Source organism: Microplitis demolitor, chromosome 5 (assembly GCF_026212275.2).
Source record: "Microplitis demolitor isolate Queensland-Clemson2020A chromosome 5, iyMicDemo2.1a, whole genome shotgun sequence".
Classification (NCBI taxonomy): domain Eukaryota; kingdom Metazoa; phylum Arthropoda; class Insecta; order Hymenoptera; family Braconidae; genus Microplitis; species Microplitis demolitor.
In genome coordinates, this window is record NC_068549.1 from 22,023,936 (window position 1) to 22,166,378 (window position 142,443).

The 142,443-nt window shown below is 29.5% G+C and overlaps 1 protein-coding gene, 1 long non-coding RNA gene and 2 other non-coding genes across 4 annotated transcripts; 1 reads left to right on the top strand and 3 right to left on the bottom strand.

Annotated features, from left to right (window-relative positions):
* Window positions 1–14,106: 14,106 nt before the first annotated feature.
* Window positions 14,107–112,706, top strand: LOC103572609 (headcase protein). Its single transcript, XM_008551264.3, has 5 exons — window positions 14,107–15,562; window positions 33,525–33,621; window positions 110,422–110,610; window positions 110,796–110,981; window positions 111,668–112,706. The coding sequence occupies exons 1-5, from the start codon at window positions 14,703–14,705 to the stop codon at window positions 111,839–111,841; spliced, it is 1,506 nt and encodes a 501-aa protein (XP_008549486.1). The 5' UTR covers window positions 14,107–14,702; the 3' UTR covers window positions 111,842–112,706.
* Window positions 40,161–40,233, bottom strand: Trnak-uuu (transfer RNA lysine (anticodon UUU)). Its single transcript has one exon. It is a non-coding gene; the product is annotated as a tRNA-Lys (tRNA).
* Window positions 90,800–90,871, bottom strand: Trnad-guc (transfer RNA aspartic acid (anticodon GUC)). The gene has a single exon. It is a non-coding gene; the product is annotated as a tRNA-Asp (tRNA).
* Window positions 110,895–118,958, bottom strand: LOC103572610 (uncharacterized). The gene is made up of 3 exons (XR_001345392.2): window positions 118,572–118,958; window positions 114,938–115,042; window positions 110,895–110,975 (listed from the first exon to the last, which is right to left on the bottom strand). It is a non-coding gene; the product is annotated as an uncharacterized LOC103572610 (long non-coding RNA).
* Between the last annotated feature and the right edge of the window lie 23,485 nt (window positions 118,959–142,443).

Here is a 142,443-nt window from a genome sequence, read left to right on the forward strand (position 1 = left end):
AAATACTGAAAGAGAAATGTGTGGAATCCCTTTCGACATACCCATTTTTCTGCAGTGAATTTCATTCGAGCACATAAGCTACATCGCACACACAAACTCACAAAATTAAAAAAAAAAAAAAAAAAAAAAAAAAAATTGATATAAAATAATTAAAGTAGAGCCGATGAGTAAATTTATATAAAAATAAAAATAATATATGGAGACAAACAACTACATTAATTTATGTATATTTATAAATATATATATATATATATATATATATATATATATATATATATATATATTCTATGATTTATGTATTTAACTGTGTATATTATGACGAACAAACATTTATCATCGGTATTAGAGTTCATGAAGAATTAAATGAAAAAAAATTCCGTCATCTTTTTCAGCTAAAAATTATTTTAAATACATAAATATTTTATTAGTACTGCATTAAGTTGATATATTTATTATATTAATTTAACGTTCGCGTTTTCAATTTTACCAAAATTAAATTCAATGTCGATGAAAAATTAGGTTTTGCAAATTTTTCCGTACAAAGTGCTTCAAAACAATTTGAAATCATTTAAAATAATTCGAATTCGCTATTATATAAATATGCGTCTTAACATGGATTAAATCATTTTTCTAAATAAGGGTGGGGGTAATTAAGTTATGTGATATTTTCAACAAACGAAAGCCTAAAAAAAATTTTGAAATTCGGTTAACCCTGCTGACCTGGATCAGCCTTACAACTTCCCGCTGTTTAAAGATCTAGCCCAAAAAGCTCAAAAACATTATTTCCAATATGTCAAGAACAAACATTTTTTTTTTTTTAGGTCCCTATCTTAGAGAAACGTAATTTTTCAGACCATGGACACCATAAAACTGTCGTCATCGAAGGTAGCCCATAATTATGATTGACTTAGGAATAAATGTCAAAAATATGAGCATCCATTGATTATTACAAATGTTACAATACATTTTCGTGGAAAAAAACTTGAAAACGGAAAAAAAATTATCTTCTTTAGGTTTGTACCTCAAAAATACAAAACGTTTCGGACTATGGACACCATGTGCCTATTGGAATCGAAGGAAGCCCATAACTGTTTTAGGAATAAGTGCCAATAATATGAACATCTATTACTTCTTATGACGAACTCTCGCCAAAAATTTCATGTCAATGGATATTAACAAGTAATTCAAAAATTTGTTATTTGATGATTTAAAAATGAAATATTCGAAAGCTGATCAGAACTGTCTCGATTTGAATGGAATAATTTGAAAAGTTGCAAAGAATTCAAATTCAAAAATTCGCGCCTTTCGAAAACTAACTCCGAAATAAAGATGTATAATAGTTTATAGATATAGCAACATGTATGCATGAAAATGTTAGCATCAGTTGCATAACATACATACGAGACATCGGGTCAATGTATCCAAGCCCGAGGTTTACGCAATTGCATTGCGGTATGCTATGAATAGCGATAGATCGAGTCAGTGATGGCTGCAAACGTGGTTCAAGTGTGTACGATAGTCTGCTGATAGCATTACAGAATTAACTACTCACTTCTATACACAATATATCTAATACACACACACACATATATATATATATATATATATATATATATATATATATATATACCTCTACATAAATTTCATTTATTTATAATATAAAATGAGAATAAATAAATAAAACTAAATAAAAATCCTACTCACACATATCTATATATATATTGACACGTAGTATTAAAGTGAAAGCTAGATCACTGATTAGTTGTCTACATATATATTAAACCCATTCATTCATTTATAGCTAATAAATAAATACTTTGAATTAAATATTAATTACATAATTGTGACGGGTATTATCAAGCGATAGATTCTAATTCTCATTAATAATCATCGTGACCTTATCAATGTGGAATTTATTATTTTTTAAATATTGGTTTTTTTTTTAATAATAATAAGTATATATGATTTGTTGTTAAACATTGACACTAGATAATAAATATTTATTTATTTATAAAATAATTCGTGAATCAGATGTTGACTAAGTTTTTATTCCGGGAATTTGAGCGAATGCGTGACTATATGATCGATTAAGTAATCGGTTATATCTTTTTTTTTTTTATTTATTATAATTTTTTTTATTTTGGTAAAACGTCGCGTGAGTGTCTGGTTTCCTTGTTGCTGGTAATTGTTTCCTCGGAAAAGGAATGGATTATTTAAGAGATTGTGGTTAACGTCATTTTCTATATCATTTATGTGATGACTACGTGACTGTAGACTAATATACTGATTATATATATATATATATATATTACAAAACATCTTTACAATAGACTTTAAATTTAAATTTTATCATTTATATATGAACTTTTTGAACCGGTGATATTTTTTCTAGTTATTTGAAAAATTTTCTAAAATGTATGACGTCAGACAAAATCAAGTAATGCGGTTTATATAAAATTTTGATCTTTTTATATTTTAATCAAGACCTGAAGTTCAAAAATAATTTTTTTTTTTTTGTAATTGAAAATCGGAACGTTTTTCGCCCAACGGAAATGAAAATTTATAAAATTCTACTGATCAGGCCTTAGGGGTAATCGGGGGTGGCTGCAATTTTTGGCCGACTAGCGCCTATTCAAAAAATTTCAAAAATCTATATCCAGAAGATTTTTTATTTTTTTATTTGTTCCGCAAAAAATGTTCCAATTTTCCAGTATATTTATTTTCATATACACCCGAACCGATTTTCTAAAAAAATCGTGACCAACAACCGCAGATTTTCAAAAAATTTTTATAAAAATAGTTTTGAATTGTGAGCATAAAAAAAATTACGAAAATGACACGATTAATCTCATATGTATATATTTATGAAAACTATATAATATACAAAAAATTGCAAGTATTTAAAGTTAGATATCAAATGGAATGACGTTTGTCTATAAATATATAAAGTGAGTCATAAACGAGATTATCGAAATAATTTATTGCTGATTATGCGTAATCATTTTTGTCCGGCGACATTTTTATTCTATTTTTGGTATGCGATTACACTGATTAGGATTTATTATCTATATTAAGTCATTTAATAACTGCATTAATTATTTTATTGGCTTCTATAGATTATTTAATTCATATATATATATTATTGAGTAATTAATTGAAATATTGGAAAAATCTAATCCTAGCTTTTGTTGTCCCAAGTTATTTTTTTTTTCCACATTTAAATTCTACTATGAAAAAAAAATTAATTTGAATATTTTTATTTTTGTATGAGCAGTAAATAAAACTTATGAATAATATAATTAAAATATGAAAAATATTATTGAGAATAAAAAGGCTAATGACTGAATAAATTTGTTTATATAACTCGTAATTTAAATTATCATCCAATCAAATTCAATAATTATTTAAACGTCTTATTAAAATGATATAAAGAAATCAAAATTCATTATTTTCTCCTATTAAATAGGATTGTAGATAAAAAAAAATATATATATATATATATATATATATATATATATATATATATATAGTATTTATATAATTTATGCGTAAAAATAATTAAAAAATTGCAGTATAATATGTGCATAAATATATATATATATATATATATATATATATATATATATATATATATATATATATATATATATATAAATATCAACAATGTATGACTCAATAAAAAGATAACATATATTTTTTTACTCTCATATCAAGTATATAAATATATCAGTACAAATAAATCATTTACAATAAAAACTTGAATTACTCATGACAAATAAATATTTTTTAAAATTTGTCAGAAAAGCGGCAAAATTCAAAAATACTAATTTCTATTCCCAAAATACTTTTATAATTAAAGCTCCTTATATATCAATAAAAAAAAAATTCTACTAATAAATAAATAAATGAATGAAATTATCATAAAAAAAAAATCTGTACGAAATAAAAGTCAACAACTATTTAATAGTCTATATATATTTATATGTATAACATTAAGCTATTCCAAGAATAAATTACATCACATATATGTATATATGTTTACGATTACGGAGCATATAACAGTGGATGTGAGTTAAAAGCAAAAGAAGCAGCCTTAACGTGTATTAAATAATAATTCATTCCGAGAGGGACTCAAATGAGGACCCAAAAAAAAAAAAGTGAGGGTGGCCAAAATTGTTCGGTTGCGTAACGACTATACTCTATCTCTTTCCTGGCGAATAAACGACAACGAGTCAGTGGTTCCTCATAATCTCTTTCTCTTTCACTCAATAATTTTATCTTTATATCTGGTGGATTATTCTCTTTCACTCTTTTGCACACACTAATATTAAACTGTGCGGCGTAGTTGGTCTTCTTGGACCCTCTACATATACATATATACATATATATAACACACAGTACTATTCCCATCACTATATAGACTATCCACCCGTTTATTTCATCGGGCGTGGTCGCAGATCGTATTATAGCCTCTCGTGTGTATATTTCTATCGGGCAGGACGAAGGATCGACTACTTGCTCCGTTATGTCCTTTTTTTGACTCCCTTTCCTAGGCCCCCTTCCCCACCCACCAATTCATTTTCCCCTCTTTATTTTTTGCATCATCATACATAACACGTTATATATATATATATAAACGAGTGTGTGGTTAGTCGACTCGAACATCCTCCCGCCTTTCTCAGCTCCACCTTCTCCGATGTTATTTATTTATTTATATTTATTTTTTCTCGTTCTTTTCGCCAAGACAGAGAAAGAGGGCCTCGAGAACTTGGTAAAATGCCTCTTTCGAACGGGCCGCCTCATTAATTCGCGGATACTCGCTTACAAAGTGCTCGATTATGATAACCAATTCACAGAAATATATATATATATATATATATATATATATATATATATATATATATATATATATATATATATATACATATAGGTTGTGGAACACCATTTTTTTTAACTCGTATTTCCCGTTCGATCAAGATTTTAATTTATGTTTTTTTGAATTAATTATTTTTTTTTTTACTAATTGCTAATTTTTTTTAATTAATTAATTAAGACATTAGTTTTTGTAATTAATTAGCTTGTAATTATTTCATTAATTGCAATTATTATTATTATTTGAAAATAGTGGAGTAAGTGGGAATTAAAAATTGCGACTTTTTTTTTAATTATTTAAATTTTATCATATGTTGATAATTTATGTACTGTAATTTTTAAGTATTAATCGTGATTTAAATAATTAAGCGACTAAATGAATAATTAAAATTTTTTCGTAAATAATTTACTGATGATAATTTCAATTAATTTGATGTTTATTTTTAAAATAAATTCGAAATTACACTAGTAATTTTTTTTTTATTTTTCAAAGGGTCAACACAAATATAATGGGGCAGTTCGGACCGGCAAAAATTTCAAAAATAAAAAAAATTAATCCTGTCATTTTTTTTAGACCCATTTTACCCCTACCCTATTAAATTTTGATGCTAAAATTTTTTTAAGTAAATCACCAAAAATCATTCAAATTTTGCAATAGCCAAAGTTTTTAAAAAAATTCAAAAATATATTTTTTTATCAATAATTCTAAAAATATATGAAACACTCAATAAATAAACTACCAACAGTTTAAAAAAAATCTTAAAAAAAAAATAAACCGAAATTTGACTGAATTTTCGACTGGTCTAATTCCCATGAAGTTTATGGGAGCATTTAAAGGGGCACTGCGACTTACTTTCAGTATAACATGAACTCTACCTAAACTGCATATAGCCGTAAAGTCCATATACCCATATATATACATATACATCTCAACATTACCCACAACTCTATCTACACATATATACATATACATATACATATACATATACATATACATATACATATACATGTACACATATATATATAAAACGAAGCAGGAGGTGAAGGTGAAGGGTGGAATGTAAAGAGCGTGCACGAGTAGATATCGATTCGCAATGGGTGAAGCTGAACTCCCCCGTCGACCGGGTAATTTGCGATCCTGACGAGTAGACCCCTAGCACACCAGGCGCTGCCCATACAGTGATGGGGAATTTTCGCAACCCCCATTCCACATTTACTACTACCACCTAACTTGCAGAGTTCTGTACTCTTGTTCTCTGTCCTGCTTTCTCACCCCCACCCACCCTGCCGTATCATCCTTACACAGCGGGGTTTTAAATACAATCACATATAAACACTCCAATACTACATCATGTACATATATATGTATACATAGATATAGATATAGACGAATAGTACAATGCCACTGGGGTTGCTAACCAGCACACGACGTACCGACGTAGTACCCGACATAATACACTACCGAGGACGTTTTGCTTGGTTGCATCAGACATGCGCAAAATGAAATTGAAAGTGCACGCCCACTGGCATTGCCAACAAGCAACTTGCTCTCTCTCACTCTCGTTTAAAATGAATGCGGAAACCTAGACCTACACATCCCCTACTGCTGCTGCTACCACTGCCACTGCTACCACTGCTGATGTCGCTGCCAATCTATATATCACTACCCTTTCTCCTTCAACCCTGATAGCTGTACCACCCCATGGTCAACCCGGTGCCCCCAACCTTCATGCACACACAGACACACTCACACACTCTGTCTCATTCTACTGCCACGATTCTGCTGCGGCTGCTGCTGCTGCTGCTGCTGTTCATGTACCCCCGACATAAACTCCCACCTGCTTCCGCCCTATCCAGGCTCACGGCCAAGGATTCTCTAGTGCCAGCGAAATTTCGTGTTATGTTCAATGTTATGTAGCCACCACTGCAGATATTTTTTTTTAGTCTTAGTCCAACTCCTCTAAAGTTCCTGGTATTTTTGGCCGCGATTTTTACGACAATTCAAAATACAAAATTTTGGCGCGATATTTAAATTTCTATAACGCGCATACGGGAATAATTATCCTAATAAACATATAAAGTAGGGTTAAGGAAAAACAGCGAATTTAGAAAATGGTCTGGACGAAGAGAGCAACTTGGGGGACTATAACTGTAATGCTTTCGTTATTCAAAAGCACTCGTGTTAATGTAAATAATGGATTGTATTTTTTTATACCACCACCTGAATTTATTTTTATAAAAAGTGCTAATGTACTTTCTGAGTACTGTAGATTATAATATCAATTAGAACGGCAAATATAAATAAATTTACGATCATTTACAAAAAACCTATTTAAATTTCAAATTTTCCCGGCAAATCTTCGCTTTAATCAAATTTAAAAAAATATTTTTGTATAGAAGTCTGTCATGATTAATAGACTAATTAAATTAAATATGATACTTAAAAATAGTCATTCATAAATTTTATCACATACATAAATATATGAATTTATATGAAATATAAAGATATAATTTATCACTAGTAAATAAAATAAATAATTTGTCGTAAAATTTTCTATCCGTGACATAAAATTTTGATCTGCTCGACCGCGTATTTTTTTAATCCATCACATATATACAAAAATCTAAAAGATATATATATATATATATATATATATTTGAACATACGAATAACAAAACGAATAGAGAACAGTAACTCAACAAATGAAAATGAATGGGGTTCAACTTTGATATATATTTATATATATGTATATATATATGTTTCAGAAGAGCTACATCCCGCTGCACACGCGCAATTGTGAATTATAATCTTTTGCGACCCTTTTTTTATTTTATTTGATTACTATTATTATTATTGTCAGCACATATGCACACGCAGTGAACGTCAACCGAATGATAAATAGTAAAACGAAAATATTTTTAACTGCCGCAAGCAGAGTCAATTTTCATTCGCATTTGTATATAAATATAATTTACATTTTTTTAACATCACATATATATTTTTACGCATTAATGCATGACCAATAGAGTGTGGAGTAAAAGCATATCAAGGACAAGGTCATATACCACCTGGTAGCTTTAAATTTACATTATCTACTAGCGTCCACGATAAAAAAAATAAAACATCCAAAAATTAGCTCGGTCTAAATTCTAAAAATAAAAACATTATCAAAATAGCCACACATATATTTGATATATGTACATATATATAAGGCAACTCATCATTGATGATCAACGTCCTGGAAACCCGAAACGATCAAAACAACTTGTATTCGTTTCTCTGTCCATTCAATTTATAATTCGAAGCTCTGTTTCGGTTCGTCTTTAAAACTGTTAACTGAGTGAGGCCAAGAGGAAGAAGCGAGACAACTATCCTTTAGTTCAGATGCGCCATTTTATATATATGTATATGTACGAAAAAAACGGAGAACAAGAAGAGGGGAACCTGGAGAGGGATGGACCTTGGGAGGAGTGGGGACTACTAAGTGCGTAGTACACCCCAATATTCCAGAACCATCTCGTGCTTCTATTCCTTCTCTTTCTACTAATACTTGTACGGAATATACAGATATATATGGGTAATGTATATAATGGATGTGTATGTATCCTTACTCCCTTAACCGAGTGGAGGTCCTCGGGTTGACGTTGAATTTTCGAACGACTGACCTGCTTTACTCCTATTTCTCAAGCCCCACTTTACCTTCGGATCTCTATATTTACGCGATTTCTGAGTAATAAATGTTGTATTATGTTACGTTAGTTTAGTAGTACCAGTCATTTTATACATAATACACAATTTACTCTACCCTATGATCTGTGTCTACAATCCTTGGATTATTTTCATTTTTTACCGATTTTTTATTCTACAGGAATTTTTTTTTATTTCGCAATAGTCACTGAAATTTTAAATTGTAAAAATAGTAACTACTCTGTTTACTAGAAAGTATGTCACTAATTCAAATAGCGTTACTTTACACTAGCAATAAGTGACTATTCACTGCCAAATAGTCATTTTCATTAATTTGTTTTTGAAGAGCGTATTAGCCAAATTTTAAATTATTAATAAATCGAGTAAATAATTAAAAAAATTAAATTTAAAAAAAATGCGCAATTAGAAAATTTCGAAATTAATAATTGCATTTTTTATAAATATTTTTTTTTTAATTACTTACCCCATTTATTTACAATTTTAAATTTTTCATGCACGTTGTAAAATGCTGTCAACTTGATAGCAAGTAAATGAAGCGCAAATTTTACTTACAGCTTAGTAAAAATTTAGTTACGGCTAGATGTCATTACGATTCATTTTTAGTCTTTAATTGATAAAAATATATGATCCTAAAATTCAGACAATAAATAAATTTCGAATTTTTTTTTTTCAACATATCAATTATAAAAAAAAAAAAACTAAAAAAATGCACATGTAGAAAATTTGAAAAACTACAGGCACAATTTTTTCAAATATTTTTTTTTTTTATAATTTATCGTTTAAAAAAAAATCCAAAAATTATTAGACGTCGGCTAACCAGTATCATAAAATATTATGAAAAAAAAAATGATTAGAAACTTTATATTATAATAGATGTTATTTATTGAGCCGAATAAAAAATAATTTTTCATTGAGATTAACTTTAAATCTTAATTTATATATTCGCGATGGCAATGTGTTACTTGGTTTTGCCTTTCAAAGACCCTTACGATCGCCAATAAAATTATGCAACGTGTAACACGAGTCGTATCTCGTTACAAACTTGTGTTGTTGTTGTTGTTGTGTATTGTGAGTTCCACGAATGTCACATATAACGCAGAAAATGTGCGTATATATTTATATAATACGAACGCGGTTCTCATCTCTCTCACACTAACAAATTTGACTAACTACATATATAAAGATATATATACTAACATAAGGGTCTCACCATGCCGCGTTTGAACTTCACATCCATACAAATATATGTATATCCAATAATATATTTATATAAGTATACAGTATATATATATGAGTATGTGTAGGTAAATAAAAGGATCAAAATTCATTGCTGCAGACGTGGTCTGATCTTGCCGCGCACGTCGTATCGACTAATATAAAACGAAATCGAATTTTTTATTACGTCAATGCAATAAATACAACACACGAATATTAATTATTGCAATATATTTTCGTGTACCATTAAATATATAAGGTAATTGCCAAATATATATATACATATATATGTAAATTGAATTTTAATTAATTACGTGACTACCAAATTTATTTAACCATGGTATTAATATATATGTATACATATATATTTTATTGTCTAAATGCATAATGTATTAATTTAATGAATTAATTGTAATTATAATTGATTATTAATTGTATAATTTAAGCAACGAATGTTTGGTGAAGCCAAACCAATGATAAATATTTGTGTTTATTAAATAATTGATTAGATAATCATTGTAATTAATTAAAATTTTGACTGACGTTTAATCATTCATTTGCACATCCGTAAACAAACGGACAATGATATATTGTTATATATGAATAATTCAATTAATTCAGATGACAATTTTTGATTCAAAATATTCTTTCTAAAAGTGTGTTATTGAAATTCAATTTTCGAGGGTTCAAATTTAATTATAAAAAGTAATTTTAGAATTGAGGTTCAATTAAATGTAAATTTGGCTATTTTATTTTCAAAATTTGTTTTACAAAGCATCTAATAAAAAAATCCGCGAAAACCAATTTTTGAATATCGTTGTAATTAATGATGACGATAAAAATATGAAGTTAAGTGTCCTGCTATTCAAAAATATTTAAAAAATGGCGATAGTAAATTCAAAAATTATTTCATGGGTCAAAAAAATTTTGATTTTTTGCTTTAGATAATTTTTGAGTTTTGGAACTGTCTGATTTTTTCATGATACAGTAAATTGCCTTCCCGATTTCAAATACGACAGTGTAAAAATTTTTCAAAATCAATTTCCTAGTATTTTTAGTTCTAGTACAGTTTTTTGAATATGATTCAATAAAAATTTCAAAAATTTAATTTTTGTCAGCTATGAATTTTTGAAATTGGACAGCTAAAATATATACTTTCAATCTTTTATTTACAATAATAATAAAATAATTGTGCAATTTATTTGTATATATATATTTATATATATATATAAGTATTATCAAACATATATATTTGCATTTAATCGACTAATATAACACTAATTATTTTGATAATTACACTATCGAACTAATATCAAAAATATAAATTTTTGACCTAAAAAAAAAAAAACTAAATACATAATTATATATATGTTAGTTTAGTCTGTAAAAATTGAGATAAATTTGAACAAATAAAAATAAAAATATTAAAATAAAACTAAAAATAAAGATACATGACAGCCAATTAAATGGCATAGGTCAAAAACATTGTAAATAAAATAAAAAAAAATATTCTATACTTGCATAATCTAATCATTTCGTTATATTGTTATTCAAAAAATTTATTGACATATTTTTGTTTTCAATTTTACAACACACGTGCTGAGAATATTATCAATATATATAATATATATGTTTAATAAAGTACACAGAGACTCTCAGTGAGTTGTTACGTATTACGATAAATAAATAAAATATGAAACGAATAATATGAGATCAATGTTTACTTAAATATCGATAAAAAGAACATAACAAGTGGAGGAAAGCGAACCAGAGATCATCAAGGTAAATAAAAGCAAAAAAACAAACAAATAAGTCGAAAGTTAAATGTGTGCAAGTAAATACTGACTGTTATCTTTCATTTTTAAAAAAACAACCAGCATACAAAATTTAAGTTACTGTGTATCCTTTTATTTGCTATGTGGGGTAAAATATATATGTCTCTTCCCGAATGAATCCCTAGTCGGTTACTATTTTGGTGACCTTGGGCTAAATTTAAAAAAAAAGGGATCGGTTGTAATTTAGTGATAGTGACACATGGACACATTTGACACTAGTGTAGATATTGATATGTACATATGTGATCGTAAACTCACACGCAAGAGCTTAAATTATAGCGATACGTACACGCAATGTTTTTATAATAATATATATCATTTACGACTAATATATATTTTTTAAATGATTTTAATTATCATTTAATCTCTTTTGAAACAGCTCCCATTATTGGTAATTTTAATTTTAATTTTTTATATTTTTTTGAAAGATTTTTTGAAAACTTTTACAGAAACCACACGAGTTTTTTTTTTTAATTGAAAAAGATGATGCAGTAAGTAGATAATTAACAATTTTTGAATTTTTGATTCTACAATTTAATTTAAAAAAAAAAAAAAGTAAAAAAATGCACATGTAGAAAATTGTAACAACTACAAGTGCAATTTTTTTAAATATTTTTTTTTTAAATTTATCGCTAAAAAAAAATTCAAAAATTATTTTTTAAATTAAATTTTTAATAAAAACTCACATTTCCTATTTTTTAAAAATTTTATAAATAAATTGGCCTCATATATTTTATATATTTATCATGAGTATATTTATATGTCATATATTTATATATGAGGATATTTAAAAAATAATAAAATCCACTTGTAAAAATTAAAAATCAATTAAAAAATTTTTAGTGTCGCCTATTATAAAAACTCGCGTAATTATGGTGCATTGAACTTGGACAATAAAAAAATAATTACGAATTAAAAAAAAGATGTGCACTGATCGATAACACCAATTTCGTTAAGAAATCACAGTAATAAACAAATTATTAAATTAACTTTTAATTACTCACTCGTAAAATTTTCAGCCGCCATCTTAACCCCCAAATTTTTAAAAATTTCGGCGTCACTACACGATCACTCATCACTTATGTTTAAAAAATACTTAACTCACTTTCACAATTCACTTTTCACAATTTAAATAAACTACACTAATCACGATTTAAAAATACGATCACTAATAACTTCACTAGAAATTCACCTGCTGTCGGTTTCCCGCTCCCACTTTTTGTTCTTCCTGGCCCCCTGAAAATTAAAAAAAGATGGCGCCTGTTTTAGATAATCGATACATCGATTACGATAGTTTTTTAAAAAAAATTCTAACTAATCGATATTAAATTTTTACAATTCGATAATTTAAAAATATATTAATAAATCGATATATTTAAATTAAATAAAAATAAAAAATATTCAAATTTAAATTATTTATATAAATTTTACGAAATTTGAATTTAAAATTAATCGATTGCTAAATTAAAATATCGAAATAAATGATTAGATAAAATAAAAATATGCTTCGATATTTCTCGAAAAAATTAATACTGAAGTCAGCTGAGGTCTAATAATTTTTTTATTTTTTTTTTAAACGACAAAATAAAAAAAAATTATTTTAAAAAATTTTTGTGCTCCTGTAGAAAATTAAAAAAAAACTACTTGTGCAATTTTTCAAAATATTTATTTTCTATAATTTGTCATTTTTAAAAAAATCAAAAAATTATTGGATGTCAACTCTATCATTAAAAAACACGAGTGTGAAAGTAGCTAAGTTGTCAATTTTTTGAATTTTAAAATAAAAAAATATAAATAAATATTAAATTACCTTATTTTTATAACAGTATTAATACATTTACGCAACTGCGCAATTTGTAACTTCATATTAGCAAAGAAAAAAACCAAAACAAAACAAAGAACTTGGATGTAGGACGTAACATATAAATATATATATATATATATAGCCCACAGTGTTTTTCGGCGCAGCAGGCTTAGACACAAAGAAAAGTTGTACCCAGTGTCCGTACGTACGTGTCCACACAATCAAAGAATATTACAGCCGAAAAAAAGTAAGACAGAAATATTACGACAATATCGTAATACGTAAATAAAACGAGACAGTAGATATGTTTACGTTTAAAAAGTGCAGGAGTAGAGCATCAGCGGAAGTAGCGAAACAAGTGAGTGCGTAAAAGAGAAAGAGAAAGAGAGGGAGAACGAGAAAGAGAGAGAGAGAGGTTTAGTTCGTCTGGGTCGCGTCGCGTCTTGGCATCACTGCGTAGCTGTGTCTGTTGTGTTGCCGCAGAGTGTAGAGTAGACAGAGAAGCCAGTATCGATTTGAACCTCGTAGTGCACGGAACTGACAGAGACCCAGCATACGAACGGAGTGCATCGATTGGCGCGTTAGCCGTGACCCCCACCATTAGCTTTCGCTTTCACCCAATAGGGTCTCACTTTCGCGCTCCGAGTTCGAGCCGTCTCTTGTACCGGCAACACAGCGTGTCTACTTCTCATTCTCAGTGTAGTAACGGTCGTGAGCTTTACGTTGTTGTTTATAAGCTAATAAATCGAATAATAATAATAAACGTCGTTATTATTTTGTCGTTTTAAATTTTTTTAACTTAAAGTTATTCTTTAAATTTCAATTGTCAAAAACCTTATCAGTGCATCTGTGTTTAAACTTTTTAAATTAAATCTTCTGTTTGTTTTCGTGTTTGACTTTTTTTTTTTTGTTGACCTTGATAGTGAACTTTGTCAATTTAAATTTCGTTCTTTAAAATCCATATTTAAAAATAATTAAAAAAAAAAAACATTTCCCGCGTTTTTTAAAATTTGAATTTAAAATTTGTGAGTTTTTAAAATTAAATGTATACAAGTGTTTGTAGTTGTGTGTCAGTACATATCAGACTGTGTTGAACATTGACAGCGTGCCGAACAATGCGTGCAATTTAAAAAAAATAAAGCGCGCGAAATAAATAAAAATTTAAATTTGAATTTTTTTTTTTTTTTTTCGTATTTTTTTTTATCTTCCGGAGTAATAAAGATAAAAAGTGAGTTGTGGTATTGAATAAGTCGAGGTCAAGGTTGACATGGCACCAAGAAGACACGCGGGTGGTAGCCATGGTCTGCTGGAGATGGCCGGTAATCACGACATGCCAATGGACAATTTGGTAAGTCATCAGCAGTCAATTACTGGGTCTAGTACCAGCAGCAACAGCAGTACCAACAGCAATAATAATAACAGTAATATCAATAATAATGGAGTGACACATTGCTGTGCTCCAAGTGGTGAATGTTTGCGTGCAGACGCACTCATAAGATTTAATTCTCTGCAAGACGCAGTTAAAGTTATTTGTAATAATGAAACTTGTCCAATGGGTCAGTATATGCACCGCGAGTGTTTCGACGCGTGGGAACAGACACTGCTGACTTATTTAAAAAACTGCGGTCGCGCACGCAGTTGGTCTGAGAGACAGCGTCACCAAAACTTGTGGACCAAAAAGGGCTATGACTTGGCCTTCAAGGCCTGCGGCTGCCGATGTGGAAGAGGACATTTGAAAAAAGATCTGGACTGGATCCCGCCAACGGGCTTTGGTAATTTGACGGGAAATAGGACCGAGGAAATGGAGACCAAGAAGAAGAAGAGACGCAATAGGCAGAATACTAGGCCCAGTTTGGCCGTTTCTGCGGGTCCACCTGCTGTCAATTACAATGGACATGTTGGAGCTGGTGCTAATGGAGGCACGGGTGCTGGAGGAACTCGCGGTGGCACAGTAAGTGAGATACAGATGATTGAAAGCCTTCGTGGACGAGCTGGTTCATTGTCATCTAGCAATGGTTCAAGTTCACCTCCGGCTAGCAGCGAACCCAGCATCAGTCCGCTTCATCAACCCCAGGCTATTGTCAAGAAAAAGACAAAGGTTGACTTTTTCGGCGAAACGAGAATTCGGTAAGATTTTTTTTTCGTCTTTTTTTTTTTTTAGTAATTTGGATATGTATGTAGCAGACGTGAAAAATTTTGAATTTTAAATACATGGTGTAAATAATTTTTAAAAAAATTTATAAAAAAATGCACTTGTTAATTTTTAAATTTTGAAAATGTGCATTTTTTTTTAATTTTATTTTATTAATTATTTACTTGGCTTATTAATTATTTTACATTTGTCTTGTTTGCTACATTCACACTGATATTTGTAGTATATTTACTGTTTACTGTTTGCTGTTCTCATTGGTTAGGAGTTTCCAAAATTTTCTTTCTTTTCTTTTAATTTTTGAAAACAAATATTTATTTATAATTTTTTATTTTTATTTATCTTTCAAATTTTTAATTTCATTGAATTATTTTCAAAAATTTATGATTCTGAAGTTAGCTGACGTTTAATGATCTTTAAATATTTTTAAAACAATAAATAATAAAAAAAAAATATTTTGAAAAATTGCACCTGTAGTTTTTTTTATTTTCTACATGTGCATTTTTTTAGTTTTTGATTTTTCAAATTTATTTGTTTAAAAATAAAATATCAAAATTTTTGTCAGTTAACCAGCATCAGTAAATTAGCAGACAATTTTTGGATTTTATTTTTGAACGATTAAATCTAAAAAAATCAAAAACTAAAAAAATGCACATGTAGGATATTAGAAAAACTACAGGTGCAATTTTTTGAAATATTTTTTTTTTTTAAATTCATCGGTTTTAATAAAACTCAAAAATTATTAGACGTTGACTCACTTCAATATCATAATAATAAATGTTAGAAAACGATGACATTGAACTATATATGTACATATATCCATATATATATATATATATATATATATATATATATATATATATATATATATATAGGTATACTATTCAAAATTATCTAGTATCCATTAAAAAACAATATAATTAATTTTTAATTGATAATTGTAAATAAATTTTTATTATTATTTTCATTTTGAAGTCAATGACTGAGTAAATATTTTTATTACATAATTACATAATGTTGTGATTAACATTTAATTCCATAAAAATTATTAATTTCATCCTAAATTAGAAAGTCAGTAATTTATTTTATTAATTTTTAAATATCACTTTTTATTTATTTACTTGGAATTAAATAAATTTGATTGATATTTTGCTTCTGTGGAATTTCAAATTTATAAAAACTACATAATTTTTTTTGTAGTCTTTAGTTATTCAATTTTTATTAATCATCTTTATAAATTTTTTATAAATAACTAATTATAGTCAGTAACCGTAATTAATTACAAACACAGCTGAGCAAACTCTTGTCTATTTAAATTTATCTCTGAAATATCGCGACAGTTTGAACCTGGAATTTTTTATTCAAAATTTACTGTCATAAAAATTTATTTTCACTCAAAAAAATTCGATTATTAAATCACTCAAAATGAAAAAATTCATTTATTTAAATTAAAAATAAGTAAATAATTATTTAAATAAATAAATAAAATTTTAATAAATTTAAATTACGATAACATCGAAATTTAAACATAAATATAGCATAACAATATATCAAAACTGTCATAATAATTAAATGAATAAATTACGGTCTAAAAAAAAATAATTTGATTGCAAATAAATTCAAAATTTCAAAAATCTAATCGACCGTAAATTCAAAAATATTATTTAAAAAAAAAAAATTCTTTTTATATCAAAGACTAAATTTAATCATTATTTTTTTTTGTGAATTGTTTTAAATACGAAAAATTAGAAAAAAAAATATTTAAAAAAATTGCACCTATAGTTCCTTTCATTCTCTAAATGTGTATTTTTTTACTTTTTTTTTTTGTAAATTAAATTGTAGTTAAAAAAAATTCAAAAACTTTCAACTATCAACTAACTTCACGATCATAATTAATTGACGTCTGATACTTTGTAAATTTTTTTGAAAACGATAAATTTAAAAAAAACATACTTCCAAAAATTGCACTTACAGTTTTTTTGATTCTCTACATGTGCATTTTTTTACTTTTTATTTTTTTAAAAATTAAACTGTCAAAAAAAAAATTCCAAAATTTTTAACTGTCGGCGAAATTCAGTATAATTATTATTATTATTTTATTTTTATGTTTTTTTATAAAAATTTATTTTATATCGACGTTAAATATAATCTGACACAATCAGAAGCCAACTCGGTGCGTCTTTGAAACTCGATCCGATCTATCGTTTGTGGATCTACAGAGCAGGCAACTTAAATCCAACTACATTCTATATACCAACGATAGTTTCTTCTCTATCGTATGTATTTAATTTTTACCGACCAATAAATTTAGTTGATGAGAACCCAGCAGTCTCACATACATATATCCACATATGCGTATATGGTATATACATTCCTTTCAGGCTTGTTATCTTTTATTTTATTTTTATTCCCATATTTTTTATCTCTCTCCGTCGTTACACATACTCAACAAAAGTATACAGATCAGGGCTAAAAAAAGAAACCAACCGAAACCGGTCGAGAGGTTTGTTGTTGTTTTCGCAGTGAAAGAAGCGTAGTAGGGATTCGAAATACTACATATGATGTGAACTTGAAAAATAAAATAAAAATCGTGGGCCCGACATCAACATCATTTTTTTTTATTCTCATTTATTCGCCTTCAAGGACAAGAAAGACTTTTTTTACGCGTAGAATCGTTCATATTGATCATATAGACATTCACATATTTGTATGTATATATATACAAATCTATATATATTCGTAGATTGCCATGAACCATGAATGAACGCTTAGAAATTTTTTTTTACTCGCTGTGTTTTCATATTTTTTTATCCATTTAATTGTATAGTAAACGGTTATGATCGTGGATATATTTTTTTTATCTGCGTCTGTCCTCGATTTTTTTTATTTTGTTCTATTTATAGAGCCCTCGGAAAACATAAACTTGTTTTATTTTATTTTTCTTGTTATTTTCTTACTTCTGGTCTTTATATATTAAAGAGATAATACTATGGAACAGCTGAGCTGTAGTCGTAGATTCTTCGTCACAGACCACACCTTTATTGCATTAAGCTGCATTACATATTTATGAACATACATGTGGTTATAAGTATTTATTTGTCATCTGGATAGTTTAATTTTCTTTCCATTTAAATATACTGATTTAAATGGTGTGCTCTGTTACCGAGAACTTAAGTTATGAATTTTTAATTTACAAAATCATTAATAATTGATGGCTAATTCTTATAATAGGGGTGTGCAACATGTTGAGGCATAAAATAATTTAAAAAAAAAAATGCACACCTCGGGGTCGAGGGTGTGCATTTTTAATGCAAATTTTTAAATCAGAGAAGAAAATTCTAAATATCACAGCTGAGAAATTTTAATTATTATAATTTTTGAGTTGTGCGTTTTTTGGTTTTTTAATTTTTTATGTTTTTTAAGTGAAAAAAATACTTTGATTCTAGAGAAATCAATAAGTTGAGTCATAGAATAATTAATAAAAAAAAATTGCACACCTCTATGATATTTGACACTCCTCGGGGTTGAGGGTGTGCATTTTCAATACAAATTTTAAATCAGATTAGGAAATTTTGAAGGTAATAGGTGATAAATTTAAATTATTGTGATTATTGAAGGTGTGCATTTTTGGGTTTTGTAATATTTTTTTTCTTCGATTATTTTCAAGTGAAATAAACTTTATGATTTCATAAAAATTAATATTTTGAGTCATAAAATAATGAATAAAAAAAATTGCACACCTCTATAATATTTTGCACACCTCAGGGTCGAAGTTGTGCATTTTTAATAAAAGTTTAACAATCAGAGCAGGGAATCCTGAACGTAACAGCTAATAAATTTTGATTATTATAATTGTCTGAGGTGTGCATTTTTTTGTTTTATATTTTTGAATAATTTTTACCAAAAAAAAATTTTGATTCAATAGAAATTCGCCGATAAATAATAAATTAACATTGAGGAATGTATGTGATAAAAGTGTTAGATTCAAATATAAATATATTTGAATATTTCCTGTTAGTATTTGTTGATCATTTTTATCATGAAAGAGTATCATAAAAACGTGATATGTTAAAAAAATGTTCGCATGTTTATCACGGAAGAGGGAATAATAATAAAAGAGTGTAGAGGCGAAGGGAAAGAGGTAATGGCCAAGGATGAGGGGGTAGAGGAAGAGGAGGATGAGAAGGAGGTTAAAGGAGGAGGAGAATCTTGTAGATATGTCTGCGATGGGCAACCATGCGTGACAGCAGAGGGAAAGGGCCGGCTTCCCCGTTGTAGCCTTGACCGTGGCCACATTCTCAGGGCCACGTGTATAGATTCTCTCACTCCCTCTTTAGTCTTTAGGGCAGACCCAGGACGAATGGTTTAGTTCGCCACACTAGGGCTCGGGTTTATTCTTCAAGGCCAACCGCATCCAAGCTGCTATTCGCGATTCACGATGCATTTAAATTCCCATCTTTAAAATATTTATTAAAATTACCATCTATAATTATGTTTATTTCCTTTAAAATCTGTGCCAATTTTTGCTTCTTTATTATTTTTTTTTTTTTTAATAATTGCCTTCGAAAAATTTTTATTTTTCATACTACTTTTGTAAACAATATTTTAGTGCACAAAAGTTTACACAGTATTTTTATTTTTGCTTTTTACTTTCTTTCTATACTCTTCTGATCGTTGTCTCATTGGCCTTATTTTTGTTCTTTCGTATCCCGGATGTGCATAATCAAGTGTGAGAATTATATTTTATTTTTTAAAAATTATTTAATTATTTTTTTTCTTCATTTCCAATAATATATTTTTTTAACTCAAAATTACTTTTACTTTTATGCAAAATATAGGAAAATGAGTCTCCAAAAAAAAAAAAAAAAGAAAATTATTTTTAAACATTTTTCCCAAAAATTTGAGCAGGGGTGACCAATTTGTCCCATAGAATTCATGAGTGTGAAAGTAGAAGACATTCAAATTTTAATTATTAATAAATAAAGTTAATAATTAATAAAATGAAATTTTGAAAAAATGGGCATTAAGAAAATTTTGAAATTAAAAAGTGCATTTTTTCCAAATATTTTTTTTTTTTATTATTTACTCTATTTATAATTTTACAATCGCCTGATGTATGCTACATTCACATGATCTTGGTCAGCAGACAACTAGTAATTTTCAAATTTTTTTTTTCAATTAATAAATTACAAAAAAATAAAAACTAAAAATATGCACACGTAGAAAATTTTAAAAACTACAGGTGCAATTTTTTCAAATATTTTTTTTTTTTTATGAATTATTCTTTTTTAAAAAATCCAAAAAATATAAGACGTCGGCTAACTTCAGTATCAATACATCCACACATTAGAATTCAGATAAAATTTTTTTTTTTATTTACGACAGCGTTCCATTTTACCCCACCGGCTTAAATGTTTAAAATAGAAGAAATATTATAAATTTATGAGTTTAATAATTCGATGAAGATTATATATTTAAACAGCCTGATGTTTAATGTCTGAAATATTTTTTTTCGCACTTGTTTTTATATTTTTAATAGTTTCAAGTACTATATATATTCATGATTAATATTTGCCGTTCAAAAGATGGTGAAGCACTTATTGAGTAACTGATAACCGTTATCAGAGCAACATATACATATATATATATATATATATATATATATATATATTTTATTTATTTTTATTATACTTCTCTCTTTCTTAGTTTTTCATCTACAAACATGCTTACATAAACGAAATTTAAGTCTATCACAAATCGTGAAATACTAGAATTACTTTCCGTAAGCGGAAGTCTATCATTAATCTATAAAAAAAAAATTACTATTTAATTTAAATTAAAATAAAAATGAAAATGACAAAATATTCGCGACGTCGCGGTTAAAGAGTTGAGTCTGTGAAAAATATAAATGATTTTGCTAAAAATTCACCAGCTCATATATCTATAGAGTAGAGGAGAGGTGCTCCTGTTAAATATAACGCGAGACTGAGACAAAAACTTGAGACTTGAGACGCGAGACGCGAAACGCGAGATGAAATATCTCAAGAGTTTTTATCTTAACTTTTAAACGTATTTTTTTTTTCTTATTCCCTTTTCGTTTAAACAAATATAACCAAAGATCGAAGGAGAGCTATTTCACCGGTCAAGGTCGCCGTGTCTTACAAAATATAAGATAAATATTTTCAAATTTCGACATTCCTATTCGTTAATTATTTTAGTCTCTTTTATTATTATTATTTTATGTTTATTTAACTTATTAAAGAAAACCTAGTATAAATATACACATATGTTATCTGTCAGTTAAATATTAAATGTATATATTTATATATTTATTTATTAAATAATAATAAAAAAATTATTTAATACTTTTTTTTTTTTATCACAATATTTTTATTTGCTGGAGTGATAAAAAATGATGTAATTAATTGAAGATATTTTGATAAGATAATGAGAAAAAAAAAATAAATAAATTATGAAATTTAATTAATTGATTTTATGATAAACTGAATAATTTTTTTTTTGTTTGATATTAATATCTGAGAGTAACTATTTTTTTTTACGAGTAAAACGCGTTAGTGTTGAGTAATATTGTGTAGAAAATGAGCGAGTATAGAGTAGAGGGTGACGAGAGGTTGAGAGAATGACCGTGAACTCCGACCCTCGGTATCTTCAGGCAGGCTCAAGGATGTCTTGAAGACGGGGCAACATAGGGCTTTAATTTTCGCTGTACACTCTAGTTTTTTTTCTTTTTTCTTTTACAAGATATTTCTAAGTTACTTTTTTCACATTTCTTCAAATTTAAATTTAAGGATATTATTTAATTAAACTTTTTATTATTTTTTAGTCACAAAATAAATCTTCCTTTAATGGGATTTCATAATTTATTAATTTATTTTAATAAAATTAATTTATTTCTCGTTTATTAATTTAATTTAAAAATGATACTGGACTTTGCTGACGTCTAATTATGTTTGAATTTTTTTAAAGCGGTAAATTATCCAAAAAAAAATATTTTAAAAAATTGCACTTATAGTTTTTTTAATTTCCTACATGTGCATTTTTCCCTTTTTTTTTTTTTTTTATTAATTTAATTGTCAAAAAAAAAAATTCAAAAATTTTTAACTGTCTGCTAACTTCAGAAACATAAGAAGCTGACGTTTGATAATTTTTGGATTTTTTTTACAAATGACAAACTTAAAAAAAACAATATTTTGAAAAATTGCACCTATAGTTTTTTAAATTTCCTACATGTGCATTTTTCGAGTTTTTTTTTTTTCTCAAATTAAATTGTTGAAAACAAATTCGAAAATTGTTATGATTCGAATATGAAATTTAATTAAATTTCTAATACAGTAATAATTTTTTTTTGTAAATAATTAGTATATTTAATACACTATGGGAAGCAGACGTTAACTAAGCAATTGCCAAATTTATGTAAATGTTGAATAATTTACAAATCACGGTGCGTTGAATTGTTTGTATCATTACGTAGTTCTCACTTGATGATAATTATAATAACAATAACAATAATAATAGTGTGTTATCCTCAGTATACTTTCATTAACATTCATGAACATACCGAGTCGTCAGTCCTTTTCTGTTAACGCCAACCAAATGTGTTTATTTAATGAGCTTGCGTCGACACAATATTACGTATTCGGAAAACGTTAAATTTAACTGCATTCATTATCACCAAAAAAAAAAAAACATCTTTGTTTTCATATATCCATGTAGACTTTTTTTATTATTGACCAATGTCATTTATTTAAATATGTACATATATGAATTTTATATTCAAAATTTTTTTTCCGGTTTTTTTTAAATTTCAAAAAAAATGGAACCATTTTTTGGGTTAAAAATTTTTTTACTATGGATCAATAATAAAAAATTTAAAAGAAAGTATAAAACGTGTCATTAAGCAAAGGAACACAGATCGAATCCCGTTAATTGCATTTTTTTCAAAGCGCGGGAAATTCAAATATTTGAAAAATTATTCAAACATTTAATTTAAAAAAAATGACTTTCTGTTTAGTTTTCGATAAAAAAAAGTTAATATTTTTATATTAAATATAATATTTATCTTACAAGTATCATTTATCAGATTATAAGTTTAAAAAATTAAAGACTGCCGTTTGGTTTAAGTGTAGATATGTTTACAAGGGACTCCGTTATCTTGGGCCATTTTCCGTGAAATATAAAGTTAGTTGTTTACATACACATATATGTGTGTGTGCCCTTTGTATACATGTGTGAATATAAATATCACTGAGTTTGAGTACGTAAGTTTGTCTTAACTTTGAATACAACTACAGCAGAATGGTCCCTCTACATTACATTAGGGACAAAACATAAACGCAAGTGAAGGTAAGCGGGCAATCGAAGAAGTTCTCTTTACTTCCATTCTATTTTACTTGCCTTAGTTGCTGTATATATATTATTATATATATATACTGTATGCCGTATAATGTACATACTGTTAAAAGATAGAGCAACAGAGAGGACCGGCATTAAAGACAAGTTATTGTGTGTAAGAGACTATAAATTATTGTAGCTGTTCGTAGTTTACTGCTAATTGGTTTGTTAACGTTCGTGTTTACCTCAAGATAAATCCTATAAAATACACATATTCAACTAACTCTACCTCCAGTTACTATTCCATTATAAATTTTGTTATTAATTACTTTCATTTTTTTTTTTTTTAATTTTATAAAATTAATTTTTTATATTTTTAAAGTCGGAAATTGGTTGACAGACGATTAACAATTAATCAATTAATAAAAAAAAAAAAAAATAAAAATATGCACATGTAGAAAATTTTTAAAACTATAAGCGCAATTTTTCAAAATATTTTTTTTTTTATAAATTATCATTTTAAAAATAATCCAAAATTTATTAGACGTTAATTTACTACGGTATCAAAATTTAAATGTCTTTCTTTTAAATCTTAAATAATTTCCCGGGCAATAATTGAGATTTCATACACAGAAAAAGAGGATTTCTTGAGACAAAAAAAAATTGTTTTTTTTTTTTTTGTAGTGGTTCGCTGATTAATTAAATTAAATTAAAAAAAAGATATTTTATTGAATTAAAATTCAAATTTATTTATCACGCGATTAAATTTAAATTTGAAAATATAATTAATTTGCTAATTAAAATATTAACTATTGTGTCAAACAAACACTCATATTTAATAACCCGACATATAATAGAACAAACATGAAATAGAATAAAAGGAAGCCCGCAAGGACGCAATATCAACTTCCACGAATTTAATTCGGTATCTTTTTATCATATTAAAAGCATTATTAAAAAAAATTAATTCACCCACATCCAACTGTGAGTCATTACCAATTTAATGTCTCGAACAAAAAAAAATTTATTCAAAATTTAATCATAAACCTCTTACTTAATTACAATGGATAACAAATATATATAATTATGCCCTAATTAGGCTGTCAAATTAATTTGTTTACTAAAAAAAAAAAGAATCGATTTTCCGGTTAGCGATGAACGTGACTCTGACACTCAGTCAGTGGGATTGTCAAACAAGCATTTAATCAAGCCCAAAAGTCAATTGATTCCACGAACTCAGTATCAACGAATCTATTCGCGGTCTACTGAACACTGAAATACCCTCTTTTTAGATTATTTATTTTATTTTCATTCTCAAGGTTATCATGGCCGTAGGCATGAACGCCTTACATTAGTTTCTCTCTTTATTCCTTAATTTATTTCCCCTCACCATCGTCCTTACCCTTACCCACACCCGCACCCACACACACTTACATTTATTCTCTCCTGATGTCGTCCTCCCACATTGACTGACTGCTGTACCTTTTAGATGCTAAAATTCAATTTCAAGAAAAATTGCCCCTTGTTTCTGGCACTCGAATTCGTCAAGGGGAAAGCGCCATCAGCCAAGTCAGCTTTGGCTTCAAAGGCGATCGGGGAACGTGACACGAGTAAGAATTGCATTCAACGTTAAACAGAAAATGAAGAAAGTAAAAAGAAAAAAAAAATATAAGTTAAATAATATAAAAAAAGGGCGAGTCTAAAAAAATACTTAAAAGGGACTAAAAAGGGGTGGGTTGGCCAGAGAGGTCTAAAGCGTTGATTCTGACACCAAAGTTCTCACATTTTCCAGCCCTGTCCCCTCTCATTCCAGACCCGTCCGGAACACTCGGAGTATTTGCGGACACGATTGACAGATCCCTTTTCATTTAATTTTATTTCATTTCATTTGTACTTGATTGCTCCTTCCAGAGCCTTAAGATCTACGGGTGGTCATACTGCCCCATAAAAAAATTTTTTCATCTCGCTTAAATATTTTCATCCCTTATAATTTCGGCCCTTCAACACTTGCCAAAAAAATATACGTCTATCCACATATTACACATTTTATTATTATTATTATTAAATATAATACATAAAGTAGAGGGATATATAAGAGCATATAACATTTGCTACGTCTAAATTATATCCCAATGTTGACATGGGGGTTGAAAAAAAAAACGTTTACTTGCTGTGGCTGTTATATGCTAGTGCTTGTTATCGCGACGTATGTCAGCTACAGATTTTGTTGCATTGGCATAATATAAAGCACATATATATATACTTTCTTGGATAAATAAAAATAACTCGAGTGTGTGAGTAACTTTTTATGGGGTTTATTTCTCAAAGGTGTAAAATATTTTGGTTATTAAAATTAAAATTAAATGAGGCATAAATATATTGTGCAGAAAATTAAGACCGCAAGATAAGGATGTCGATTAATGGAAGATATTACGCGAGAACATGTTTTTGTACCGGTTACATTATTTTTTAGAGGTATCAATTGAGAAAAAAAAAAGTTTTGTTGCTTTGTGCGGTAACCGAGGATCGTCTTTCTTGAGTCTGGCTCATACTGGAGATTATTAATCTAACATAACCACCTATCGTTAATCATGTCGTGAACCGGTATATATATACCGAGTACAAGAGTATTTATATATTTATTACTTATTCATTTTTCAAGGATATTTTAAGTTGAAATTTTTTTTTTTCGGTCGTTTAAATTTAGAAGAGTATTAAGAATCGCGCGCACCTCAAACACTCATAATTTACAACAGAAATAAAATAAATTCATAAATATTTTGTGTTATCGATGGCTAGTAATTTTTTTAAATATTTAGTAGACCCACTAGTTCGAAAATAATACAAACAGTGAAAATAACTGATTCTATTAATTAATTAGACTATTAGCAGAATTTTTAACAGTATTCCGTTTAAAATGTGACTAAAAATTTATGACGACTATGATTACTAGATTTCTGATATTTTTCGCAGAAAATTGTAGAACACCCCTATCTACCCCTTAAGTAGCCAAATTATGATTTTGAAGTTAACAGACGATTAATAATGTTTTGATTTTTTTTTTCAACGAATCAATTACAATAAAAAAAAAAAATAGAAAAAATGCACATGTAGAAAATTAAAAAATCTATAAGTGCAATTTTTTAAAATATTTTTTTGTCTCCAGAAACGTAAAAAATTTCCGATTAAGTATAAAAAATAGGATTAATTTGTAAACGTGTCTGTTCCTAAAATACTTGGAGCGACATTACTCGGATAAACAAACTAATCTAATTGAATATATGTATATAAATAGTGGATCCCTTGAGATAAGTTAAGAATCATCAATACAACATGCCATATCCATTAGGACAAATGTAAGCAATATCAGTACAAAAGAACCGTAACATAAACTTTATTTCCCCTGATTAAAGTCTCGCATTATCGCAAACAATTATTTAAGCGAGTGTACAACTCCCATAGGATTTCGTCCTCTTCTTTCGACTCCTCATTGTCAGTGCGTCGATTCTCATTACTATCCTCCGGTACTAAGCTTAAGAAAAAAAAAAAAAAAAAAAAAAAAAAAAAACGTTTCTCCGACATTAGCATCCGTAGACACCGTCAGTACGATAATCAGCCGAGACACAAAACAACAAGACCGACAACAAACGAATAGTACAAAAGCAAATGTCCTCACGTCGTTACTTAATTTGCGTCTCGCGTTTTTCCTCTTCTCTCTTCTCTCTTTTCTCTTATTTCTTATCTCTTTTGTTCCATCCTTACTTTCGTATTCATTTAAGCTAATAAATTACGCACTTGTTACTGCTTATACTATCGTAGTCTTCTCATTCAGTGTCCTTCTATATATATCTTCCATAATATTATTCTACGACGTTAAACACCGGACATCCTGGTTCCTCGTCTATTGTCATCATTTTTTATTTTTTGCTTACAGTTTTGATACACCTGCAACCACTATTTTCTATCTTTTTTCAAAACCCTCTTATAGTTACTTCTGTCCAAATTTACTGCGCAAGCGCAACAAGGATATACCGTTCGTTGACTTGAGTATAATAGAGACAAAAGTGCAGATCGACAATTAAAAATTTTCTGCAGATCATAATTCTTAAAATTTATTATTTTTTCCACTTAAACATTTTTTAAAAATCTCGTGAGAGGTAAAAAAGCTTCTTAAGAAAGTGCTAAAAAAGCTTGGAAGAAAATTTACAACATTGAATTATGAATCTCTGATGGTAAAAGGGTTAGAAGCCCAAGGGAAGCTCTTCTTTATCTTTATCCTCTTTTTTCTTGACTTTATCCTTAAAAAGGAGAATGTAGAATAGACAAAAAAAAGATCGAGTGTCGTAACATCTATTCTCATGGCTAGACTACCAAGAGCTCTGGCTTCTAAGCCGCAAGTTTTTAAAATATTTCATGGGCAAAAAGAATCGATGTTGCAAGACGGACCTAATCCCATTTTTCTACATGGTTTAGATCTATTTCGAAAACTAGTTTTTAAAAACTAATTTATACAGTTTTATTTGTTGCCGAAATAAACTCGGACGAATTTAGAATTATGTAATCTAATTTATATTTTTTAGTAAGCGTTAACACTTAATTTATAAATGACGTTTTAATCCGTTATTTATGAGTCATTCTTACAGATATACTATTATTAGAGTTGATTAACAAGTTCGGTCACCTGGGATTTTTTCTCTGTTCTCACGCTCATAATATACGGCTTGTTGATTCAAATTATTTTTTTTCAAGCATTTCAGATGTGAATTTAGAAATCCCATTCGTTAGATATCTTATTTTTTCATCAAATTATTTTAATAATGATAAAAATATGATCGTCGAAATTTTGAGGTTAGGCTATCACTTGCGATTTTTAATAGATCATTTCATCTAAAATGTTAATAATTAACGTTCTTATTAATTTTTATTCGTTCTTACAGATATGAACAAATTATTAAAATATATAATTTAGTTTATTATCCGAAAAATGACAAATGTCTAATTTAAGTAAATTCAAGGTTAGAAAAAATTAATTTTTTTTTGACGTCAGTAAATATTTAAAGTACATAAATTTGCTCAAATTATAAAATGATTACATTCTTAAAAAATTTAAAAAACATTACTAGCAAATTTGTACAGACGTCAAAATACTTAATGCGTGGAAACTAAATAATACAGTATATTTCACAGAAGATTAGTCTGTCACTTGAGCATACAGCAGCTAAATCAAAAACCACTAAAAATATGAAATTATTATGTGTTATATATTTATAACTTAAATTTTTGTTATTTACGTTGGTTATATACTGTAGTATTTTTGAGTTGCACTGAACTACGTGCACAAAAGATTATTATAAACCCGTCTAACTTGGTAAAGGCCCGAGGCGATATGTTATGCCACATTCATGCTCCTTGCTAGCAGTAATCTTCCCGCCACGTGACGTCGACATCCAAGGGATGGATACATTGAGGGGCGGCTTTTTAATCACTCTTTGTTTGACGTCCTTCACGATCCTATTTTAACTTTTAAAATATAAAGATATGACGGAAAAAAAAATTCGTATTAGTTTTTAGATCATTTTTATTTTCCCATTTTAATATTTATAATAATGAATATTTTTTATATAAATTTGTCCTTAGAGAACACGAGAAAAAATTTTTTAAATTAGTCATTATTAACGAACTAAGAAAATTAAGTACTTCAATTGTCCGCTAGGTGGCGAATGAGATTTTTTCTTCTCGCTCTCAGTAACATCGGGTCATCATATATTAGTCTTTAGTATTAGAGATACTGTCTATACAATGAATAATTAAGTTCTTACATAAATTTTCATAAAAATAACAAAAAAAAAAAAAAAAAAAAAAGGCGCGAAATAGAAATGAAGTAAAAAAGAATTTTCAGAAGCTTAGAAAATTAATTTTCAAGTAAAAAAACAAATCCACTGATCATAAAATGCATCATTTATAATACGCAGTACAATTTAATAGCAATAATTGACTAATTAAAAAAAAAATAATATTAATTGACTTTTTTTCAAATTAATGTCAAATAAATTTAATATATTGATAAAATTAACTGCACGCGATAATTACCAGGTAGAGTTAATTGTAACGAATAGTTTTGATAACGCATTATAGGCATTAGTATAAACTCGTAATATATCGAATTATAGTAGAGATAACTAAAACTAGAGCTACAGCTACTCGAAGATAGCAGACTTTAAACTATACACATTAAATCACTATATTAACAGCTATATATATGTGTATATGTAATCAAGTATAAGCGTTTGTCGGTTGGCATTGAAACAAACGGAAGGGCATCTGAGTCATCGCGGTATCACGCCTTCTAACTGCGAAAAAATTAAAAAAAGGCCTCGTTAGTTGAGCTAGACGACCAATTAGAACAAACAGGCTTAGAGTATGTTCCAAAATTTATTACAGCAATAATTATAATAATAACAGCAATAGAAAAAGCATTAAAGATACTCTTGAAATCTAATGTATTTTTTTTTTATTTTATATTTGACTTGAGAAATTTTTTTTTAAACAGTATTTCACTCGGGTCAGATATAAATCGCTGTCTTAATTTTACGTAAACAACTCGCTTATCTGTAAGTATGGATTACAAGCAAAGAAACACTTGTCTACATATTGGATAGTGGAACAAAATAATTTTTATATTATAATGATTTAGAAATTTCCATTATAGTTTTTTTTTTATCTTTAAATTTTTGAGGCGGAACAATTAAATGTGGCTTAATTAACTTTTTTTTCTTTTTTTTTTTTTTTTAACATTTATTTGAATTTTTCTGTAAAAAAAAGTCTTTTTTAAACTTTCTATTTGTATTGCATACTTTTTATACAGATCATTATTTAGCATTATATTTGATACTTTGTGAAATTTAAATGTTTGAGAAAGTTGAGAAATAGTTAAAATTTATTAACTTTAAATAGCAGATTAATACTAATTTTCTAAAATTACTCATTCATTTGAATGAAAGTTGAATTGTAGAAAAAATAATTGGGTGATTAAGTGAAGTCGGGTGTAGTTCAAAATAAAATGCAAAACTAGTTGATCATTGGTCTATTAATCGGCATTTTGAAACCGATCGAAAAAAAAATTTTTTCACTTAATTTATTTGATAAATAATTCATTGACTTCTCTGTTTATTGAGTAAATAAAAATATCTACGCAAAATTTTATTATCTTAAATTATGCTCATACATTATTTTCCTAAAAATTAATCACTGAGTACATACATTAATATTTAACTCATATGTACTTAGTAATATAAATAAAAAAAACCATTTATTTATTTTCATAATTTATTTTATTTTTTTATTACCACGTGAACGTTAAATTAAACCACGCATATTCGTGACTCAATTCAATCGATCGTTCGTGTTATTGATCACCACACAATTTACATACCTACATACATATATTACACTACAAACACACACACACATATATATATATATATATATATATATATATATATCAAACGCCTACACGGGATTTAAAGATTGTGAGTAAATGCAATTCGTAAAAATTTCTGATCATGTAGGCTCCGTATCTACTTGACGGCAAATGAAACAAAAAATATATGAATATATATATAAATATGAAATGAAGAGGTATAACAGCAGCAGTATGCCGTAAGCATATTAATGTTAAGTTTAAATTAGCATACAACAGTTTAAAAAGTGTGTTACTATTTTATTTTATTATTTTATTTACATAAATCTACACATATATGTATTAAGTGCTACGCTATCATAATTGATAACACATCATGAATCGATGATTTATATGTAAAAATAGCTTGCCGTTGTATATATGAGGAATAAGAATAATATGTAATGAATACGAGGAGCGAATCGACTAGATGAGTGGGCGATCAAGAAGCGGGCGAGTGTTCTTAGAAACTTTTTAATACGATCCGTTACTTTTACATATCATTTATTAGTATAGACCCAGGTATAAATATTTTCCTCTAGATCTACACGCGCATTCTTACGTTACTTAGCCTTGAGCTAAAGTTTTTTTTTCAACTTTTGGATCGTTGTTTTTTTATCTCAGCGGCCCTTACCTACCTCGCGAATGTATGAGATACCGAGGGGGAGGAGATAAAAAGAGGATTGAAAAATAAATAAATAAGAATAAGAAATTGCAAAATAAAAGCGAGATACGGAGAACCAGTTTGAGGGGTTTCGAGTCGGTGGTCGGTATATTGGGACGGGATCAGGATGCCAGAGCCGGTTTGCCAGCATGAATTCGCGAACCATGACATAAATTCGGGTACGATGAGCACTCGGCTCTGTATTATATTTATATTATACATAATACGTAATAGCATTGAGGATATAATCAATTTTTTTGGAAACCTGTGCTTTAAAATTTTTTTTTGGCCATTCATTTATTTCTAAAATTTTTTCATATATATATATATATATTAGTGGACTCAAAATTTGTATTTTTGTACAATAACTTCTGCGTGATATAATTTTTTTTTTTCATACTTTCAAATTTACGACTGGCGAATTATAGAACCCAGTAACTGTCAAAATTTAAGACCAGAGTATTGTTTTTATTTTTTAAATACAAAATTTTTGAAATGTATTGCATATTTTAATTATAGAGTCTAAAGTGTATAATTAAATTCAATTTTTTCACTAATTAACAAAAAAAAAAAAAAATAAATAATTAAAACACAAATACTCAATTTGGACTACAACTGATAGCCGGGCCTTGTGTGTCGAGATAATAAACACTCGAGTCGACCTCCAAACCGGTTTCCGGTTTGTAAATTTGCCCAAATATATATAACTAAAAATCATGAACTACGTAGCATTAATTAAATTGATAAATTTAAAAATCATCACTTTTTTGTATTTAAGTAAAATGTATTGTTACCAATACAAGCCCGATAAATTGACATATCGATATTAATAAATATTTGAAAATAAAAAAAGAAAAAAAAAGTCGATGAATCTTAACGAGTATGTGGGCCGATATCATCAAGGTCAGCTGATTGTCCCCTCAATAATTGTTCCTAGTCACGTCTGTTTTAAACTTGCATAACAAAACCTATGGGTAATCGCAATATTTCGGTGACCCCGAGGTTTGACATTGTCCAAAAATAAACTTGTTAATAATTCGTAAAGGCCAAGGTCATGACGTTTGTTTGTTATTTTTCTGACTCATATTAACAATACAAATATACATAATAAGCGTAAACTTGTATTCGTAAACACAATTAAATACTTTTAACCAGAAATATCGCTGACAGTAATACATCGAAATTATATCTCATAAATATATAGTGTAGGATGGGCCAAATGTTACTTTGTCACGTGTCATTACACGATATTTTAACGACAATGTGTCCTTGAACTTATTAAAATTTATTACCAAGCCCACTTTTATTATTTTTTCGAGCAAGAGGTTTTTTATATTTACATACATTAATTTTAATTGGCTCATCAAATAATTACTAATGAAAGCTATATACATCTGTACCAATTTTTTTTTAATTATTTTTTAATTAGAGAATTCTATTAATATCTAATTTTTTTTTTTTGCAGACAAAGTTGCGGTGCCAATGGAATTTTTTCACGTCGTCTGGACTTCAGTGCTTTTAACAGTCTACCCAGGACTAAACTTAACTCCTATCATATCAAGGTAAGTTTTTTTTTTTTTCAAAATCAAACATTCAAATGAACAGACCAATTGGCGCCCAACGAAAATTTTTTTCAACCAAATTTTCTTTTTATTCTGAACATAGTATGAGAACTTTAGTGTATTAGAGTTGTTTAATACACTATTCTTTAAACATCAGTGCATTTTTTTCCTATTTAAATTCTTTATAAAATAACGAAGATTTAAGTTTACCCAAACCCGGATTTTAATTTGGTGACAGTAAAGCACTACTCCATTTTTCGGTTAAAAGTGTCAGCTGGGGTGGGGGTAGGGATGACTCTGCAACACGTATATGCCCAAAAGGGCGTGAAAAAGGCCTCCTGACACTGGTGCCACTTTGGGGGCGGGGGGAAGGGGCTTCCAAGCCTACTTTGACCAAAGTTTCTTTATTTCCTGAGATGGTAGTAGTGTTTCGCCCAAAAGAGGTATGGCCTCGTGGTGGCTAAAGTTAGATACGCGCAATGAGGATTTTTGATCATACTTCCGGTTAGCGTCCATCTTTAGTCGTCATTCGATTATATTTTTCGACTGGGGTGGGGTAGGGATGGCTCTGCAACACGTTTAGGCCAAAAAGGGTGGGGAAATGGCTTCTCGTAAAACGGAAGGACTTCAATCCCGTTACATTAATTACTTGGTATTACTAGATACCAATAGATTTTATTAGTTTTTATTTAATGAAACCGCTTAAAAGCAGTTTATAAATATTAAATCACTATCAATTAATAAAACCATTAATAAAATGAAAAGCTTTAATGAAAAAATTGAAGTGGTTACAATTTACTGGAAAAAAATCAAAGCTAGTATTTATAAAAAATTGACATTCACCAGTACAGCAAAATTTGATAATTCAAAACCACTCTCTTTTATGCGTTTATATTATTGCTATTATTCTATTTTATTTTATTCATCCTTTCAATATAACAGTAAAAAAAAAAAAAAGTTAAAAGAGTAAAATAGTAGCGTATGAGTGAAAATTCGCGATTTTCATGAAATCACAGTAGTGAATTTAAATTTATTTAGATGACGTGAGATGAAATAAAAGAGAGAAAAAGTTGCTGTACGCATTATATAGAAAACGAGAGTAAAAAAAAGGGTGGGGGGAAGTGATGGAAAATATAGGAGAGCAAGTACGTGTACCTTTTCATACACAGCATCACGTATCGTTCAATTCCACACAGCGGAAGGACGAGTAAAAATACGTTGTGACGGGTCGATGGTAATGGTAGAGTGCTAGTACTGGTATAAAGTTTAGGGTAGTATGCAGATTCGACCATGCAAGAAAAATCTTTTGCCTTCTCCCTTATTTCTTCAGTTTCCCACTTGTTCATTCACTCACTTTCTCTCTTCCTCTCTTGCCATCCACTAGTTTGTGAATATACTAAAGCCCTGGGCTCGTTGTATTACAAACGGGGTTGTATGAGCAATAGTTGGGGTGTGGACGTACCCTCTATATATTTACTCTTTACTTTGGTTGTTACGCTCCCTAAACATTTCAAAATGCAAAGGTTACTCTTTGCGCTTGAAATACCGGTGCAGAATACCAAAATTCTCTGAATATTTTTTTATCCACTCACTATTTTATTCATTTCCAGTTTAAATATTTAAACAATGCCGATTAATATTTTAAAAGTCACTTAATTGACTGCATAAAAAATTTTATTTTATTATTCAACACTTTTTTTATCATCAACCGATAGACTATAGTTTACGGATACTTCGATTAAATCGTCTATAATTAACTATTACAGTATTCCTAATGATTATAATTTGTAATGAATTTTTTAAAATTCGATTTGAATAATTAAAATAGTAAAATATTATTCAACATCTTTTTTATTGCTAACAATGAAAAAAATTACTTAATAATGCGATAACTGAGTTATTTATGGATTCCACAAGCTAATTTAATCGTACAAATAATTATTTACTGAATTAATGATGCTTATAAATGAATATTTCACTAGTAATTCACAATTATACAAAACGCATCCTTAAAATTCAATTTAACTTTCAAATAGTTGATAATTACTATTTTTATTACTTTTTTATGGGCTTCAGCTCTTGAATGCATACCAAAGTGCTCAATTTCGACACGAGATGTCGCTTTGACTAAAATGCCAGTAGGAAAAGTAGCAAATAACCGACTTGGCATCACGAGCCGAAGGCCAGTGCAGCAAACGCCCGATATATTTCGAGTTTCTTTCGGTACTAATTGATAATTTTCGATCTCTATGACAATATCTACCAAAATATATGAACTATTTGTTGTAGCTGTAGTTTACAAAGTTATTTAGGCGGTAAACTGAAGGCTGATAAATTTTTATTTCGATTTTCGAGGCATTAGAAGTGAGAAATTTTAAAATTCAATAGATGAGAAAAAGTTCAGCATTATTGCTAGGGTGTTGTCACAAGCCGCAAAGAAAGTATTGTGTGAATTTGATATTTATTAAGTGTATCCTATTGTTGTGTCTATATAAGTATAGACAGTATCAACTGAGAATGATTTACGAGTCAGTCACGTTTACGTCGACGTATTTCGTCTCAAGACCCATAGAATGTTCCGCAAACATTGACGCCGGTTTTACCCTGCGTGACAACAAACACCCAACAAAACCAACCAACCAACCAACGTTAACGTGCGTTGGTTTCCTCAGTAGTAAGAATGGTCTTGACACCCCCTTAAACTTTAACGTCAAGTGTTAGAAAATACACTACCTCTAAAGCTCTTCACACTCTCTACTCAACACTCTTCCCTCTAGACCCTTTTATTTACTATTCTATTTCATCCTTTACTCTTTTATTATATGGCTTTCAGCTCCATGATAAGACTACGGTTCTAATGTCTCATGAGATCCGCTGACTTTTGTTAATACCCAATAAATAAAATAGTGACGGTTTATTCTAAAGAAAATCGAAATTCAATTCAATTCTTCGTACATACTCCGAGTGTTTATATTTATCTTACGTAACTTATCATTCAAATCGATGTCAATGGCACAATAGCGTGGAGTATTATCGTAACTTGACAATTTATTCCGTCACATATACATTTTTTATTTAAATTTATCTATTAACATCCAAATTTTGTCGTAAAAACACATATTTATGTTCAATATCCTCCATTTATATTTATAGTTCTGAAGAAAAAGCCTTAAAATCATGCCTAACTTGACCTCAATACCAAATACATATCAAATTTCTAGTCGAAACCCGCAATAATCGTATCTTGGCATCACGAGCCGAAGGCTAGTGCAGCAAACACCCAACATATTCTGCTTTTTTCATTTACATGCCATAATCTTTTGATCAAGGGCATCAAAATAAGACTTTTCGAACCAAAAACAAGGCACTGAAGTACTTTATAGTTATTATAAACAGCCAAAACAGTTTCTGAGCCGAGTAAAATTTCGCAGCTTAAGTATGGAACCATGGAATGAAATACTTGAAAGATCTATCAAAGGTGATTAATGAGTAAACGAAATTATAAGTTCACTTATACTTTATGAGCCATAAATTAATTAGTGCAGCATATAAATAGAGAAGAAAACTCGTGTAAGGAAGGAGCAGGTTAATTTTGGGAAATAGTATACTATTAATTTTATCATCACGTACCGGACGTACAGAGGTAGTTTCTAAGTAATATAATATCTTCACTCTCAAGAGAGACCCTCGAAGCACGTTTATTAAATTTTAAACTGCTAGTGACTAGTGGCTGTGAAGACGGTCATACCAGCGACACCGGAAGTTTACAGTTTACAGGTTTAAGATGGATATTAATAGATATTATGATAGTCCTTTTCCTCAATATCGATGATACTTGCTCATTTATGTCTCACTAATGTTACACACTGTCATTTCCTCTTTCAATAACAATAATAACCATAATTACATTTACTATTCATTTTTAATTTAACATAATAACGGTATAGAAATCCTACCTTCCGACTATTACTAAAACATAGTATAAACATCTATGAGCAATAACATACAAACTTTTACGAAATGATAGTTGTTGTTATAATTTTAGTCGAGGGTGATTCGTTATTTTTTATCTTGGGTTTTTGTGGCTCACGGGTGTTATCGTCCCTCAGTGATCGCCCGGGAAAATAACGTGTAGCAGGATCGGAGCTAGAGCACACGCGGTCAGACGTTAGACGGGGCTCTGGCTGGCGCCCTTGAAATTTATCCTTGAACTGGGATAAGAGAGTCGACGGCGCTCCCTCTCGACACCGAGACCTACCGCAACCAGATCGATACAAGGTAGAAGAAACACCCACGTTATAAGCTTTTCCCATGAGTCATTCCATAAAACTACTCGTTTCTTATATATATGCATACAACACTCATATATTTGCTGATACTTTTTCCTGTTTTTACAGACACGCAATATCTCTATTAGCTAATTTATTCTAGACATTTGTTTTTTCTTACTGATCTTTATCAGTTTTGACAAGAACACATCCAATTCATCAAAGAAATTTCATAGTATTGTAGGGGTTTTTTCCCCCGAAAAGACAAGAAATTGCAGTAGAAAAATTCGAAACATATTATTGTAACTGAACATGTAGCAGAGCGTAGCAAGAAAGCAAAAGACAAATGGCAATGGCATAAAAAAAAAAAAAAAACTAAAGAAACAAGAGGAAAACAGTGTGTCTTATAATTGCGGGAGACACGTGTCAAGGGTGGCAAGCAAAAGGCATGGGTTTTTTTTTTGGACAGAATGGGAAGAAAAGCAAAAATAAAAAAAAAACGGGATGTGGGATGATTCTTTTCTTCATGACTGTAGTGGTGTTCAGTATGTTGGAGATTATATATATGAAAGATACGAATATAAAAAGTATTGAAGACTTCCGTTCCATGACAGAAAACTCAGTAGACAGTGCAGGGAATAATTTTTTCTGGCTTATTCTTCTTACTCATTTTATTTGTTGTGACTTTTGTTCATTGTCGTATTTTAGTTGTCTGACCTTAGTCTTCTGTAGCTACCGAAGTATATGTCTATATATTTTTCCATCATTTCTGTTCACTGTTAAATGAAGCGTTTGAGTCCTTTATTGATAAATTTCCTTTAAATCCTTTAGCGAAAGTCGATAGAAATAAAACAGATTAAAGTTGAAGTAAATAAAAGTTTATTAATCGAAAAAAGAGCTGGATTATCATAAATCCGAAAGCTGTCATTGACATTATTATAGAGTATGGTCTAAAGCTGTGTCTCATAATGTGGAATGAACGAGAATAGTCGGGTCTATCTACGGCAAAAGACCACCCTAGTCTATATATTTAAACTGTAGTATATGTAATGGGTATACATTGACATAGAACTGCATGCAAGGCTCGTTTTATCAAGGGAAATTGCCACGACGGGGTTCGTTTATCGAACGACGACACACGGTGCAGTTAACTCTAGTCTATTGCGAACTATACCACCCACTCACCCTTCACCACATCCCTCTTGGTTTCTCTCTCTTACCTTTCCGTGGCAGTTGTCTCGCTCGATATTTTTTTTTCTCGTCTCTTTTACCCTCAGCCGCATCGCCGGTACTTCACCTCATCAAAGATGCACAATAAATTGCACGGCAACGACATTATGTGCGAGTAAAGCTTATAGACCGGTCTACTGTCGGCGAAAGTGATTCGATATGAGCATTGGGAAAAGGTGTCTCTGTATAACTATTTCCATAACGGGATTTTATTTCCATTTTCCTAAGGCCGTCTACGAGTGTCGCTAAATCTACTAGTGGATCCACAAGTATTTTTACTTAAACTTCTACTACTACTACTACTACTATTGCTACTGCTATTATTATTTTAACTATTACTGTTAGACTGTATATAGTAACTCTACTTGAGTTAAATCTCAGGCATTTCCCAAGCTCGATGAACCAGACAGAAGAAAAGAAGAAAAAAAATTGGAGATTTATGTGCCGCCGGCGGTTAAAAAAAAATGATATAAAAAAAGTATAGAAAGCATCTCTCGTCGTTTGTGAAATGACCGAAAACGAATGATAAAATCACTCATGTCATTTTTCTTGGTTTTTTCATTTTTAAAATATTATTTTGAAAATTTAAATTATAATGGCTCATTCTGTATATAAATTTTTATTGACATTAAATTTTATGTTTTTCTTCATTATATTACTTGTTCATCATTTTTCCTTGGTTGTCATTGAAAAATGCTTTACCTCCTGTTATGAAGGTCATCCTTAAGAAAAGAAAAAACATACAAGTGGGATGAAAATACTTGGGCCTAAGGACTCTGAAGTCAATATGACGTCAATGCTATCCTACAGGACAATGATGTTACTCCACTCGAAAAGATCAAGAGGACTAAGAAGAATTTTAACAAGACTCTTCAAGACCCATCATATCTAGTTATCTTTACCTCCCCCCTCCTTATTTGTTGCGGCTATAAATAAATTTTATCATCAGAAAATTTAGTTGTTATAAAAACATATGAAATTGAAAAAAAAAGTATTTACAAAGAAAAAAAAATAATTGAAAAAAAAAAAAAAAAAAATAATCGCTCGAACAGGGACTTGAACCCTGGACCCTCAGATTAAAAGTCTGATGCTCTACCGACTGAGCTATCCGAGCATACCATACCCGGGCAGTTGTGTTCTATATGAACCTGAGGTCCGCCAACTCAATAGTTTTCAGCTTTATACGTTTCTATTAGCAAAAAAAAATTTTTTAATCAATGTTAACGATTATTTCTCATATTTTGATGACAAATCAATTCATTTAAATGAAAAAATATTTTTCATCGCAATATTCATTTTTACAAAGTTTCTATCCTACGATTTTGTAATTAGGTGTTTTTTGTTGAATGATACATTATGTAAAATTTCTAAATTCATAAAATTTGAATATTTCTCACTCGAAATTTTTTATTTATTCAATACGGAATTCCAATAACCGTAAAGTATCATGTGTCGTAACTTTTATTTCTTAGTCAACTCACATATTACATACAATGTATCATAGTGAAGTAATAGTTTAATTCCAAGTATGCTAGCAATCATCAGTCCACACATTTCTCAACTTTAACTCAAGTCGTTAACCTTCACTGCAGTCTCCATCTCCCGGCAAAAATGGCAATTACCAAAAAAGGTTAAAATCTCCCAAATATTCATGTGAAGTAATGAATTTCAAAAGTAAACATCAAATTGAAAGAATAGATGGCTTGTCTTGGAATTGATTAAAAACTGAACAACACAATATCGAAGTAATAATTTTGATTAAGACTATGAAATAAACTATTATATTAGACATTAGGGTCTTGAAGATGGAAAACATTAAGTGGGTGGAGATATGAGAGATTAGAATGTAGAGGGATATCGAAGCTTTACAAGATTTATTACGCCATTATTGGCTACGGTACTTGACTAAACTACTGCGTAGCAGTTTTCTCAGCATCTACGTCTATGTATTACACCGCATACAGCCACACGGGGTTTTATGAAAAAAAATCTAGCCACTGCGGGTGGTACATCTAACCCCGTACATCGTACATCATATATATGTGCGTTTTTATACTTCTATAAACTGAATTGCTAAAATATTTTTATATACCGACTACGGATTTTTCATCATTTTTATCCCGAAAAAAAATTCTTTATGTTTTTTGTCCAACCCTTCAATTCAAATTTCACATCGAGGGGCCATTTCTTTAAAGATTTATTGAATTATGTTACACACAACATAAAAACGGCCATAACGTCTATCTCAATCTCTTAATAGACTGACGCAACTTTTTCATCAAACTGAAAATTTTCCCGAAAATCTTCATAACTATTAATTATTAAAGTAGTTATCAACTTTTTGATCATTTTTTACTGTTTCAACCAAAGTTTCGTCATCAAAAATTTAATTTTCCCTTCCCTGAGGGGGAGGTTCTAAAAGTACCCGAATTTTCTCACGACTTACCGCTTTAAAGACACGAGTGTCTAGGGAATTTCATACTTTGTTTTGTCTGTCTCATAGTCGAAATTAGTGTTTTAATTATTTAACAGAATTATAACATGTTTTGATTATTTTGTATTAAAAAAAAAAAAAAAAAGAAATTGAATAATATTTATATAGACATAAATTTAATCAAAGATCACATTTATTTGTTTTTTTATTATTAAATTCTTATATTTACGGATCCTTTTATCTTGTGAGCTGGTCCGTTCACAGAAAGACGGATTCGTTCGCCCACTCGTACATCTGTTAAGATAAAATAGTAATAATAATAATGATATAAAAAAAATGGCTTTTCAGAAAGACAGACAGGAAAGAGAAAACGAGAGGGATAGAGTAAAAATAAAAGTGAATACGATCCTTTTATCGGGTTTACAAACTTCTTTACATTTTCCTGATGTTCGCTCGCGTGAAAATCTCTTTACCTTCCCACGAAAACTTTTTCCTTTTACTTTTCAAAACCAAATTTCCCTCACTGATTTTTTTCTCTTTAATCAATGAAAGTAAAGCTGCCCTTGAACTCATTAAATTCGATAAGTGACATTCCGAGAATAATTAGTTTGCTCATGAAATTTATTACATTTCGTCGTATTTAAATTTTTTACCACTTAAATTTCATAAATTAATTAGTCCTTGAAGAAAGTTATTAATAACTTAAATTTCACCAGGTAATTAATCATTTCAATTCCTTCATTTTCTTCTTTTTAATCGTCTTTAAAATTAATTAAATAAAGTCACTGAAAGGTTAATCGTTTTAAATAATAAATTAGTTGATTAATTATTCTTAGAAAATTTACAAAAGTCCTTCGTATTCTAATTTTAATACATCATTAATTTACTTTTATAAATATACGAACCCGGGTATCAAACTCAAGCCAATAAAATAACAAAATTTTTTTTCGGCCGCAAAGTGACCGATAGAAACCCCGGTAAACATAAGGCCGAAAACCGACTGGATCAAAATTGAGCCGATGAGGCCTAAAAATCGCCGAAACTCAATTGGGCTCAAAAATGGCCGACCCAATTTATCGGTCTCTTTATTAAGAAGAATCAAATTTCGGTTAACTTTTGGTCTCTTTTAATGAAATTCTACGATTTCTGTATGATCTCGGCCAAATTTAGTCTGGGACGGAAAATTCCGACAGGACTAGAAAAAGATTCGAATCTTTTGGAAAAGATCCTCAGGTCATAATTTTGAGAAAGTCTCTGGATATTTTCACTTTTTCCTTATTGTTCATTTTTGAACCAGCAGAATACTACTCACTAATTTTATGAGTCAGTAATTTCTGTATGTAAAATATATTGGATGTCTACTAACGAAAGCCAATTTCTCGATAACATAAAAAATTTAATGATCACTTTCGATCGTTGAGATAAATATTTTTTCATTTTACTAAACCATATCTGTCAACAGTAAAGTTTACTATTCCGTGTTAGTTTTCCCTCGTAAACAGTATCCCAAAGGAGCTTATAAGCATGGGTAGATAACGTCATTGTCCTTGTCATCAAATACAGAGCGAGCCCCATGTCACATCACCCAAATGTGTCAAAATGTCTATTGACTCCCTAAACATAAAAAGTCCCCTTGTTTCAACCAAACCCAACTCACTACAAAATTTTAATCTCCAAACAAACATAAAATAGTAAATTTTTCAAAATTAATAAAGAAAATTGTCCTCTTAGATTTAGACAATCTGAAACTCGAAAACTTTTTCTATTCTTCAGCGACACGACAAAGGCGGAGTCAAAGTTTAAGTACAAGATCCTAAAGTGGTTACCGAATCGGGCAATCTTAGAGTCGACATAAAACTCTTCTTCTCGAAGTATAAGAGTAAGAAAAAGAGGAAGGAAGGAAATAGACGTAAATTCGGTCTCTTAAAAATGATCCCTTTTATTTATATATTTCAATATAAATATATATTCATATACATCCATATATATTTTTTTCTCCTCAAATCCAATCTCAATTTCACAGGCGGCCATAAATGTGGCATAAGGATGAAGAAGCCAGGCCATTTATTCCAGTTGAATTGACGTTGGATATCGTAAGACTCTTCATCAAAGCTTGGCTTCTTCATCTACCTTTGCTTCCTTCATCCTTCGTTACTTCATTTCATTTCACTCCGTCCTTCTCTCGTCCTTGTGTGCGCTCCTATTTTGCCTCACCACTAAAACTAACACTGCACATATATATCTATATATAAATTAATACAAGAACGAGAGTGTAAGGTGAGCTTGTCCAAGTCCTTTAGGATCTACGTCAATATCTCTTTAACGTGAGAGAGAAGCCATTAATTGCCTTGAGGGTTACTTAAGTCTTCTCATCTTCTTGAAATTCCAAACCGTCCCATCTAAGACTTACTTTCTCTTTTCATTATTTACTTTTTTTATAAATAAATTTCACTTCAAATAAATGACACTGGAATCTAATCTACGAAATTAGAACCGAATATCGACTACATAATTCAATATCTTAAAGCTGTTTTATTGAAAAAAAAAATTCCCGCCTGAAAATGCAAATTATGAACCTGGCAACGAAAAATAAAAAGTTGTTATATTAAATAAAATATAATAGCTTTTTATGAAAAATGAAATTGTTCGAGTTTTTCTTATTAATCGCAATAAGAAGAATGTGTCTTCTGGAGTCTAGCGTAAAAGTTGAATGCATTGTTAAATTTGACGGTCGTAGAGGTCGTTATACAAATTAGTAACCTTTATTCAACGTGGTCTGCTTTAAGTCGCGAGGTGTGTGGATGTGGGTGTGGGTGTAGGTGTAGGTGTAGATGTAGGTGTAGGTGAACTAGAAGGGAGAGATAGGGGGTGAAGCGGGTGAACGGGTTGGGCGCGTCAGTGACGGGGGTTGAAGGAACGACCAGGGCCAGGGACGATGACGTGGGGTTGGGTATGAACATTGTAGGAATCAATGGCGCAGCTGACGTGCCTGTGGGTGTACGCGCATGTGCGCAGACAATTCTATCGACCGTTTTAACGTTGTTCTGGTTGTTCCCGTAGCCGCTGCAGTCTACAGACACGGCCTACCCCTACCAACCATTCCATACCTATAACCTTCCTATCTGTAGACGACCGTGGCGTGGAGCTTTTCCCAGACCCAGACCCAGACCCAGGCCATCTCGCTCTCTCTGCTCGGGGGGTAGCCGACCGCTGCAACTTTTGGCCTTGACTCTCGCGATACTTTCCCTGATAATCTATGGCACCGTCCCAGCAGACGCTCTCAAGACATTTTTCTCAAATTCTACACGACATTGCTTTGTAATATATTTTATTACTTTTAACATTATCATTTCCAGTCAGTATATTAGCGTTTTTTTCATTTAAGTCCTTGGAAAATTTTATTCCATTAAATTTCTTCTGTTAAAATTTCCATTTTATTTTTGGCTGAAAATTCTTCCAATCCATCAATAACACAAACTAGCAATAAAATTAACAAAAGTTGAATTTCTGGTCGACTGGCGAAAAGTTTAACGATATAGGATATCCGTAGGATTCATCCTTGGGAAATAACGATGGACGTGTTGCGACTGCATATCAGAATTTATCGTTTCAACTATCATCCAAAAGCTAAAGAGATACATACATCACTATGGTATATTTTGAATTCCCGTGTGACCGGTGACCACTCTGGTCATCATTTTCCACTAGAGGGTTTCAGTATAAACTATAGCCTATATCCCTAACACTAACGATCAGATCGTGTCTTTCATTTTATCCAACACACCCACTGTCCATTTGTCCTCTTCACTTTCACTCATGTCCTGTTATATAATCACATTTCACCCCGAAACACACACAAGCACAAATCAACCCTCTATCCGAGGAGCAATTTTCTAGCTTTTGTTGATATGAGTTGAGGGAAATACTCCAAATCTAACAATCCCTTCTAATCGAGTCACACTTCCGCAATTGCCGGAATTTTTTATTTGAATTCCTGTTATTTCCATTCCTATTCCCATCCCTCTCTCTGACCTCGTGACGTAACAGAATATCGTGAATTTTGTATCTGCATCCGTGTACTCACCTCAACAACCAGAAGCTTTCTCGCCCGACTCAACCAAAGCAGAATGAAATTCAGTCGAACCCCAGTTTCGAATTTCAGAACCGAGCAATCGGTGCTGGGCCACAATGGTGTGATTAGCTAAGAGCAAACGACGTTTTGTTCGGGTTTGAATGTCTATTTATTTGCGTACATGGACAATTGCATGGTGGATAAAGGGGATAGAGATGACGTTAAAGCTCATAGAAGCCCGGCTTAAAGATATACAGTTGTCTACTATAGATGTAGATGCATTTACTAAAACAGGCATTGTGGGAATTGCAAAGATGTCTTAGTCGAGTGCTTCCCAACTTGTCATAGACGCCTTTACTCAAAGTGTCTACATGTCTGACCTAACATGTAGACGCACATATCAACATGACATATCAACATATATATATATGAAAGAGATGATATTTTGTTGGAGAGGCAGTCGAGTCTGACGTTACATTCGACGGAGCGTGAACAAGAATCAGGGATAAAAGAATAGGGGAGGAGGTTAAAAAAAATATATAGACATTGGAAGTGTTGATATTTTATTTGAGTTTTGAAAATGGCTATGAAAAACTTATAATTTGAATATTTTATTTGATATTATAAAATGAAGTAAAATTTTATTGGAATACATTTAACGCATTTTATCAGTGTGTTTCGCGCAGACGCGACTCATTACAAAACCCAAACAGATAGGGCGTATCCATTCTCGTAAAGCGGATCGTTTGTAGCTATTACTTTGTCCCTTTGCCTCTGCGACCCTTTACCTCTTCTGTACTTTCACCATCTACCCCTTTCACTACCGCCCACACCATCGCCTTCTCCTCCTACTTTTTAACTTTTTCCTACCCAAGACCACCCACTTTTATGACACAACATTACACTTTTCACTTTTATTACTCGATTTCGTATTTTTCTATGCAATAAAATTCAGAGATTTTACTCATTTTATAGATACTTTAATATATATACAATGTTGTCTACTTTTTAAAATAATAACTACAGAAATACTTATTTTTTTTTCCAATAAATGAATTTTATATAATTTTCATTGTTCGTATTTTTGAAATAAATAATTGCTCAAGTGTACTCTAGAATATTGTCTCGAGTAAATGAAAGTGAAAATAAAAAAAAAATATAGACAATAGAAATAGAAAATTGCAGTGGTCTCGAATTTAATGTCGCAAAGTCTCTTCTTTTATTTTTTTTTTTTTTTTTTTATATTTGAAAAAACAAGTACACCCAAGAATCGATAGTCTACTCATTTCGAGAACGAAAGCTCTGGCCAAGTAAAGGTAGTAGTAAAGTACTGAGGGATAAATCTGCCATTCAATTCGCGTACGGCAAATGGAAAAACGTATCTTTCGGTTCGTTTCTCCTGTCTCCAGCAGCCAACTACTATCTCCCGTCTTAACTTTCCCTTATTTTTTATTTCAACAATAACAACAATTGAATAGTATTCTGCTGAAAAAAAAATTATTTTACAACACTTGTTTCTCTTCTCACGCAGCTGCCATTTTGTACTTATACAATAATAACAATGGTAATGACAGAAAAAGGGTAAATGAAAATAAAATAATAAAACAAGGATCGAAAAATAACAAACTAACAGGTATTATAGTTTTAGCAATAAAAATAAAGATTTATTGTGAGCTTTTCATTGGATTATCGCTCTTAGTACTCTTCTACAACTTTTCGTACCTTTTCTATTTGAAAAATAGCTTTCTTTACTTTTTCTTATATACAATATCGTTTTCTAGACTTTGCTACGTTTCCAATTTTTTTTTTTAATTTTTATATTTTTATATTCCGTGGATATCACTATGTTAGAATGGGCTCGAACGCCATACTGTATGGTATCGAAGATTTTTATACATTGTAAAATTGTATGTATAGAGGATTCGACCATTGCAGAAATAGTAATATTGGCGATAGTTGTCGCGAATACCGCAATGTCAGTATGGCCGTCAGGCCCATACTGTATTGCTGTATCCATAAGGCTTCTGGCAGAGGAACCTAGTCGAATGACATCTATATAGATTTGGCGGTAATACAATAGTATACATTGATTGACACGCTAAAAATTATGGCGGGAAAAACTAGTAGCATTGTGCCCTCGGCATTATAGTATGGGTCGCCGGCCATACTGTTTCGCCATGTTTGATATGCATACCTGTGAGCAATACAACAGCTCCAGTACTATACAGCTTAGTAAATAACGCCATACTTCTGGGACTCGTTACAAACAATCAATGAAAAAAAAAAATAAATAAATGTTTCAAGAATCACTCGACCGGATTCGAACCATGAACTCTACGATTACAACCCGTTTTTTAATTTCGCCAATTCTTCGCGTGTTTCTGCATAAAAAAAAACATTTTTTTCTTACTGTTTACCTCTTAACTAACCTAAAAAGAATTCTGTAAATATTTTAATTAGAAAAAAAAAAAAAATATTTTAATGACAGTCATTAAAAACGACGAATATTTACATAATCTAAATAAAATAAAAATTTTTAATGACGAAGGGAAGAAAAAAAAAAGTAAAACAATGCAGCGCAATAATTTGCGTTTGCAGATGGTGCAAATTTAAACAATTCTGAAAGAATAGATACCGAAGGGAAGTGAGATCACCCTCGAATTACTTGACATGGCATTCGTTACGATTTAAATCGAGTGACGCGCATCGAAAGGGAGTAGAGAGTAGAGACGCGAACTTTACGATCTCATCATAGAGGGTTAGGTTACGCAACCCTTAGTTGTCTGGATATACAAGGCACACTATAGTGTGCTCTGAGAAGCATAAAGACAGTCCTTGCTCTCTCACACTTGTTTATTCTTCTTTACGAAGGGTGTCGAAGTCTCAGTAGAGATACAGGCCCACGAATAACTTTATTCCGACACTCCTCAAAATTTTACCCTCTTTCCGATCTCCCTCTTTCGATTTACCAACCATTCGAATGCGATATCGGAACGAATGACTATCAGGGGCGACACTCCGAGACCTTATTTTTTCATACTTTTAATTATTCCCACTCGTCTTCTCTCGTTAAATAAATCACTGTCTCACGCAATAAATACCAGACAAATTATATTTACTATTTTTGCCCCTAAAGTCTCTCGGTTGTACTTCAGTTCGCCATTAAGACGAATTTTTAATTTAAAATCATCCCTAATTATTATTTCCTCTTTGTTCAAGTCGACTAATGCTAAATTGACGTCATTCTGAGGTACGCGGATCGAATCTCCATCCGTGCATTTTTTTTTTTTTTTTTTTTTTTTTTTTTTTTTTTTTTTTTTTTTTTAATAATAAATTTATTAAAGTCTAAAAATGAAAAAGGAAATGAGATTGTAAAAAAAATACCGGAAATGAATAAATTCGAGGGTAAGTGTGAGGTCGAGGTCCTTGAGAGCAATGTCCTGGTACAAAGACGATCGTCGGGTTCAGGTTGAGGAGGACAGAAAGGTAGAAAAGAGGTGAAAGTAGTGAATGTGAGAAGGATAGAAAGAGTCTAAGGTGGCATAGGTTGAAAAACGATGGTCGGCATGGTAGTTAATTTCATAAAGGTCCCGTAAGCGTCATCAGCCTGCGAGCTGAGGCACTCCCCCGGGGCAAACTCACGGTAATCGAGGGCGTTTTGTCACTTTTATGTTACGTGAAAAACACAGGTGATAAAGATGTATTTCGTATATATATATATATATATATATATATATATATATATATATATATATATATATATATATATATATATATATATATATTTTTTTTTTTTTTTTACTTTTTCCTTTCGAGACTGAACCTCCTTGTAAATAAAAAGCTATTGGCTTTTTTAAATTTACTTTTTACTAGTTTTTTTTTCCGTCGTTAAATTTTTTATTCTTACAAACTCGCCGCAGACATTCGAGCCGATGAATAACTAAAGAAGCTTGTTGCGAAAAAAGTTTAAGCAAAAAAAAAAAAAAGATATTACGAAATTCAATTAAAAACGATTAAGTAACTCGTTACTAACAAACATCTTTAAAAGTTTGTTACGATCACCATTTTATATATATTTTTTTTTTTTTTTCTTCAGTAGACGGGACTTAAGAATGGATAATAAAAAGCGAGCACAAAAAGAATAAATAAATAAATAAAATAATAATGAAAAAAAAAGAGGAAAGGAAATACGATAAGAGAGGTCGAGAGGGATAAAGTTTCCCCCTCATCTTCGTTTCTCTCTGGAGAAATGAATAAGAGTGTTTGCCATTTCGCGCAACTCGTCGACTACCAGTTTTCCACTAAGGGTGGTAATATGCTCTATATCTTTATATACATTTGTATATCATATATATAGCTATAATATATACAGATAATATATATTTTATTCTTTAATAAAGTCAACAAACGAGGATAGACCTTTTCATGATTATACCAACGTCTTTTAAATTTTAATGAACTAATTAGTCATTCTCGTTATCATCTCTTGTTAATTTCATTCCTTTTTTATACTTTCAACATTATTTCCATAGTTGTCCTCATTTAATTATTTTACATACTTTTTTTTTTTATACTTTACTTTAATACAATAAATTCACCTCGAATTCTACAAATTCATCAATTTTTTACTGACCTCCTTAAAAAGAAAAAAAAAAAAGTACATATGCACCTGACAGGATTCGATCCGCAAACCTTCGGGTTACAAAACGCAAAACTCGATTTTAAATTCAAATAACTGAATAGTAATCACTAATTATAAATTTCTAATTACCTATGATAAATTATGTGTAATTAAATTTAATTTAATTAAAAAAAAATATCAAAAATTTCGAAATGCCCTAGACGGGATTCGATCCGCGTTCTTACGAGTTACGGCAACCGTCAATCAATTTAACTTTCTAATTGATGTTAATTACCAATAAACATCTATAATTATCGGTAGCTTTCCATGTCATACATAATACATTATTTAACTAATTTTTTCCGAAAAAATAAAAAAATTTCCCCTCATATTTATTTATATACAAGGACCTCTAACGTTATGTAAATTTAGCACAACCTGATACCGCGAAAATATCAAAACATACATACATATATGAATATAAACACGCATTAGATGGTATCATTATTGTTTTTTGGGCACGCGAGGTGACTTGGAATGCCCATAAATCGCATCGGCACGAGACTCAGTAGCAGGAGTACGTAAAGAGACTTTTCTCTCCCTTTTATGTTATCAGACAACGTGTCGGAATTTAAACCTACTGAATGCGTACCTCGGCATCCCATTAATTTATATCTTGTGTCTCACAAGCACCAGCGTTAACATCACCTATAAAAAAATAACAATAGTAATTGAATAAATATATCTTTGCGAACGTTTATATATTTATTCAAATTTCGAATATTCAAATATCGCTTCTGTAATTTTTTTTGTTCTATTTCGCCAAAAAATATGACAGTGAGAATTACTGGATATATATAATATATCTTTGTGTGATTTATCGCGAGCACGAGAGACATATCGCGTAAAGTTAGACCGTGACTCGCGTGTCACTGACGTGAGCCCGAATAAATTACTTTAACCGCTACGAGCTTTAGTTCTCTACACTTTACTCTGCCATCGGTTTTTTTTCTGTTTTATTCAACGTACGTCCAACTTTCCATACTCAAAACTGTTACAAACTTACTTCTCGACGGTCATCGCCGTCACACTGACTCCCATGTTTTACTCTGCTGTAAATTAAATAGCTACGGTAAAATTAGATATACCACCTACGACACTTGGCACATGCCGCACTTTTTTTTTTGTAACCTGTTTGTTTTATTTTGGCAAATGCTTCCTTTGAAGTTGTTTGACAGATTACTTTTGATTCATTTTACTCTTTTACATATTTCACGTTTTTTAGACCGAAAAGGAAAAAACGAAATTCGAAACGTTTTTCGGGAAATGAAAAAAATTTATGTAATTTCTCTGCTTGAGGGCTAGTTCCGGTCGGGGGGGGGGGGGGGGGACAACTTCTGTCTGACATACTGGCGCCTGAGCGAAAAATTTCAAAAATCTAGATCCTGTAATTTTTTTTTTTTATTTTCGTTCCACGGAAAATTTTCTCTGAAAAAAAATTTTACTAATTAATATTTTGCGATTTTGAAATTTAATTGACTATATATTTGTCTCAATAATTTATATCATCGCAGGCAATACCGAATTTTAAACTGAAACATCTATTCTTATAATAATAAAAATATGAGTCACTATCAATTAAAAAAAAAAAAAAATGATGGACTTCGATAAAATATAAAACCGTTAATGATTTCCCACAATCTTGAATTAAATTACTGACAATTATAAAAATGTCAAGGCAAATAATGACTTATTCTATCTGATCGACTAACGTCATGATTACTATAATTATTATTATTAAGTGTTTTGTATGAAAAACAACAAGCGAAGAGTAAAATAGTTTTTAAAAAGCCAATGATAAATAAAGTGAGAAAGAAAATAAAAACAGTAAAACGTCAATCAGTCAACGACCGTACGTACTACATCCACATATATTTATATATATAGCAACGACAAACAAGTATATGACTAGAAACGTATGTGTCGTCTAGTGGCGTCAGGGTCGCCATTCGCGTGGCGTAATGTTGAGTTAGGTTAGTAATATATGTATCTACAAGCCAACTACAACTTACTATTTCTATTCTTGTACTTCTTATATATATGCATATGTATGCAATCACAGTCATATATTTACGTAGTGTACATCTACACATACATGCACTATGATATTAACATCGAGCATATGTTGATATATATTTATATAAAATATGTACTAAAATACTAATTCACTTGATAGACGTTCTATTTAATGCATATATATATATATATTTATTTTAGTATAAGAACAATAGTAAAAAATGCTCAGTATATGTATATATATTTAAAACAATAATATGAAGTAAATATATGTATGTAGTATAGAGACTGCACGTACGACAACTGCTTATACTCTTGTTATCCTTTAGGCCCTGGATTCTTCATTGATGGGGGTAATTAGTCATGGGGTACAATTGACTTCATTCTGACGTCAAGGGTCTAAGTCCCAAATGTCTGCAATTATAAGTTTGTATTAGGCTTCAAGTATTGTCGCTGCTTACATATATATAAATATATACATACACATATGTACACATACATATATTTATATACAATAATATTATCATCGAGTATAAGTGATGTATATATAAATATATATGTTATGCAGTTGTAATCGGAAAAACCCACATAAATGATAACCGATCGTAAATCGTGTCGTCATGAGATCAGGAACTCGTATATATGATTCGTTATTTAGCAATGCACTTAACACACTCATTGCCACATTACTCATAATGTTATATAGCTATTATTCATCATTGTTTATAATTTACAGTGTACATTTATATGCATGTTTACGAATTTAACTGTACTATTTTTAACACTAATTTATCTTTAATTGCGACTGAACAACATATTAAAAACAAAAATATTATTTTAAAATAGTTTGTTATCTTTTAAATAAAACAAATAATTATTTTAGTCATTGCAATTTTATAAGACGATGTCGTAGGTCAGGAATTTCAAATTACATCTTTTTTTATTACTGATTATATAACGTAATGCAATACGCAGACGGTGTAAAAAAAATCGTGTCTAATCTTTATTAGAGTCTAGGATTACATTCTCAGGAAAGTAATTCTTTGTCTTGATTAGTGTAATTAGCTTACCGTTATCTAAACCTTCGGAAATTTATCAAAATAACCTGACGTGTATATTAAAATTTTTTTTCGCGCCAAGTAGGTTTTCAAATTTATTTACATAATTCACGTTATGAATTTTTTCTGTCATAATTTACAGTGAAAAATAACTCAGACAGAAATTTTTCACGTAAAATAACCGAGATAGAAATTTTCCCGGCGGAAAATTCTCAAATAATACAAAATGAATTTTCAAAAAAATTTAGGGCTCATTCGAGCTCAAAAATTTCGAGAGAGAACTGAGAAAGGGGGCGGGGTCATATCTCAGTAATTTTTATTTAAAAATTAATCACCTACTGAATTTTTTAAATTTATTTCTAAAAGCCACCGCTAGATGGCGATCGCAGAATTTTTTTCCCGCTAGTAGAGACTTCTAAAATTACTATATATGTTTATATTCATAATTATCTTGTCTATTATCCAAAAAAACTTCTATAATCACAGAATTTCTCAAAAAAATTCAACTATACCAAGTATTTGAGCATATAAATAAGTAACGTTACATAAGTTGTTTGTCACAAAGTAACGGCGTAAAAAAGATTGCGGGAAAGTTAAATGAATGTCATTCACTAAACAAACACATGAAAATATCACGTAGCATCCGACAATTATTTAAATTTATTACTAAGTTACTTTTGTTATTTATTTAATACTTTTGTTTTTTTCTCACCTTGTCCTTCATACGCCCTCGCACTCGTTCTATTCTTATAGAGATCAAGTATTTTAGAAAGCTGTTTACATATTTATCATTGATTTATATTATTAGTTATTATTATTATTATTATTCTTATTATTATTATTATTATTATTATTATTATTATTTTCATTTAACGATCTATAGTAAATATAAATAATCATATACTGAAAACTTTGACCAATTATTTAATTGCTGTAAATTAATCTCATATTTATTTTAATATATCCGTTACGTCGACGTAAACAAAATGATTCAGTTGTTTATCGTCAATACAAAGACGCCATTTTTAAATCTTAATTGTATAAATATATCTACAGTTTAGTTGCATAATATATATATATATATATATATATATATATATGTAATTACTTGTGCATATTTTATTTAACCGGCTTAGAATAATGAAAAAAAAAAAAAAATTCATTGATTTTTTTTGTGAAAAAATCAGTTGACAAAATGAAATAAATAAAAAGGAGATCGGTTACATTATTGGTACAAAGGCTATTGTTGAAGGCATGTGACAAAGAAAAAAAAAGTATAGGATGCAGTAGTACACTGGTATAGTTGAACATTCATTGAATTTCAGTTTCCTTTTTTTTATTTTCTCTATACAATGATATTCCATAAAACAGGCATTATGTCAGCAGTCGCGTGCCACTCGACTACTCAATTTCTCTCTCATTATTATCTTCTCTACTACTCACCACTCACTTTACTTAACTTTTAATCAAACGGGCAGTTGCTGGCTCTGCATAATGGATAATAGATAATGCGCATTGTCACCCTACTGGTATTATCGCCGTATATATGGGAAATGTAATGTGTTATGTTGAGAAAAGTATAAAGAGAAATAATCTATGGCTTATTCTGGGTACCGGATACCAACGACGATTTTCATCAGCTACGACAGCTGCTAATGTGCTCGGATAAATTTTTTTTTTGTGTTGTCCAGGTTTTTACCTTCAGGGAATTCATTTTTTTTTCTTTTCATTCAAAATTTATTGATATTTGCATACATTTTTATATGACATTACCCAATTTTTTCATGGATTTTTTTTAAAATTAGGCCCATAATTGTAAACTTTTATTTGAATTTTTTTTTTTAACGTCATTTTTTTTTTTTTTTTTGATGACAAATTGATCAAAAAAAAATTGATGGTCTGGCCCCCAATTCGTACTAAAATTTTTTTTATTAAAAAAAAAAAAATAAAGACTTTTTTATGGTGGCCATTTTGCTGGAAAAAAATTTAGTGGACCATGTAGTCCAACATCTGTGAAAATATAAAAAAAAATCAAAATAACAAAATTTTTTTTTGATTGAAGTAAACGACAAATTTTATTGTTGTTAAGAAAAAGCCGACAGGTCAGTAGGATTTTCTTTCCCCTGTAACCAATTAAATAGAAGCTAGCACGTGGCTTTACTGATACATTGAATATACGGAACATAATTCCACCCTCGCTTTCCCAACTTTCACACTCTTACCCAACATTACTTTCCATCTAATAACAATAATTATTATTATTAGCACAACTATTTACCGATATCTCAATTGTCCTCGTATTTGATTGAAAGATCAGTATAACGAAGCTGCGTCTAATTGGTTTAGTGTTCAGTTGAAGGAGGGAAAAAGTGTAACAAAGGTCCGTAAGCTAATACAATGGAAATGGAATGAAAAAAAAAAAATTCAGTGGTACAGTAGCCTGAAGCTGTTGGGATTACTTTGTTTTTCCTCGCGAGACAGCTGCTGAACCTCGTGCTCGCACTCCAGCCTGTTCATGTGAGCCCTTGTCCGTCAAACTTGACAATAGGCCACGCGCCTAACCCTCAATTTTATCCTGCTACTCTTTACTTTTCTTTGTCCTTTTTTTTTTTTTTTATTTTCCCCTGATCAAATCGCAGAATTAGCTTCACTTTAGCATCAAATATTGTGCTTACGTCAATAACGATTTATTTCCAGATTTATTTCAACTCAATCTTTTTTTTAGCATTAATTTGAGCAGGGCGTGGAAAAATGGGCGGGGAAGAGAAATTTGTATTTTTCCATAAATTTAATGTTTCCCTAAGTACCCCGCCCCATCACGTATATATAGTGACTATTATACTAGAATTTGACCAGCCCGCGAAATTCAATTTTAAAATTTAAAAAAAAAAATTAATTAGTGACTAAAAATTGTGAGAAATTTCATAGTTAAAATTTTTTAATTTTTCCAAAGAGTTTATTGTAAATTTCGATAAATAAATTTAAAGTAAAATCAAACTTGTGAATGAGGTCAATTCTCAATTCACGGAGATACTCATTACTGTAAATAAAATTTTATTGCAGTACATTATATTACATTGGGTCGTTGACTCTATGGAAAGATGTCTCGTGTTACCTTCGCGGTGAAAACGAGATATATATAACATACATAACATATATATATAACAGTTGCATTGCAGTAAACCCGCGTGGTCATACACAGTCCAAAAACAAACTTTGAACAAAACAATACACTGTATTAAATTAAACAATATTACGTAATTAAATTTTTTTATTAAACACAGTATAAACTACATTCTAAGAATTGATGTTTATATAACTCCATATTAATTACAAAATTAATATTGACTTCCAAATGAATATATATAATTACGTTGCTGTCAAAAATAAATAATTTTTTTAATTTTTGGCAAAAAGCAAAAATAAAACTAAAATACGTTGGCCATTAAAATCAAAATCTCGAATTTTTATTTTTGAATTTTTTTAATTCCAAAAAAAATTCATTCAAAATTTTTCACTATCCCAAATTGTGATTTCCCCATCATGATGTATTTAGTTACGAAATTATTTTTTTTACGGGAATAAGTTACTAGCAAATATCCTTGTTAATATATGATATATAAATATATATAGATAGAAATTCTTACTCACCCTAAAAAAATTTTTACCCCTCCCAAGAAATTTTTGGGATCATGAGTCAAAACCAAAAATTTTCCTGGGATGAGAAAAATTTTTTTTTGCCAAGAAATCCTTTCTTTCTGAATATATATAAGTATATATAATAAATAATGTAGGTTATTGTGATGAAAATAAAAATTATTAGATAGATATGACATGTGAGTTATTTATTGATAAAACTCGAAGAGCAATCAATCGTTTAGACTATAAGAGGATGACTGGACACTAGACAGGACAAAGAAAGTTACCAAACGTTTAAGGTTGTATCGAGGGTTGGGATTTAGTGGTGGCATTAAATGAGAAATACGTGTCGAGATACTGTAGTAAAGATTTCATTTTCCCCTTAATATAATATACTATTTCTTTGTTCTTTCTTCTTTCTTCTACTCTCCTTTTTTCTTTTCGCCGGACCAGTTTCACGTGTAAGAGACAGAGGAAAGTAAGGGATGTTACACAACTAAAATTCAAGATTCTGCGGGCTGTATATATACATTGATATATATATTATGAGATGAGGGTAAGAGAGTTGTCGTGGTAGTCGTTGTCATGAGTACCAGGTGGTTATGGAATGAAAACGGGAATGGGAATGGGAAGGAGAATGAGAATTGGGATTGGGATTGGTCTTAATACGCTGAGTATTTCATCGGTCATAATCCACCCTATAAGGGTTGCCCAGTAGTTTTACCCTCTTACAAAATGCTATGAGACAGGAGACGACTTTAGTTGTATTGAGGAGGAAAGTATTAGAGTGAGTTGAGCTTGACGATATAATATCAAACGCCGTGCCCGGAATTCTCGCTGGCCCGTACGCAGAAATGGATCCGATGAAAATTTTCTTATGGGTATAGTTATATAGGATGGAGGAAAGAGTCGTCTGGATCTGGATCTCGATGTAAATGGAATGAAAAAAAAAAAAATAAATAAATAAAAAGGAAAAGCGACAATGGGTTGAGACAAAAAGATGTTTTCGAAAAATTGGATACAAGTTTGAAATAAACCGGAAATAAAAGTTTTTCATTAAAATTTATATATTTTTCTTTATTCTCAAAACATATATTTTCTAATACTTTTTTTTTTAATCATTTTTCCAATTGGTCGATTTACTTTCCATGATTTAGATGGAATTTTCCTAGGCCATTTTTTTTCTTACTCTTGTAAAAGATTTTAGAGCCGTCACCTTAAGATTCAATATGATAATTATCAATAAATTTTCATGTGACATTTTACAATTGACAATTCCAAAATAATTTATTAGAGAAAGTCAGGTTATTTATTACACGTGAATTATATATTTAAAATTAGAAAATCTCCTCAATACATTTCCATTATTTAGTTATTTTATCCTTGTGAGTTGTTTCTTTTTTCACTTAAACTCTAGTGGATTACGTGACAGAATCGATAAGACTTTTTTCCCAGTTGCAAATCTCTTACGTATCTATCTCTTAAAAGTGAAAACTTCACAGGGATAAAAGCATACTCTTGCTTCACTCCTCATTCGGATTTGCCTTTTCTCCTCTGATGGATATATTCACATTTAATACTCAACATTTTATGCACATCAATATGTAGAAACTACTAATGCTACAATAATTATTATTATTACTCTTATAAGAAATTTTATTTCAATAAAATAAAATAATAATAATAATAATAATAATAATAATAATAATAATAATAATAATAATAATAATAATAATAATAATAGTAGTATAAAAAAGATTTAAAATTTAAATTTTCAATGTCTCATATTTTTCCATTTGTATAAATATATTTTACGATGAAGCAGAGGTGAATTTTATAGACGAGTTGATAAAAATAAAAAACTGGTAGTAAAAAACCAATCATGATTTGAAATTGATTGAATTTAAAAGAAAAAAAAATAAATAACACGGCAAAAGAGTGAAAATTTTTTTCGGCTGAAAAATGGCTGAGAAAAAGTCCAGAGAGAACGCAAGGCCGAAATTTGGCTGAAAACTTGAAAATTTTCGATCTGTTTAATGAGAATAAAAAAATTTCGGTGTTTTAGGTCGTTTCCAATAAAATTGTATGTTTTAGGTGTGATTTCGGTTAGATTGAGCCTTCTCGGCCCTCTTTCGACGTATTTTCGGTCAAATACTATTACGCGGGAAAATTCAAATGAAAAAAAAATCATACTTTTATTTAAAACCTGAAACGAAAACTTTTTTAATAAAAATATAATAATCGCATCCTATGAGAATAGCCGGAGATAAAATCCCGTGAATAAGGGTTAGATTATGATGAAAAAAAAATGTTATTTAATTAGTATTAACTGTGGCATGAAATTTCGAAAATTCAAACCGTAAATAACAAATGCGGAAACAGTGGAACAGAGTTGAAATAGCTGTAACTAGAGACTGCATTTTCAGAGATTCATTTGGTAGTTTTAAGTGGTCTGCAAAACTCACCCGTGTACTTACATTAACAAACTTATATAACTTTAAATCTTGGTTGAGGAAGTTTAATCAGACCTTGTCTTCTAACAACGCCAGTGTTACCACTAACACCACTACCTTACCACATTTTAACACCGAATACTATTCCTACCAGTCGTAACTTAACAGGATAAAATTACCTTCCATACACATTAAATACCATAAATATATACATTTAATTCTTACAATTATTTTTTTATTTAATTAGTCACAAAAAAAAAAAATATATATATATATATTATTATCAAAATAAATAATCTTTCAAATTCGATGTTTGATAAAATTTTCAAACCTTGCAAATTTTCAAAAAATTATTTTCAGAATATTCATTAATTTTTTTTCTCAATTTTCTAATTAATTAGTAGCTAAAAAAATAAAAAAAAAAAGTGATAAAAATTAAATAGCAGAAATTTTTTGTAATTTCATAGAAATCAAAATTCAAAATACATTTAACTTAAATATCAATTGAAATACTTGGAAACGATACTGATGAATTTTATATAAGGAAATAATCGTCAGTCATATATATATATATATATATATATATATATATATATATATATAACTCATGAGACTTTAACCATCTTGCTTCCTTTTATTACCACCCTCACCCTAAAGCAATAAAATAAAAAAATAAAATACTATAAAAAATCAAACGAAAAAGTTCTCTTTCGATTGAACGTAGCAGCTGTTTTTATAAAAGCAAAACGCCTTTATTTCTTTGCTATTTTTTTTTCTTCAACATTTTTTGCTGTTTCATATCCCAAGCTATATATATTTTCCGGCCTGCAGCAATTTTCGGTGAGAATTCGCAAGACGCGGCCCTCTTTGCTATACTACTCAATCCGCGAAGAATGTACGTTCAACCGGAAACAAGGAGAGATTTAAGAGGGCGGTAGAGACAAGAACAAGACAAAAACGAAGAAAGTCGAACACCCCGAGTGAATTGTCGGTTTCCCTTAGCTCCTCATTCTTTCTACCGTCTCTTTGTTTTCGGTCTCACCTCATCCTCAGCTTTAACGGCATCTGATTCTGATTAGAGCCAACGGATCCGTCTATTGAAACATCAAAAATTTATAAACTCCTTTAATTTAACGTCTTCCATGAACTTAAAAATTTTTCTCAAGTACAGAAAAATTACCCGAGACCCCAGTCAGGATTTCCGTCACCCAATTCGAATCCATTTATAACTCTATTTTTAAAAAAATTATAAACACTCAATTGACTCCGAACTCCATCAAAACGTCTTGTTTATAATGTATCATGTCCAACAAATTTATAAATACACCGACACAAAGCGTGACAGCATTACGTATTACGCCCTACTTGACTGCTGATGGATGTACATTCGTTGCATCGAGTATTAATTTTTTTTTAACATAAAAATGTCCTCAGGCCCTGAGATAAAGGGGAAAAAGTGAATCCGGGAACAAAGGAACCTCAGGGTACGGAATAAAGGATGAAGGATAAAGATGCGTGCCCGTTCGAATGACAAATAGTATATATGTGTATATATGTATGTATATAGAGGAGTCTAACCGAAAACCGATGGGGTGGCACTGCAATCGATTGACATGCGTGTCAACGGTAGCGCCATTTGGTGTAATTCGTATTCTCCTTTGTGTGCTTGCCCTTAAGACCGTGACTAGGGGTGACTGATGTCTCTTTGTCGTAGTTTTTACCGTGCGAACTGGTGCACCTAAACTTTTATCTAGGTTTTTCACGATAATTCTCTTTATATGACACACATACTCGGATTTTTATATAAACTTTTTTTCCTCATGTCCTTCCTTTATGTCACTTGTTACTTGAAACTTATAACTTTTAACGACTTTTATACCCCATTTTATATCGAGTATCAATCGATTTTACCATCTGTCGTGTTCTGAATCTTAAATTCGTAATTTTGAGGATAAAAAATTTTCGAGAGTTACAAAAAATCGTTTTAAGATTTTATTTATTTTTAAATTGTGAAAGTAAATTATAAAAAAATATATAATATAATGAAGACTCGTTTAAAGATCTCTCTCCTTATTTAACAAACGCCGGTCTAGTTTACTTATCAAGTTAAAACAGAAGGTGCTGGACATAGGCAGTATTTTATTTTTCCAACGGATTCGCATGATAAATGAATAAAAGAAGAAAAGATCGGCAAGACCAGTCTTTATATATGTATGTAAACATGTATGGATGTATTTATGGCTGAGGATTGTGCTGTATATATTTATATATTTATACTTGCTGGAATATCCCTTGTCGAGGTATATCAGAGTACGTGTTCGATCGAGCGTTAAGACTAGAACTCAACGCAAGAGGGCTTATCGTGTTCATGCTCGGTAGACTTTAGCTTCCGCAGAAGCTAGAATAGGCACGTTTCGATGATAATCTTTTTAAAATATATTTTATGTTATTATTCGCCGCCAAATATATTTTTTTCGCAAGACTTTATTCACTCATACTTTTATTTTACAGACAGTTTTCAATTAGCAGAGTACTTTAGAATACTAATTTACTTTTTTTGTAAGTTTCCTATTGTACAAATTTTTTTTTTTTGTTTAAAAAAAAAAAAAAAATTGCAAGACCTTGGACGGGATTCGAACCGTGATCCTTCAAGTCACAGAGTATCTTATCAAATTACTGTCTTTTGAATCAATTCTTTTTCATATTTTTATTCATTTTTGTATTGATGTCGAAAAATCCACTTTTTGTGTCAACCCTGGTGAAAATTTTTCGGACTAGTCTGAAAAAGTCTTTAGAACTCTAGAACTGTTTTTCAGACAAAAGTCTGAAATATTTCCACCAGGGAATACTTTTCTAAAAAAATCATTTTTCCATTTTTTCAAAACCTGATTTATTTTTAAAGTTGAAGCCTTTGTTTACTAATTTTTGATACTACTGTCAAAAAAGTTCATAATAGTGACCTTCAAAATTTGAGATGATTCTGAACTTAAATTTCAAATTTATGGAATTTTTTAAAAATTTAAATTTCCCGCGTTTTTTAAAAGTTCTAAAAAAATCAAAAAATTCCGTTTAATTATTAAATTTTTTGTTTCAAAAATTAACTCAAGTTCAAAACTGTCTCAAATTTTGAAATTCAGTATTACAAGTCTTTTTAAAATTAATTTTTTACAGTAGTAAATAAATTATGGGAATTAAAAATAACCAAGTGAAATAAATTACACAAAAATAAATCCCTTATGTTCAGTTGACTTCAAAAAGTTATTACTTATCACTAATAGATATATCGAGCCTCAAAGACATTGATCACCATAACAAATCAACCGGTTTTAACTTTTGCACAAGTGGACTTATCTCATCTTCAGTATCTCGTCTAGTTACAGTTCGGTTAACAGTTTTCCTGTTCATATTTCCAGCTCTACTACCACATTTATATACTTATATATCTATAGAATCTTTCTTTCTTACATCACATGACATAAGATTTTTCTCTTATATTTTTATTTTTTTTTTCGACTCTACGCATTCTCTTGGAAACCCAGCAACCTCCTTCTTTCGCATCATTCGCGCATCGTGTCATCTCGAGCAGATTTTATTGCCATGCGGGAGAGACTCAACCGTCTGTGCAAGATTAATATTTTTTTATTTTCTTATGATAAAATTTAAAAAAAAATTTTTCCAATTTTTGTAAAAAAAAAAAATCGAACAAATTTTCATAATTTTATTTAAATTAAAATTAAAATCTGAGTCTATCTAGTGTAATTATTTAAAATAGATAGAACACGTTTCAGTTATCGTTTCTATTTATTTTATTTTTCTTCGTTATCTTCACGTATATATATGTATATATGACTTTGTTAAAATGCTGATCACGTATAGTAAAGGTGAGGTTGTCGGCAAGCATTTACCTCTTCTCTGTACTCGTTTTATAAGAGAACTTTAATTTAATGCATTTAATTATAGATTCACGATGAAAATCTGTAAAAGTCATTTTCTTCTTTTCTGTTTCAGGTGAGCTGACTATTTTACGTTTAAATAAATTGCTAAATCCTATAATCTGTGCGTAAGTAAAGTACTTATAAGTATCTCATTAAAAAAATTATAAATAGAAAAATTAATTGGAAAAAATTCATTTTAATTATCTTGCGACATTTTTTCCCGTTGAAAATCACATTTTCTGTCAAGCGCTTTCCGATCCCCGGAGTATTTTTACAGAGCCGATGTATGTAAAGTTTGATGGGTTATTTAATTGAATCGCTTTAGATGAGATTTCATTTTTTTTAAGCCTTCAGATTCAGGAAATTTATTTTTATCATAAATTTAATTAACTGTAATAAAGTAAATTTTCTTTTTTTTATTAACGAAAAAATTTCTAAATGTCAGTGAAAAAATATTTGAATAACGAGAAATTTTTCCCAGATTTTTATGATTTCTTTGATCAGATTTAAATTTTTAAAAATCGTGTTAACCCAAAATTTATTTTTAAAAAAATTAATTTCAATTTTCAAATTAAAAAAAATGTTTTCTAATCTAGTCCATGGAATTTTCGAATCATAAATTATTTGTACTCGAATTTCATAAAATACAAAATTCAATACGATTTGAAAGTTACAAGACAATGAAAATTTTTGGATTTTTTTTTTACCAAATAAATTAAAAAAATCAAAAAACTAAAAAAATGCACATATAGAAATTTCAAAAAACTCTAGGTGTAATTTTTTTGAATATTTTTTTTTCAATAATTTGTCGTTTTTAAAAAAGTTCAAAAATTATCAGACGTCGGCTAACAGTATCGAAAATTCAATACACTGTAAAAAAAAAATCGCAAGTAAATTCGGGTGATTATGGATTTTGTAAATCAGAATTCATTCAAAGTTACGGAATTTTTTCAAAAATCACCCCGCGTACGAAGTAAATAAGAATTTTTTTTGCAGCAGAGTGATGTCAATTTTTTTTTAACCCCGCGTTTACTCCGAACTGAAGTTTCAATACTCAAATAAATTCCCCTTCAAAGTAGAATTCACTCCAATGGGATTAAAAACCGCGCGAATTTTTGAGTTTCACAATTTCCACCCCAAAAATAAAAAAAAAAAAATTTCACGTCAAAAATAAATTTCCATTTTTGTTTATCTCATTTTTTAAAATAACTTTTATCATCCGTACGCAATTAAAGCAAAGATATGATAAGTATATAAATTAAAAGTTAATTCGCTCTTAATGTGTATAAAAAAAAAAAAAAAAAAAAAAAAAACAATTTTAAAAATAGAGATAAAGAAATAATGAAAGAGAACGACAACGACCGTGTTCAAGGCAAAAAATCTAAACTCAGTTGACATGTTGCATAACCAGCTCGAGTGTGCATTACAATAACATGCACTATCACAATGCAGATATAAAAATTAAATAATTATATAAATACATAACATATGACTTTTAATTATCTTAAACTACGATGAGAAATTAAAAAAAAAACTGCAATCAATGACTTGAATAAACTCGCCCGAGATAATTATACATAAATATATCACGTGAGAAATAGATTTGATATCAATGGCATAAAGAAATAAACAGACAGCGCCGATGATAATCATCAATAATTTAATTTAAATGTTAGTCATGCATTGAAAAACGTAAACAAGATTATACATAAACAGGTTTGTTATGTACACCGAGGGTGCGGTTACCGTATTGTCAATGGTTATTTTTACGTAATTTAAATGCTGACAACACTCTCAAACTGCTTAGAATTATTCTCTGGCGAATAGCTCCTCGTATAGGCCGACGTTATGGGGTAGATATTTATATGCAAATTACAAACTTTACTATATTCTAAAGGATAAAGTGTGGGATGAGAACCTAGCAATACATCCATAGGCTACATCTACGTGCCGAGAGAGAAAGATTACATTATAGGGTGTAGTAAGTGAGATACCTATAAATATATAGTGCTCCCGAAGAAGCCATTACACCCAAGCCAAAGGACACCGGGGGTAGTTTTCAAAAAAAATTATTTTTTTACGCTTATTTTTATACTTTATGCTGCACTTGCACATAAATTATGATTTTTTTGTTAGTAATTTATTTTAATTGTCTATCAAAAATCATCAATTCAAAGTATGTGGGAATTTGGCTCAAAATTAGGCACAAATTTTTTTTTTTTGGTAAAAAATTGAAAGTTAGAATTTTTGACTCGTGTAAAAATTAGTTATTAAATTTTTACAAAAAAGTCCATAATTTTGAAATTGAAAATTTGAATTCTGAAATTTGAGCTGATGATTTTTGAAACTGAAAATTAATCAAGAGTAAAAATAATTTTTAACTTCTTTTCAAAAATGAGCTGTGAAAATTCAAAATTTTTCTACTTTTTAATTTTTTGAAGTTTCAAAAATTGTCAGCTCAAAGTTCAAAATTTTAGTGTTCAAATTTAGAACTATTTTGCCATTAACTTTTTTTACATAAAGAAGGAATGGGGCAAGTTGATCAAAAATTTGAGTCTGAGGTAAAATAGACCATTTTTCAAAAAAATTTTTGATTCAAAAAAATCGTATTTATTAACAAAAAAAAGGTTTTATCTCATTTTCTCTGGGCTCCATTAAGTTTTTATAAGTATGAGTAATATTGATACATAAATTGACAGTAAAATACCAAGTGCAATATAATAAAACTGACACTTGACTTTTGCCCACACCTATCTTTACTTAGACATCCATTAATGTCAATATAACAAGTGTACTTTACGAATGACACTTAACTTATACTTAAAAACTCACTTTTAAGTGCTTGTATAATTTTCATCACCTGAAAATTTTTTTTCCTTAATAATTTCTCCAATAAGAGAAAAAAAAGATTTTTTTTTTTTTTTTTTTTTTTTTTTTTTTAATTAAGTAGTTTTCTGAGGAAATAAGTTTTCTAAAAAATGGGTTGTATTGATGGATGGCCGTAATGTAAAGAGGGTGATAAGAGATATGAAGGCATGTAGATAATTCGGCGGCTGGAAGGCTTCTGAAGACAACTTACCTAGCTAAGCCTACGGAGGAACTAGAGTATATCTCGGGAGCCTAAGGAGTATCAAGGAACCAGCCATCGGATAGCCTCCCTCGTCGTCACCCGGACGCGATAATGGGAATAAGGTCCGACCCCTCCTTATCCCTCACGCCCGGTTACTCCAGCTAACGACATTTAAATTCTATTAACCGGCTGTGAACATCCAGCTAACATTCACTCACGACTGATTCTATCCAAAAATCCGTAACTCTCGTCTTATACTCTACTTGCTGTAAATCTCTTTTCGCCAACTTCTTTATTACTTTTTGTAACATTTTTATCATTCAGTTAAACTTCATTTTATTATTTTTAAATTAGTCTAGGTCTAGAACCCGCAATCCGGGTAAACTTTTTTTTTTTTTAAACTTCTTAAATAATTAATCCCTATTAATAAACACAAGAAATATTTTTTAAGCTCTACATTTCCTCAAAAAACAGTTTTTTTTATTTTTTATCCAAAATTTAGTTTTGACCCCAGAAGTGAATTTTTCAAAATTGTCTTAATTTATAAATTATCTTTTCTATCATAAAAAAAAAATAAGATAACTTTTTTGACTTTAAATATCTACCTCTGTCAAAAACTCAATTTTTGAATTTTCATTATTTTTTTTTTTAGTAAAAACCCAATTTTTTTCAAAAATTTTATTTTAAAAAAATTCATCATATCCCATGTATATTGTAGAATTTTTATCAATATCAATATATATTTGAAATCATGCGGTCAAAATTCCAAATTTTTTTCTAAACTCAAAAAAACTAATTTTTGAATTTGAAAAAAAAAAAAAAAAAAAAAAAAAAAATTCAAATCTATATTGATAAATGCGCCGTTAATCTAAAGTTCTAGGTCCGAGCCCACTCGAAAAATAATATTATTTATTTATTTTAAAATAAATCAGATAAATTTTCTGATAAATATTTGTTCACAATTATCGGTATCAGCAAACGAATAAAAAAAATACAGACATAATCTTTATCACATAAATTAATCACAGCGCATTGATCTAAAGACCTTGTATATTAATATCTCGTATCATGTTTTCTATCCAAGTTATTATTTTTATAGACCGAGTTATTTTTTAATAAATTTTCTATGATTAAATCTAAACAAGGTAATCAATGGGTTGACATATTGAATTAAAATAACATGAATATATATAAGTAAAAAAGGATTAAATAAATTAAATTGATCATAAGCATGACAAATCGGTGAGTGATTTCATCCTCGAGTGCTTTGACAGGATCTATATATCAGCTGATGAATAAAAATAAATAAATTACTAATCGGATCGGTCTGAGTGAGGATTCTCAATGAGGAGGTAATGGATGCCGCGGATATGAGGATATCCATCTGTATATTTATATATATATATACATACATGTGCCATACTTGGTTAGAAAGAGAGAAGATTGAATTATTTCGCGCGGTCTCGATGGAGTGCGGCTGTATATATATTATATATTATATATGTAGTTTGTTGTAGGATGATGATGATGATGCATGATGATGCGAGGTAAAATGCATGAAAGCATCAATTCGACATCGTCTGTATGTGTTGCCATCAGTAGACTGAGCTCTAGACGGGGGAGCACGTACGGTTCGTTACATTAGCTATTCGTTTTCATCGATTATGCATTCAGATTTATATTTATGAACCGTGTATCGCGCTGCAAACTCACGCCGTAATACACTGGTTTGTTGTCTGTAGCATTCATACAGTAGGAAGATATTTTTATGCTTTTAAAACCCATATGTATGAACATATTCATCTTAATGAGCTATGATGGCAACTTTTTTTTTTTGAGGTCATGAGACTCTTTTAATTTTTTCAGTTATTTATGATTCTATAATTACTATTTCTTTTTTTTTATTTTTTTAGTTGACTTCTTTTATTATTTTTATAATTAAAGACATTTTTTTTTATTAATAAAGACATAATTAGATGGAATTTTTTTTTAAATTAAAATGATCTGAAGATTTTTTTTTTGAATTAGTGATTTTTCTTAAATTTTTATTATAAATCAAATTTGAAAAAAAAAAAAAAAAAAATTTATTTACTGTAGACGGGATTCGATCCGTTATCTTACGGTTTTGTTTTAGAAAATAAACAAAATTTTAAAGATTTATTTTACAATAGTTCTAATAATAGTAAGAAAGTAATATTACAATCTCAATTTCATTTTACACAACCTTATTATATATACACTGAAAAAAAATAATTGGTAGCTGCTACAGAAAAATAGTTGGTAGTAGCTACCAAAAAATAATCGGTAGTAGCTATAGAAAAATTATCAGTAGTAGCAATCAAAAAATAATCAGTAGTAGCTACCAAAAAATAATCGGTAGTGGCTACAGAAAAATAATTGGTAGTAGCTACCAAAAAATAATCGGTAGTGGCTACAGAAAAATAATTGGTAGTAGCTACCAAAAAATAATCGGTAGTGGCTACAGAAAAATAATTGGTAGTAGCTACCAAAAAATAATCGGTAGTAGCTACCGAAAAATAATCAGTAGTAGCAATCAAAAAATAATCAGTAGTGGCTACAGAAAAATAATTGTTAGTAGCTACCGATTGCCAATAGGTAGCTGCTGCCGATTATTTCTTTCAGTGTATCACAAAAAAAAAATATTTTGCAGTTCATAAATATTTAATTATTTAATCTAGACATCCATTCAATTAAAGAAAAAAAATTACTCATATTTATTTTTTACACCGTATGATTTTTAAATTAAATTTTAAAAAATTGAAAATAGTTTTTAGTATATATATATATATATATATATATATATATACATATATATGTAATAAAAAAATAACAAGAGCAAGTTCAAGTCGTAGACAAGTTTTTCATGCTCGTTACTCTCAAACGTGGGAAGAAAATAACAAAACGGTTTATATCTAAACATATATAGAATATATCTGATAGAGTAGTTGTCTTTCTGCTAAAGTGTATCAACTATAAACCATCAACATTCAAACGTCACGAGACAGTGCTCGCCATTAGGTTGACATAAATGTTTAGTTAACAAACAGGAATCGTAAGAGTTTTAGTTTTTGCTGTAATCACCTCGTGACCGCTTTCTACATCTTTTACCTAAATGCTGCCATCATATAGATATATATCTCCCACACTAACTCCTCAGTTCACTTATAATTTATCGTTTTATTCAACGTATCATACACAGCCAAGCGGAATTAAACTGACTCCCAGTCAATCGAACAAACTCAGACCATATATACATGTACATATATAACTATATATATGTCTACGCCAATTATCCTATTTCTAAAATACAAATCCAGTCTAAGTGCCTCGTGCTTGTGTTGGTCTATTTTAGATCAATGATACCAGCTCGTCAATGTCAATTTCACGATCCATAATTGACCGACCATTTTACCGTTACTTTGAAGCTTTTACTTCTTATGGCTAAAAAAAAAATTTTTTTATTTACAAACTACCAAATAATGTTTTCATTAAAATATCCCGGAACCGTTCCCACATTTGTCAGATAATATAAAAAAAAAAAAAAAAAAAAAAAAAAAAGTTCTCAGACGCCTTAAGCTTTTTTTTTAAACAAAAAAAAGTAACGTAAAGAGGGAGCGAAAAAAGACTTAATTCTGTTTTGTCTGAACATGTTTGAATTTTTTGTTGACATCGTCTCCTTTATATCCCCTTATGTTTTTCTCGATGGCCTTGGGCGTATATATGTGTGTGTATATATTTTATACCCCGCGAAGTAATAAATCTATCTATCTTTCTTATAGTCTGGGATGTAGTGACGTCTCCCTCTGCAGTACTCTATACTACTTTACTTTACTCGAGCTCATACACGCACTCATATGTGTACTCATATCACTTCCATTCTATTCTACTCCGTATTCACTCCTCTCTCAAGTCGTCACTCTCGTGACCCACACGCAATCTGCACTTCAAGGCCTTCCAAGAGTAGTATAGAGCGCACTCTGCGCCACTAACGCTGTCTCGACAACCGTTGCAAATGTTCTTACACATTCTTATCTACATATACTCATATATGTATAATCTACTGATATATACATGTACGTACACCATATAAAAATCAGAATTAATTTTTAATCTGAATACTCTGGAATTTATAAAAAAAAAAAAAAATTATTACACAGAAAAAAAGGATTTCTTGACGCAAAAATTTTTTTCTTGTTTTAAAAAAAATTTATTTGACCCAAGAAATCTTTTGTATTATAAAGTGAAAACAAAAATTTTCTTGGGGTGAGAAAAAATTTTTTTGCAACAAGAAAAAAATTTTTTAAGCGAGAAAAAAATTCTTGAGCCAAGAAATTCTTTTTTTCTGTGTACGCATATCAACTAAGCAAAGAATTTTCTCAGATGTCAATTTAATTGACATCTCCTGAGCTTTGAAAAAAAAATTTTGAAAAAACATTAAAATTATTAATTATAAAATAAAAAATAGAAAGCATAAAAAATAAAAAAGTGATGAGCCATAGATACTTTATTAGTTAGTAATATTTTTTATAAAATTTAAAAGTTGGCCATTACCTCCCGCATGGAATTTATATATATGCAATAAAATATATAAATAAATATTAATGGAGATTATAGTTAATGGTTGTGTTATTGGTGAAATTTATTCGACCTGAGACCTCTTGCAGACTCTTTTGCGTGACCCACATGTCTTTGCACTCTCATGAGTGTCTTGTTACAGCAAGCGGTACCTTTTTTGTCTGACATTAATTCCCACAGATGATCTATAATACTGAGGAGAGAGGATCAAGATCTCGGTTAGCTCGGCTGTGTCTTTTTTTCGAGAACTTTATTCTTTTTTTTTCGTGAGGAGTCCAGTGTGGAGAGGAGGATTAATTAATGTTGAATAATTAATGGATAATTGTCAGACTTGTGAGTCAGGGTTATGACCGAGTGTGACTGAGTGCTCGTTCAACAAATTCATAAGACAATGACTCGGTGGAGGATATAAAGAGACGTTTAATTTTTTTTTAGTTGAATGGATGACTAGATTATGTGAATAAATATTTATGGACTGCGAGATATTTTTTATGAGTCAGGTATAATGAGATTATTGTGTAAGATGGAATTCAGATTGTATTTGTTTAATTATTATTATTATTGAAGTAAATGAGATAATTAATTATAAATTCGAAATTTGTGATGTCATTTTTTATCAATAGAAATTAAATATTTTTTCCCATGTAGAAAAAAATCTCTAGTCAAATTTCGAAATTTGAATTTTTTCCATATAATGCAGAAATAAATAATGGGATAGAATTAGACGGCAGAGTGGAAAATTCCACAAGATTTCCAGAAAATGCACTAATTTTATACTAATCCATTCTCGAATAGAAAAAAAAATAGATTTGTTACAGAAATTATCGAAAATTTTGATTTTTCATAAATAACTCATCAATAGAAAATTCGAATTTTTCTCAAATTTTAAAATGTGGCTGCTCGAATTTCTTTTAAAGAATGAATTAAAATTCTTCCGGCGTTAGTAATTATGGCAGATTAAATAAAGTTATTTTCCAGCTTTCAAAGTTCGTGGTTTGAATCCCGTTTGCGGTCAGACATTTATTATTTTTATATATCAATTTAACCGTTCAATAACTATAATCATCCATTGATATAAATCAATTTTCCGGATAATTTATCCAAATTTATTACCAATAATTTATTTTATATTTTTCAAAAAAGTTATATTTCAATTCTTTCAATTTTTCCGGCAAAAATAATTCAATTACCAAATTACGTAACCTCAAATCAATAAATAAATTTTTTTCAGCGAATAATAAGCTGCAAATTTAAAATATTTCATTGCCACAGTAATTTATTTCGCGCGACTCGGACCTTTTTGTTTAAATATTCAATCATATGTTCGCTGTGAGTCTCGAGTCCCTCGTCACCGTTACTACCTCATCATTCTCGTCTCAATGTACTAACACACCCATATTTACATCGATATCACACAAAACACACACATGCACACAACTACACGTGCTACAACTGTGGTTGCACACTGCACCATTACATTGCACTGCTAACCGCCGAGGCCAATGACCTTTACGTCTTTCATTTTTTCTCCCCCCCTCCCCCTACCTCGACTAGTTAGTACATCGTGCGTAAGTATCGTTCATACATGCTGTACCGTGACTCAATGACCCAAAAGTACTTGCGTATTTTAAAAACTCATTATTTTTATTTTTTATCTTTAACTTTCAAATTTATAAATTCTCTCAAATTAAATCTTTATTTATTATCATACTCAAACTCAAAATTTTTTTTTTAAAACATCAAAGAAAATATTTTTCGCAATCAAAATTTATTTGACACTTTTTCTTATTAACGAAAAATTTCAACTTTTTTTTCGCATTAAAAATAACATTTTTTTTTTTTACATATATTTTATTTTATTTATTTAATGAAAACAAGTTACGCTATCGCTGGTCCATAAATAAAATTAAACCAGAAATACTTCGGTATCAAAAACGGGTCCATTCGATATTTTAACGGACGTAAGTATTATTATCTTGCATCTGTTATCTTACCACTAACTTATACTACATACCCACATATATATATGTGTACATGTACATATATGATTATATATCTGCAGTAAAATATACTCCAAAAATGACATTTCAAATATATGAAAGTGATATATATACATTATCACATTTACAGCTACTTCAGGCCTCCATATTAAAACCTTACATTATATATTACGTACATATTACTTATGACATTACGATAGCGATGTATTAGTGGAGTATGTGAACATAACACACTGAGTGTTAAGTAAACGTAGTAGTAGATGGCCGCATCCGTCCAGTTGAGCGGAAACATTAGGGAGCTGAAATATTACCATCAAATATTAAATTAATTTTAAACCAAAAAAAAAGTATATATGTATATATGTATGTATATATACCAGTAATACCCTCGCCCACTTGGTTGGGCGTTAATAAAATTAAAATAAATACATACAAGTTTTTATTGGAATTCGATAATTGGCGTCATAAAATTTTCAGACAAAAAAGGTTCAATTTTTGAACAAAATTATCGATCTTCATTTTTTGCGCTCAGTTTTATGTAGATGGACCAAAAAATCGTCTACTTATTTATTGACATAAATATATAGGGTAGAGGTACTGTTTTTGGCCACTAGAGCCAATTTTGGACACTTGAAAAATTTAGATAAAATAATTTTCAAAATACGCAATAGCATAATTGATTTTTGAAATTTTTTTACATACTTTTACCCCACTCTTGAACTGAAAATATTATTTTACACTTTTTCGTTGAAAAATAAAGTATGAAATGTTCAAAAATGAAGCAGCGACCACTAATGGTATCTTTACCATATAGTAGCCATTTTTTGAATTTTGATTTGTCAAATAATCTACTACTTTTCTGCCGTTAAAAAACAATTTTTCGTTTCTCCCAATCACCTCAATTTTCAAAAATTCATACCAAGTTCAAAATTTTTATTAAAAAAATTTTTTCATTTTTTGATTTAGATATTCTCTGTAAGAACTAAAATGACATTCAATTTTTTTTATTTCCATGTTCGTACTAACTACAAAATTTCTATATAAATATTTTGAGAAGCCTATAAAATATGACTTTACATTTTCATATTGAAAATATTCAAAAGTTCGCTTTTCATACATTTTCATACCAGCAATAGCTTTATTAGAAAAATATTTACATATTTCCGTATTTTATGGCAAAGGCTATAAAGTGAACGACCTTTTGAAATTATAATTACGTGTACTAAAATTTTTCTCAGCATTAGCATTCTTTATAACAAAACTTAAAAAGGTTGAATGTAATGAGTAAAGTGTTCGCAGTCACGATTTAAATTTAAAAATATAAAAAATTGTATATAAAACCCGGTGAGCATTTAAAGATCGATTTGCATTGAATATAAAACTGGTGATAAACTATCATTGGAGTGGGATTGTTGTGGAGGCGAGAAGCACACAATGTGCAAAGTGAGTAACACAAATGGTATATAACTACTCATGTGCCATAACAACGAGTTGTTAAAGTTAATGATAGAGGAGGCTACGCCTAGATGGAAATGTCTGAATCTAAAAGTGCAACGGTACTTACGCCTCCATATTCATTTTAATCGTTTTTAAATTATCCAATAGATAATAGATAGTCATCTATTTATTCACTAATGAGCCTTTTTACTGAATTCACACTTTCTCATACTTTGAAATTTTTTTAAAATTGCCGCGTTTCCCTTTTGTGATTTACTTCTTCTCTACACCGTTTTCACACGTTGAAAAATACCGCGAAAATTCAGAGTGATTATGAATTTTATTTAAATTCAAATTTACTCCGTCACTCAGTACTGGAGTTTAAAAAATCACTCCGTATACTTCAATAAGAAGTTTTTTTGGACAGAGTCATTTCGAATCTGAATTTTATTTGAATTCAATGCGAAATTTTTATATTAAAATAAACATCTTTTAGAAGTCAATTTAACTTCGAACCGGAGTTTGATTATTAAAATAAATTATCCTTTGGAGTAACTTTTACTCCAATAAAATTGAATAAATAAACAGTCAGCTCCAAATTCAATCCACGTTTACATCTCGAATTCTTTACAATTTAAAAAAAAAACTCCTTCAAAAATTATTTTATAAAATGAATGAAAAACTGAAATTTTCTAAGAAATAGAAAAAATTTATTGACGCAAAAAATTTTGCACGCTAAGAAATATTTTTTTTTTTTTTGTACAGCAGTATTAAATTCGAAAAAAAAAAAAAGTTATTATTGGAGAAATATATAAATTACAATTGTAATAATAAATTATCGTTACATTCAATACAAACAGCATATATATCCATATATATTTATAAATACCTTTATCCGAAGTTTTTGTGATCGGTAATATGTAAATACCATAAGTATAAATTAAATGAATAATTATATGTATATATTTACATCTATATATATAAGAGTTTAAAAGATGATGAGGGAAGACTTTATCGGGCATAAAACATCTGTGTAATAAAAGTGACTTTGAAAACGTGGTGCATATTTTAAGAAATTAATTCGTCGAAGGACAAATTACTTGTATCCCATGGGAAATGTTCTGGCGTTTCTTCATATTTATATTCACAATTCAAATATTATTCTCATGTACACTCGTATACTCACGTGAATAGACTCACACTGTACAGACGGTGCATATTTTTAGTGCATGAGATAAACCGGAGAAAAACAAAACAGCTGGAGATTAAGGAGAAAAACATGCATCCTCATATGAACATCATGTTGATGATCTTCGTCATCTTTATAATATTTTCGTCGTCTGTTGCCTTACAATTTTTTTTTCTCCATCTCCATAGAGAGTTTCTGCCAACAAGAATAACAACCAGACCCTCCACTAATTTAAACATTAATAAATCATATTATTTCATTACACAGAATAAAATATATATGTGTACATATTTTTGATGGATATATTTGTTAGGTATCAAGTAGTTGATGAATTACAAAGAGAATCGATAGTTTGATTAATGAAATTCAATTGAAAGTGAAGAATTTTTGGCGGACAAGTTGGTTTTTATGGAGAGAAGAGAGATAAAAATAACAAGCCAAGTAAAGGTGTACTTGATGTCAAGTTGTGACAATAAGGAGTAAAACGAGCAAGTACTTAAGTGACAACGAGCAACGAGCAAGTACAATAATAAACGTGCAAGAGTGGAAAGAAAGTTTCAGTTGAGCCAATGATTGAAGAGCTTGTGAAATTTATAGCCGTTCTTCACTTCATATATACATTTCTCGAGAAGTATATGCCAACTTCACTTAACGATCCATCGTAATTATTATTTATATGTATATGTATTCATATATATATATATATATATACACATATAAATTTGACGTTTATATTTTTAAAATTAACTTGCTTACTTTATATCACAAGTCTAGACATTTTAAATACTCGGTATTTTCCCGCTCTTAATTCAATTTAAAAATAAGAGTTTTAAAAATTCATTTATTACGTAATCGAATTTGCCAACCGGTCAAAATTTTTTTACCTGCCTTCAATTTTTTTCCCACTCTTCAAATTCTGTTAATTGATCATCATATTCTGCATTTAAAAAAAAAACGCGGGAAAAAACTTAATCTAGATCTACAGTCGGTCCACCCTCAGAACTTCCCCTTAATTTACCCCCCCCCCTCCAAGAGTTGCCTTATCTTCCACCCAATGGTTCGAAAAAATTTCCACCCGCCCACAGATCAATTTTCTGAGTTAATAGAATTTGACTGCAGATAGATCTTAAATTTTTGAATCTTTAGATCTATGGTGTCCAAAAGTTTCTACTGATATCAGATCGTGGATTTCACTACAAAATAAACAAAGATCTATTCAGATTTATGATCTACGTAGATCGATAAATTATAACCATAAATTTTTCATATTGCGGCTACAGAGGTCGCCAGAGATCGACGATTTCCCTCGCATTCCACAAACACCATAGACCTCTTAAAAAAAAAGCCCCGCCTACAAGATCTCCATAGATCTGTTAGAAGTAGCAGACCCATTCTTCAAAAATAGTATTCCCGGGTAAAATCTTGCATCGAACGTACCCTCGAAATTTTTATCATAAATGATATGGACATTAGACTAAATTACATAAAAAAAAAAAGAAGAAAGTGAATGAGAGGTCTCAGTATCTTGTATCGATATGGATAAGAATACAAGTGAGTCTGTGTACTGAACGAATAATGTTGGTAATAATAATAACAGTAAAATGTTATTGCTGAAAATAAACTTATATTAGTAATATAAAGTACAGATAAATAAATATAAAGGCTATTTTTATATTTAAAAGTAATTTTAAAGATAAAAAATTTTATTTGTTTAAAATTTTATGTAGAATTTATTTTATTCACAAGAATGTGAAGAGTGGAGTAGACAATGTGGATAGTGGAGTGTCGAGCGCGTATTATCTTACTCTGGAGATTGCAATGGGTTGTTACAATGTCATTTTATCGGCACGAGTAATATTCCAGAATGCTTTTTGACCGTTATTATTCAGAAGGCTGTCTTTGTCTTTTGTCGTAACGATTTTTCTTGTCGTGCTTTTACATGCTGATACTGTTGCAGACTGGACTTCAGTGTATGAAAGAATTGAAGAAGAAAGACAGAGAAAGAGAGAGGAGATTAAGATTTATTGTTGGTCAACTTCTTTCAGGTTTATTTTCGGCTTGTACTCAATGTCTGCGAACATAAATTCGCACCGAACGGTATTCTGTGTATCACGGTATTCAAGTACTCGGTTTTATTATAAAGGTGAAGTCGTAAGTTACGATAAGCCGGTGGTCAGATTTTTTGAGATTTCATTTTTCGATTAATAAAAGACATTTAATTTAAAATTAATTATTTTTTAAATCCACGCGATCTTTCGTAATTATTTTTAATGTAAAGTGAAGGGAAAAAAAAAATTTCTGCTTCTCGTTTTATTGAAAATTGGGTAGAGAAATTTCTGCACAGAAAAAAAAAAAAGTTCTTGAAAAGACGAATTTTTTTTAACAAAAAAAAATTCTCTTGGCTCAAAAAAATCTTGACTTGGTTTCCAAAAACTTTTGTCTTCAATAATATTTTTTTGACTCAAGAAAACTTTTTTTTTCTGTGTAAAGACGATGAATTTAAAATTTAATAAAAAATATTGATATGAAAAATTTTTGAATTTATTTGCTACATAAATTTGATTTGAAGTATTTAATTTTTATATAAACATATGTTTATATATACATATATGTTACAACAAATAAAAATAAAAGTAAAAAAAAAAAATTTTTTAAATCTGTATCTCGATCAAATAAAATTAACGTCAGTTAAAAATGAAATAAAAGTAAATTAAATTAAAGTCAATTAAAAAATTGCCAAACTAAAGTAACGGTACATTTAAATTTTAAATATCCTTCAAAAAATTTAAAGTGACAGTTCAATTTAGCATTTGGCTTATTCCAAAGCGATACTCAAAAGATCAACGTCACATGTTTTTAAACTTTCTTAACTTTTTTCGTCACATTGTCATCATTTCGAGTTTCTATGTATTCTACTTAATTGACGTCAAATTGTTGTCACGAGACCCGACTCAGTAATAAAACGGAATGAAACGCGAATTAATTCGAAGTTGGAATTTTAAAAAATAATTTAAAGTGTCGATAGATATCAGTAAGAGGAATTGAATTTAAGTAGAGGTGTAGAATAGTATAAAGTAATTATTTTATTTATATTGTAATGAAGGGAGTAACTGTCTGCAAATAGAGGAAAAATTCAAGTAAAAAAAGTAGATGGTGTTAAGTAACTTGTGTATTTTATGCTGCGCGATGAGAATCGCGTGACGATAACTGGCACAGTCTCATCAACATTTTAACGTTTACACGTCTTTACTTAACTTATTATCATTATTATTATTATTATTATTATTGTAGTGTGTAGCTGTTTGGTTAGGGAACTTGTAAATATAAATGTTTTTCTTGGCTTCCGATGAATGAGTTTAATTAATGTCGAGGCCGAGTACCATGAACGTTATAGTTAACACACAAAAAAAAAAATAGTCTTTTATTTGTCTGAGGTACACACGGATCCTAACGGTCTGACTACATCTGGAGTTTTCTACTTTGTCTTTGATCTCGAGCACTTTTTTGTTTATTGAAGCTCTTAAATTGTTAGCGATATATTTACTTGTATAAACAATTTAAGTAAAAGATAAATTTATGTTGGTAAAAAAAAGAAATTTATCTGGAAAACAGTTTTTTTTTTAACCAGATTTTATGATCAGTATTTTTAAAAATGTAATTTACTGTCGGGAATCGGCGAGTGGACTAAATTCTTTTGGAAATCAAAATTTCGTTGGCGCCATCTCGACAATTCGAGATGACTTATTCTGCTCTAATTTCTGTTGATACGCATTTTATTTTCAATTTCCCGGGTAAAGAAATCTCAAGCCGAAATAATAAATTTTTTTTTTGAACTGAAAAAGACCGAGGAAGTGAATGCAGGGCTAAAAACACGCTGAAAAATGGCTAAATTAGGCTCAATAGAACCGGAAATCGGTCAACTCAATTTATCGTCCAATTTTTAGGCCGTTTCTTATAAATAACAACATTTCGACGTGTTTTTGGTCTAATTTCGACTTTTTCCAATAAAATTCTACTGCAGCAAGATTTTGACCAAATTTAGGCCTCTTTTCATGAAATTCTATGGTTTCTGCGTGTTTTTTACCAAATTTCGACCTGTTTCTTGTAAATAACAAAATTTCGACGTGTTTTCAGTCGAATTTTGCCTTTTTCTAATAAAATTCTATAGTTTAGGCGTGTTTTCGGTCAAATTTCGACTTTTTTCAATAAAATTCTACTGCAGCAAGATTTTGACCAATTTAGGCCTCTTTTCATGAAATTCTATAGTTTCGGCGTGTTTTTGGCCAAATTTCGACCTGTTTCTTATAAATAACAAAATTTTGACGTGTTTCGGCGTAATTTCATCCAATTTCCGTCTTTTCGGTCACATATTTTTACTCAGGTTTTCTCTAATTAATTAATTATAATTATTTTACATTTCTTATTATTAAAATAATGAAAATTCAAAGTGTCGAGTGTCTTATACTCGAAAAAAAAAAAAAAAAAATATGACAATTAACGTTGACTATTTTTGAATGAAAACGTCTGACTGTCAGCCAAAAACCTAAAAGTAAAATACAACGAACTAATTTTGAATTGAAAGAGCAGCAGATTTCGGTGAATCAAAAATATAAATATATATACATTATATAAGACTGAAAAATAATAAGATTCTAGTCACGTGACAGTATTAATAGCTTTGGGAGAGGCAACAAAATGATATGTGAGTAAATATATCTGGAGATGAGTGGAGATATGGAGTTTATGTAGTACAAGGATGGAACTCGTCTGGGTCATTGCTGCTGCATCATCATTATTCTGAAACTCCCTCCGACTCGACTGACGGCTTAAGTACTCACTACACATATTGTACAACGTGCAATGCACTTTCTCTCTTTACTTACAATGTCTGTACTCGTATCGCCGCTGATGCATTCATAAACCACACATGCTCATAAATAAACCGTAGGCGTAAGTTGACTTCAGCAAGTCGAAGGTCAGCTCTAACACTATTTTTTATCATTTACTTTTTTTCTCTTTTTTTTAAATATTTATTTAACACATATATTTTTATATGTTGATACGGTTCAGGGACAAATGACACAAAGCTTCTTTTATATTCACGCGCTCATTTTTATGTTTGCGAACGAATACTGCGACTGATATCAATGAGCGCTGGGAAAGGGTTAGGCAAATATCAAAAATATAATATGAATGATTGTAGTGCTAAGATAGTTACAACTAACTGGTGACAAATATCTACATTTACATATATATACATATATATGTATAAGATTAATATACAATAAACTTATTGTATTCCGTTGATTATTATTTAATTAATACATAATAATAAATTTAGTTATATTTCCATTATAGAACACTTATAAAAAAAATTGGGCATCGGTTTCTAATTTTCACTAAAAGTCTAATATTTTAGGACTGCTTTTTTTGTCCATATTCAGGTTAGGTATCAAAAAAAGTTAATAGATGAGATCATAGTTAACTTCTGTTCAAGATCTAGAGATCGAATTTCTCAGAAAAGTATATGTGTTACTTCTAGAAGATCTATGATATAGATAGATCTTATAGTTGTCAGGATTTTTCTTTTTTTCAAGAGCTATGAAAATTTAAGAAAATCTTCGGAGATCGCTGGCGACCTCTGTTGACGTTAAGAAAAATTTATTTCTTGCGAGCAATTTTTGCGCTGAAATCTTGTTTTTTTGGATAGATCTTCATAAGTCTAAATAGATCTTTACCGAAATTATTGTGAAATCCTTCAAAATTTCCTGGAATCAGTCGAGAGTTTTTGAAATCACCATAAATTTGAAATCATTGACAATTTGCCGAAATCATCAGATTATCTGAGATCTACTTCAAGCTTAGGTCTGCGTAGATCTATACCAAGATCTGCTGAGATCTAAATCACATCCGGTTATTTCTTTCTTTTGAACTCGATAATTGAAAATTGTGTAATTGAAGAATTTTGGAAGGTTCAATTTTTCAAAAATAATTATAGTATTGATCATAAATTTCATATATGTCCAGGTTATTTATTTATAGTATTTTCTTTTTTCCGGGGACAATATGTCACAAGTAAATGGATCTGTCGAGTCGAGGCGTCGAGGGATTAAAGTGAAGGGGTAGCTGTCAGTTGGTGGCTTGCTATCTAGAAATCTATCTCCTAGACAAACGAATGCATTACATGGGTTTTGTTCAAACGAAAAAGTACAGAGTCGATATACCCCATTGTGTTATATATAAATATATACATATATATCAGCTCACTTTTCCCTGGACTTTATTTATCGTGATTTTAAATTCGACTCAACAATTAAATAAAACTTTCAACCCTTTATTAAAATTTTTCGCCTGATGAATCACGATTTAATATTTGTACAGTTGATTAAAAAAATATATACCTGATCGGGTGAAGAAATTTATAATTGATAAATTTAATTGAAACTAAATATTCCACGATGCTTTTTTATTGACAAAAAAAAATTTATATATTCCGATACTTTTTTAATTAAATTTGTGAACTTTAATAAATGATTTGATTTAAATTCAAGAAATTATTTATTTCATTTCGGAATATTGAATTTTATTTTCAATTACCACAGAAATTATTTTATTTTCATACTTTACATTCATTCAAAAAAAAAAAAAAACGAAATATACATATATTGTATATATTTTTACTGCTACCGAAATTTTATTAATTTTTTAATGAGATAAAAGTACGCAGTAGTAATTAAAAAAATTTTTTCATTGTAATAACATTAATAAGTTTTTTTTGTGTGGCGATGAAATATTAGAATATGTATAATATACCAGTTTGTGAGTGAATTTACATTAAAAACATATAGCGAGTGCATAATGAATAAAATACAAGCCGCGAGCCAGCAACAAAAATATGAGAAAAAAAAATAACAATCTGAATTTTTCTCTTTTGTTATTTACATGGAAAAAAAAAGTGGTGCGTGATGCGGTCATTAAAGAATGTCCCTCGTACCGACCAGTGTACACTGGAGTTAATTAACAATCGCCATATTTTTTTCACATGTCTACGGATCGTGTTAACACTGTACCTTTCTGCACAAAGAGTTCTAAAATAAATATATATATATATATGAGTACTAACTAACAAAAAAATTTTTTGTTAACGTGAAAAACAATGAATTCGAGTGATGGAATACTCGATTATGTGTTATTAAAATTCATGAATAATTTATGCACTGTTACGAAGCGAGCAAAAAATACGATACGCATTTTTGGCGGAATATGATCGCCTGGTTACGAACGATTATTAAGTGCATGCACCGGCAAATTGTCGAGTCATGCGCCCGGAACAGGACCCTACTGTAGTCCCTTTTGCCGTATATATATTTAGTAATACCATCATGTTTCGGCAATCGTTATTATTTATTATCTTATTTCTTACCAAAGATATTATACACGCAATACATAATATTATCGTTAAAAAATATTTTTTTTTCAAAATTAGTACCAAATTATAATTATATACAAATGTCATATTAAATGTATTTTTTTTTTTTATATAAAAATCATCCAACTTTTGGATGCAAAATCTTCTTTTTAAAAATAATTAATATTTAGGCAATGAAGTATAAAAACTGTATTAATAGTTTACGTAGATATCGATTGTTACCTTGAAGTTCACGGATCGAACCCAGTAGACATTTTTTTTTTTTTTTTTTTTTTTTTAAATATAAATTTAAAAATAATTAACCTGTCTAATTTTATGTAAATCAAAATAAATCACAGTGATTACTGATATTTAAAAAAAACATTGTTATTTACTGTTACGAGGGTTGCATTGCGTGTGTCATGGGTCTGTGTCTCGAAGTACAGTATTACCGAGTATTTTAGTAGCATGACTAAAAAAAAAAGAGAAAAGAAAACCTGTTACCCGACAACACAATCCTGATTCACGGTGATTAATAGCCAGGGGGAGTACACTCATCCTCAAAGCGTCACTCTTACCAGTCCACACCCCCATGCTTCTCTTAACGACTCCCGTACATATATACAGATATATTAGAGCATGGTATACTTAATATACACGAAAAATGCAGCATGCTTTTTGGCGTCACGGTGTCTGCTTCAGTAGACTGCATTGTGTCTCAAAATGCCCTGGGCGGTCACGGGATTTCGCATTTCGGCAACCGGAAACTAACGTCCGGTACACTGACGGCCCTACTGGACTTATTACTACGTCTCACGTCATATACATTTTTTTTTCTTTTTTTTTTTATTTATAATTACTTTTTTTCCGTTATCCAAACGTTTTATCTCAATTTACATAATAGTTACAAATTAAATACTCTATTTAAGTATTTTAGTCCCATTAACTGTTTTATGCTGATATCAATCTTTGGAATATCATTATTTTTTTTTAATAATAACAATCATTTTTTTGTTACAGGTAAGCTGAACTTTTATGGTTCAAATTTCAAAATTCGTAAGTAGCCTTTTTTTATGGAAAAAACATATTTCATATATATATATATATATGAGCAAAACACTCGAAAATCAAACTTTGGCAGTTGATATTACAAAAATGAGGGTTAACCAATGGTTTGTCGCACGACTGTTTTGCCGTGAGAATATCGTCAAAAATTGCAATAATATAATGACAAGAAAAGTACAAAGTTTTGCAGTAAAACTTGAGTTGAATTTTATTTAATGCATTGAGACCGAGCTGTCTCGTACAGAAATCGATGTATATTTGACTTAAAATTACTAACTTAAAATCTAGGTACAAATTTCTTAATTAAGACTATTCGTCAAGGACGGAATGAGGTCCGTTTTGCTGTTTTGATGATAGAAGGAGGAGCAAAATCCAAAAATAGTGCGAAATTAAGGCTAAAATTTTGACTCTAGAACCTTACAGAAAACTATAAAAAGGTCTTATATCTCTTAGTCGAATTAGTGAAAATTAGTAAGTATTCACTAACTACTAGTGAATTTCGTCGATTAACTTCTTTGAAAGTGTATAAACACGTTTTACTCTTTAAACATGAAATAGTGAAAAAAAGTGAATATTCACTAATTCCAAGAACAAACCTAACCACTAATTTCAAAAAGTGGTTCGGTTGGAGCTCAGAATTAGTGAATTCGATAGTAATTTCTAAAACAACCCTGGTTAAAAACCAAACAATTTGGACTCGGTTCCCTTAAATCGTGACTAAGTAAGCCAGTTAGGTTTAAACCAAGGTGGTTTTATTTTTGACCAGGTAATGATGTATTATAATATTTGTATTTACTATACATATGATCGCAGCCAATTTCCGGTAAATTGGTTTTCGAAATTGTGTGAGCGAACATTTCGTTCGAGAACGTTGACATCATGTCTAATTTAGATCGTAATGGAAGATTTGATGTTTAAAATGTTATTTTTCGTAGTCTATTATGTTGAAGTTTGGTTAAACTTGTTTACCTGAGACAATAGTCATGTTATTACAATTGCCAAACAACAGTTAAATGGAATACGAGATAGAGTGGAGCAAAGCAATGAAGAGTGTTTCATACGTACGTCAAAGTAAAAACATTATATATATATATTTATATAGAGAAAGAGAGAGAAAGCGGGAAACACGTACATAAACTTCAACGTCAGGCAAACCGTTTCTATGGATTCTTCAGGTTGGTGATGCGTCCGCAGCGGACAACAACCCCGCCTCGTTCCTCGAGTTGACGTCTGTACGCTACTGTACGTGACAGTATCTAGTGTAGAAGCGGCGTCGACGTCGACGCCCGGCGTCTCGAAACACCGCATGCGCCTTTACACAATACACAATTAAAGGGATATCTATAGCTGTGTTTTACACTTTCGCTTTACCCCCCATCCATATCTGCCTGTCCGTCATACTGACGACTTGGAACAGGAATCTACGTCTACTTGTTTGAATTAACAATTCCCGGAAGACGTTGTCTCTAACTATTTAAACTTTCATTTTCGTGGTTTTGTTGATTAACTTTTTTTTCTTTATCAATAAACGATTTATTTTTTTGTATAATTTGGAAATTTTAATTTCCGGTACTATGCTATTAAAAATTAGTATCAAAAAAGATGTTCTGGCTCGGACACTTCATAAAAAAAATGTTGAAGATCTTTGTCGCCATTTTGTTGAGGGTTAAAGTTCGCAGCAACAGTTGGCATTAAATTATTTTCAACTGTCTTTCTATATCTAATTCATGCCTTTGTATGTCTAAGTTCATTTCAAACTTTTACAATAATCATGTTCTAAAAAGTCTAATGTAGGTTTTTGATGCTAATTTAGGTTAAAAGCATGCCTTAGACTTTGACTCGATTAAAAGGACGTAAAAAAAATTTCTGTTAATTTTTCACTCACTTTGTTTCGGTGTTCACCCTCAGTTTAAAATCTTAAATAAAATTTATGATTGAATATCTAATGAATATTAATGAAGACTATAACAGTATTTATTAAGTTTAGTTAATATATTTAACTCAAAGATATATATTGTGAAAAATGTTAATTACCTGAAAATTTTATTCACCATTCAGTTTTACTTTACCCCTGGTTACTGATGATGGCGAAAAGTATGTACGGTTTTTTTTCAGAGCCTCTTCGTTAACTAAAATCGAGGTTTATTATCGGCGATGCTTTACAATGCAAATTTTTTCAAGGGTGGAGGACTGGGTAGGCAAAAAAAAAAATAAAGTATTTTAGTACGGGGAAGAAGTAGAAGAAGAAGAAGAAGAAGAATATGCGAAATCAGAAGAAAAGTAGGGGTTGTACTCATTTAGAGAGTCTTCTTAACATCCCGCCAATTAATTTCATTACTTTCTCTCTCTCTTTCTTAAGCTTTCCATAGAAGGGTTGGCAAGTGAATGAATGGTAAATATCTTCATTCCAACTGCAATAACGATAAGTCAATTTGATGGTTATTCTCTCCCTCCCTCTCTTTTTCCTTTGAATATAAATATACTGAAATCTCGATTGTAATTTCGTAAAATTTCTCATGACCCTTAAGTTTTTTTTTTTTTTTTCTTATAAATTACTCGAGATAATTAAAGCAGACTTGTCTGATTGGAATACTAGTGGTAGTGTATAAAAAATTCGAATTATTGTGAATTATAAAAATAAAAAAGCAGTAAAAAAAAGTCAATTTGGTGAGTTCAATTTAGAACGTGACTTAATTTTGAGAAAATAAAAAAAATATAAAAGGAATGTAAGATGAAAATGTCTTTTCGTAACGAGGGTTACTGGTAATAAGTGGAGACGTCTTCAGCATACATTAGATATTTTTTTTTATTCTAAATGTTTATCTTATCTCCATAGTTTTCGATATTTTCATTTCATACTTGCGGTCTGCTAGTTTCAATATTAATACGAAATTTAATTAATTTGAAGTTCGTAGTATTATTTGTTCTAGAGGGTTAGTATACAAACAAAAAATAAAATGAGGAAGAAAAAGATTTTGGAGATAAGATTTTAAAGTATCTAGGGATGATAGAATTCGCGTTAATGTCGGCAAAACTGTCTCTCCAAGGAATCGTAAACTAGTTTCTGAGTAATACGAAAACTCAAGCACGATTCGTTGCCTCTTTCCACTAGTCGTAGTAGTAGTAGAAGTACTATAGTAAAGTATAAGAGGAAGAGAGACTGCCAAGAGAACCCTCTCACATCATTCAAGTCCACGAGAGCATGTCCTTTAAATCCCCCTCAGGAGTTAGAGTCCAATAAAGTCTAAATCTCAACCTAGCTGAAGATTACATTTATATATATATATATATATATATATATATATATATATATATATATATATATATATATATATATATATATATATATATACACATGTGAATAAATTTTCTAACACATCACTGCCCCATTGAGACTAGGACGAATAAATTTTCATCATTTCCATCCCTCAATTCTACAATTTAAACTTTTCTGATTACACACTATTGAGTTGAGTGCAGTATATGTGGGTGTGTCTAGGATAACGAGCAATGGTTAATGAAAAAAGTTTTCTAGTTGTTTATTTCGGTAATGTACTTTACAAAAAAATTCATTAAAAATGCGAGTCCTAAAAAAGATACAAATGATTTACTAATAATAGCATATCCTCGAAATATGAAATCGCCGGAAAAGTTGGTCAAAATTAAAATTAAAATTTTCATTCCGTCCTTAATTAAACACAGACCATTTTTATAAAACAAATTTTTTTAGATTCATTCTTATAATGGGTTTTTTCTCAGTTTTCTCTATAAATCGTAGAAAATTTTCATTTCAATTATGTGTTGGAAAAATACCGTTGTCAAGCCCCATTTTAGAAGCCATTTAAACAGAAGTAATGAAGATGAAGATTTAACTAACCTAATACACTTAAGTTAACATCTCAATAAATTGAATTATTTAGAATAATCCCCATAAAAAAAAGTAATAACTTAAGACTTGTCTACAATCCGTACATTTTTCCTCATTAACTCAATACACTTAAAGTCTTACTAACACTCGTGCAATGGGTCGGCATTATTGTATTAGTATTAGTGTCGGTGTATATGTATTTAGCTCAACTACAGGGAGTATGGAGCCTCCAATAGGGTAAAACAGCAAGTGGACAGTTTCTTGTTAACGACTTACTGTTGCTTATAACTGTACTGTATACAACTTAGCAGGGGTTCTACGTCTTATCCTCCTGACAATACGTCGTTAGTAGTTAAACGCTTACCCCTTCTTAGCCTTTAGTGCCACTACACGCTGTCATTTATTTTCACAATACTTTTCTTGTTGTTGTCTTAATCTAAATCTTAAATAATCATTATTATTTTTACACTTTTGAAATAAAATATTTAAATAAAAGTTTTAGCTGTAAAGATCACCGCTAAATTCCCCGTCAATGTAGCCTCGGAAATTAGCCAAATTTAACAACCCCTTTATATACACTTATATTTAAAGTAAGAGTCTACATTTAACAGGGAAATCCTACAGAGTGATAACATTAACGGATTTTCACTGCTACTTAGCTACGTGGTGTGTCATAATGGCCTTTATAGCAAAAACTTTAAGTCGGATAATCACCTCGTCAACTAAACTTATTTTCGGTAATTAAAGTAACAAATTAACGAGTTACTCTTTTATATTTAACCTTATTATCAATCTACAACACTTTTCACTTTATAACACTTCAGAACATTGAAGTTTGAAAACATTGACAACTGCATTAAAAAAAATCTGTAACTTTTGCTTAGTAGACGTGAATTGGAAACTGCAGTGGTCTCGATATTAGGATCGCGCCTTACGAAAATCCATTTTTCAGCAGAATTCAGAAAAAATCTTAATGGCACCTCGACTATTTCTACTAAAATTTGCTCTGATCAAAGAATCATGAAAAGAAAGTCATTCCATTTTGTCAGCAGATTTTTTAAATTGGATCAGCTTTTTCTGGATCTAATTGAGTAAAGGGTAGAAAATTATGACAGTATAATTTTTGATTCTCTAAACATTTTTCCGATGGTTTTTCACTCGAAAATGGAATCGGCTTTCATGAAATAATGGATCGACCATTATCTGATAAGACTTTAGTACTTTCTTTGAAAATTAGTTAGTAGTCCACCAGTACACTGACACCATAGAAACTTTTTCCAAATTTTCACTGAATATTTTTCAAATAATTTTACTTTCATTTCAATTTGAGGAAACTGTAAAAAAAAATTATAAATATGAATAATATTAAGTAAAAAAAAAGGAAATTAAGCAAAAGAGAGATAAAAAGCAGTAAAGTTTTCATGAGTTTTAAAGAAGGTGTAAGAAAATATAAGAAAGTCTTAAAGTCTTGGTTGGGTAGCTGGTTTATTGCTAATGGGATGCTCTCTGTGCCTCTGTGCTTTTACTTTTACTTGGTTTTGCTTCTCATCTTCTTATTCTCGACCACTGCTATATACATTCATTTATATATATATATAACCTATACATATATAAATGTATATACAATAGTGGGTAACAGTCTTTCCAAAGTTTCCGGAGGGTGCTTTCAAATTTCATTACCAACAACCGTACTATGGATATATAGCCATTGAAATTTCACCAAGTTACGTTTACATCCTGTAGGGCCTGTCGTTACGACCTGAAACTGCCGATAAAGATTTTTCGATTACATTGTTAATGAAAGAGAAAATGTATGTCTTTATATTATTTTTCTTTTATGAGTTTTTGTACTGAGCTTATTTATAAATCACCGGGTAAAGGTGTTTCAAGGTTTTAGTGAGATAAATTTTATATTTTTATGTGACTTCATTAAATCTTAAATTTTTAATTAAAATTCAATCTCGCATTTATATTTTACATTCTCATTGATTTGAGTAGTCTATCACTTTTCTTGGAAATAAATCATGATGAATGTGTTATTCCAGCTTTTTTATAGTAAGTCAAATAAAAGGTTGGTTAGAGTATATCATTTACATACTAAAAAATAAACGCGCATTCTTGTAGAGATATTTAGGCATTTAATGCTGTGTCTATTGTGTATATTTCCATGCTGCTGTCAATTCAATCAATCAGGTTTCTGGCAAAACCACTGTAGATGTATTTCACCTTCTTTATAGTATAGAACTAGAATTGATGTTCCACACGGCAGTCGCTTTTCATAAATGAATTTATTGAAATGTATATTGTTGCGTAAATTGTCTATGTTTTCATACTGTCTTAAGCCGATCAGGTGTTCGGAAAAAAGGCTTCAAAAAAAAATTTTTTCTATTAGATGTTAGTTCAGAAAAAAATTTTTTCCATTAGATGTTAGCTCAGAAAAAAAAATATAAGTATCTCTATTAAGTTTCAGTAATTCATTGGTATTTCTGAATCGAAAGCTATAAAATCAGATAGACTCAGTTTTAGAAATAGAAAAATAGCTCTTTTACCATAAGGTCATAAAGTTTTAACTGTCTTCTGTATGAGCACGTATACGTTTAAATACGTCCACAAATTTTCACCTACCATGTCAAGGCTTTTTTATTTTATTATTTTTTTTTTTTTTATAATGCTTATGTAATTGATTGTCATCTTGAAAAATAAAAAAAAACGTAAAAAAAAAAAAAAAAAAAAAAAAAAAAAAAAAAAAAAAAAAATGTCTCCTTGGCGGGGAATCGAACCCCGGTCTCCCGCGTGACAGGCGGGGATACTGACCACTATACTACCAAGGACTTGACATGACTGATGAAAATTTGTGAACGTATTTAAACGTATACGTGCTCGTACAGAAACACAATCGAATATACCTCAGCATATTCTTGGTGTGACGTTCGGCGAGTGAATACGTGTCCCGAGCTCACGAATTAGAAAAATTATTTTTTTGTTAATTAAGGTGACCTTGGTGAAGGGAAAGGATAAAAAAACAACCGTGTAAAATATCTAGGGGTATTTGTGTTAGGTGCGTTAGGAGAAATCCTGAATATCGAAGAACAAATAAAGGGCCGAAAGTTGCTGCGTGAACTTGGGATGAGCAGGAAGATGATTGACCCACTTTGTAAAGGCCGATATATGGTTATGCATCTAACGAGATATAAATTAAGAGATTTTGTACTTTTAAAGACTTGGCATTGGTACCATGGTCATGGCAAAATTTTGCAGACATATTTAAAAGAATAGGTGTTTTTACAATTATGATGATCGATTCTTGTTAAGATTTTGCGGGTTTATTTTCTGTATAGTTGAATGCATGCCGTGCAAAATTTTGTTTCAACAGAAAATTGAAAACTCCATTTAGTCGATTCATTCCATTTAGTGGCATTGCTTTGAATTCTATTCATTGCCTCTCAGATTTTTTCCAACCAATTTCTTCCCTTTTTTAAATACCTCACGACAATAAATAATTCCTTAAATCTAATCTCCCAGCTTATCCACTAAATCAGCCATTAACTAAATGAATTAATTAGTCCTGCCATCTTCAACAACGGCAAACAAAGAAAGTTAAAAAGCCCAAGTGGGTTGAGGCCTATAAATTTCCATATCTCCCAGTAAAATAAAAAAATAACAAAAGGGTTACTTGTATAATATAATAAGTATCTAGATGGGTAACACTTGAGTTAAGATAAGTATCTTTTAACGTTAGCTACGAATTGAGAGGCTGCTACGCAAGTAATTCACCAGCAGACGAGGATCAGGAGTAAAACAGTGGCAAAAGCAGAAGCAACCAGAGGATCCAGACACCTAAGTCGTCGTTAGGGAAAGCATTAGTTATCTCTCTTATAAAGTATCATCTAAACTCGCGCTAAGAAAGACAAAGACACACAATTTAATAGCTATCTACTTGTATAATGTTAGTAAAGACTATCATCATCGGTATATACATGCACATACATATATGCATACACCTGAACAGAGTTGGCTTAGCCGGTTCGTTTGGTTATGTATATATGTAATGGAAGATGAAAATTACTGCTACGAGGACTACAGTATAGTTGTGCTGAATAAAGAGTAGGGAACCACAGCTCTGGCATCCTCTTCTCTCAACTCGCTATCGGTGTAATCCCACAGCTACCAGTAATTAGTGACATTTGCATATCTTGAGTATTAACAGAATGAGAGAGAGAGAAGAATGAGAGACCTCCGGTTGCGATTTGCATGCGAATGGCACTATGGGTCCTGAAAAAATGCCACTCTACTCGTAAATAACGGAGTGTTTACGAGTACGCATTGCTTGATACTAATACTACTGCTGCTGCTGCTTCTGCTTCTGGCTCTTTTGTCGTTGAAATAAATTCTGTGCAGTGAAAATTTTATTGTATTGTTATGAGGAATATTTAATTGACTGAATATAACTGAGAATTTAATTTTTATTTTTTTTTAATTGTTATTCATTTTATTTTTGTACATTAATTTACTCAAGAACGTTGAATAGGTCGTTTTTATTTAAAAAGATTATGACTTTCAATATTTCGCAATTTCAGTTATCTAAGATTTAATACCAGACTCATGATAGATAAATTTTATTTTTTTTAATCCGAATTGAAACTTAAGGAATTTGGGAATTTAGGTTTCGGTATCGGGGATATTGGGGATGTTTGTCGGAACGTAACCTTGTTTTTTTTTTTTTTTTTTTTTTTTTTTTTTTCGAAAAACGTAATTAATCAACTTGATTCTCTTTTTATCAGCTTTGGTTTTTTTATCAAATAGATTCCTAGTAAATTAATCACGAAACTGTTAGTGTTATTACATTCCAAGCCGACATTAACTTTATTTTTATTTCCTTTGTTTGCTAAGTGATACTAACGCCACCACACGAAATTCATCGAATAAAAAAAAAAGCTAATCATAGATATTCAACTGCCGATAATGCAGAAATTAATTTTCGCGAATTAGTTTCCATAATTGCAATTTTATAACGCATTAAAAAATCCAATTAACTTAATCCTTAATTTGAAATTTAATTTTAAAAAACTTTATTTAATAAAAAAAAAATTTTATTAAATATTTTGTAGCATAAATAAATTTATGAAAGTAATAAGTTAATGGAGTTTTAAAATAAAGTTTTAATATGAAGAGATAACCGAGGTAAAATAAATGCAGTCGAATGATCACAAGTCGGAAATTTGGCAGGCCCATTAGAGCGATGATCGGCCGGGCGAGAAACTCCCGGGAGATCAGCTAGTCTTTCCAAACGGGAATATAATCCGTCCTTTCATCCTTTCTCATACAACTACTCGGTCCACACCAGTTATGTTAGTTTCAGAGTTAGGAGTCGAATCGAGTCGAGTCGAATCGTGTTGAGTTGAGTTGAGTACAAATTCTTCTTGAAAAGAGGGAAAGCTATGTAATGAAAATAGTCCCTTCTAATTCGAGTCGACCCTTGACCACAACCAAGGTCTTGTCTCATTCGTACACTACCGCACCTAAAACTATATATATTTATATATATAAAGGTCTTGTCTCTTATCTCGTGACGACTTTGCGAAATCCCTTTTCTCTCTTACACTCTCATTATAGTCCTGTAATAACGTCCTATCTCCCAGTTTCAAGATCTTATTGCCAGATACTGGTTTTTTTTTTTTTTTTTTTTTTTTTTTTTTTTTTTTTTTTAAATTATTTTCACTTGTCATCATGTCGTTTTATTTCTATCTACTTTTTATATCTTTTATGTTTTTTTTTTTACACATATGCAAATTAATTACGCAATAAATTATTCGAATAATCTGAGAAAAAAAAAATTGACGCAATTTAAACTTTTCGAGATTTTTTTTGTTAATTTTTATAAATTACAGGTCATTAAATTTTTTGGCAATGATTTAATCCGTTACAAGTAAGCTGAGTGATGATAATTATAAAGTAGTGATATAGTCAGTATGTAAGTTAATTAATTTAGTTGATTGAGACGAAATTTTAATTAAAGTGAATATTTCAAGTGTCAGCTGAAATTTATCTTACAATTTCAATTCTGCTGGCAGTAATATTTTAAATTAGCGGTTACATTTTTTTTAAAAACCAACCAAGTACAGTAATTATCTATTTTATAATTACATATCATAGAAATGGCTGATAAAAAAACACTTGTCAGCATAATTGAAGCCTTCTGTCCCACTGTCTAAACGGATGATAAAATCTTTAAATATTCATTTCATATATTTAAAAATTTTTATCAAAATGTTTTTTTAAGCATACGGGCCGTTGATTTTTTTTTTATTTTAAATTTGCTTTTATCAGTTGCTGATTTAAAGAGCAATAATGATTATCTTCCGGTAGCCTTGAAACTTAGTACCACTTGTAATCTCTAATGGATGATCTCGAAAGCTGTTTTGCAAATTTATATATTTGTATATGTATGTAAACCTGCACCTGCATCAGATCATATCAAGATTTGAAGTGAAAATCGTAAATTTTATAAACTGAAAATAATCGTGTTAAACTTAAAGCTATTATCTATACCATTCAAAAATTGTAAAATAATTTTTTTCGAAGATGAGTTTTATTATTATACCGCAGTTTAAGAAAAAAAGGTTAAATTAATTACATGTTGAACTTTAAACTCGAATAACTTTTAAAGGAGTAGACTTAGAGAAAAAACATAAGAGACAATTTATTTAGAGCGTTCAATTTCCTTCTAAAATATGTATCTCTCACCCCGACATGTTAACTCCAAAATGAGTTTTAAAATTCCAAAGTTAAAAAATTTTTTTTTCCATGTTATTTAAACGTAAAATAGAAATTTATGATGAGCGACTTTTCAAAATTGATATTAAGAGCTCCCGTTTTCACAGGCTTCTTTTTTCATGACTAGGAAGATATTTTACTGCGGGTTTTTTAAAAAAAAAAAATATTCGATTTTTTTGAACCGGTCAAATATGTATATATTCATATATATGTATATATGTATGTATGTATGTATGTATGTATGTGTAAATTAATAAGTGACAGGCTGTGTAATGTATATTAAAAGCAAGTGCCGAAATTCGATGACTTGTCATTCGAAATTCGATTACGTAATTGCTACTTCTGAGACCCGAAATAAAAAATAATGATAATAATAAAACCAATGTAAATAAATGGAATAAAATAAAAAAAAAAGGTAAGAGAATTATTATGGAATGTAAGGATGAGAAGAAGGCCAAACAATTTGTATTTAGCACGAATACGCTTTCCCAGGGGCGTATGTGTCCCGATTGTGGGTGTTACGAAACGATCTTCGTAATCGACTCATGATTTATTACGGTCCGACGAGATGGGCCGTAAAGATTGTATGTCGCCCTTCTTTTTATTGAACCATTCCTTTATCGTTCGCTTTAACTCCTCGTCCATCGTTTTTTTGTTATTTTTTTACCATTTAATTGTAATCCGACCGAAATTTTCTCTTGCCTAATTTTCACGCGGCATCATCAATTAAAATTTCAGCACCATGTAATCAATCGTAAAAAATTGAAATCTTCTGTAGAATAAACTGAAGGATCATTTGGTTTCGAAATCGCGCTGAGGAAAATAATTAGATCAATGATTTCTTTAAAAAAATTAATTAATGAAATTAAAAAAAAAAAGTTGTATTCAGATAAATTCAAATCTAGTGTTTGTACATCCTGTGGCATTAATTACTGCATATTATCAATCAATTACATCGAAAAGTTGTTAGATGGGATAAAAATAAAATTGAACTTAAGTGCAGAAAAAAAAGAAATGAATCAAAAGAGAAAATCGCGACTGGGACTAGGACTGGGACGGAGACCGAGACTGAGATCAGGACGACTGGTAAATAAGTAGTAGATTGAACATTGGAAAGAGGAGTGGACAGGTGAGGAAAGGAGTGTGTGTGACAAGGTTCAAGTTAAGTCTACTCCTCCCTGGTTCGTTTGGAGTGGCACTCCCTGTCTGCTGGCACAGCACAACGACCTACGCTCTCCCGACTATCTCCCGCAAAGGTCTGCAATATTATTATACCAGCAACATGCCCATGTATCACGCGAGACTGCCAGATGGATCATTTCCCCTACCCACACGAGATGAAAGGCCTCGGACGCTATTTTCTTTTTTTTCATATCTTAATTTTCGTCTATATATTTATAGTGCAGTATAAGGACATTGATGCATCAGACTGATTTTTTTTTGTTGGTTAATCCATGCTGCCACACTATATTATCGCTCAATTAGTCTCAGTTACTTGTTTATGTTCCTTTTTATTTTATTTAAAGGCCAAGGCCTCGATCTCTTCAATCGAGCGTCGAAATTTCGAGTTATCTATTTTCGCTTAGCAATTTGTTCACGTTTCTTCTCACGTTAAATCGTAAAAATTGACCATATATGCCAGTAAATTTAGACCGGAAGGGCATTTTTCGAAATTAGAGATCATAATTTACATGATTAATAGTTTTGATTGATTAAAATTTATATATATTTATATAAAAATACTATTTAAATGATTGATTACCTTTGCGGCCGTCAATCTCTCCATCCGTATGTTAACACGATACAAGCCGTTATTCGCAATTAATTGACCAAATTATTTTTTAATGACTTTCGTCTCCTCCTTAAAAAGAGTCCCAGAAAAAATTCTTTCTGTTAAAAAAAAAATTGACGATTTAAATGAATTTTTATCCAATTTATAGACTATCTGCTTGTTTTTCACAAGTATTCGTATATTTATATATTTTTTATTTTTATACCGTCTTTACAATATTTTATCTACGACACTAAGAGCTACTGATGCCGTCATAAAAGCAGACGAATAAAAATATAAACTTGCTGTCGATAACGCGGAAATTATTCAAATATATTTTATCATATACTATATAAATTTTATACTATACATATATATCGTCCCAATTATCTACTATCGAGTGATAAGAATAGTGAAATAATGAGTTAATTAAATCAAATGAATATCAAATGTCTGATAAATAAATTAAATATTATGAGTGAATATTAAATTTATCCCTTTTAGTTCGATGGAAGTCTCGTAAAAAAAAAAAAAAAAAAAAAAAAAAAAAAAAAAATTGATAATAATAAGTACCGAGTATGAAACCAAGTACTTGACAGCATTAATTTAATTTGAATATAAAATAAAAATGTAGTTATATATCCTCTTGAAAATTAACGAATCACCTTGAAAGCTTTACTGTACGGCTATCAATTAATAAAATTCAAAGTGCCGCGATATGACGAGTGAATACTTTTTTTCTTAATTATTATTATTGTTATTATTCATATATAATAATAATAAATTTTTTAAGTTGTCGGCAGTTTCCATTCACTTGTATACTAAACGCTGCACTTGGGCGCCAGTGTGTTGCACGTGTTCGTTATTAATTCATTTTATTATTCGCATACATATTTACTGTATAGTATACAAGAGCCGCGTTAAAGGACGAAGGGATGTGGATTGTTAGCGTGGAATAATTATCACAATCAAGTACCTACTCATCACTTGCGTGCTGTTAAATATTGTAATTTGCAAACGTTAAATTAAAATCATTTCCGAGCTCAATTAGTTTTTTTTAAATTTATTTCATCGAATATTATTTACTGCTATGATTATAATTAACTTTTTTAGTCTGCTAATTAGTTTAATTAACCTTACTAGTTACTGCAGTGTATGAGTTTTCGAATTGATGTTCAATACTATTTAGAAAAAAAAAATTTTTTTATTGAAAATTTCGAATTTAATTCAGTATCTGACTTGATCAACTTGCCCCAGGTATAATTATATATGAGTAATGAGTAAACTTTGGTTTTGAAGTTTGTCATTTCAATTTTTGCCATAAATCCAGTCATTTATGAGATAACTTAGAAAAAAATAAGAATTTTCTGCAAAATTCAAATTTGGTGACTCGTACTATTTTACAGATGCAAATTATAGCTACAACGTAGAATACTTTTTTGTAGAGCATTTTATCTTGAATAAGTCCCACTTTGGTGCAGCATGACAGCACAAAATGCCTCTGAGTTATAGTTATTTAAAAGAAAAAAAAAAAGCATAATTTGCATGTATCTGAAAATCGGAACATTTTTCGCGCAACGAAAAAATTTGTGATTTGGCTGCTGAGAGGTGACATAAGGAATAATTTGGGTGGCTGCAATTTTTGGCTGACGTGAAACATTTGAAAAATCAAGATCTACATTTATTTATTTTCATTTCGTTTTTGCAAAAACATGCAATGCAGTAAACATGTATTTTGTTTCGTGAAAAACATTGCGATCTTCAGGTACATCTTCAAACATTCAATTTTTACTTAACGACAAGCTGTATTTTATAGTTATCTTACAGATTTATCTCGGAGATCTATTTGCCTCTGATAAAAAATTGAATTATTTGTAAAAATATAACTTTTCAGCTGTTCATAAAAAAATTAAAATTATTCGTTTTCGCTAACATATATATAAGTTCTAACATATGAATAAAATCATTTGAATCGGCGCGACGATAAAAAGCAGCCAAAAGTAATACTAGAAAAAAAAGTTCAAAAATATCTATTTTAAAAAGCGTAATTAAAAAAGTAATAAATCAGAAAGCAGAGTTTGGCTCTGTTATGTATAAAATTATAAAATCACGGGTATATTTACCGGTCACTGAACCAAACATTTAACAACTCTCTAAAAAAAATCCACGTGTCAGAATACCAGACACCGAGAAATTTATAGAATCAGTTAAGTACTACCACTACCTCTATCTCTCTCTATCTGTCTTTCCACTCGAATGTGTTGACATTGCTATTTTGCATTGATATTTATTATCTATTCACACACAATTCATAAGTCACGCGATCTCTCGTAAACATAAATTAGCTCATAAAATGATCGAACCCATTCAAGAGCCTCCAGAACACGCAGAAAAAAATATTACGAAAGCATCAATCAATCATTAGCTAAATAAATCATAATAAAAATATATATATATATACATATGTATATATTTTTAAAATTAAAAACAATGTATTCATTTAATTTTAACATGTCACCAAGTCATTTCTGGCATATTATACATTTCCTGATCTACAAACGTCTTGTCTAATGATAACGAATGGCAGGAAGTCAATGACGATTAAATAAATTATAGAACCAGATACTTTTAAGAGTTCTTTGCTACGCTAAGACTATCGTCGTCTCTTTACTATTTATACTCAGACAGAGGACAGATTAAACAACATCATTTATTTTTATTTCATTCAAATTCACACACTCACACTCACATTTTAAATTTTTATTTTATTCCCCTCTGTATCATTGGCTGGCATACTACTGAGATCGCATTTACTTGCTACAGCAAATGTGTCCTGGTGCACCAGCAGGACATGAGTACAGAGACAAGACCAAAACCAAAAGCTAAAGCCGGTTTAATGCCGCAAATAAATAAATAAATTAAAAAAATAACTTGTCCCGTTTTCATGGCGACTATAACAGCAGCTTTCTGTTTGCTATATGTACTCACATCCATACATTTCATGTGATTATATTGAGTACATTTACAATCAACTAGATATATCGCCAGCAAGTTGTCCAACAACTGAGTGCTCTCCTTATTCTGACTGTTATACTTTCAATAATTATTTTAATTCAATTTTATATATATGTATATATATATATATTTATTGATAGACACTTATGTTTGTATTAAATATCAATAATTAGTGTATATAAGTACCGTCAATCGATCCGATCTAATTGAGTGTATAATATAACGGGTTCATTTTCTCAATAAAACATCATTGCAATTACAAATATATGTTTTAGAAAACCTATAATACTCTTATTTAAATCATGAAGATCATTATAAGAGACTCAGTACCCGATCACTCATGTATTTTTGTAACTATACATCAAAAAAGGTCTATAATCACAGTTTTTGATCTTTTTTCACTGAATGATATTCTTAAAAAAAAATAGTCGATTTTTTTGGCCGTCTAATAGGAATACAAATATAAAGTGATTGAGTTCTGTAAACATGAATAAGTGAAATAGGTGAATATTCACTAATTTAACTTATTCATGTTTAGAGAGAGTACTATCTGCTGATAAAGTACTGACCCTAAATTTGAAACATGAACTTGTGTTTAAAAAAATCGCATTAGAATATGAAATATATAGATCGGTAAATTGAAGTCTTTTCTACTCATATCCAAAATATCAAAACTCATCAAAAAATTTTTTACCCAAGATGTATACAATTGAATGGTAAAAAACGCAGCTTTTAGGCATAAATTCAAGCACCAATTTTGATTGTTCTAACTTCGTAAATTGTTCTGTTGCTACGCTGATTTTTTGGTTTATAGTACTCTTTCAGAATAGCATTCACGAAAAAAAATTTTTTTTTGTAAATCATTCTCTGATCGAGTACTAGGTCTTTTACCTCAGCCACAAAAAACATTACTGTCAAAAAAGTCGAAATCGGTGACCGTTAACTTTTTCTCTCATTAAATTTCCATCATATCCATCAGATATCTTGCATACTTATCATACATATCACTGGGCACAGTGTCTATCTCACTTTATCTATTTAATTCTCGTAAGTCTCTTTTATCCTGTTGACTATGCATGCATAGTTCACCAACCGGCGTCTGCGCCCAGACAGTAGTAATTTATTTAACAAATTCTTTTTTTTATTTAATACTACGCGCTGAATACCAATATGTATTTCGATGGGCACTGGGTATTAAGAAGCTACTGCACTCTCTACTGAATGAATGAATGGATGAATATATGACGTTTTACTGGCAGTACTTAGGTCGTTTAAAACGTTAATATCACATTCCATTAAATCTATTCAAGCCATTTTACAAGACTTATATCATATATTAAGACGTAAAAAATTAAATTGCACAAAAAATCAGGATGGAAATGAGTTAAAAAAAACTAGAAGAGTTATAGTGTAATAAAAAATTCGATTTCATTCATAATATAAAAAATGGTTAAGTTCCGAAGCGAAGAATTTATTAAAGAAAAAAAATAGAGAATTTAATAGTGGATGCAACGTGAGTAGTATTAATGTTTAATTTATTAAAAGTTTCTTAACATATTTACATATATTTTTAAACGGTAAAGAATGAGCTTTGTGGGCAAGCGGTAATATTAGGTCTTTTATCGGATGATCGCGTCGTTATCTCACCTAGGAAAGGATGAGCCGGTTTCTTACCTCTCAGCTCTTTTATAATGCACCGTGTTTTTATCGCTGCCAGCTATTTTATTTATATTTTTTATTCGCTGTATTATTTTTGTTGGTTCGCTTGCTGGGTGGTACTTCATTCCGCGAGTACAACCCCGGTGGTAGCAGCTAAACTATAAAGTTAACACCCTCATATATTTTTCGAGCTTTATTGTCACGTTTACTATGTAAGCTTTATTTGCTAACGTAACTTTAAATTTTTATAACTTTTATTCTTTATTTTTTTCATCAACAATAACTTTTATATTTTAGATGGATTTTTCTTTTATGGATTTTATTTTTTTATGGATTTACTTTTACGCGCTTCTTCGAATCTTATATGTATCAGTTTTATGGTTTATAGTGTCAACAAAATTTTTTTTTTTCAATTGACTTCTAATTTCTTCGCATCATTTTCGGTACTGCGTCGTCATAGAAAAAAAAAAAAAAAAAAAAAAGAAAACGAATTGTTTGGGTTCCAAAAATTCATACAAAGTTTCTTTATATGCGGGCACAATTCCAACAAAACTTCAGAAATTCTAGTCTGGCGACTGGTTAAAAATTTTTGCCGCCATTTTGTTGAAGGCCTAAAGTTGGCAGCATCAACAATTGGCATCCATTTTTTTTTTACTTGAGAAAACATTGCAGACATAGATTATTACATATATTTTATTGTTCAGAATAGCATTCACTAAGAAAAAAAAGAAAATTTGTTAATTTCAGGAGTGAAAAATTTATTTTAATTTTTCACACACTTTATTTCACCCCTGGTTTAAAATCTTGAATAGAATTTATGATTGAATATCTAATGAATATTAATGAAGACTATAACAGCATTTATTAAGTTTAGATGTATTTCAAAGATATATATTGTGAAAAATGTTAATTACCCAAAAATACAGTTTTCTTCAAAACCTCTTCATTAACTGAAAGTGAGCTACATTACAATCGATGCTTTTTGCTGCGAATTTTTCCGAGGGTAAATTCTAATCTCTATTAAAAAAATCAATGGTTAAAGTAATAAAAAGTATTGCCGAAAAAATGCAAAAATCCGTTGAGTGACTCGTAAATAAAAAAAAATTCGTTTTTTTATGGATCAGTCCAGCATAATACGCTAGAATAATTGGCTTCCCATGAGTTACGACGCAGAAGGATAATCGTAAACCAGAAGCGTGTTACCTTTTAACGACTGTAAGCTCCCAGATTACTATCCTAACGTTTTTTTTCGCTTATATTCGCTCTTGTCTTGCACAGCCACCACTTCGTCATTTATCGCCGGCTACCCCACGTACGAAACTTACTCATACTATACCTATTCTTATTCTCACACTCCTTTGCCCTTCGCATTACCGTATTTCTCCTCCATTTTGTCTTTTACTGCCAAAAGCTCTTCGATTTAGTCATTTTTTGATTAAAAAACTAAAGTCGATTTTTGCTTCACGAAAAACATATTTATTTGGGTCAATTGATTGAGAGAATTGAAAATTTTCGGAAAACGATATGAAAAATTTGTTTTTCCTTCTATTATCTAATTAATTATATAAATAATGATGAAAATTCATACATCATTTTAGTAATGACAAATGAAGACAAATCGTTGCTAAAATAAAAGACGAAGTGATTCATATTTTTTCCCTCGAAAAATCCCAAAGTTGTATTATTTTTTTTGATCCCCTTGCTATCAAGTATTAATGAAAAAGTCAATGGAGATAAAATGTTTCATCAATCTTTTTCGCGACTATTTTATATTACTTTTTTTTTTTTGTTCACAATATTTCACTGCTTCGCATGTTCTTGGGTATGAGCGCACCGAAGAATGTCCCGAGTAGAAGAGCACGGTAGATTAAAAATATTTAAGGGTGGATTAAGGGTCGCAATTATGAGTGCTTCAGTTGCCATCTCCGGAATGAGCTGGAATTTGTTGGGAAAAATAAAATAAAAGAAGCTAAAGCACCGGGAAGAAGAACTTGGAGTATAACCTATAGTACCAGAAAAGAAAAAAAGTCGCAAGCTGAGTTGTGACGACCCCAAAGTATTTAATTTAAATTTTATCAGCCGATCTACTTGAATGTTGCGCTTGAAAACTCACTATATTTCTTCACTTGAAAAGAAATTTATTTCGTTCGACAATCAAAGTTTGAAGAACTGAAATGATAAATAAAATTCTCTGTATTTTAAGTACTAATTGATTTTTTTTTTTTATTATTTCGAATTGATCAAAAGTCATTCTGCCCTTTATTGAAATTCGAATTGAATTTTAGAATAATTGACGCAAAAATATTTACTCGTTGAAAGAAAATTGTCGAAGAATTCTATTATTTACATTTTAATAAAATTGCTTCGAAGACATATTTTTAAAATAATGAAAACTGAAGCTCTGCTATGCCCTCTACCCTCGACGAGTCTATATTCTGGACCCGGGCTCTTGTACACCATCCTCTTGGCACACGACATTCCAATTTAATTCCTACGACTCTCGGTCCTCGAAAGCAGATAATCCTAGCAGAATAAAGAAGAAAAAGATGATGAGGCGGTTGGAAAAAAGGGAGGATATAGAAGAAAAGTTGTAGTTTGAGTTTAAGAAAAGCGAAGAGATGAAAAAAATAGATACACCGAAAAATACCCGAGGCAATTTTTATCTTCCTCCATCTCATTGTTAGCAAATGAAAAAAAAAAAAATAAATAAAATGTATATATATAAAAGTTTGGACAAAACGTATCGAAGATTTTCTACGGCTCAAGATGATCGTGTACGTGATTATTTTTTTTCAGCTGACTTGATTTTCAATTTAAAAATAACAAGCAAAAAAAAAATTTACATTTTCAAGACCATTTCGATTTTACGAAAAATTTTAAAAAATACACAATGTCAAGGGTAAAAGTTTCCGCGGATAAGTTTTCGTTTGAACGCGAAAATGAAAATTAATCAGAACAAGTTCATCCGAGTGTTGAATCTTCTGGTTTGCTGAAGAATTTTAATTAAACCATTTATTTACTTTTCTTCAAAAGACCGCTATTTAAATATTTTTCAATACTTGACAACTTTTACAAGATTTAATCAACCGGTTTAAATTTACGCCCACAAAATACAAATAATTGAACGATTACATAAAATTTAAAACCCCTTTAGTGGCTTCAATAACTAATTTTATAAAAATATCCTGAATAGCAACCGACAAAACCAAATATTTTTGAAGCCTAAGCAATTTCAAGTTTACCAATTACCAAAATTATCATTTTTTAAAAAATAATACTGCAGGAAAAAAAAGAACTGATTCTGCAATAGGACTTGTCGTGTAGCTGCTGCAGAACTTTCTTGTTGCAGCGACAAACTTATGCTGCAGAACTTATTCCCGTTGCAGCAACAGTTATTTTTTTCCGTGAACAAAAGTAAAAAATGTCTATATTTTAAATAATTTATTTATGGTAACCAAAAGTCGTGTATTTGCGGCATTCATCACATGAGGCGGGTCCGGAAATCACGTCGACGACAGACTCAAACTCTTGGTGAGTAGTGTAGCTACCCTCTTGACTAAAATATATGTATAAACGTAATACGGAAGAAGAAGAAGAAGAAGAAGAAGAAGAAGAAGAAGAAGTAGAAGCCAAGAGGAAGCTGTTGGTATGAGCCCTTGGCAAAGCCCAAGGCTAGAGGCGTATTTGGGCGTATATAGTGTTGGCATGACTGGCTTGTAAATCAACCACGCGTCGTCGAAGAGGTTAGGGTAGAGCTATATCTGGCGCCTGGCTGAAGAGACCGAGTGCAAAAGGTCCAAACTTACCGCGGAACGCGAGCCGCAGTTATAGTCCTCCTTTAGTCCTTAAAGGCAGCTTAGAGCTATATCTGCGTTATTGGGAGGTTAGGGTTTTCTGAACTTACTGGGGACATGGGGATCCCTTTGAGGAGGGTCTGTGCGGGCTGAGTACCCTCTGCTATGGGGTAGCAAGCTCGGGAAGACCCTCATACCACGGATGAAGGGTAAAATGTATGTATTAAAGTGAGCCAGTGCGATTTATGTCGGTGCGCACTCTACTGGCGCTACGCACCAAAGATTTACTCGGGAATCCCGTGTCTTCCTTTGTCTACTTGCTGACGTTTAGGTTAAAGCCACGTGCCGTTTTTTTCTCTGTCAAACGATGAATATGTTAGAGTTTTAAAGTCTTGTGACTAGAGCTAAAGTTAACTTTGGACGATAAACCAGGAATATTGTATGAGACTCCCAGCCTTTGCTTAAGCTCCAGTTAAGTAAGATGGACATTTTATACAACTGGAGATTTCACGCTGGTTTTAATTTATTAATTTCCATTTGCTAATACATTCATCTTGACTACCTGGTTTCATTCTCACCCGTCTTCTGTTTGGTTCCTGATGCTCTGTCGTGACAGACACACGGCTTCATGCTTTTAACGTTATCTATATAAGAAAGTTAAGTATTCGTCGTTAATGTAAATGCCTCAGTTAATTCAATTTTTAATTAACGGTGTCAAGAGATAAAGTACTGCTAACTTTTATGGCGAATTATAATATTATAATTATGCAGATTCAACATATTTTTTTTATAGTGTCATTATTATAGACCATAACTTATCCTCTATTTTAATAACAATGTTTTTATTAAGAAAAATTTTCTGAAGGTCGCTCCTGAAAATGAATAAAATAATAGAATCTGAACAAAGCCTACTAATAAATAAATTAAAATCAAACATTAGCAAATCTCGTTAACGATAAAATTAAATCGTATGTTATTTGCGCAGCTGAAATCTTTTAGAATTATAACGAGTAATCCCCCGCATATTCCGAAAATCACGCATGAATAATTATATTAAGCACACAACATGAGGTATCGATTAAACAAACCAATTAATATAATCATACAGCATTCCAATGAGCATTCGCGAAATTAAAAAATTCACGCACGTGTAGAGTACGCACACAACACCCTGTGCCTATATAGTGGCATAAAAAATGAAAACCATGTTCTGGCGCCCTTTCGCACATTTGCTTGTCGAATTTCGTCCCTAATTCCACTTATAATCTAGAGTACAGTGCAGGGGACAGAACAAGTTAACGCAACAAGAGCTTGCGTTATCTGCTGCAAATGGCCGAGGGCTCGGATTTTGACAACTGGTGCACTATACAGTACTATCGATTTGTTGGTATCTCCCCTTTGGTTTAATATATCCATATATATATTGTACATTGTATATACTATAGAATAAGCGAAAATACCCGATCCGTAATTCCGGTAACGGTACCTACGAACCACTATTTACTTTGCTCTCTTTTTACCCTCCCCCTTTCCTCCTCTTATCCGCATCACAGCTTTTGTACATGTTGGCTTTATTTTAAAAAAAAAAATAACCAGCCTTTGATAATAGCCTATTGTCATTGTTCAATCGCCCAATCACTCGATAATCGATAAAATAAATTTTTTATACTATTCGCATGCAATGTAATTTACAGAATATTTTTTTTCGTGAACGCACCATTTTACATAAAATTTGTTCTACGAAATAATAAATAATAACAATTAATGATGATAATGTAAAGCAATTCTGTGAGATAGATAATTAAGGGATTCTACGGTGTTGCGATTTTCAAGATTCACCACATAGTAATTCGAGTACTCGGTTGTGCAACCAACCCTTCCACATTGCATAATTAATATCTGTACTCTGGGATGTACAGTAGGGTAGTTCTGCAGGTATAGTAATAGCAGTGGCGGTAATAGTAGTAGAGATATGGCTGAGGACTACAAGACGAGATGAGGCGCCCGGGACGGAATGGAATGAAATAGCATAGCCGAGTTTGTGGCCTGGCCTTGAATACAACTACGCGCTAAGGGAGCGCTAACAATCTATCGGGGATTAGATGACTTTGCGCATTTGCAATAAAGTATTTAACGTATTTAATATACCCCAACTATTTAAATTATTATCAATAGTCGGCCATCTAAAGCTTAATATTCGAAATATTTCTTATATTATATTTCTCATAAGCTTCTTAAAGTAACTGGATATTTAACAAATCCCAAAGAAATGAAAACAACTGGGCTCGAAATCTCAAGATCAAAGCCAAGGTTGCCAGGAATGATAAATATTTTTATATCATATCAGTAAAAAAAACGAAGGATCGAATCACGTTAATAAAAATACTATTAGTGTACGAGTCGTAAAAGAATTAACTAACAAAAATATATTTTTATATTTGACAAATTTGAGATGGCATTAAATCGTGATCATTATTTGCTTCCATAAAAATTATATTGCGCATTACGAACATTGTACATAATATATATATCACATTTATGTTGTCGGGTTTTATGTATTGCTCATGACAATAGAACACCGTTGTACAACACTGTAGTGCTTATTAAAGAATGAGCGTAGAGGAGAGTCGCAAATTGATCCCCTAGTATAAATTTACGATCTTAATATCAAAAGTCATTCATTGTTCTAGATTTAATGGCCGTGATGAAGTTATTTATAGCTTTTGTTTTATTTTCATCAGAAATCGTCTTTGTCAAGGGAAATTCAATATTTTATCCACTTATATTGTTTTGCTGTTGAGTTTAAGTCTTCTGTGGGCTTAATTTTCGTGGACAAAAGTCATCCGAGCACGAATTTCATAGAAACGACCGCATTGGTCGTATGTTGGCATCATCAGCCGAAGGCTCGCGCGGCAAACTGAATATTTTTACGTTGGGTATTCCCCTATTTATGTGAAATGCTCTTGTTTTAATTGTGAAAAATAGACTTTTGGCTTAGGCAGTTTTTAATTTTGAGGAAAAAGTTTTTACTGCATGAAAAAAAATAAAATTTAGTACTCATTTTACCCCAGCTTCTGTGAGAGGAAATAAAACATAAAGATAGTAGTTTAATGGTAACCTTTAGCTTTTAGTGCTATAACTATATAAAGAAAAGAATGGAATAGAAGGAAAAATAAAAAAAGTAAGAAGAAGGCATCGATTATTTTAGTACGCGCGAAGAAACACCCTAACCGGATCACAGTGGGGAAAGTCTTTGTCTGGGATTGCGATCCTGAGGGAATAGCAGTGGGTCACTGGCGTGCCATTGAAGGCTCTTCAAAATATAAGAAAAGGAACAAAAAACCTGCCGAGTGGGGGTAGGGGTTGGGGGTAAGAATAAGAGTGAGAGTGGGGGAGGGGGTGAAGAGGAAAGAGAAGATTGCAGAGAGAAATATATATAATAGAGGGAGAAAAGTTTTCCGACGAGCTTTTACTTTGTCACTAAGAGAATACTAGTACAACAGCCACATTTTTATCTCTACGCTTTTCAATGTCTATAAATCTTAAATACACTTAGTGGAATTTCTCTAATGGTTTTTATATGAATTGTTTTTGGGTTCTTGGTTTCTTCTTTATCTCCTTTGTTCGTGTATGCTGGTGCCACTTTTTTTTCTTTATTTTATTCTACGGTTGAGTTAACACGCTGTTTGCCCGATCTTTTAAGATGATCGTGTGATTAAGCTGGGGAGGATTGAGTTTTATTGTTAATGGTATTTAAATTATCCACGTGTTGATGAATTTATTTAAACGATAACAACTAAATGAACATTGTATTCCTCAAAATATATTTATCAACCGTTTTTCTCTTTGTTCAATTTTTTTTTTTCCCCCAGTATATTTGCAAACAATTATTTACTGCCTCATAAATAAATAAATTAAGTGCTGAGTATCGAAAAAAAAACACAACAGGCCATAAAATTTATTTATTTTTTTTTTTAACTTTGATGTTCGAGTGCCACTTTATTTTATATATGTACTTGTATCAACTTATTTTACAGCCCTCTAAAAAAATAGTAAAAGAAATGTTTTAAATATTTCTTACAACGCTCACGAGGCCGATAAATAATGAAATATTTCTCATTAATATGTCAATGTTACAAAATTATTTGAATGTTATCCCAAAATATAATTTCTCATTCAAATACAGTCTAGTCAGACTGAAATCAGATCAAACTTTTTGACCCAGTTACGGTCATTGCACATCTGGTCAAATATGGTCCATATCTACGACTAGTAAAAGCATTAGTCAATAAAATAAAATCAGCGTTCGCCTTAATACCGAAATATTGTTTTCTCCCAAACATTATCAGGTTTTAATGACAAATTTATCTGTTCTATATCCAAGTGTACAAATCTTTTGAGCCAAAATCGCAATTAGCAGGATCGTCTAAAAGTACAGCTTTCGGTATCAGCAGTATCGTGACTTTATCGCATCGTTAACGGTCTTGGAGGGAGTGTCAGAAGGTCCCTGCAACATGACGAGTAAATCAGCCCGTGAACCAGCCAAGCATTCAGGCATCCAAGGAACTAGTCCAGCTAGTGCCTTGTTCCAGTGTCTAGTGCCTGGAATACTTGTCCGCTCAGTCCAAACTTTTTCGTCACGAGGATATATTTCCCCATGTCGCGCCCACTCTGCGTACAACCCGGGCTTATACGATCCTATCCAGAGCACCATACACCATTAAACCATCTCCACTCTCATTTCCTTGCTCTTTTCTCTTACCCTCTGTAGCAGAATCCTGTAGACTGTGATCCCGTATTTAATTTACGGCAGCTGTAAATGTCTGTATTCACGGTACATAAATGTAAGAGAGCGAGTGTAAAGTAAGTGGAGAGCAATAGAGACAACCAGATATTTTTTGTCTTCCATCCACAGTTTCGGATTCAAACCCCATGTACCCGCTGTATCTCGTGTCACTGCTGCTGCTGATGCTTTAGTGTACGAAATTGTTGAGAAAGTAGATAGGCCGTTTTCGCATTCAAGAGTTTATATGTACATATATATATATATATATATAAACTGGTATGATAGTAATACCAGTGCTAGTTAAGTAGATGCCTTGGCGTTTTATTGTTCGCTTGGGCGAGCGTTTCAGATATTTAACGATCGAGGAGGACAAAACCTCTGTCGACAACCCTACCAGTTGTTATTCTAAGCTTTATATTCCTACTAAATATTTGAATTATTGTCTCTGCTGCTGCCATTTTATGTAGACTTTTTTTCACTAAATGGCTGGGTACTAAATGCCGGTAGGGAGCGCGCACAGTACTTTTTCTAAGCTCTACTAAAATTATCAACAAGGACTTAACTATATTTTCTTATTTTCAGATGGAAGACGAAGGGAATCATGGTAATGATGATACACGATGTTTCATATTGTCGACACTTGCTGCCCTGCAGTGGTCGCGTGTGTCCTGCGTCCTTTGCCGTGGGGCAATGCTAGTCTTCGATAGGTATCCTCTTGTCGATGGTACCTTTTTTTTATCGCCACGGCAACACTCACCGTCATGTGCTGAGGTATATTATATTTGATAATGAATATATATATAAATGTGAGCTTTAAGAAAATCTTTATTGATAATGTCCAAAAAAGTCATAAATACATATTATGAATTTAAATTTTTTGCGGAATTAAATTTATTCTACTGAAAAAAAAAAATTTCAATGATAGTATTTTTCATGATATTTATTTTCTGCCAAAGGTTAAGGTAGAAGGACGCACACAATACTTATCAGCAGTTTGTATGACTTGTCTTGAGGGCTGTGGTAATGCGCCAGTACGTTGCCGTGCTTGTACTGTACAATGGGATGGATCAAGTCTTGTTCTTGGGACCATGTATAGTTATGATATTTTTGCTGCCATGCCATGTTGTACTGAACGCCTTAAAGTAAGTTTTTTATATGTATTCAAAAAAATTTTAATTGCACACCTTATACATTTATGTCAACAAATTTAATTTATGTAATTAAATACAATATTTTTATTTATAAATTGCTTTCTGTAGTAAAATTTTTTGCGGGGTGTGTATTTTTGGTGTGCAAAAAATTAATAAGTAATTTTATTACTTGAGTTGTTCGTTAATTAATTAATTAATGAGAATAGATCGTTTTTAACAACCCAGTGTATAAAGTGTGCTATTGGTGTGCAAAAAAATTTAATGGATAATTTCCATACTTTTATGATTAATTAAAAGTTTAATATCGATTATGTATTTGAAATATAATGATAATTATTTAGCAATGACTCAGTGATCGGGGTGTGCATTTGGTGTGCAAAAAACTAATGAGTACTTCTGTTATATTAATTGTTAATTAATTAATTACAAAAAATAGTTCATTATTTACCCAGTTTATAAAATGTGCAAATTAATTTCAATTAATGATTCATTTCTATACTGTGGTGTGCAAAAAAATGAAAAATTTTATATTTCAATTATTTATACTATTAAGTAATTAATTGATTACTAAAAATAATTACTGTTGCAATTCAAATGTACGAGGTGTGCATTTGGTGTGCAAAAAAATTTTTTTTCTAATTTATAAATTAATAAAAACTATTTATTATTTATTACAGTGTAACAGCTGCCAAAAGCCATTAATTTACCCACATCAACGATTGAACTTCTACTCGGACTACAGTCGAGTGTTCGCATGTCCACATTGCCGTGTTGTCGATGCTCACTTCGTAAAACCTCTTTTGACTTGTTTTACTCGTGAACAATTTCAACTCTACAGTCAGTGGCCATAACCACTAGGTAACTTCTTAGACGAAAACACCAATATTATGAATAATAAACATAATTACAAAAGTAATAATAGTAACAGTAATACTATAACTAATAATAATAGGACTAGTAATAATTATAATAATAAGAATAATAATAATAATATTATTAATGATAAAAATAAAAACAATGAAAATAATTTAGTAGCCAAGGAGATTAATTTTATAAAATTCGCCGAACATTTACCGCCGGGTATTTTTGAGGAATTTACAAATATTAATATCGATAATTACAAAAATATTATAAATAATATTTATAATAATAACAATAGTTTCATTTAATTTGATATTATATATATACATATATATCTTTTTTTTTGGCTCTTATTTTAAAATACCCGCGTAATTAATTTTAATAGCAATACACACCGTCTCATTTATTAGTCGAATTATAAATTAAATTTGAAAAATTAATTAATTATTGTAATTAGAAAAAAAAATAGTTAATAAGCAATACAAAAGGCATCATTTGCATTTCTACGTGTAACGACAAAGTAATAATAATAATAATGATTAAAAAAAAAAATAATAATGATAAACCAACTTTTGTTAATAAGGGGGAAAGAAATACTATTGTTTGTTACTTAGATAATCGATAAACGTTGTTTTTCATTTTTGAACATTTTATTAGTTTATATGATGAATTATGATAATGATTTATTAAATAATAATAATAGTAATAATAATAATGGGTGGTTTAAATAATTATTATTATTATAATATAATATTAGGCGGCCGTAGATTTTTTTTTTGGATATGAGAAAACGCTCTTGTATATTTTTGACAAATCGCCGATTTTTTTTATTTATTTAGAAAATTTCATTTATTATATTTTTTTTTTTTTTTTTTGAAAAAAAAAATTAAATAATTGAGTTGTAAATTTGATGGTTTTTTTGTTTGAATTTTTAGTAGAATTTTGTTTTGTAGATTTGAAAATTGAAAAATAAAGCTGAGATGATTTTTTTTTAACTTTTTACAATTTAGTTAAGAGATTTAGAAAAAATTTTGCGTGAAAAATTCACATTCGGTGGTACAAAATGTAAAGTTGTAAAAAGTTGAAAGGAAATATTTGGTTTTTAATAAAAAATAAATCTCATTTTTGTTTTGGTTTTATTTTATTTTGTTTTTATTTTATTTTTGGCGATGCTGGTCGTTGCTGTACCTAAACGGCCGTCCCGTCCCCAAGAATATTTAAGTACTAATTAAATATATCAATTTTCGTGTTTTGAAGATTTTATTTACACGAGATTATTTACCATGAGGTAGCTGACTCATCAATGCAACAAATGATTAAATAAAAAAATTTGAATATTTTATTCGTCATTACAAAATAAAAAAACTTATGATTTACATTTTAAATCAAGCCTACAGTTTTCTGGAAATTATTTGCCTTCAAAATTTCAATTTATTACGAAAAAATTGACTCCGAGTATGTGCGCATGCGCTTAGAAATTCTAGAGTGGGGATAAAAACCGAACAAACCCGAAGTTGATTTCTTCACTCGTCTGATAAATAATGAGAATTTTAGTATTCATTAAAAAAACTTTTAAGTTTAAAGTTTATTAAAATTCAGATTTAAATTTTTTGAAAGTGAATAGAAATCTAATAAATAAATAAAAGATTTTTATTATTATTCGTAATTTGGCATCAAGTTTAGCTGAAATCAAGTATTTTTACCTTTAATTATTATTTTCTAACCTAGAATATTTAATTTTCACATTCTAACCTAAACATAAGAAATGGCGCGAAATTCAAAATATTCAAATTTTAAAAACTAATAAACTCGAGTCTACTCTACGGTAATTTTTCTACCAGGTAAATAATTTCACGTATTAAATAATGCAATTAATAAATTATTAATTATATTAATTTACACTCTATTAATCCCCGGTAGTATAATTAACCGCGTGTACCTCAACACTCTACCATAATAATATAATCGATCCACGCTGAGATAGCATTAATAAATAAAATATGAATAGTATCGATAATTAACAAAAATAATTACATAAATAATTGCTTATAATTAAAAAAAAAAAAAAACTAGTTGATTAATTAAAAACCGAAATAAAATTTCGTTAATCTGTCAATCGTTAATATTTCTCACAGTGCCAAATATCCCATCGTTTTTTTAATTAATTAAATTAATGATTAGTAACATTAATCACCTTTATGTTTATAAATATATAAATATACATATTAATAAATATATACTCCCCCAGTGATTAGTAAAATAAAAAAACGCCTCATTTGCGGCGCAGCTGTCGCGACAATATTAACGATTTGAAAAAAATTAATTGATTAATTAATCAATATTAATGAATATTAATTGATAAAATATGTTATTAATCAACACAGAGAGTTGTGACGCGTAATAAAAACTCCCTACTTATTTACAATTTTTAATTAATTGATTAATTAATTATTAATTATATTAAATAATTTTTATTAAAAATTAGAAAAACCGTTGGTGTCAATGTAGAGCAATTAAAAAAGACGAAATTATTAATACAAGTTTAATTTTATTAATTATTATTAATTAATTAATATATATTTTAAAAATATATATCGTGTTTTTAATAGACCAAGCTCTTGAACTTTGTCGTTTCTATGTCAGTTTTAGAAATTTTTTATATTCAATGACGTTTTAGATTTAAGGATTCGATTAATTGATTAATTGAAAAATTGATTAATTAAAAAAAAATGCGAAATCATTTTTTTAGTAGAAAAATTTAGGCTTAAATCCTCGTCACGTAAAAATATTAAGTAAAATTTTGAATTAAAAGAAAAAAAATTGATTAATTTAAATAAAACGAGCACCTTTCATTAACGTATTAATTTTGTTATGACCGTTATATTTTTTGAAAACTACATTAATCATTTTTTTAACTTTTTTTTTTGCCTTAATGTAATTTTCTAAAAATATCGCGGAGAAACAAAATAAGCGAGAGGTAAAAGTCTGTTGAAATGACTACGCAGTGGTTTAATAAGCATAATTAATTAAAAAATTAATAATTAATTAATTAATGGATATTTAAAAAAAAAGTAATGCAAGTTTACCATTGATACCTGCTATCTCGTTTCTAGCGGATATTTGTGTGCATGTGTGTGAGCTTGCGGACGCGATATCACTACTATTTGCCGTGGAAAAAAAATGAATAAAAACTAAAAAAAAAAAAAATATTAATTAATATTAATAATAATATTAATGACAGTAATGATATTGATAGTTAACAGGACTAAAAAAAATATAAGTGCGCCGTTTCTTCCTACGTAATATATAAAATATAACGATTTTAATCTAACAGTTTAATATATAGAAATAAATATGTAAGTTTTATAAATACAAAATACTTAATAATTTTATTTACTCAGAAATAATTAATTAATTATTAAAATTTAATAAAACAAATACAATTTTGTACCTTTGCTATTATATATGTAAACTTATATATAAATATTATAAAAATATATAAAAAATATGAATATATATATATTATTATTTAAAGGAGATATTGATTCACACGGAGGTTAACTAGTGATTTTATTTTTTTTTTTAAATTAATAGTGCGTTTACATATATTTCTTTTTCAACACATAATATTTTGAAGAAGAGTCTATTACCGTGAAAAATAAACCATATATGCTCATATATAAAGCTACATGCTTTATATATGGTTATATATGACACATGAATCATATATGGTTTATATATGAACATGTATGACACACATATGGAAAGTCTATGAAAATTGGTCATGTATGAATCATATATGATATATATTAGGCATATATGTTCTACATATGGATATTCCCAAATATGAACCTATATGATGCATATGAATTATATGTGAAGATTAGCCATATATGTATATGACACATATGAGTCATATATGATCTTTTAATGCGCATATATGTTCTTCATATAGTCATATATGACTCATATATGTAAATTAGCTATGGATCATATATATTCGAAAAATCAAAATATATGACGAACATATAATAATTTACCATATAAGAGCATATATGACACATATGGGTCATATATGATCTGTTAATGCGCATATACGACTCATATATGAAAATTAGCCATATATGAAGTATATATGGATCATATATATTTGAAAGATCTAAATATATGACGTGCATATGGAGGATATATAACAATTTACCATATATGTAGCATATATGACTTAAATATGAGCAGATACGATGCATATATGGATCATATGTGAACAATTCTCATATATGATCATATATGATTTTTTTTTTCACGTGCTAGGACTTTTTTTCAATGACAACTCACTTTTTCAATTGACAGCACAGGAAAATTTCATTTTGAACCATATTGAAAAAAATATTTGAAAATTTTCATTAATTATACGGCCTATAGATAAACAAACATCTCCGTGTGTTTTTACTCCTCATCGAACAAACAAATTAACGTGTGCAAAAAAAGTAAAATTAAAAAAAAAAAAAAAAAAAAAAAATGTATCAATGTTTTTTAGAAAAAGAGATTTATGGGTACGATATTCGCCGGCCGGTACCCCTGATTGCTAGTGAGATGCTCTTCTGTCTTTGTCAAGTTTATAACAAAGTTATCTCTTTATTAAAAAATAATAAATCGAATAAAAATTTCTACACGTCTTTCTACTCACAGAAAATAAATAAACAAATATCTAAATAATAAAAAATAAAAAAAAAATATAAACAAAGATGGAAGTAGCATCTTATGAAAATGGTTATGAGTAGTTAAATATATGAATAGAGTTTAAAATAATCAATTATTAAAACAAAAAATTATTATTTAGGTTTTTAATACTGATAATTAATAATTAAAAATCATTGAGTCTTACCAGATAAAACTATAGATAATTATAAATACCCGCGTAAATATTTCGAAAAATGATAAAAAATAAAAGTTTTTAACCCGGTGTCTGGCAACACAAAGTCGTTGATTTATTTACCAAGTTTGATAAAAAATAAATATTAAAAAAATAAATAATTATTTAAAAGTAAAATAGAGAAGCAATTACAGTTTATCTACGGTAGAATCTCAGGTGAAAATAACAATGATTAATAATAATAATAATATTTAATAGATTAATGAATAATAATTATAGAGGGAACGATATTGATAAGAGTTTGATGTGGGTCGCGGATTGCGCTAAATATTTATCGGCTGTACCGGCATTAGCGCGTAATTTTTATACATGTGTCGTGCTTGTACTTGTATACCTATATACGGATTTATAAAAATTTATTTTCCGTCAATTGTAGCCGATAGCAAATAGATCATTAATTATTGATACGATTGATAAATCATAAAATTTAACTACTGCAGACTCAGTAGTTAATCCGGTGTATTGACATAAAAAATTATTAATTTGAATTTAAAATTATTTTTTAAACATTAAAAAGATGAAAACTTTCCGAGGATGGATTTAAGGTTCAATTATTCGATTGTATTCATAACAGATCAGAGTTCAACAAAATGGCGGTTCGTCCACCAAATGGCGGACAAAATTTTTTTTCAGAATGCTCAATATTGTCATTTTTAAATCCACTCGACTTTTCTACGTGAAATTTATTACAAACTGAATTTTTATATCAAATTTTTCATCCTAAATTGTACAAAAAAAAATTCAACTTTTATAAGGTTATGTAGAAAAATCAGTCTACTGCGCACAAAGTCCTGCCACCATAGGGCGCCAAATTCAAAAAACAGAAGTCTAAGCTATGAATATTATTAGTTACTTTAACTTAAAAAAATTCAAATTAATAATTAATCATATTACACACAAGAAAATTAAATACTATCGAGTCAGCTCAAGCATTTTTCAATCATCAAAAATAATAATAATAATAATAATAATAAATCTTATATATAATCCCTGCTAACTGTATAGTCTTGAGTAAGGTAAAAAAAGAAAATATATAAAACAAGTATTGTACAACACGTGGTGATACAATTAATATAATCAATACTAGAAATACAAATAATCATAATCTTAATAGTAGTAGCGATAATCGATAATAACAATAGTAATGCCCGCCTTACACTCTAAATAAACCGCGGCCGAAATTTTGCGTGTACACGAAAAAATTCACAGTCGAACTTCATTAAGTCTGACAACTAGTCGATAAGACCGAAAATTTCTTGGAAATTCAGACATTTTAAATGCCCTTTCTTTTTGAAAAAGTAAGTTACGCGCATGCGCTGTTGGGAGACAGCGTAACTTGTAGTGGGGGTCAAGATTGAGAGTCAGTTCAGACTTAATGGAGTCAAAAATCGGAATTTGACCGTTTTTTCAATAATTTGTTCGCGTTTCGCGAGTTTATTGTCTCGAAACGAAAACTGGCGCCCAACAGAGAACGCTGAAAACCACAAACGGGTTGCAAAACGTGAATAGGTTAGAAAACGCGAACAGGCTGTAAACCATTTTCGGATTGCAAAACGCAGACAAAAGTCATGAAACCATTCAGGCTCTTATTTCAGGGTGCGAGTGTAAGTCAGGCATAATAGTAATGATTAATATAAAATATTAAAATATATAATGTTTTATGGATCACGCTTTTAACCCATTTCAAGTAGTGAATATCAATAATAATGAACGTTTGTCATTGAACATGAACACGTTATTTAATATGCGAGGTTCCAGTATATATATTGCCATTGACTTTACGATACCTGCATTTCCAGACACCAGACATGAATGACGCTGATTGATCCGATATCAAAAGTCCACGTACCAATTCGACGGGTCAATAATACAATCGGCACTTTGTTTAAGTAACACTTCGTCTCGCGTCTCTGGTCTCTGGGTTTATGGTCCCCAGTATATATATGGGTTCGATGCCCGCGGTTATTCAAATATTTACGACACATCGCTCTTCTTACGGTACGCTAGTAGTTGATACTTGTTAATTATCTCTTTATCTATTTTATATTCTCTCCTATCCCATCGCCAACGTATCACGTGTTTAAATATTAAACTTAAATATTACAATTGTATCATTAATCCATATTTAAATTTGATTAAAAGATTTAATACTTAATATGAAAAAAAAAATTATAAAAAAAAAAAAAAAAAAAAAAAAAGATACTAAGCTGGCATGATAGTTCCGGTATTATTCCTTCAAATAAAAATATGACGTATGTACAAATAATATATATATTATAAGAAATAATAATATATGAAAAATAAAAATATTATAAAATTATAAAAAAAAAAAAAAAAAAAAAAATATCGCGCATTTTTAATTAGCGTTAATTACAATGAAAGGTGAATAAATTTTAAATGATTATTTGTTGATTGATGGAAAAAGTAAAAATAATCATGGAAAATAATAAGGTACTTTCGAAGTAATTCCTGCTCAAAACCTGATTAAGTTTCACAGATTTAACCCCTTTGATAAAATAATAATTATTATATTAATAATAATAGTAATAGTAATAATTATTAATGAATCACTCGCTTTTAATTCAGAGTTAAATTTAATCTGTGTCGCTTTTTAGTCGACGAAACATGTACAATTTATCCCGTTGTTACTGATTAATTATTGACGATTGGTGATTGATAATTAATTGATGGTTAGGAAATGATAATGGAAATAATAAATTTTATTAAATGAGCGCGCTACTGGAATTTCTATCGTTTCATTTTTGTAACTACCTAATTACTAAATTAACAAGACGGCTTTTAGATATAAATAGAAATATAAATATATATATATATATGTAACTATAACTATATTTATTGATACCAGCTGTTTATTTTGACTTTACGGTTGGAATAGTATAACGAGTTCTTTAGCTATTTTTTGTTTTTTCCAACAAATTCTAATAATTAATCGTTAAAAATGTAATTGTTTATGCCTAAAGTCATTTACAATGCTGTGGGAACAAAAAGGTCTTGAAAACAAACGTCGAGTTTTCAGAAGCCGAAGGCGAGTGATGCCAACAAACTATTTAAGCCCATTTTCCTTCAACTACTTGGCAATTTTTTATCAAATCTTTTTTTTTATAATCACAGGATACATTTCAGACCAATCTTTTGCGCATGCGTGTAATATTATGCTGGCCCGCGTGGCCAAATTTTAAAATTTTGAGGGCAAATTTGACCACTAAAATTAAAAATCTCAATGCATTTCTACTTCTAAAATAATATGTCGTAAAATTTAACAAGAATTTTTTGAAATGAGCTTCGAAGTTTTCAGAAGCCGAAGGCGAGTGATGCCAACAAACTACTAAAACCCTATTTTTTGACGAACTAACCTACATTTTTCGTTAAAAATTCATGAATTAACATCTTTAGAACTCAAAGAAGACTTTGGGATGTCAAGTTTCGAAATCGCGCATGTAAAATATAGAATTATTTAAAAAAAAAAAATGCTAAAGAACTCGGTTATAACAAAAAAACGTCTTGAAAAGTTGGCAAAGGTACAAATGTACATAGGAATAAAATAGTGTTGTTATAATGTATATCGCAGCCTCTATCATCTGCATTATTTAATTGAAACAAGTATGAAGAAAAAATAAATCGTTAATACAGAATAATAATTATTAAAAAAATATAAAATGAAAAATACTAAATCAATATCATCTCAAAAACTTGCCTTTCCTAACGTCTTAAAAAACAAAATAGAAAATAAACTGAATAAAAATTTACTAGCGGACATATTTAATAAATAACAAACATTTAAAATATAATAATAATAATAATAATAATAATAATAATAATAATAATATAGTTAAGCTCAATAGTTATCTATAATTTGTCTTACACTGTTTTTGCTGTTTTTATTTATTTATAACGTTGTCAAGTTATCGTTTATTGATATAAATAATTATGTCTATTCGAATAATTATCTTGCATTTAAATAATTAGGTAATTTATTTAATTTTCATTATTCAGTGAACGGAAGACCAGTTTCGTTAAGTCTCATCTAAGTCGATGTATTAATTAATATATATATCTATATATATATGATATATAAATTTAAATAATAATAAATATGTGTGACGTATTAAAATATTCCCTGATAAATCCAATAAATTTTCCAGTAGTAATTACGAATCACTGATTGAATGTTGTGTGAATGAGGCTTTTTCCCATTAATTTTTTAATTAATTAATTAATTGGTATAAGTCAAAAAATAATAATCGTATATTAATTATAATAAAAATTATCACTAATTTAAAAAAATAATAATAATCATAAATTACTCTAGTGGAACGACGGAAATCACGGGGTATCAATTGAAAAAAATTGATAATGAAAAATTGATTGATCTTGAATTGAATAAAAAAAAAAAAAAAAAAAAAAAAACAATAAAGCGACAATGCAAATATTTTTAATTACGGTTCGAAAATTTTTTAATAAGCAATTATTTGAAATTGAAAAAGTATATAAGGACTAAAGGGTAGATTATAGTTTTTTAGATGAATCGAAATTATTAAGAAATTGGATTAGGATTGGAGAAAAATAAAATCGAAATCGAACACGAAATTCGAAAAAAAAAAATCTAAATTAAGAAAAAAATTGTATTTTAGTAGGAATGTAATTTCCGGGCATTTTAATTCGGCTGTGTTTTAATAATATATTTAAAATTGAAATTAATAAGGGAAATGAATTTTTCGAAAAGCAACATTAGATTTGGTAAGAATTTAAAAAATTAGATGATAATTTTGTACCCTATTTTTTTATTAACGAATTGGCATCGGTAGGAAATTTAAATATTAATTGTAATGATTAAATTAGTGAATGTTTGGATTAAAAATTTAAAATTAAGCATCGGGACGATTTGCATTTAATTACGCGAATTTGAAAAAAAATTTAATTATTATTACTTCCTGCAGAAGTATTTTAAATGATTCATATATGAATTATCTGATCTATAAATGCATGATCTGATCATCTGTAAATCATATCTGATTCATATGAGTTGTAGATCAATAACAATCTATATTTAAACTATATATGATACCTATCTGATTCATATAAATACGATATATGACAACATGAACCCCATATATTAATTATATACAAGCCCGTAAAAAATCATAATTAATCAAAATTTTATTTTTATCTGAATCAGATACATCATTCATATATAACTTATCTGGTTCATATGAGGCTTACATAGCAATAACAATCTATATCACATACAATTTCATATATAATTTATAATTGATGAAAATTCAAATGATATCTAATGTTATATGACATCTTCATTAATAATCATATATATGAATCAGATAAAGTTCTTTAATGATTTTCCTGAACATTTTTTTACCCACGTTTCCAAAAATTAATTCGATAATTATCTGACGTCCATTTATGTGACTATTATATGATTCATATATGAATCAGATAAAGATTATATTTCATTTCTGTCCGATACAGACGATATTCATATTTCAGATACTTTATACATAATAAACATAAAATATGTAAACCAGATATCAATCAGATAGCCATCACATACAGTTCACATATGATTTTGACATCAGATAGATCATATATCCATACATGACTTTGACATCAGTTTAACATCATATTAAATCAGATAAAAATATATGATTCATATTCAATTCTTTTACTGTAAAAGATAAAATCAAATTGATTAGTAGAATTTTTTTTAATAAAAAAAAAACGAACCGATTATTTAATAACAATTTGCAATGTCGTAGATGTTTTGAATAAAATAATCCGCATTTTAAAAAATAAAACTAAACCGATCGAGTGGTGACGAGAATGAAAAACGATTTAAGACCGAACCTAAAAAAAACAATTTTTGAGGTTAGATAAATAATGCTGGTAGTGCGGACCAAACGTTACCAACTGAAACGAAAATTATGAAATGGGTGAGTTTAATAAATAATAATAATTATTTAAAATATTAAAACTTTCAAGACCACGATCGGGAATGCAAGTCGTTCATCATTAACAATAATAATAATAATAACAATAATCACTGTCTTTATTATTAAGACTATTAACTATTAATTAAGATGCTTGGTGATTTACGATTGCTCCGAACTTTGCTAATTTTAATTTATAAATATATATATATATATATATGTATATCTAGCAACTAAGCCTATTAACTATATATTAATACTAATAATAATAATTATTATTATTGTCATATATATATATATATATATATATATATAATAAGTTATGAAATGTGTGTAGTCCTTTGAACGTTAATTTGTCTCAATGTCATAAATATTATTATTATTTTTATTATTATTGTAGCAATAATAATAATTATAATTTAAATAATATATATAAAAAATATAACAATATAAAATTTGAATGAAATTAGCAAAGTTCGTTAGATCACTCGTTCTACATCAGATACGCCAAGTGATCCATTTAATTAATTGGCTACGTGGTATTCAAAAGCGATACGTTAATATTTAAGTAAATGTTCAATTTTAACATTGGTATACTATTATATAAATATATAAATTTAATTATCAATTATTTCGATACTAAATTTATTAAAAATTCGTGTTTACTATAAATATGAGACGTGAATGTAGATTTAGAAAAAAAAAAAAAATTATGTTTATTTGTATATTTGTAAAAAAAAAAAATCCGGAAAAGATTTTAAATTATTTTATTTATTTAAAATTTTCTGTAGGCGTAGAATTTATTTATTTAAAAGAAAAAAACGGTTAAGCAATTATTGTGATAGTTATTCACGTTTCATATCTTGTCTATTTGCTGAAATTAATAATAAAAAAGTTATAAACTTTTGTAGATTTAAGCTCGACATAAGCCATGACTAATTCGATTTAAATTAAATTTTATAAAATTAAGAGACGAAATTACGAGCTTCTATCTGTTTGAAAAACGATTGTGTCATTAAATTTATAAACTTAAATGACATTATAGATTAATTTTTATTAACGAATATACAATTAGAAAATTTCTGTACTTTGGATTATAAATTTATACATATTGCGGGTAATTAAATTTTCAGAGCATTTGAAAAGTTGATTATCGGTTTTTCAAGTCGATTAATAATTCAGCAGTAGAATATCATAAGTTCCATGTTTGAAAATAAATTATTCATTTATTTGAATAATTTATGCACACAACTGTTCTGGAAATTTTCATTTTCTAGTTTCCGATACGATTTATACAATTTTCGCCCTGAAAAAAATGTCACTTTATAGAAAAATTTCATTAATTTTTATTTTAGGATACGTTCCGTAGATTTTCATTCATTAATATCAAAATTTATTGAAAATAGCTTCGGCAAATTAATTTTTCTATAATACACTAGTAATTTAAAATTTAGGTAAAATTACCGCGTAAAATTACCGCGCGGAAATTTTGCCAGCGGTAAAATAACCGCACCGGAAAAATTACCGGGTCAGAAATAAAATCTAGAATTTTCTAATGAAATTTCGTTAATAAAAATTAAAACGTATCGTCGAAAAAATTACTACCAAAAACTTCTAATTAACATAAGAAAAAAAAATCTTCGTGTTTCTTAATCCTAAAAATTATATATAATAATAACAATTCGTAATAATTATAATCGTACAAATATAAATAAACGTAAAAAAATTTTAAATTGATTACCGTCACATCCCACTAGTTTAGTCAGAGTTACATGTTTTTGCTGAAATTTGAATTTGAACAATTGGAAAAAAAAATAAAAATAAATGTGAATGAAAATTAATTAATTAGTTTGATAACAAGGAGAATAGTAAGCAAATTCATGTGACTCAAAAAAAAATTTAGTGGCCCGCATGTGTGTCGTATGAGTGTTTAATTAGTAATCGTTGAAAACTTAAATTAATCCCTTAATCTCTTACATAATTAATTACTTTAATAATTAATATATATTAATACATATTTAAAAATAATCCTCAACGTTCCCTCAAATGCAATTTATTAACTGAAAAATTAGTGCATACATACCCGGTTATTTTGCTTCAATTAACGCTTAAATATTTAAATTAACGTGTTATTAACATCTCGTAACCTTCCACAATATTTGTCTAATTAAAATTAATTATTTAAATTTTATTTAACATTTCGATGTTCTTCCTTCAGATTATTTCTTATACTCTTTTTATTCTTTATCAATAAAATACTCGCATTTTCTCATTTTAATTTAATTGGCAGACGTCTCAAGTACTTTAGCAAACATTGAGTTGAAATTTTCTTCTCTAATAAAATAAAATATTTAACTAAAATTTAAAAAAAAAAATTCATTAATTTTTGTTCTTTAAAATTTAAATAAAAAAAAAAATAAATAAAAAAAAAAATTGTGGTTGGTTATAATTTAACACGTAATATATTAAAATATATTTATATATATAAGAGACCTGGCTGCAGGCTGCCAGTTTACCCAAGACTATTTAGTCTCGTTATTAAACTTTTCGGATACTCTATAAAAAAAAAAAAAAATTACAAAGTTAAAGAAAAAAAAAATAAATAAATATAGTAAACCCATAACAAAATGACATGACTTAAAAAAAAAAAAAATAAATAAATAAATAAGTACTTTGCGATAATATCCAATCTAATATCGTCGCGTCTGGAATTGACATTGGGAGAGCAAAAAGCAATTACCTCGAGTATAAAAAAAAATAAAAAATGATGACCTTGAACAAAGGAACAAATAATAATAATAATATAAATAATAATAATAATGATAATGATAATATTAATAGAATAAGCAGCGTGGCAGCTGTGTGTCCCTTACAATACCTCCCCCGTAAGAGTACAAATTTTTAAAATAAAACTAATTAATTATTATTATAATTATAAAAAATAATAATAATAATTATGAAGAAGTAAAAGAAGAAGGAATATGTAATGATTAAAAATGAAAGATAAATGGAAGTGAGAAATGAGTTGTTTGAATTTAAAATAAAATAAATAAAACGAATACTTATTATTAATTATAACAATTTATTAATTATCAATTATTAATTAATATTATTATTGCTATTATTGATAAAGTGTATTAATAATGTTTTTAAAAAATGTTTTTTCTGGAGTAGATGAATTGTCTAATATAAATTATTTATACGTAGAATTATGCATTATTTATAATAAATATTTATAAAAAAAAAAAAAAATTGAATATTCGGTGGACAGAAACTTAAATCGCGGGTTTGAGAATGAAGAAATTAAAAGGGGTGAAAGGAAGCAACATCTTTGGGAATCGACTTTTTTTGGTTAGGTTTCAATATGGCGTCTTTGAGGCCGGTATCTAATACAGCTTTAGGACAGGTGACAAAACAGGTGCATCTGCTCGGATTCCCGCAGGTGTAAAAGATAAATTACCCATAAAAGATAAAAAAAAATCTCGAATTGGGGGGTTACGTTGATGACGATTTTAAATATTTTCCCACGTCTATTTTTTTTTTTTTTATCGGACAAAGCATTGCTTTGTACTGTCACAGATAATTACTTTATTTTCATTTTTTTATCAGATCTAATATCTGACGCTAATTACTTTTTTAATTATTTGTGTCCTTTGTCTATTTGTAGTTGAAAATCGATCGTGACGATATCACGCGTATATTTATGTGTGTGTAGCAATTTTCGATGTACAGTAAATGTTTGGATGTACTAATATACTTGAATACATTTAATTATCTATTAAATTTTCCTGAATTTAAATCTAATATTCATTGGTTTTATTTTTTGAACTTTAATCTAGAAACTTGAGGCCGTGGTTCGAATCCCGGTCTTGGATTTTTTTTTTAAATTAAAAAATTTACAAATATTTGGTTATTATTTAAATATTTGAAACTGATAATTTATGACTGTGTTTAAATATTTAAATATAATAAAAAAATTATTAACGGCTCAAAGTCTTTGGATAGACTGAACAAATAGACAAACAGTAAGCGTCTGGTCATAAAAAAAAAATATAAAAATACTGCCTGTGTGAAATAATGCAAATTAAGACTTGAGAAACATAATTAACGCCTGTGACTCTAACGGTTTTGTAAAACAATTTTTTAAAAAATAAAGATAAACAAATAGTAACAAATGAAACATAAAAGGTGCCAGTGAAAATAAAAATTTTTGAATTTATACAATAAAATTAAACATTAAATTAAACGAACGTAATTTAACACTTTGTTGTGATATTTAATTAGTAATTATTATAATTAATAAGGCTTAGAAATAAGAATTTTGTAATAAAAATATTTATGACACGTCGAGTTGGCACATCCGATGCTCCATATTCGAATATTCAAGAGTTGCTTGAACATTCGAGTATCCGTGTTGAGAATCGAGCCTCGGACGAGCTTGACTTGGCGTAAAAAAATTAAAAAAAAAAAAATAATAATATTTATAATATTAATAATAATAAATTGAAAAAGAAATTATCGATAAAAGGAAACGCGAGATTGTTAACAACGGAAATGTAATGAGGACGGTTTTGTATATATATTTTTGATAACAATCTATATAAATATATTTAATAAGGTAGTATTAGAAATATCACAATGAAGTTATGAAAAATAATAAATAATTTTTTTAATCAACCGTAAATACGGCGAAGGCTTGTTTTTTAACAGAAATGAATTTTGATAAATAAACCAATTAATGTAATTAAAATATTGTTAATTACATGGATTTTAATAATGGTTTTAATGAACTTCGTCCTATTTAAATAAATTGTTGATTAAAAAAATTAAAATATTAAATATATTTAAATTTACGTTCGTTTATATTTAATGACAATAGTAAATAGTAATAAATTATTTTTTAAAAAAATATTTGTATTTTATGACATGAATCTATGAAATGGAATATATGTTGCATAAGCCGAAGGCTAATGCTGCCAATGCAAGAGCTGGGTGCTAATATTATTAACGCAGAAGCCAGAGGCCCCTGCTACCAATACAGCAGCCAAAGGCTAATGCTGCCAATACAGGAGCCAAAGGCCAATGCTACCAATACAGAAGCCAAAGGCTATTGCTGCTAATACAAGAGCCGGGTGCTAATGCTATTAGTGCAGGAGCCAAAGGTGAATGCTACCAATACAAGAGCCGGAGGCTAATGCTACCAACAAACGAACTAAAGACATACTGTCAATGTATGAGCCAAAGGCAAATGCTACCAATCTAAAAGCCGAAGGCTAATGCCATTAACGCACAAGCCGAAGGTTAATGCTACCAACAAAGTTCTTTTTCATGTTTTTATTTACTAAATATACACAATAATTAAGGAAAAATTTTCTAATATTTATAGAGGACAGTAGTTGCTTAAAAAAAAAATATGAGCATATACAATCAACGTATGCGTAAATTATAAATAAAATATCTCATACTGCCATCTATTGATATTTAAGAATATTTCCAATTTACGTAATTCAAAAAAACGTTAATGCCTAAAATATACTTCAGCATAAGTAATAAAATTAGAGTCACAGGTAAATAGAAACTGCCAAAAAATTATTTACACAATCGACCGTAACCCAAAAAAACAAAAAATAAAAATATTAATAAACGAAATTTGTGGTACAATTATGGGATGTATGAATGATTAAATCTATATTATAACAATTATTAAAAAAAAGTTATAATAATTATACTTAATGATTAAAATTATTGTCAATGATTATTAATTATATTATTATTAAATTAATTATGAATTATTATTATTATTATTAAATTAGTTATTATTATTAAAATCGTTAGATTATAAAAGTTGATATATTTAATGAATTGGTATTGTAATTGTATTGTATGCATTATATATTTGTTTGGTTGGCTTGTAATGGCGAGAGTTTAATATAAAAAAAATAATAATTAATTGATAGAAAAACGAGTTTAGATACTACGCTGTACCTTTTGCCAGTAGGAACATCAATTTTTTTTTTTAATAAAAAAAAAATACATCACAATTTTATTGTTTTTCTTAGAACATTTTTGATACTTTAATCACATGTGTTAGTAAAATAAATGCCACTGTAGATTACAAATTGTATACGAAAAGTTAAAGATATCAGTCGATAATTGCCTCTAGAGGTGTGGTTTTTTTATTTTTATTTACGATAAGGTAATTAGTGTTAAGTTATAAAAATTTTAGTCTATTGTCGGCTGGTTTACAAAAAAAAAAACTATTTTTTTTTTTTTTAATAGGAAGAGAAAAAAATGTCATAAAATATTAGTCGTAAAAATAAAAATAATATTGACAGAAAGAATTTACTGTTGGAAAAATAATAAAAAAAATGCAAAAATATAAAAACGCTGGGCGTTTAAAATTCAATAAAAAAAATTTCTCTTTCTATTTTAAAAAGTTATATTTTTTTTATAATGAGTCATATTCCTACTGGCTTATTGTATCTGAGGAAAGGATTTTTAATTGAAATTAATTAGTTTTTTTTTTTTTTTTTTTTTTTTTAAGAAATTAATTATAATTTTCAATTAAAAATTTTATGGTTAAGAATGCTTGTTAGAAAAAGAGAATATATCAGCTGTCATATTATTTAGAAAAATTCAATTCTTTTATTTATTTATTACTAATTTTTTTTCCTAACCCTAAAATTAAAAAAAAAAAAATCCCACCGACCAACAACCGACAACGATAAACAATTGAAACAATCTAGCAAAACAGTAGTAAAAAAAATAATAACTTTTAGTTAGTCACGATAAAACCGCGCCGGATCGCATTGTATGATTTAATTAAATATTATTTTACAATTATTATTATTATTATTTTACTTATTTCATTAAGTATAAATAAAATGCATTTATTAACGATATAAAATAATTTGTCATCTAGGTGTATAGAAGAAATTTAAATGTAAAGCAAAAAAAAAATCTTAATTAATAAATAATTATTAATTAATTAAAAAAAAAAAAAAAAAAAAAAAAAAAAAAAAAAAATGGATAAAAATATAAGTAAACAGTGAAATATGTGTGAGGAACGAGCTTTATACTGCTTTTATATATGTTTAGTGTGGGTACCACGTAAATAAAAAAAAAAATGTACGCAACATACACAATGTAATTATGATTAATTATTAATTACTGTATGCGAAATCGTGGACATAATATAACATAGTTATAGATATATATTATAGTATAATATATATGTATACGTGAATATATTGTGACGGTAATATTATAATTATTATTATTAATTATTATATTATTATAATTTCTATTATGATTATGATTATTATATTAAAAATATTAATTACGATTAATTATTAATTATTATTGTAAACGCTATTGAGAATACGAGTATGATGATTTAAAGGAAAGTATACATATTAATAATAACACATTTTTATGCCAATATCATAAAGATAAAGGTTTAAAAATAAAATTTTAAAAAAATAATTATGCGTTTTTTTATGTAACCCTTCCTTTACCTATTGTTAATCTTTTTAATTTTAAGATCTTATGTCTAATTTTATAATTTATCTCTTTATTTTTTACTATAAATATGTCGTCTTCTACATCATAGAAAAGTGCCACCTGGTGGCAAGAATAGTAAGTCGATTTCACAAAAACGCATTCTATAATTTTGTATGATACGTTCGACCTAAAATCAAAATACACACGACAAAATATTCATTTTAAGGTTATTTTATCCAACGCATGCCTGATTATCGTATCTTATCATGTCTGCAAAGCAAACCTTAAATGGCCGCTTACCGATTGGTGGTTAATGATTTGTCAAAAAGCAAATGGCTTCCTGTGTTCCAAAATGGCGCGTCATTGGAAGGGGTTTCTGTCATTTCATTGGTTAATGCAGACCTAAGTGGAATGAAACAGAGTACCAACTGGTTTAGAAACGACTCAAGTGGTAAAAATCAATCTGATGGGTATTTTGTCTCATGTTGTCTTTGGGTCAAATGTTACGTAGCCAGTTAAGTTTGTAAAAGAGTATCCTCTGAGAATCTAGAAAAAAATAATGTAACAGGATAAAACAAGATAATTTATTACAAGCTGACTGTTCAATTTTATGGAAAACATCTGAGTAGAGAATTTACCGTAAATTTATACCCAGAGTATAGTAGATCACCATCGAAGGAAAGAGAGCTAGAGAATAAAGTTATTCCCGATGTCAATGGAAAACTAAATGTTTATCTCTTGGAAATATTCATTCAACCGCGAGGTAACCTAAAACTTATCGATTCAATATTTTTATTTTTTTATACCGACAACAAACATTCCCTGTGACATGGAGCTTTGAAGTTCACTCAGGTCCGATATCTTTCCTTGTGTTGGTCCTTTGACGAGCGAAAAAAGATATATAAAAAATTTATATAGATGTGTAGTATGAAATAAGAAATGTTATGTAGAAAAAGACGAACACAAAGATGTAGAAGATTGTAAATAGAATAAAACAACCCTCTGAATTTAACCCCGAAGCGTTCTCATAACACATACATAAGGGATCACTTTTTCTTACGCTCGGTACTTACGATCCGCGCTATCAAATGACTCCCTTACTGGTTCAAATTTCACGTTTTTATTGATCTAACAGTTACTGTTTTTATTACTTTTCTTATGACATACTCAAAACGAAAGTATATTTATCATCATTATCCTCACTTATTTTTTTTATTATTTGCAAAACATATACAAAAAAAATATATTGAAGGATGCATGATTTACGCTAAAAATTATTTACCCCAAAACTTATTTTACTGCATTCAAATTTTGCACACCTCGATCGCGAAGCAGGAAGTAGTGCTCAATTGTCGTAAAATTTAAAATTTTCATATTTTGAGGAGATTACGATATATTTTTCAAACATAAGAAATAATCGTCTTCTACTGTGAAAAAAAAAAAAAATGGCGTCAAAATGAGCTCAGACTAGCTTAGCGGTATTATCTAACCCCTGTAAAAAAAGTGTACATGTGAGTAAATTAACTCTAGTCAAAGTATGAGGGTGTGAAAATGTACTTTAAGGTCTATCTAACAGAAAAAAAAAAACAATGACAATATTTCGTAAAAACTGCGAACTAAAAAATTTTTTATCACTTGTCTAATTAAATCGTATCATTAATTTTGAAACAATAAAATTTTTTTTAGTAATTGAAATACAATTCAGCTTCTGATACTTGAAAAATAAAACTACTTTTTTTAACACGAAAAGTTTTAACACCGTTTTCCGGTTGAAAAACCCGGAATAAGGCTTACACCGTATTTTCTGAAATATATTAGCTATCAATAGATTTATTTATTTTACAACATGGGTTTTTTTTGTTGTAATTAAAAAATTTTTTCATAACGTTAAAACGTATGATCATCGACAAGATTAGCCTCTGAAAATACTAACATTATCAACTGTCATTAAACAACTATTTCATAACCACAATATGCGTCGTAAAGCCTAAGTTCCTGTATGAACGTCTCCCATTTTTTAATTTGTTATTACATATATGGGCAATACATTGAATGGTATTACGTGCCCTCAGGCAATAATTATTGCTTTAAGTAGCCGGTGCAACTGTACGCACTATCTACTAAACAGTCGACATTTGAAACCAAAATAAGTGATAAAATAAAAACAGTGCGATATGTCTAACGAAAAAAAACTATTATTCGTGTTTACAATATTGCAAATATCGATTATTGCGACATTGTCACACATAATTGCACAAGTGGAAGATCTGCCAACAGACGATCCAACCGTTCAATTTCTTGTGGCACAAGGGATAAGAAAAATTTCTCAAATATATGAAGGCGAACATGAACTTATTTTCACCAACATCGTTAATGCACAATTACAATTTATCGATCATGAATTGAATTACAATATTGTTATTGAAATGGCGGATAGCGAATGCGCCAAAGGTAGCTATTCAACATCTTGTGCAGTGCTTGAAGGTGGAAAGAAATTTATTTGTTCTGTTCATACTTTATTCGATTTACTAGATGATGTCAATATGCGTTGTTATGAAAATGCACACAGTATAAAATCAGTTTAATTTAATTGTTTATGGCGAGTTATTGTCTGTAAAAGAAATTTTGAAATTTGCTTTGATTTTCAAAACTTCCTTTTTTTTTCAAGAATTGTAAAAATTACGATCTGAATAAAGTGATATTTAAGAAAAATAAGTCATCTGTTTCTTTATTTTTTAAAATTTATGTATCATTTGCTCTCTATTTGAAGTATTTTTTAATTTTTATAATTTAACCCCGTAGATAATTTCCATTTCCACTATTCACGTAACATAACGACTTAATAAAAAAACAAGTTAATTTTAGTGTTATGTCTTACTTTCCAATGAAGAGCAATATTTAAGGTTATAAAATTGAGTTGAAGTTGCATTGATCTACAAATGCGTATGCTGATTAATAATATGCGCATGCGCAGTCTAGAGATTTTGGTTATGTTAATAAGGTAGCTAAATTCAAAGTGACGTCATAAGAGAGAAAGGTGATTAGTTATTGGATTGAATTATTAAGTGGGGATCTACTCCGCCCATTTCATTGATAATAGGTAGCTGATACCGAAAAGTAGGTAGCGGCTGCCAAAAAATAATTGGTAGCGGCTACCGACTATTTTCATCCGTGTGTGGTTTAATATAAAAATGAGTGATTTAAAATATATTAAATGACATTTTTGACCAATCAGAAACAAATTTACTTTAATTTAAAATTTTATGAATGACTGGCCATTTAGCGGCATATTCTTCGGCATAAGTTACATAAGATAAAATTAATTCATCCGAAAAATTTCGTTAGAAAAATTTTAATAATATTTTTTATTTAGAGTATAGTTATAAACTAGGGGCTCCGCTCCCTTGATGTCATGCATATATGATATAAAAAAAATAGTGAACACACGTTGGGTTTAGCGCACGGAAAATAAAATTTAATGTCTGCACAAACTGTAAAAAATAACCAACCGAAAAAAATATTAAGGAAAAGTAAAAGTAAAATAAAAATAAATAAGGGAAAAAATAAATATAAATATAAATAAAATATATATGGACGTGAAAGTTGTATTTACATGTGCCAGTGAGTGCTGTTGAATGGCAAAGGCATCTGAGGATGTCAGGAGCCGCTTAAAAGATGAAGGAACCGAAAAAAATAGGAATGAGGAGGGTATAAGATCAAATAGTGGACAGTGAATAGAAAAGGGTCCGGAGATACGCGTTTCCACTTTCTTTGATATGAAAAAGACCAGAAGAGCGTGTCGATGATATTCCAATACTATATCACGTAAAATGATGTACACAACTCCGATATATATGATAAGGAATGGGAAAAGTATGGTCGATCAAACTTCAGTTCAACTAATAAGGGTTTCGCGTCTGCAAAAACGGTTTCAAAGCATATAAATAAAAAAAATTTCTTTGTTTTCCGCGTCGATTGAAATTTGATCTTATTTCAGTCAAATTAAATTATATTTGAATTAATTTGTAAAAGAATGTACCTGAAGATCGCACGAGACAAAAATACATGCATTGGCTGCATTGCATGTTTTTGCAAAAACGGAATGAAAAGAAATAAATTTAGATCTTGATTTCTTAAATGTTTCACATGTCAGCTGAAAAATGTAGCTGCGCCCAATTATTCCTTAATTCATTTTTTCAGCAGCCAAATCACAAATTTTTTCATTTCGTTGCGCGAAAACTGTTCCGATTTTCAGATTCATGCAAAAGACGCAATGACGTAACTAATTTTTGAAGTGTATGCAAGAATACTTTTATCAAACTTCTAAAATGAAAAGTTGATATTAGACTTTTTTATTAATTAACATTGAGTATTAAATGTTCAAAAATGGACCAGTGACCACAAATGGTACTTCGACCCTATTATGAGAAAAAAGCCGGACTTAGATCTAGAGGCGACCAAAACCAGACTTAAAATTATTGAGAAAAAGCTCGAAAATGGTCCAAATAAGGAATAGAACGAGGAAAATTCGATTACATTTAAAATGTTAATTAAATAAAAATAAAAAATGAAATTGAATATAAGTAACTTAAAATTTTTATTTGATTTAAAAAAAATCAAATTTTTCGACCGGGGATACTTCAATTTAATTTTTATTTTAACTTTCACTTTTTTCTATAAAATATTTTTCAATAACAAAAATTAATAAAAAAAAATTCAATGATCACTTTGAGGCGGTCATAACTCCCCCTTATTTTTCTCATAAAAAAAACCGAATAGAAGGCTCCAATATCTCAATGGGTATAAATCAGTAGTATATTTTATTATTTTAGATTTTGAATAAGAAAATATAAAAAAAATAGGGACGTCTGAGGAGCAAAAAAAAAATAAATCAATACAGATTTTGCACGAGTGCTGTTTTTTATGATTATTATTATTATTATTTATATTCATGTGTATCGATGTATGTAAGGAAAATATAAGAAATACATTGGTATATATAGATATGGCTTTATTGATATGAGGGTTGAGAAAGAAAATTTTATTTTCGCCATTGGATGTCACATGTCTCAGTAAATTTATCCTTAAGGATCGTAAATGATTCAGATCATCACGATCTATGGATTCCGTACGCATACGACAGTTAAAAGGAGTAAGAATAAATAATAAAAAAAAACAAGAAAAGGTAAAGAAGATAAGAAGTAGATGTGGAATAGTTTTTCTTTGGCATTTGTTAATAATAAAAAAGACACTCTTTGACCGTTGTAAGTGTATCGAAAACTCGACACAGCTCTATATATCCCACCGACTATCCCTCGGTTTTTCGTCCTTTTATTACACCCTTGACATATCCTCAAAACCCTGGAATCTATCCAAGTGCACGAAAAGTACTTGGATAAATTTTTTGTTTCCGCGAGTTAATTTTTAAACTCGATTTAAACTTTGAATAAAAATAGTTCATCACTTAATCGAAAAGAAATTTTTTTTTTTTTTTGTAAATTTAAATAATTTATGAGTACGTTCAATTCCGTGCGCTACGGAAGACCAGGGCAAGATGGCTCCCTAAAATTAAGTAAAAAAAAAAAAAGTAATTTTTGTCCAAAATTTTTCCGTATTTTTGGGACAATTAGGATCCGGGGTAAAATGGAACATATAATTTTCTTGAAAATTTCTCATGGGAACGATCATGGCAAAAAAAAATATTCAAGTGTTACTGACATGTTTTACTGAAAAAAAAAAAAATTATATTTTTTCTAAGCGCACAGTGGATGCGTTCGATTATTATCAGTGTGTAATTGATGTGCAATTGACATGTTCTGCTTCATAAAATTTTTATTATCACCTGATTCAGTTCAATGAATACTTTTATGTGTCACAAGCATCTGATTGGCGTTACATTCGCCTGTTTGGCTTCAGTGTTTTTATAATAAGTTTAGAATTTATTACTTGTTTAAATTTAAAAATCCCATATTATTTTTTATTTTTTTCGACTGCCTAACCCAAGATCCCGCGAGATTTTAAACAAGTTATAAAAAAAAATAGCAATCGAGATCCGGTTAGATTGAATATTTTCAAGAGCCGCACGATGAAAACGAAAAATTTTCGTACATTGAAATAAATATATATATTTATATATAAGAAAGGTATGTATGAAAAAATGAAGTATAAGCGTGAAGCGGACCAGTATGCTGATAGTAAGCCAAACTTGTTATCGCTTTTTTTGACAGCCTAACTCAATCCATGACATTTAATACTTGTTATAAAAAAATAGAATTCAAAAACCGGTTGAATATGACATTTCAAATAGTCGTTCAAAAAAAAATAAAAGATATGATTTCCTTAAATACCATCGTTAATTAATATCATAAATAACGAAAAATTTATTGATATATTAACTCCAATAAAGAGTCCTTGAGTAACTGGTAACATTTAAATATACAAGAGTAAACTTTAGCGAGTGGTAGCTTTTTTTAGGAAGTTGAAAACATCACAATGACGCTATTTTTCATTATGAATAGTATATGTTCAGAATAATGAAACCGGTTGAAAAACAAAAATGCATTTAATATTTGTTCTTGAGAAGGTCATCAGAATACCCTAGGCCCAGACGAGTGGAGATGGATCTTCCGTGGGTATATAAACCCGCGATTTTAGAGGATTTCTAAATATTCTTCGAGACTTTGAAGAACAGTAGTATCGAATCTCTTATAAAACAATCGAATAATAAGATTTGACACAATGAGTAAACTTGGATTATTCCTTTTTGTCTTCGTTCTTTTCGTCTGTTGTGCCTTTGTTTATTCATCATCGGATTTGAATGGTGAGTGTAAAAAATAATTAATAGTAGATTAATATTATATTGTACAACTAGTGTGGTAAGTTGTCGATTGTCCACGAAAGCAAAGTTGAGCGCTTTTTTATTATTAATGCGATATGAGTACTATTTTAGTGCTCGCTGTTTTATTCTCCAAGTAGCTTTTTGCTGATTCAACTGTTACCGCGACATTTTTGTGGGTTATACGATAATCTGCATGCGACAAGTAAATTTGCGTGCGACAAGATAACTCTTATATCGCATGAATAATAAAAAATATAAAACATAGATCTCCAATAAATCGATTTTATTTTTGTAACATTTTTCTGCAAAAACTAAATACATTTTTTATTATCAATGCTGATTATAAATGGATTAATAAACGATTAATTTGAACATGCGCAAAAATTTATAAAGAATTTGTAACCTTGGGTATTGAAAGCTACAAAGTGCGGGATACTATTCAAATATCCGTGATGTTATTGTTTTAGTCACGATATTGTTCGCGTAATTTTGAATCTCTACTCTCTTAAAATGAATCAGTGATATGCTATGTAGCTGAAGATCGCAACGTTTTTCATGAATCACAAATACATGTATTTGCTGCATTGCATGTTTTTGCAAAAACGGAATGAAAAGAAAAAATTTAGATCTTGGCTTCTTAAATGTTTCACACGTCAGCTGAAAAATGTAGCCATGCCCAATTATTCCTGAAGTCACTTTTCAGCAGCCAAATCACAAATTTTTTCGTTTCGTTGCGCAAAAAACGTTCCAATTTTCAGGTACATGATATACTTGAGACTGATTCGCAATGAAAATTCATTTTAAAAGAGCGTAAAGTAAAATTACCGTTTATTTGTAAGCAAATTATTTAAGTGAATAGTATTTTCCAGAAAAATAAATATTTATTTTTGTTTTGTAAGATGAAGCAGTTCTGAGAGTCGACAGAGCAGCAGAACCTGAACCATACCGCGGTCGGGGGCATCAGAATCATGGATATGGTGGCTCTCATTACAACCATCGCCCAAATTATCATCATGGTCATGGAGGTGGACATTACGGTGGATCATGGAATAGAAGACATTAACTGAATAAAATTACTTTGTTGTTTTCTTTGTTTTATTACATGAAATATTTTATCTTTTTTCTTCAATAACTATCATTTCATTGATCAAACTAAAATGCATGTATATTTGCAAAATATGGATTATAAGCAATAAAAATTTTTTATCATCCAACGATTTATTTTATTCTATTTCATATACTTTTATATAAATAGTTTATTACTAAATAAAGTTTATTATTAAGTCCGAAAAATTTCCACCAGGGTAATTAATTAAACGCGAGCAACAATCAATTTAACCTCAATAAATAGTAGCCTTAATGTACTATCTAATTATTAAGAATAATTAAGCGTCAGTTAAGTGGTTTTATATCACAGGAATAATTTGTATAAAGCAAAGCGGTTTTAGAACACGTGGACTGCACAATGTAGAAGATAAGCACGAGATGAAGGGCTTGAAGACCAGAAGCAAAAAGCCCTTGAATGGCAGTGTCTTCTTTCTTCACCGCTTGGTGGTCACGTGGACAGCATGACTGTCCCAGCGAATTTTCCTATTGGCTTAAAAGCGCGCCAACAGGGTATAGATACCCGCCAATTTTCCTGATTGGTCGGCTGGTAGCTAACCGGCACTATTCTAACCTTGAAGTCAGTAGCGAGTTCGGCAGTTCCCGGACGTAACGAAAGTACACGAAGCTTTTCAAAATGAGTAAGCTTGTGACTGAACCGTAATATATATTTTATAATAAATAATAATTGTGTTTCTATGCTACTGATAGGTAATAGACGCTAAGTATTTTTAATGAAGTATGATAAGGCTCGATAAAAAAAATATAAAGGCAAGAGTATGTTTTTTAAATCAATGAACTAGTCTAGTTACAGAATTCAAGTAATTCAAAAGTATATAGTGAGTAAACACTGTTAAAAATTATATACGTATATATATATATATATATATATATATATATATATGTACAAAATTAATAAACAGTGTTTTCGCATTGAAAAAATAAAATTGACAAATGGAGAAAACAAACAGTAAATCAACTAATGAATTAAGAAAACATAATACCTTAAGTACAATTCAAAAAATTTACCATTACAAAGTAAGCATCAAAAAAATTGAATAATAAAAATTTCCTGAGAAAATTTTAGTCACTAATTTTTTTAAACAATTAAAAAAAAACACTAAATTTATTGGTTTAGTTATTTTTTTTTGTCTTATCCTGTTCAGAAAAATAAAAAAAATCTAATGACCAAAAAAAATTTTTTTTTTCATCCAATCCCTAAAATAAATTTTTTTTCACGAGAATAAGCTGCTGGCTTTTGAACATCTGGCGTTGACAACAAAACTTGCTCTGCCATCTGAAACTCCATTAGCCTCACAGATATTGTCACTTATAATCTCCGTTAAATTTACTATATAACTATTTCCCCCATCTCTTAAGGTATATTTTATTGATATTATCACAATTCCCAATTTATATACATATACTCTCCATATATACACATATTGTCGGAGTGCAATTACCAAAACTTGTATCTATATGACAGTTTGATGGTTAGCGTCGATTTAGAAATTGGAATCGGAACCCACTTTACGTGGATAAGTCTGCACAACACCAATAGCAATCCTGATGTCTACATCTACATCTACATCAACATCTACATTTGCATTTATATCTACGTCTACGTCTGCACAATGTCAATGACACCGTCCTCGTCTACGACAATCACATGGCATTTAAACTACTCGCGGTTTCATTTTATACCCGATCCTATATCTATACATATTACTAGTCACTACTTATTATTCATAGAGACGAATGCATTTATATCGCATCGGCTGTCAAATTTATCAGACAACTCGACTTTAATGTTTTGTAACTGAAATATATTAATTATAAAATAAAATACATTGACAATTTTTTATATTATGATAAATGAATTTAAATATATATATTTATAATAAATTATAACGTTTTTGTAATATAAAAAAAAATTATTTATTTTTAATTAACAGTGTCTAATTAATTAAACATCAACAAAAAAATTTTAAAATAAAGGCGCGTTTATTTTAAAATTGAATTTGTGGAAAAACTATAGACTTTAGAAAAAAAAGTTTTAAACAAAAATTGTAGGAAATTTCATTTGCTACAAAAAAGGTCCTTAGGCTTATTGAGATATCTCTGATAGTTTTCAAGTTATAGAGTAAATAAGTAAGGAATTTATTTATTTTCAATATGTCTTAAAATTGACTATTTTACTAAAAATATCGATTACATCGAAATTATCGATTGTACGTAAAAACGTTAAGAGACCTTTTTTGTAGAAAATTTAACCGGCTACAAATTTGTCTATATACACTTTTGTCATATCTTCAATAGTTAAGCCGTAATTATATTTTTTTCACAAAAACTAAAATGTAAATTTGAAAGTTTTGAAAAAAACCGAATCGACTTCTAGCGAAGCGAACGAGAATATTGCTAGTGTTAAAGACAAAGATAATTTTATTCATTATGCGCTGCAATGTTGTTAAATAATTCATATCTACTTTATAAAGAAGCTATGAGATGAAAAATATTTAAAAAGAAAATAGTTAACTTCAGTAAGTTGGATTAGTTTCATTACAAACTTTTTCATTCAACTATTTTGTATGCAAGTTACTACAATGTCACGTACTTAATTTAATACATTAATATAGCTTGTAGCTGTAGAGTCGTAGACAGTCTGGGTTGGACACCCGAGTAAAAAATACACCGTCTGGTGAGTCATATTAATGTATAGCTTTTTTAACAGGAAAAGTTATGCCATACTTTTTATGTGAACCTCTTTTTTTTTCTATAAGGTCAAGGTCATTGTTAATTGATTTAATTGTCTAATTTACTCTTGTGTTCCTTAATTATAACGGAATTAATAATGACTTTTTTTTTGTAAATTTTCATAAATTTGAATACTTCTCACTGTTTTACATAAAATTTTTTTTTTCACCCCCATTTTCGATAAATTGAGTCGAAATTAAATTTCCGGTCAGTAATCGAAATTTTGCAAAAAAAATTTAGTCCTAATTTCGATTATTCATTTTGGAAAAAAAAAATTGAGCTAAAATAAATAACCGATAAATTAATTGCCTCACCCCTTAGATTATTTACTCAATTCACCCCAATCGCACCGTAATTTTCAACATCTTAACATAAAAAAAGTTTTAAAAAATCTCCAGTATCTCGAGGGATTTTAAATTTGAAGGGAATATTTCTTAAGACTCGTAACCCACAGATTCCTTATCCCCTCGGCAATCGTGTAATGTCCTAAACACGCTCGGGGCTATCAAACGATGTATCTAGACGCAATTGCAGACTCAGATGAAATGTGGACAGAGGCCAAGGTCCGCTGGTGTACATCCAGTAGAATGCCTTCGGGGTAACTATCAGTACGATAGTATTCTATGCCCTACGTCGGGAATGTTGGACCCTTTTCCATTTGACCAGGGTATAACCGAGTACACTGAGTTAGGTCATTATGAAGTGGACAACGGTATACATTTTATAGATATATATATATAGGCATAGAGGAAGTAGATGAAATTTAATCCAACACATGTACGAGAAAATTTCAAGAAGGGTTAGGATTTAGTTGTTGTGGTGATAGTTGATGCTGACCCTCTGCTTCTGCCTCAAACATACAGCCATACCACCATTATACTTGGCAGCTCTTGGGGATGTCGGGTGCTCGGTATCCTCTTCTCTATCCACTCTAGTAGCTATCCAACTGCCCAATAAAATCATTGACTGGCCTAACGGGCATGGGCATGGGCAAATATGTCGAGGGCCAGCGAGCCATCATCCGCTATCCCTGTTTGATTAAGCTCGATGGAAAGGATATATTGTGTGTTTCGGTAATTTGTTAGGACCAGATCCGAGACACTGCTATTTCATTCAAGTACCATCAAATTAATTAGTTAACTGAATATACCGATTTATCAACCAGTTCAGTATTCGAATAAAGAAGGCAGGTTCATTCTTTTTTATTTACTATTCATTGGCTTACTGACTTTTTTCTTTACAATTCGAGGGCTTTTATACACAGAAATAAAAATTTTTCTAAGGACTAAAAATAATTTCGTGGTGCAGAAACTTTTTTCTTACACCAGAAAATTTTTTTTTTCAAGACAGTGCAAAAAATTTTCTGGTAAAAAAACTATAATGACCAAAATGGTTTTTTGAAAGCTACTACAGCGAATGAAAAAATATTAAACATACTATTAGTGGTAGTTTTTTATAAATTTTGTTATTTATTAAGAACCTGTGCCAAATAACTAA

What these genes read in the sequence shown, in the direction of transcription:
- LOC103572609 (XM_008551264.3), top strand. Translation starts at nt 14,703, where the DNA reads ATGGCACCAAGAAGACACGCGGGTGGTAGCCATGGTCTGCTGGAGATG. An exon ending in TTCGGCGAAACGAGAATTCG is followed by an intron (nt 15,563 to 33,524) that starts GTAAGATTTTTT and finishes TTTTTTTTGCAG; the next exon opens with ACAAAGTTGCGGTGCCAATG. An exon ending in GTTGTACTGAACGCCTTAAA is followed by an intron (nt 110,982 to 111,667) that starts GTAAGTTTTTTA and finishes TATTTATTACAG; the next exon opens with TGTAACAGCTGCCAAAAGCC.